Below are 114,489 nucleotides of genomic sequence, written 5' to 3'. Positions count from 1 at the left end.
TTTAAATTAATTATTTTTAAAAACTGAAATATCCCTCTAGATTTTGCAAAACCTTACTGAACTTGACCGAAAGAGAGATGGAATACCATATAGTCAGCATCATGATATGTCAATAATCAGTAGCAAATACCAGCAGCCATTGAGAGCGGGTCAGTGCATGCATGTGTGTCTGTGTGTGTGTTTGTATCTGCTGCTTAGTGGACCAGAAAACACTCATATGGAAGCCCCTCCCCCAGCAGTTCATCCTAAGAAGACTGTTCCCTATGGAGACCTCATAATCCTCAAAGTCAAAGCCTGCAGCCAAATACAGACAGAAAAGACCTCAGCAGACTCCTCAAAAACATTACATCGTTAGTGTATTTTTATTTTATTTTATTCTTTATTTTTTGCAAATCAAAAACTAAATCAAAAAGCATTATGTACTCATGTTTACCTGGTCAAATACTATTATACCTGTAGGGCACTATTGAGTAATTTACATTTAAAGTTAAATATTAAGTAATGCATTTAATCCTACAAAAAAAATGTCCAACCAATCACGCTTTTTTTCTCATTTATTGATTTTGTTACTCACATTACTGTGTTTGATATAATTTACTGATCACAAACAAATGACTCCCAGGGAAACAAGAGTGAGGAAAAGAGTTGAACTACCCTAATGTAGAACGTCACACTGGTGATGTGAATGGGCCACCCCCGATGCTTCCCCCAGTGCACCCCACCTCCAAATGTTCTGGGGCAGTGTGCTTCGGCAGCAAGGGGCCACTGTCACTCTACATTAGCCAGAGAGTCCTAATCCCTCGACGCAAAACTGCCATAATGATATCACTAACCACGAGTGGCACCGCCGGCCATGCAGTGTCTGCATATGTATGTGTATGTGTGTAAGACCTAATGTCCACAGCTTGACCTTTCACAAACACTTGTTTCACTAATCTGAACCTTTTTTTAAATGCCTTTCTACATCTTGAATGTCTGCTTGAATATAGTTTGAGCAAAATGAGATGTTTGGCCTCCTACTTGACCTCAAATAGAATATTGTTTTTGAATGGGTGTTTCATAATTAGATTAGAAACATTTAAACAACAACAACAAAACATTAAATTTGTCCTCTGTAATGATATTACCTTCTTATATTGTCTGTCCAATTAATCAGGGGATGTTGAAACCTCTGTAATGATAGACGTAATGATAGAAGTTCAAAAAACAGTATTAATTATAAATGTCTGCACCGTTCCACTTGATCCATTTTATTAGTCCTTGTTTTGTTTTAGTTTTAAAACTAAAACAAAAACATAAAAATAAACATTTAGACATTTAGATTTACTCACTCATTTGAAATGTGTATGGCTTTTGGGTTAGTAAATTATGAACACTGAACTATTGTTTTTATTTAAGCCCTGTATCACCTGTAACTGTTCTGTCTAACGTTAGTCTCCCCCTTTCTCTCATCCCTCTCATCTCTTTCTTTCTCTCTCTCCCCAGCATTGTTGTTCAGTGTTTACTCCCCATAAGCAAGCCCTCTTTTTGCAACACTAAACGGTGCATTACAAATATCAAACAAACAAACAAATGCTCCCTGACCCCAGCCCAGCGGGACAGCTGCAGTGTCTTATCACTTATCACAAACGCTAAGCAAGGGTAAACATCATCCTGAACATTGAGTGGCTCTCCTGCGTACTCACTCACCTCTGTTATGCTCTTGAATAATACATTTGGTCTGAGCTTGTTCAGTGTTCGTTCATGTGTGAACACAATAGAGAGACACACAGAGACCTGATGCCATCTAAACTTACTGAACCGCATGCTGATATGTGAGGTTGCACTTCTTTTATGTTTTTTTTCTTTCTTTCTGAGATTTGAGGTCAGGAAAAGGGTCAAGTATAGGACTAAATATGGGATTCCTGGATTCAGTATGTTCTCACTGCTGGAGGAGAGAGCTAGCCCCTTTTTTTAATATATGGAAATATAATTAAAATGTAACGTCTAAATAAATTCACAAATCTTTTAAGCAAGATTTATTGCTACACACTATATATATATATATATATATATATATATATATTACTCTTTTTGTACAGAATGTGTGATTAACAGAATCCAGAAATTATTTTAGTTAACATATTGTTCTGAATCTAAATTTTGTCCGATAACCAAAAGGTTTAAATAAATGCATATTGTGATGGAAAATAGTAAGATTATTCTCTATTCAGCTTTGGACATTTACATGGGTGTTAAAAATCATTTCCTCTAATTCCACACCAAGGCAACATACAGCCTTCATGGCCTTAATGCATTAGGTGAGAAGGCGACAGGAGACGGAATCATGTTTATGAAAGATAAATGAAGGTCTGGACACACGCACGAAAACTAAAGGAATAAAGAAAACACATAAAAACACTTAACGTATTTGAATTTATCTTATCAAGTCCATTAAGCATCGTAAAAAAAAGTATCTTTTCGTGTTCTCACATTGTTATTTCAGTGGAATTATTCATTAAATAACAAAAAATACATATTAAATTCGAATGATGTAGCCTAGACAACAAAATGCATTTTGGCACGATCTGAAGCGGAGAAGACATTTAACAGACTTCTCTATTAGAAATGCCTCATAAATGTTTATAGCATGCGTTTGAAAACGCTTCAGTGAACTGAAGATGATTATCTACTGCTGATCCATACACCAAAAATCCTTCTGATGGATTTATAATAATAATAATCATAATAATAAATATGGCGTTTGCACAGTTATTGGTGTTACACTTCTATTAATTAAAAGCTATAATGTTTAATATTATCAACATCATCATCGTCATCATCATCAATCATGCAGCATTAATCATCAGCACCACAATAAACTGAAAAGTCATTTTAGGGCATTTTTAACGTCTAATCTCGACCTGAACCTTTTTAATTCGGTAACACCTAAAACAAAAAATAAAGGAATTGTAATTTATTCTGCCACTGGAGGGCAACAGAGAAAAGCGCGTTCCCTTTCTGTCGCTGTGGAAACGACACGAGCGCAGAAAGTTTGTCGACGACAGTGCGGCTGAAAAGATGAGTTTGAATCTGGAGGCTTACTTCGGGTCAGTTTTCGAAGAACGACTCAAATTGTAAGTACAGGCTAAATCATTTATGACACTTCAGTTCGAACAGTGTTTCCCTATAACCATTAATGTGCCGCCGGAGATATGGTTTCAGAGATTCACTGAAGTCGCTGAAGTGCAAATAACTGTTGCATGCGGATTGTTTGGGCGCATAGAGATGGTTCTGAGTGAATTGCATCTATTCAGAAATAAATTCGCGCAGAAGGATTTGGCGGATTCGAGTACAAGCGTAATGAAACTCTTGGAGGCGCGCGACGAGTGCGCGAGTCTGACCAGGACTCTGGAGTCTCAGAAAGAGGTGGTGGAAATTACGTTTCAGCTATTTAAATTTTTATTCCATTTACTGACATATTAAAATATACCTTTTTAGCGATTCCAGTTAAGTCAGGTTTTCTCGCTTTGTCTTGTGTGTGTTGTTGTCAGGAGATGCAGATTAAGCGGGAGAATTTAAGAGAGAGAGACGAAAACAATACGAAAGAAGAGGAGAAACTGAAGAAATCCATACTGAAATATAACAAGTTTTTGCAAGTAATGCAGCATTCTGAAACAACTAAATAGATATAGATACACTGATAATGTGTAAAATGACTTGTAGGTAACACTTTTTAGTTTATTTATTTATTTTGAATCTCCTTTAAGGAAAATGATGCCAGACGGTTGCGTGCCTTAAAGAAAGCAGAAGCGGAGCGAGCTCAAATCAGACTGAAAGAATTGGAGATTCAGAAGCTACAGACAGAGAACGACAAGCTGCTGGCACGAAAAGAGAATCTGAAGGATCGTGTCAGAAAAGCCATATGCTACCAAGAGTTCCTGGAGAGGGCCACAAAAATGTCCGGAAAGGTAGTTGCACTATTAGTTGAGAAACTCGAGCTGTTTGGCTGGACTCGCATGCCTCATTTGCCTGGAGATTGAGACTACATATTTTAAGAGCTTGCAGAGTCATTTAATCTAGAGATTGGATATAAGGCAGAGATGGTTTGCTCAAACAGATATAAATGGGAGGATTTGGAAAGCTGTGCACAAAAATAACCAAGTGCCTTGTTGATAGAGACATCGCAACGCTCAATACATCAGCTATGGGAATGAAAGTCCCAGCTTACAGTTTGAATTTGTTTATTCAAAGTTTTTTTCTCTGATTTCAGCTGAAGTAGCACAATTTTTGAAAACATTGTGGCCCAACTGGTCAAAAACAGTTACGTAAATTGTAGTCTTTCCACATTTTTTGCTGTATGTGCATGAGTCGAGTTAGCCGCCTGAAGGGCATTAAACATGTGGGTTCTCAAAAGTGTACATTATACACGTTCTGGCTGTTTCAGTATCTAAAGTTTTGTATAGTAATATTATACTTTTCCTCTCTCTTTTCCCCTTTTTTAATGACATTTGAGTTTGAGACCATTGGTCAAGTCATTGACCGTCTTCACACACTCCAGTCCATCAACAAGGAACTCCTAGAAAGCCAAACTAGGTTAGAGAAGGAGAGAGAAAGCACAAAGCTGAAACTAATACAGTATATAAATAAACAGCGAACTGTTCTCCTGCACTGTAACAACCAACTGCACCAGCAACAGACGCAGCTAGACAGCATACGCCTAGAAGCATACAAATGGGTAAATACGCTCACACACAATTTACAGGCCTATGTCTTCTGTACAGTTCTGTCTCCCAACATTACAAACTATTTATGTGTTCTACAGGAGTTAAAACTAAAGCACTTCCATTCCACTGCAGCAAAAGAGACACTCCAGTTTGCTCAACTAAAGGCCACAATCCGTAACATTTGTCAGATGATCACACATTACAGGAAAGTCTCTGTGGACACTGAGGACACATTCAAGCAGCTGGAAATGGTAAATAATGCCAAAATACTTCTGGCAACCTTTAATTATTATTTGTTAATATAATTTTTAATATTAAAATGAGGTACAGTAATGTTCTAAAAAAAATCTTCACACAGCAATATGTAATAAATATAACATGCAACCTATGTATTTTTCAAAACTGCTTTGGCGAATAGCTAATTTTATTTGTAATTTTCCCTCCAGATTCAGAAATATTTTCAGCTTATGAGAGCTATAGATGATGAACTGAAGTTCAACATTATAACAAGGTCAAATCGAACTGAAGGGAATGACAGCGGTGGAGATTAAGACCCAAGCTCTGTGTATCCACAGTACATCCGCTGAATATGGACAGATGCACCTAAGCTAAATAAAAATCATCACCTGGCCACCCATCAGGATTGTGCACTGGGTTGAGAGGGACAGCAGGAATATTGCCCAGGAACACGGAGATTAAAAGGATGTTTAACCTAAACAAAAAGGGAATGTGTACACTTGAATGCTTTATGAGTCTCACAGTCACAGTGAGCTTTTTAATTTTTAATAACACAATTTCTAATCTAATAACACAAATGCTAATGGTGATAGTCTTGTGCTGTGCTTTCATGTCGTGCTTTCTTTCATTTCTTTCCTTTCTTGGGCTTTGCGTTGGCCTTCATGGCCTTGCGTACACAAAAGCCTCTCCAGTGGGCCTAAATGATAGTGGCAGCTTGGCTCTGCATCTCTCTTTCTCTTTCCTGTTGTTCCCTCTGCTCCTGAGACTTCTGTCGCTCCTCCATAATCTGGGAGTACTCCAGGTATACACACATATAAACATACAGAATCAAATGCACATATGCATAAAGACAACATATACATTTTTAAAATACACAGTGAAAGTGACACACACACACATATTTATATAAAATAATATTATATTTATGTAATTAAATCATGAAATCATGGCTGTGAAATACAGTGTAGTGATGATTTCATGTTTAAAAAAAAAAAAAAAGTAATTTATTCCTGTGATGCAGAGTTGAATTTTCAGCAGCCATTACTCTAATCTTCAATTTCACATGATCTTTAAGATATAATTCTAATATTTGTTGCTCAAGAAACATCTCATTATTACTATTATTATACGTTTTCTGCTGATTTTGTGTGTGTGCGTGTTTGTGTGTGGTGGGGGGGGGGGGGGGGTTATGATACTTTTTCAGAATTTGTTCCTAAATAAAGAACAGCATTTATTTGGAAATCACTTTCGATCAATTCTGCGCTGAATAGTTTTTTTTTTTTTTTTTAAGAAGAATAACCCAAATGTTTCAATGATATCTGCAAATACATCTGAAACTGCATCATCATCAGTAAATATCAGATTAATGTCTACCTGTTTCTCTCCCAGTATCATATTTCTGGATCCAGTTCTCAATCTCTGTTTCCTCCTTATATTTCTTCTGTAAATCAAAACCAGCAACATTTACAACAAACTATACTCATGTTCACTTTTTAACTGAATGACCCTTGAATGAGCATAAATACACCTTTCGTAGTGCAAGTTATCTCTCTCGGTCCGCTGCAATCACATTATTGAGCTGAGCTCTCAGTTGATTGCCTTCCTGCTGCAAACGAGCTCTCTTCCCCTCTGAAGTTTTCGTATCCGACTGGCTCGGTTTCCCAGCGTCCTGTTGAGTTCAGACGATGAAGTCCTCCCAACCCTTTTCCATCTGATGCAGTGAGCTCCTCAGCTGGTGCACTTTATTAGTCAATGTGGAAATCTTAATAGGAGCGAGAGCCAGACAAAGAAAGAATGAAAGCAATGGGGGGAAAATAGAGAGAGAATGAGACCAAGTAGTTTGGAGAACTTATTAATTTGTCATCCAACTAATCTCTCAACTTTATAACATATTTTATTCCTTGTCATGCTTCTGACCTCTGTATCCTTGTCTTTTATTGCCATGGCAACTTCTTTTTCCATTGAGTCTATCAGCTCCTGGTTGGCAGAGTGATGTAGACTGATTTCCAGCATCATCTCTGCGATCTCTCCCCTCTGCAGGTGTATTGAGAAGCCTCTCCAAAACAATCTCTCTCAACTCACACAGGCCATCTCTCAGTTTCTGAGACTCCATCTCTACCCCTGGGTTAGGTTCTATTCCTTTCAGCACTTGCCTTGTGGTTGGAGTTTTTCTAACCATCCGCATAATATTACGAAAGGAGTTCTGAACTGCTTCTGTTGATTTGGCTAATTGTTCCTTTAGTTTGCTTTGATCAAGACTCCCATCAAGTACCATACCTTGGTATTTTCCCCCAAGCTTTTTGTGCTCTTTTAGGGCATTGGCCACTGCCTCTCCAAGACTTGGGGACAGTTCTTTTGGAGAGTTCAGCAGAGTGGGTAGAAGAGAAACTACCTCCATCCGCTGAATGCACTCATCTAGAACCCCAAATATGAGCTTTGCTTCTAGAAATGATAGAGTCTTCCTGGATGGGTTAATGTTCTTTAAGTAGTCTCCTTTAGTTTTGTTTGGAAGGTCGGTTGCATCTGATAGTCTGTCTTCTGGAGGGCGAGCATCTGATTTTGAGCCCATCATTAGATGTTTCTTTGATTGTGAGAAAGAAAACTATCCAGACATCAAATAATTTTTAAAACAAATAAGGTGTTTTTTTTTTTTTTTTTTTACCAGATGAAGATGGCTTTGAATGAGATACAATCCACGTGTTGCAATTCATACAAAAATAAATATACGTTACCCAACTACACAAATGTTCTAATTTTTTATAATAATTGGAATCGGTTATTCCTTCTTATATTACTAATTAATGTTGACCAAGAAACACTTTGCCCTTAGCTCACCGTCTAAATAGCTCAACATTAGTAACAGACAATCATCACAGTTTTGCTCTCCCTGGACATTTTCTACATTTCCATCTTGTTTGTAGAAATTTGTATGCGCTTACAGTCAAACACAAACTCATATACATATACCGGTAAATTTAAAATTTAAATGTAAATATCTGTTGCTGTGACAACCGTTGGCATGACATTCTGATCCGAGTGACTTCACACTCTAGCAACAAACAAAATATGTAATCTCACTCGTGATTTACTTACAGATGTAACGTTACATAGATACATTTCCCCTGCATATACTTCACAGACCTCATATTATCAATTAACGTATTAGTATATTTGGCATGAGACACGTTATCTCACTATATGGCTTTTATTGTGACACTTCAGCTGTTTTATCTCAGCGACCAAAAACAACACTGTCGTAAAAAGACGTAACGCCAAACCCTCCGGCTTGACGGCGGAGGTTCTTTTATTTATAATATCAGAAATTCGATTAAATTGTACGTTACTGGCTTCGAAAGTTAAATTCTTTTTTTATTAGTTAGAAATCCGCAATATAGTTTTGCGTTTGCGTTGGTATTTTAATAACATGCGAAGATAATGACGTAAACAGACCGGCTCTGTTACGGTTTTAATTATGATTTGTTTAACTTGCACAGTTAAAGTTGTTTTAAAACATATTTTAGTATAAACTCGCTTGGTTTGGTGTTCGTGGACAACAAAGCGGTTTCTGTAAGTCGTGTCGTGTCGCGTGTCCAGTGTTAAAGTTCTTCTGCAGTTTATTTAACATACAGACTCTGTCCCGGAGAACCGCGGTCCTCTCTTCGTGTGTTTGGTTCGGCGGGATGGCGGACGGGGATGACGACGTGCCGCTGATCCTGACCTGGGACGATACAAGCAGCGGGCTGCTGGAGGAAGATGAGAGTTAGTATAAAGTGTTCTTATTCCACCATATACAGCTGACGCTTCTCTTTCAGTGATGTTATTTAGATCACTTACAGAAACCCGAGCTTTACTGCAGGCAGAGCAGGACTGCGTTTCTGCCAGTGCGCATCTCTAGGCATGTCAGGCATCCAGCTTTCTTCCACAGATCTGTTATCCATTCTGCGTGCAGCACCCTTCATGAGTTCTGTCAGTGCCCTCTCTCTCCCGGGTCTGAGCTGACAGGTACTGCAGGATTTCAAACTTTTTAATGTGAAGAATCCCAAATATTATGATGCCATTGCGAAGCATCGTCATATCTTTAAGTATAAAGATAAACATTTTAAGCGTGATGTTATACTGTAAAGACAGCATGTTGTTTCAAAGGTTAAATAATTAACTTACTGTGTTTACTTTTTTTATTTTTTACACAACATTACAGTTATTTTAAACTGAAGATAATTATTTTTGTTAAAATCAATATAATAAAATAAGTATTAATTTTAGGAATAAAATCAAAATGTATTAATAATAGTAATAATAATAATAAGTTAAAGTTATGGCATTAACTTTAACAGACATAAAACATATTTTATAAAATTCTCTGAATTGTCCCCAAAATTCGCTGGTGTTCCACTCTGGCCCTTCATTTTAAAACCCCAGCTGTTGTGCTTCAGTTAATTAAATAGTGATAATGTTACTGAAATGTGGATCGGTAGTCTTTGCTCAGAAACTACAGGCCCTGGTCTGCATGAAACCTGACCTTTAACCCTCATTGTCCTTGATTATGACCATAGACATCCAGTATGTGAAAGTAGGAAGGAAACATGGCTATTTAAATAGTGTGAGTTCCGAGCACTGACTCTAGAGGGCTCTGCAGTCAAGCCTTTTCGTCATGGTTGACTGCATTGTTGACATTGCTAATGCGCTGGGAAATGATTCCTAGGCCTTCTGCATAGGCATAATTTATGGTTTTTGTAAAGCAGGGCTGTTTTCCCCCACACTGCTTTGTAAAAGCTTTTCTAATGAAAAATGTGGAAATGTATCTAATACAAAAGAATTGTTAAGAGTGAGCTTAATTTCATTAGTGTGTGTTGTAATGAACAGTGATGTCAGTGCTGGAGTTTAAAGTTTATAATGCTCAGCTGTGTTCACTACGGCTGTCATCAGTGGCAGATCATGTTATTGAGGGTGCTAGATTTAATTATGATATCATCAAACAAAATAATCTTTGTTAATTTGATTTCTTTGGATTGAGAACGATAATTGCACCCACAACTTGTTTTAGAGGAAAACTTATTTTTATGTAGAAAAAGTCTATTGGATGTGTGGTTGAAATTATTGAAAGTTTTCTTTGTAATTTTTCAATCATAATTATTTTTCATACATGGTTGTTTTGACTTGAAACTGAACAAATGATCCAGGTATATCAGATTTACGGATATCAGTTAGGATTTAATCATCAAATAATACAAAAAAAACTTTACAGAGGAATCTGTAAATCAAGTTGTCATATAGGTCATACAATGCATGCCAGTCTTTGCCATTAACATAACTGTTATGTAATGCATTTTTCTTTCTGAAAAAACGATTCACTGTTGGATACAGTTTATAGTGCAGTTTGGCTCATGTTTTTAGAAAAAGGCCTCTTTATACAGCTTATACAGTTAGAAAAAGGCCTCTTTATACAGTTAAGGTTGCCTTTTGTTGCTCAGAATTCAGCATAAAGAAGCAAGGGCACATAAAAGTCAGACTAAATTATGTCAGACCCACCTCAGCCCCTGGTATCAAATTATGCAGCTGTCATTTTTGTGTAAATGCATTTATGCAACCTCTGAACAGCATACAATTTTGTAAAGACTCCTAAATGCCACTATAGAAGTGCTTCTGTACCACCTTTGCTGTGTAAATTTAATGACACAAATCATGCTGTGTCATTTATAGACTGAAGTTCAATTGAGAGGGTTTTTGGTGTATTGGTTTAAGTGGTTTAAAAATCTCTGAGGAGATGCTTCACCCTAGTGCTATTGTGTGGTATTGTATGTTGTTAAAAATATCAATAACCAACATATGAATCAACAGCCAATATTACATTTCTGCCAGATCAATTTTTGGGGGAGGATTATGTGTAGTACTGTCCCTTTAAGAGTGAAGTTTTCCAACCCCATTGGTCATGTGTTCAAGTGTCCAATACAGTAGCATACCACCCTTTGTACCACACACACACACACAGACAGAGTTAAAATGCTGTGTCAGCCTTATGACAGATACAACGCTGTTTGTGGCCCCCGTCCAATCCCACCCTGCATGCACACAGTCTATGGCCTTGTGTCAAAACTGTTTGGTTGTGATGAGAGCTGGACGTTTGAATATTTGGAGCACCTGAGTGTAAACTGTGGCACTCTTTTGGGGATTTGGTATGTTTGTTTAGTTAGTCAAGAAAATTCTTCATGGAAAAAAAAAGAAACATAGTAGGAACACGGTCTGTGTTTTTGGTTCCAAAACAGCTTTCTCTTAACTTAAGAAGAAAGAAGCTGACTTGAATATCAGATGCCTTTGCTTCCTTATTCTGCATCAAGCTGCTGTCTGCTGTTTTTTTTTTTTTGTCACGGTAAAGATTTTGTTTGGCTATTTTAATACCTGCATTTTTATGAACAACCAGGACCCATCTCTGATCATCAGTCCGGTTTTGTTTCTTTGTGTTTGAAGAAAATCTGGATCTGCCCTAAGTGGAACTGGATCTGAAAAGAAACCTGGTATCAGTGCTTTCTGTGTCTCTCTTGTTCACTCTTGCTCTGCCAGGAACCTATTGATTAGACAAGAGCAAAACCAACGCTGTTGTAGTCATGTGCTTGCTCACTGAGAGTTATTTACAGACAGCTGTGAGTCAATGAACGTAATGAAGTAACTCATTCAGTCAGCTTGTGTTGGGCAAACTAAAAGCTCTTAGCTGTTTGAGATTTAATTGGTGCACCATTAAATTACCAGACTCTGGCCTGACAGATCTTTTAAAAGTGAGTCATATTTATTGCCTAGAAAGTAGCAATGTTAAGTATAGTTCAGAAAATGAATTGAAACTTTTTAGTTCCCAAAGGAAGCTCTCAGCATGGTAGGTTTTTTTTAGCTGTGCTGTCGATCTCAAAGGCCAGCTGCGTTTTTGAGCTTGAAGAAAGAAAGGTATTAAAATGGATGCAATATAGAAGATATAGTACAGGAAACAGAATACAACAAGGAAAAAGGGTGGCTATGACCAAGAGACTGAAACCAAACTAATGTCTGGAAAAGGCACCAGTGTCAGAAGCAGCAGCTCAGAGGATCTACAGGAAGTTTTCATTGTGATTGGGACTGATGCTTGAGAAAATCCACTGTACAATCTATTCGACTTCTCAGTTACACTGTGATCTCTGAACCATCAGCTGTGTTTCCTGCTCACACATCCTCTGAAAGAGAGAGAGGAAAAGTCCAAGGTGGAATCCTTATGGAACTATTTGGAATTCAGCGATGAAATGTTTGGAATACTGAGTGCAGTGTTTTGGGAACCAGCTTTGAGTTAGTCAGGAGTGCCTTTAAATTGATTCACATTTATTATTATTATTATTATTATTATTATTCCGTATTTGACTCTCTGAATCAGTTCTTAATTTTTTTGAATGTTGTTGTCACTGAAAGCAGCCCAAATGTATTTTGTCACTTTAATCTGTAATGTTGTCTAAACAACCTTTTTTTCCCCTACTTTGTAGGATCTTTGTAGCATTTGAGAGTATTTCCCATGTTTTTGCCAACAAAATATATTTTGTAGTTTATTGTTATTTTTAGCTTAGAAACACATTATTACCAAATGTTTTTTTTTTGTGTTTGTGTTTCTTAAAAAATGTTACGATGAAATAGTGTGTGAAGGTGCAGAAAGAGATGTGGACTTTGCGTTTTGACCTGATTTGACTCAGTTTTGTGTTTTGAGGAATTGTGAGCATCACCACAGAATTCTGTTCTGCTTTCGGACCGCTGGCCACAGCAGCTGCAGCTGGCACAATGAAACTTGCATGTTTGAGTGCACTGTTGATGATTTACACTTGCAGTGCTAAAAACTGATTGAAAAATTGCAGTGACATGGGGCCGATCACAGGGGCTACCATGGAAGTCAGTAGTACATTTGACAACATGACTGGACTGACGCATGACAGGCCAGTGCAAACGTCCTCATTCTGCCAGCAGTTTGCATCTGTCGGTATGTTATTTAAATGAGGTATATAAAATGAGCCAGCTCAAAAAATGCTGTATCTAAAACGTAAAAGATTAATTTTATATTGTAAAATCATAAATTGTAGTTTTTTTCCTTCTCTACACAGATGGGGCAGGAAATTATGATGTTGTGAATAATGTTGTCATTCCAACCCCAGGAGCACCGGACCCCAGGGCCCAGAATTCTTTGCGGCAGAGTTGGGAAATGAACTACCAGGAAGCAGCAATATACCTCCAGGTCATCTTTTGAACCTCCATATGCTCAGTGAAGCAGCAAAATAGATGCAAATGATCTCAAACACACACTCTGGGTTAATAAAAATTCTCTCTTGCCAATTTGTCTGTGTTTGTTCTCAGGAGGGAGAGAATAACGACAAGTTTTTCACTCATCCGCGAAATGCCCATGCGCTCCATGCCTACCTGTTTGCTCACAATCACCTTTTCTATGTGATGGAGCTGCTGACGGCAGTGTTACTCATGCTTCTGTCCCTCTCAGAGGCCCCTGCCGTCCCCTTTCTCCGCTTAGATGTCTATGTATGTGACTTCTACTTCACTGTGTGCATACACTATCTTTCCAAAGTTTGGGGTCTTTAAGATTATTTGTTTTTGAAATAAATGCTCTTCTTTTCATCAAGGAATCCTTTAAAAAAAAAAAATCACAGTTTTCACAAAAATATTAATACTTGAGCACTTAATCAGCATATTAGAATGATTTCTGAAGGATCATGTGTCATTGAAGACCGGAGTAATGGCTGCTGAAAATTTAGCTTTGCCCTCACAGGAATACATGACATTTGAAATTATATTAAAATAGAAAACAGTTATTTTAAATTGTTATAAAATAACACCATATCTCTGTTTCACTGTATTTTTGATCAAGTAAATGCAGCCTTGAAGAGTATAAGAAACTTCTTTCAAAAACATAAAAAAACCCTTACTGATCCCAAACTTTTGAATGTGCTAATGTGTGTAAGCTTGAGTGTATATGTGTTTGTAATTGTGTTTTTATAGGTATGTTTGTGGCTTATGATTATATGAACATGAAGTATGTACTTGTACACAAACACTTACATGTGTGTGTGTGTGTATTTTTTTCTATTTCTGTCAGGTCCATGCAACACTGGAGTTATTGGCATTGGTAATGGTGGCCTTTGAGTTGTGCATGAAGCTCCGATGGCTTGGCTTTCACACCTTTATACGACATAAGAGGACCATGGTGAAGGTGTGTACTGTACATTTTTTTGTAATAAACGTCCTGTGTTTTCTTACAATGGTTGATTTAAAAAAAAAATGTTATCTCTGTATCAGGATGTGTCATTTTCAGAAAAGCTCAGCTCATGAATCCTGTTATCCTCTCTGATTTTTGTGTGTTTCAGACATGTGTCCTGTTTATTCAGTTCATCGAGGCAATTGTGGTCTTAGTCCGGCAGACGTCTCACCTGCGTGTAACGAGAGCCCTGCGGCCGATCTTTTTGGTGGACTGCCGTTACTGTGGAGCTGTTCGCAGGCATGCTAACTTAAAAAGAATTTACAAATAATTTACTAATTATACACAAAACTGAGTACCAAAAGTTCAATTCAGTTCAATTAAAGATTATTTGGATAGCGCTTTTTATGATTCAAATCATTATAAAGCAACTTTACAGAAAATTAAGTTTCTACAATATTTAGTAGTAGCTTATAAGTGGTGACTGTCAGTTTATGTGCATATGACAGGATTTTTCAGAAAAATTAATACAAGACATAGTCAACCAGACAATGAACATTATTAACAGCAATTATTATATGATGATGCAATCACACTTGTAGCAATATTTGTTAGTTCTGTTTGTTGAAAGTCCTTGTAACGATGGGAGAATTATTGTAAAGCACGTCCATGACTGGATAAAATCTCTGTTTCTCTCCTCCTTCAGAAACCTGAGGCAGATATTTCAGTCACTTCCTCCCTTCATTGATATTCTTCTGCTGCTGCTTTTCTTCATGGTCATCTTTGCCATCCTAGGATTCTGTTTGTTCTCAGCCAACTCAGCCGACCCTGTTAGTACATCGATCACACACACTCGCCTTTGTGTTCTCTATCTCTGTTACACACACCAACTCATCGATTCTTCTCTTTCTCTACAGTATTTTAGCACACTGGAGAACAGCATTGTGAGTTTGTTTGTCCTTCTGACCACTGCAAAGTAAGTATGTACCCTCACTCTGGGGCACACGTTCTACATGACTCTGAGCCTCAGTGGGGTTGTTTAATGTCTTCCTGTAAATGCAGTAGTGATCCAGATGTTTTCAGTTTAAACTTCTTTTAGTGGAACTGGAGAATTTCTCTGGTCCTCATCATTATCATTATGCCCTTGAGCAAAGAACTTAACCCCAGGTCAATATAGCCAGTCTGCCCCTGTTAAAAATGCAATAAAACTCGGTTTGAATAAGAAAGTGTCTGCTAAATAATTCATATTTAAGTAACCTCAGAGTCTTAAGTAGATTTACACGTCTTTTTTTCTTCACTAGTTTTCCCGATGTGATGATGCCAGCATATTCAAAGAATCGTTGGTCATGCATTTTCTTCATTGTGTATCTGTCCATCGAGCTCTACTTCATCATGAATCTGGTCAGTATTGAACAACACAAAATCTACACATTATAGTTTAATTTTGTTGGTGAACTATCCTTTACTTTGAGTTTGCTTCACAGCTCCTGGCGGTGGTTTTTGACACTTTTAATGGAGTTGAGAAGATGAAATTCAAATCTCTTCTTCTACACAAGCGATCCGCTATAGAGCACGCCTTCCAGCTGCTAGTTAGTCGGCAGGTGAGATTTATACAGACCGATCACACTTTTCCCCCCATCTCCCAATCTTTTTGGTCTGAAGCCTTGTGTATTTTATGGATGAATGTGATAAATCTGCATTTATTTAGAGGCCAGATGGAGTGTGTTTAAAACAGTTTGATGGACTGATGCGATTCTATCGTCCACGTATGACTGCCAGGGATCGTTTCCTCACTTTCAAAGCCCTCAACCATTCAGGCGCAACCATGCTGAGGTACACACGCGCATGAATGTGCTCAAATTCTTTCACTTATTTTAATAGATGATGAGTCCATAAGGTGTATTTGTGCTTGTGTTTTAGTCTCCAGGACTCCTATAAGTTTTATGAAGTGATCGGGCTCAAATGGAAGGTCAGCTTCACACACTGTCACATGATTATTCTCCCCGGGTGTATGTTAAACTCTCCTGAGCCGGAACATATGGTGTGTATGTGTATTGCAGGCTCGACGGAGTGGGGAGCACTGGTTTGATGATCTTCCTCGTACTGCATTCCTCATCTTCAAAGGTCTTTTAAGGCTTCCTTGTCAAATTTATTCAGTTTGGATAAGTTACAGTATTTTACAGTTTAATGATCTGCTCACAATGACCTGATACATTCAAGATTAATTGATTAAATGGCAAGATTAATTCAAATATTTTCTTCCATAATTCTTCCTTTGTATGAACATTATTCTTCTTTAACAGGAATCAATTTACTTGTGAAATCCAAAGCTTTCCAGTATGCAATGTGTAAGTTAAATTCTTAAGTAACTTGTTGTATTAACCCTTTAGATATTAACATTTGTATGAACAACTCTTATTATGTAATGTACTGTAAAATACAGTAAACAGTAATATTGTGTAAAAATTAACTGTTTTCTATTTGAATACTTTTTAAAATGTAATTTATTCCTTATTTTCAGCAGCCATTACCAGTGTAATATGCTGATTTGGTGCTCACAAAGCATTTCGTATTATCAGTTGTGCTGTTAAATACTATTTAGCTTTACCTGTCACTTTTGATCAAATTGTTGCTGAATAAAAGTATTAATTTATTTCAAAAATTTTACTGACCCAAAAGTTATAAACTATATTGTACTACACTCACAGTATATTAATTTCAGTACTTCTGATAATTCTAACTATTTTTCATGATTGACCTGTTATAGATCTGGTAGTTGCTATTAATGGCATCTGGATCCTAGTGGAGACTAACATGTTAAATGGTAAGATCTTCTTGAGTAATGGAACAGTAAGTCATGTGCTGCAGCTGTGTTGAAGTTTCAGATAATTGTTTAAATTCAAAGAATTGAAACACTTGTAAACAGAGGAAACAGTGAAATAGTTGACTTTGGCTCTAAGGGAGCTCTTCTCTTCTTACAGTTGGCGTCTCATGGACTCGTGTTGTCCCATGGAGTTACATTATTTTCCTTACAAGTAGGTGGAAATTGATTAAAATTAAACCACTAGTAAAACTGAATGTAAATGCATTAAAAAATATTGGTTTAATTTTATACTTCTTTTTCATCTCCTGCTGATGTGTCTGTGGAATGAAGTTTACGGAGTTGAGGTCTTGTTGAAGATCACAGGCCTTGGTCCTTTGACATATTTCAGCTCAGGGTGGAACCTGTAAGTGTACACACACACACACACACACAGAGAGAGAGAGAGAGAGAGAGACACTGCATCACCTCTGGGTGTGTGTTTCCATTTCCAGCTTTGATTTCTCAGTAACAGTCTTTGCCTTTCTGGGATTGATTGCTCTGGCCTTTGACATGGAGCCGTTCTACTTCATCGTGGTGTTGAGACCTCTCCAGCTCCTCCGGTATGTGTACTTATTTTAGTGTGTTTTGATTCATCTTAGTTTGCATTGTAGTCATTCATTTAAAACCTTTTTCTTTTTTTCAAAATGATTTTTGTTCTCCCATAAGTCTGAGGATACTATATTATACTGAACATTTATAGATAAAGATTTAATCGAAAACCTAATTCAGACCTGTAAATAAACAGAAATGTTCTAGATGTAACTATATATATATATATATATATATATATATATATATATATATTACACCTAGACCATTATCACTTGAATTGTTATGCTGGTAATGTAAAAAAAAACAAATAAATAATTATATATATCACTTGAATAGTTATGCTGGTAATGTAATTTGTACATTACATTAAATATCAATCAATTAAAAACAAAAAAACTCAAAATAGAAGCATTTTCACCTAAGATCTCAGACGGTTTTACCGTAGTATAGATCACGTCTGCACTGTAATAATTTTTTTAAGCTGCATGTCTAAGCTTTGTGTGAATAATTAAATATCTTTTTTTCAGGGGTCATAGCTGTAGATAGAAACACATGTTCCTTTTTAACAGTTTCATAATTTTATTCCCTATTCCTTGTCAAGGTTGTTTAAAATTAAACAGCGCTATCGGAACGTTTTGGACACAATGTTTGAACTGTTCCCGCGAATGGCCAGGTACAGAAATAATGACCCATTTCAGCTCATTACTCACAGATGAAGGCCCTTTCTCTCACAAACCTCTTTCTGTCTCTGTAGTCTAGGTCTGACTCTGATTATCTTCTATTATTCTTTTGCCATCGTTGGAATGGAGTTTTTTGCTGATGTTGTTTATCCAAACTGCTGCAAGTAAGTTCCTTTAATCACCATAAATTGATTTTTTTAACATCATTTAACACAGTCTACTGTCATTTTCTCACCCTCATGTTATTACAAATGCGTTCTACTGCACAAAACAAAATAAAATTTTTTTGGAAGAATGTACATGAAAGTACTTTGTGATCAGTCAATGTCAAGTTGCAAAAAAGGACAAAAAATAACCATAATTGGTTCTTGGTGAATAATGTCTTTTGTTGTGTATAATGGTGTGTTCTCTGTCTCTCAAAGCACTAGCACTGTCGCTGAATCGTATCGCCAGATAAATGTGACCATTGGCAACCGAACAATGCTAGAGGAGGGGTATTATTATCTCAATAACTTCAATAACATCCTAAGCAGCTTTGGTATGTGCACACACACTTACAGATCCACCCTCTTCTAATGTCAGTATATAGCACCTGTAACTCTTTTTCTCTGCCATGTTTCAGTCACTCTTTTTGAGCTAACAGTGGTGAACAACTGGTACATCACTATGGTGAGTGTAAACACAAAAACACATGCAGGTCAGCTCAGTCAACAGGTCATAAAGAATCAGATGTTCCCTCCATAAAACTCTTGTGTTTCTTTGGTTGGTGTGGTCTGTGGAGCCCCCTGCTGTTTACTGGAATTAAGTAAAGGGCGCCACCAGCTGAAGGGGTGCCAATGAGCACTCATATTGGCACTATATTGCTACATTTTAGCAGGGTTGTGATAAAGAGTGGCATCGGTCACCCTGAAATATGACTGCTGCCCCCAATGGATCCTCCAACATCATTGGGCTAGAGTACTGTCAAACTGACGATGCCTGTATGCCATGGGGTCAGAGCGCTCTCAATTGCTGCCTGATTGTTGCATGCAAAGTTTGCATTTGGAGCGCTCCTTAATGCCATTAGATCAGTGGACTCTGTCAGTGCTTTGGCAAGACAAGGTTTTTTTTCCTGTCATTTGTCAAGAGTTATTGAGCCTTTGATCCCTGTTTTCACAGGAAGGTGTGACATCACAAACTACTCACTGGAGTCGCCTTTATTTCATGACCTTTTACATTGTCACCATGGTAAGAGATTGTGTCTAAAGTCTAAATCATTTGGAACATTTTTGTTATTTAAAAAAAAAAAAAATGGATGAACTAAATAAAAATCTGAATTGTTGCCTTGGCAACTAACTGAAATAAGAATAACTAGAATGACTATCTGGAAATTATTTTTTAAAACTATAGCTGAAAATAAAAAAATAAAAATTATAAATTAAACCTAAATAGTAATCTTAAAAATCTAAATAAAACTGATAAAAACACACAAAGAAATAAGTAAAAAATAAATAAATAAATGAATAAAAGCTAATTCAAAATATTAATGGAAACTGTGATAGCATATTAAAAACACTGAAGGAAATGTGGATATGATTTGTTTTTGATGTGAAGATTACGGTATGTGTTCTATAGGTACAGTGCAGGGGTAGGCAAGTTTGGTCCTAGAGAGCCGCCGTCCTGCAGAGTTCAGCTCACATACAGCCTCTACATGTTTAATAATAATACAAATACTTTAAAAAAAATAATGTTGTTTAAAATTGTTTTAGACAAATTATTGAATGACACACTGCTGTTGTCAGCTACCCATTTATAAGCATGTTATAAATCTGATTTAGTGATCTTGATATTTTCTGACAGCCTGGTGTTGTTATTTTTTTTTTATGCAGGTTGTCATGACGATAATCGTGGCCTTCATTCTAGACGCATTTGTCTTCAGGATGAACTACAGTCGGAAGAACAGAGAGCCGCTGGATGACCTAGAAGGTTCTAAATGTTTAGAGTCCTGTTCATCTGATGACATGTTTAATAAGATGAGTATGACTGAGATATCTAATACTGAGAATGTGTGTGTGTTATAGATGAAAAGGGGATCGTCTTTGAGACAGAGGTGTCCCAGACTGAAGCTCTACAGACTCTAGACTTGTATAAACACACACTGGGTGTCACCAACCTAAGCTCACTGCAGGACATGTGTGTGGCTCTGGAGCGGAGCGGGGTGAGCACATACTTCCATGCGCACACACACAGTTTGTGTTCATAGCATCTAATTTGTGTTTCTTTGATAAATTGATTGAACTGTAATGGATCATTTTTGTCTTTGCTCACAGCATTCCTCATTAGTATTTGTGGGTCGAAGGTCACGTACCAAATGTGACCTCAGCATGAAGATGTACGAGGAAGAGATTCAGGTAGGATAGAAACAGGGTTATTATAGGGCTATTAACTAAAACTGGAAATAAAATAAAACTATTAAAAACATTTTCATTACTTAAAAAAAAAAGTGAACTGAAATAAATATATTAAAAAAATTCAGCTCAATTCATCTCAATTTAAACTATGTAATAAAATAACTGACATAAAAATGAACAAAAACTGTATAGAGATTAAAATACTAAAACGACACAAGCACACAACAAAATTACCAAAACTTTCAAATGAAAATGGAAAATATAAAATAAAAACTGATTCAAAATATTAATAAAAACTTAAATTAATAAAAAATGTAAAAAAAATAATAGTATCTCAATGGTACTAAATTAACGCTGGATAGGAAGATACTGAATACTTTGTGATGGGAAAAAACACTTTGAATTAGCAAAAATGTAACCTTGTTTTCATGAAAAGAGATGTTGACCAGATTGTTTTAAATTAATTTGAATCTTTTATTAGCAAAATATTTAAGTAAAGCATTCATTCACAAATGGCTCTCTTACTGGATCAGAAAATTAAATCATGAAAGTCTGGAATGGTAATATATCACACAGCTGTTTATTCAAGAGTGGAAACTTGGAAAGTTTAGCAAAAGAAAAATAAATGCTACCTAAAGCTATTTCAGTGTGTCATGTTATGTTTTGCAAAGTTATAGTGTGATATAGTTGGCTCTTCATTTGAATAAAAATGTCCAGATAGGCAATGCAATGTATGTGTAAAGAGATTGTTTCTTTTTGGCTGCAGGAATGGTACGAGGAACATTCCAGAACAGACCTGCAGCCCGATGAAACATTCCACAGAGAACTGGACAGCCCTGAAGCCAGTGCCACAAACAGCATTAACTAACTCGAATACAGCATCAGCATTAACTAACACACTTACTCATACCTCTGAGGGACCTTAGAACCATCTTCCTCCCATCGATGGAAAGCACAGATGTTCCCCGTGACCACTACATTCGCCCTCCATCCACGTGGAGACCCACAGAACACACTTAAAGCCTTATTCCCCCAAAAACCTTAAGGTTCCGTGGCCAGTCAGGGAAGCTTGCAGACCAGTCATGTGACATGCACTAGGTCCGGGAACCTTCTTATTTCCATGAACTGCACCTCATGACATTTGCCTTGTGGTGGGTGACCCTGAATGATTCAGACTCTCTTGGATTTGACAAATGGAGAACAGCGATTGAATGTTTCTGTGGGAGATGAATCAGAAGTGAATGTGAGGATTTTAGCACTAAGTGACTTGTGTCTCTTTCTCCACAGTCTGAGCTATTGCTTAACCAACAGATAAAAGATTATAGTAATAAACAAATGTTGTTTTTAATCTAAAGCTGCTTTTTGCTGGAACCTTTGGACCTATAGAGAGGCTTATTTTTTCGTTATATATAAATATATACATGCAGATTAAACATATGTCAGATGAAGTTGAGAGTCAAGTATTTCAAAATCTGTTTTGGTATATCCACCGATATACTTAGTATGGACTGGTTTCCCAGGCGCATGTTAATTTTGGTCTGATAAGTATTAGAAAACCAGCCCTGCATCTTTCAGTTCATTTAAACTTTTGTTTTGTTACATCTGAAAAGATCTTATTTCCTTTGTTTGGAATCAGTATTGTTTAATGAATTTTAAAGCTTTGAGTATTTTGACAGAGCAGTTTGGATAATATCTAGTCAGAATCACAAAGTTTATTCCATCTGATCCATTCAGCTTGGGGGCAGTTGTGGCCTAATGGGTTTGAGAGTTTGTCTTGTAACCCAAAAGTCGTGAGTTCGAGTCAAGTTACCAGCAGGGATTGTAGCTGAACCCCCAACTGCTCCCTGGGCATTGCAGCAAAAATGGCAGCCTACAGCTTCAGGTGTGTGTCTTCACTCGGATGAGTTAAATGCAGAGCACAAATTCCGAGTATGGGACACCATATTTGGCAAAAATATGTCACAGAACTAATGCAGATCTGTCTCCAAACCAAAAATCTCCTTTGTGTAATTTAGCTTTGCAAAATGGTAACGAAACTGTTACATTGAGGGAATTTTTGCTGCACTATTTTATAATATATTAGTCACTTTCTTGATGCTTTTTAACAGAGTGAATGCATGCAAATACTCATATATTGTTTACTCTTGTGTCTAGAGTATCTAACCTGGAGGAAATCATGGATGTGTTCAGGGTCAGTGATTTCATTCCAGTTGCTTGTTTAATTGCAGTGTAGGATGTGCAGCCTCCGTGATCCAAACACAAGTGACATGAAACCACACCAGCTCCTCCAATACTGAAGGGTTTTATACTGGGTCTCAGTTCTCTGTTCTTATTCCTTGTAAGTGTATAATAACTGGTCTAGTAAACGATACATTTTAATGAAACTTCTTTTGGATTTTGTTTATTACTACTGTCAAGTTTGATTTCTGTCAGCCTAGAACAATAATAATAATTTATGTTTTTTACCATATGTAAGTGCTTTACCCGAGTGAAATCGTGCGTACAGTTTACAGTTGTTTGGCGAATTATTCACTCACTAGGAATCATCTCGGTTACGTATGTAACCTTGGTTCCCTGAATAGGGAACGAGATGCTGCGGTGACGTCACCACGTATGGGAACACCTTTGGTGTGACGAATGTCTGAAGCCCTATACCATCCCGCCAATCTTATTGGCCAAATAGCGCGTGGCACCGCCCAGCATGCATAAGCATATATATACCTGGTGCCGCGCGCCATTTACCTCAGATTTCATGACGAAGAAGAAAGCTATCAAGGTACGGCACGGCCAGAACCGCAGCATCTCGTTCCCTATTCAGGGAACCAAGGTTACATACGTAACCGAGATGTTCCCTTTCATAGGTCACTTCGATGCTGCGGTGACGTCACCACATATGGGAACGCTATACCATCACGCCTGACGTACCTGATAGCTTGGATCCAAGGAAGCATCTGGTCAAGCGGAGAGAACCCGGGAGCCAGGAGCCATCCTCACATCCAGACTGTAAGACCTGATAAAAGTGCTCGGTGAGGACCAGCCTGCCGCAGCACAGATATCATCCATAGAAGATCCACTGAGAAAGGCTTGAGAAGAAGCCACTGCTCTCGTGGAATGACCTTTTACTCCTAAGGGCGAAGCGAGCCCGCGCGCCTCATAGGCCAAGGAAATAGCCTGCACCAGCCAATGGGACATGCGCTGTTTTGTAACTGCATGGCCTTATTCTTATGTCCAAAACAGACAAACAGCTGGTCAGACTCACGCCATGGGGCAGTACGATCCACATAAGTCTTTAACGCTCTCACAGGGCAAAGACTTAGATCCCCAGACTCCGCCGCAGCAGGAGAAAAAGCCTCCAGGACCACCTGGTGAAAGCGAAAGGGATAGATGCGACCTAGGGACATAATTAGGCCTTGGTCGCAACAACACTTCCACAGAGTCTGTGCTATAAAAGTCAGGATTTATCCGGAACAATTCCAAGGGCTCAAACAGATGCCCTGATAAACCATGCAACACAATGGAAAAACCCATGAAGGGACCCGCACGGGGCGGAAAGGCCTCAGCCGTCGCACACCCTGTATGAACGAGAAACAGTGGATGATGGCCCACTGAGGCACCATTTATATATTTGTGGTAAGCTGAATGGCTGCCACGTAAACCTTAGGGTAGCTGGTGTCACTCCATCCGAAAAACGTTCCTGAAGGAACTCCAGTACTGACGCCACTGGGCAGTAAACTGGATCCATATTATGAGTTTCACACCAGGCCGTAAACAGTCTCCACTTAAAAGCATATAAGCGTCTCGTAGAAGCTGCTCTAGAATTCAGTATAGTCTCGGTAGTTTCAGCAGAAAGACCGGGACATATGAACTCACTCTGCTCAGAGGCCACGCCCACAGATTCCATAGATCTGGCCTCGGGTGCCAAATCAGTCCCTGTGCTTGTGATAATAAATCCTGTCTGAGGGGAATCTCCCATGGAGAGTCCGCTAACAGATTGATCAGATCCACAAACCACGGCTGTGTGTGTGCCACCGCGGAGCCACCAGCAGCAGCTGTTCCACCCTGTCCACCCGTATTCTGCATAATACCACCGAAATCAGACAGATTGGGGGAAAACGCATACAAACTGGTCCTGGGCCAGTTGTGGGCTAATGCATCCAAGCCCAGGGGTGCTGGAGGGCATAGGGAGAACCAAAGCGGGTAATGCGCAGTCGTGTTTGACGCAAACAATTCCACTTCGCTTCCCCGTAAATCTGCCATAGGAGACTCACCGTTTGGGGGTGCAATCCCCACTCCGCTTGCTCCAGAGTCTGCCTGGATAGCAAATTCGCTCCAAAGTCCAACGTCCGGGGACATGAACAGCTCGGATCGATAGAATTTAGTTCTGAAAACAAAGAACATGTTTCGCCAGCCTGCACAGGGGGCGAGAGAATAATCCTCTCTGATGATTCAGGTATGACACAACCGCTGTGTTGTCTGATCTGAGCAGCACATGACGGCCGATCAGCAGATTCGAGAAATACTGGAGAGCCAGAAAAACAGCCAGTAATTTCAACCTGTTTATGTGCCAACTCCCTTGACAAACAGCTCCCCAGTCGGTCAAAGACGCATCCGTCGTGACAGTCTCTCGGGAAGCGCAAATCCCCAGCCGGACTCTGGTCAGGAGAATTCAGTCAGGAGAATTCGGTTGACATACATATTTTTAGCGACATCACACATCGCCGTGTCACCGGAATCGTCCGATGCGGAGACAACGGGGTGAAACATTCCATACGTAAGCCCAGGCTGTTAAATGATTCAGCACAAGATCCCCATGAGAGTGTGCTTGAGTCTGCGATTGCGCTAAACACCAGCTAATCGCCTAAAATAGTTCAAACACAAACGCCCTGGGGCCGCAACAGGGCCAGAGATCCATCCATGCACTTTGAGAAATACTGATACGCTTTGCTCTCTAAAGCGAATCTGAGGAACTTCCTGAGTGCAAGATTCAGATGGTGTAAATCCAGAATGGGTCGTAATCCGTCAGTGTTTTTTTTTTTTTTTTTTTACCACAAAATGACGGCTGTAAAAAACCCCGCCTCCATCTGAGAGGGGTGTACTTCCTCTATAGCCCCTTTGCTCAGCAGAGTTGACATCTCCTGTCGCAGCACCGCTATTTCCATCGGCTTCGCCACCGTGGAAAGAATTCTGCGGAAAGGAGGCGGGCCTTATTGAAACTGAATGGTGTATCCATGACAAATCGTGCGTAACACCCATAGAGAAATGTCGGGCAAGCGTTCACACACGGCCGAGACCATACTAGCAGTCTCAAAATTTCCGCTTCCTGCAACGCTGTCATACATGTTAAAATATCCGGGCACGAAAACCTCGTGGCGTTCGTGCACAGGGGAAGTGTATGTATAAGAGCCGTTGCGTCTCGTTGTGTATAATCCTGAAACGTGTCCACGGCAGGAATTAGGCCAACAGATTGAACATCGGGCTTTGCCGCTAGCGAAAAACGGCGGCTGTGCGAGCCGTCATAAATGGGTCGTCTGTGCAGGACCCTTGAATCGCCCCTTGAATTCTGAAAGCTGGATTGCGCAGAGTGTCTGAGGGAACGTTTGGCATTACAGCTCAATCCAATGCTGCTCGAAGCACCGTTTGCTGCGAGGCAAACAATGTAGAATGTGGGGACTGCAGTGAGAGGGTTAGATGTGCATAGCAATCCAACAGCACTCTCTGGTGGAGGGCACAGTCCCTGGCAAGCATTAAGGAAAACGCATGCGTCAAACTCGCTGCGTTTCGTTGTGTATAATCCTGAAGCGTATCCACGGCAGGATTTAATCCAACAAGATAACATCGGGCCACGCCGCTAGCGAGAACGCGGCGGCTGTGTGAACCGTCATACGCTGGCCATCTTTGCCAGCCTCCGCGCCGTCCCTCAAACTCTGAAGACTGGATTGTGCAGAGTGTCTGAGGGGGCGCGCGAATGATAGCTCAGTTCAATGACGCTCGAGGTGCCCTTGCTGCGAGACAGTCAAAGTTAGAGTATGGGGACTGCAGTGAGAGGGTAGATGTGCATTAGCAGTCTAACAGCACTCTCAGTGAAGGGCATAGTCCCTGGCATATTAACATGAAGAAAAGCGTGTGCGTCAAACTCGCTGCGTTTCGTTGTATATAATCCTGAAGCGTATCCACGGCAGGATTCAATCCAACAAGATAACATCGGGCCAAGCCGCTAGCGAAAACGCGGCGGCTGTGTGAGCCGTAATCCACCATTTGAAGAGCAAAACTGTTGATTAACACGCTCGAGTGGGGGAGAGCGAGCACATGGAACTCCAGTGCATCACTGTATTCATAGTCAAGCCGCACATATCGCCCCTAACCAACACCTCGTGCGGGGCCTCGGCGACCGCAGAAGCGAAACGGTGGGGGTTAGACGCGAGGCGACTTAAGAAATACACTCCAGAGCGCGGATACTTCCTAATGGCGTTAGTGCACAGGGGAAGTGTATGCATATTTTACTGTAGCCATAGGCTATCAAGGAGAGAACCTGTAGAGAGGCTGCAACGAACCTCTCATAAGTGCCTCCTCGTGATAACCCATCATACGGCTCCTACCTTTCGTTGACTCATCGCGTCCGCGGAGAGGAGTATACTGCTCGTAGATGATCGCTGAGAACGCGAGATAATAGGGCACAGAAGATACGCTTCGTACTGAAGGAATGAAATCTGAGGTAAATGGCGCGCGGCACCAGGTATATATATGCTTACGCATGCTGGGCGGTGCCACACGCTATTTGGCCAATAAGATTGGCGGGATGGTATAGGGCTTCAGACATTCGTCACACCGAAGGTGTTCCCATACGTGGTGACGTCACCGCAGCATCGAAGTGACCTATGAAAGGGAACCATACTCTTGGGAATTTCGACACGTTTCTCTCCACGCAGATTTATCAACGGGTTCGACTTGATCACACGAATTCTTCAACTGTTCGATTACGCATCGTGACATCGACAGGCAAATGAAGACTGTAGCTCGACTACACAAAAAGTAAACGTCCTTGAGTCAATCTTTCTACCGACTGCATCTTCGCTCAGAGTGCAATAGCAGGTTCAGCAGCTTTTTATGAGTAGGTTATAGATCTGTTTTATAAAGTCTCTGGTATGTATGTACATTCAGTTTAAGTTTATTGTGATTATCTCACTGTAGGCTAGATACTGAGACAAATGACAAAGTTATTTGCGTCATTTAATTTACAATTTGACATTGACAGAACTGACAGTTACAGTCTTTCACACCGTCAGACTTGCTTTTGTTTTTCTATTTGACAGAAAGATTTGTGGATGTTTTGTTTGTTACAGGACTGCAGGAGGCACAACAGAGTCAGATTCATCATCGTGGAGTACTTAAGAGCAGGGAACATAGCCTTTTTTAATGTCTGACTCTGTGTCATGCGTCTTATGTTTCATTTTTTTCTATGCTTGTAATCACCTTTGAACCAATTACTTTGTTGTTCAGTGATAGTGACGTTTCTGGCAGCTCTAATATGTTCAGCCTGTGATGTCAGACATTCAGTGGAGGGCATCAGGTATTGGAATCGACTTCCACTGTAGTTCTTGTTCTAAATAACCATAACATAATTCTTACCCCATAGAGCTGTAAAATATGAATGTATTAGATTAAATTCATCCAGAAAATAATTAATCTTACCTTGTTTTAATGTTGGTAGAGTATTTTGTTTAGTTTCGTTTCAGGGGGTCTTCTCTATTATTTATTCACTTATTATTATTTTTGTTAAGTATTAGAAAATGTACATCTATTTAATTCAATATTTTGATTTAAAATGAATAGCCAGAAGAAAGCTTGTTTTGGACTATAGCGTTTAAAACCACCATGAAACATTTTTTTAATATATTTTTTTTTATGGAACATTAGAGCAGACGAATCTAAGTAAGGGATTAAAAGTTATATATTAATTAATTGAAAGACCTGGTCAGCACTTGTTTAGCATTTAAAAAGTGGTTTAAACAAGTGTTACTTTTTAAAGAAAATCAAGTGTTTTATGCTAGGTGTTGTTGACAACACCTTATTTATAAAGTTAAAATAGCTTCTATTATAACGTGTTAAATGCTTCTTTGCATTTTTCAAATCAGTGATATGCCACAAAATATTTAAATTAAATGAAATTATTTTTAAAACAATAGCTATACAGAAATTCTTCCCGTCTGTAGCCTGACTGATGAACTTCCAACCTGAGGTAAAATGATAAATGAACTCTGAGAAAGGCAATCAGAAATAATTTTTCATCTTTGTATATGTTTATTTGATGTGATATTTGGATACTTATGACATTTTTGTCAAATTACTGTGCACGAGTTAATGATAAATGAAGACTGTGGCTGCTTGCTCCACAACAATCTGCTTAAGTTCTTTTTTTTTTTTTTTTTTTTTTTTTGCTCTCAGCACAAAACACATGGCTCCAAACCCATTCTCTCATGAAGTCTATTATTAGTGTGTATAAGGTGAGCTCTGAGCCTGGGATGGTGGTCTGTGACTCATTCTCTCTGTACATTGAGGCTGGTTCCTTATTTATCCCTTCAGACTCTTCCCCCAAACCAGCATCCTGTCTCCTGTGTGACCCTTCCTCTTCCTCCCTTCTCTCTTCCTTTCTTGTTGTTACTCTGTCAGTCACTGGGGAGATGCGCTGATGCTATTTGACAGGGGACAGAATGTTTTCAGGACTTTGTCTTTTTTTTTTAGTAGACACATTGGACAAGCTACTTTTATGATCTGATTATGCTGAATCATGACATTGTGCAGTGGTAGAATTTACAGGATGCTTTTACAGATCTCATAATGCTATATGACCTAACAAAACAGAGTGTGGTAGCTAAATGTTCTCACGCGCACAGACATTTCATTGTCCATCAGGGAGAAGAAACACAGCTTGGGATTTTAAGTGTTTTTTTCCTGATGTTAATATCCTGTTTATTCTCAGCCCCTCTTTTACACCATCTGTTTATTTCTTGCAGTCTCTGTTATCTGCATTTATTTTGGAGATTTAATGGAGATTTGAGATTTCACAACATTATTTTAATCATTTCTTTAGATATTATTTTTAGCACTGAGACTGCAGTCATTAGTTTTTTTATGTCAAAGTGTAAACACATTCAAAGTATGTTTGATGAATTTAGAAATTAATACTTTTAATTTCCATATGTGTTTTTTTTGTATTTTAAAATATGTATTGCATAGAATTAATTTACAGTTACTTTAATATATATACATATATATATATTCTGGTAGAATTATTTCTTTAAGTGGTGTTTCTGGCTCTCATTGTTATTATTTAAGAGTGACATCACAGAAAACATCATGGCAACTAATGATCCTTTTTTTTTTTTTTACTAAATTCTTTGGTGTGATCTTATATAATATGAGAAATAACAGGATGGTTATGGAATAATACATAATTAATGTAATTTAATGTAGTGTTTAATGTGAAATTGATGAGTTTTGTTTTTTTGATCATTTTTCAGATGGACAGGCCACCACGTTTGTAAAATGACCCAGAGACAAATGAACAGGTGCTCCATAACTATCCAGAGTGATCCCAATTTTTGGAGCTTCAAAAAAAAAAAAAACAATCTTCACAACAAGACAGTGTCTGGAGGTCTGTGTTCAGAGGCCCTGATTCCAGTATGTACAGTACAGTAAGTTTACTCTATAAGCCTTAACATGAAATCATAATGCTTTAAAGCTAGTTTTAGTTTTTAAAATAAACACAAACGTGAGTCCTGGGCAGGGGGACAAAACCCATAATGCAAGATCTGAACTCATTCTGTCCAGAATTTCCATGAACATCTGTTAACCTAATTAGAATAAACCTGAGACCCGAATAAGCACTTTAACAGCAATCAGACACAACCAAACCAAACACAAATTAAAAACTTAACAGTAAACCTAAACAAAGTAAATTCAACTTCTTAGAAGACAGGACATTGAAGTACTTGTCCACTGTGACCAGTAGAAAACTGAAAACCACCTTATGAATGAACAGACTCAGCGAGGACATTGACAATCTAGCAAAATAAATGAGCAAATGAAATATAGCTAGCTACAAGATAAAAGCTTGTACAAACCATACAAACAAAATGCATTTTCTGTTAGAATGAATACATTTCAATGAAATCCTTTTGAAACATTGAGTAAATTAAATAGGTTTCTGAAGAAACTGACAATTTGCCAAACAGAAAGAAATACAGCACAGTAATTGTATTGGCATTGCAAAATGTTGTGGGTTTGAATCCCAGGGAACACACATGCTGGTAAAATGTGTAATGCACTGTAAGTCTCTTTGGATAGAAGTGTCTGCTAAATGCATAAATGTAAATGTTCTCAGTTAGGACAAAGCAATTTACAGTTCTTGTTCTGAAGTAATCATTGCTAACAGCATGTGAGCTTAATCTAAACAAAATTTTTGTTTTTTAATTTTTTAATTAATCATTATTTCATGTCATTGTTTTTCTTGTTTTACATTTTCTTTCTTTATTTCTTTCTTGCTGGCTTTTCTCTATTCTGCCAGAACAAAGTTTTTTGAGAAAAGGAAAATGTTTCTGTGACAGAGGATGATTATGGATTTCAGGAAGTGCAGATCAGTTATCACACTCACTGTCACAATTGGACACATTAACACACCAGAAAAAAACCACAACACATTTTCAACATGCTTTAATATTCATTTTCTTGGTGATCAATATAAATATCAGGTCATGTATTAGTGAAGTCATTACATTCAATTAAAGCTACTTTGTGCACAGTAATGAATGCTATGAGGGGAGTTTAATTGCTCTTTGACCGTTTATACAGCTTCAATGTTGTATGTGATTAAAATTCCATTTTCTCTATAAAAACAGCAGCTGTTCTTCTGTGATGTCAGTTACATGAGTTGTACTTCTACTGTTAAAAGTTGTCATTTTAAGTAGTCGTACATTTTGTCCCCCTTCAGCCCCCAATGATGATTAGTTATAGCTTTAGCATGGCTCAGTATGTCCAGACCAAACGAATCAACTCAGCTGGAGTTCTACAGTTTACTGGCAACAGCAGCATTCCAGGGTCCTTTATGAATCAACTGGTGTCTAGTTCTAGTATTTCTTCAAAACAGGCTGAATTTGAGCCAGCAGTTTCTTCAGACACTCCGATTTCAACAACAGCTCTAAACATGCAACCCCACCTAACAGCCTGTTACAGCATTGTTTTCTGTATTGTTATTAAAGTTTTATTGAAGTTTTATTATAGTTTACAGACACTGGCAATGACAGCCACTAAGAAACTCAAAAGCAGTAGGAGAAACAGTATGTTCTGTCCCTTCAGTTGTTTGGATGAAAATCACACGCACTGATTTGTAAACAAACACACGCTTCTGTATAATGTCATCTGTCATTGGTCAAATTTTGGTTATCTTAGCCAAGCTCATTGGAGACATCATTATCTGTCTTGTTATGAAATTGTTAGAACACATCTGCCCGTGACCGCTGAGTGAATAGGGAGCCTCTGACGTTTCTCAATTTCCTGTGCTTTAAGAAGTTTATCTGGTTTCACACTCTGGGTAAAATGTTTGATAGAGGACACAATTCATAGAGGCAGAACCCAGAACTCTTGTGAGACTCTTGTGCATTTAGCAGGAATGCAGGAAATTTACATTAGAAAGAAGAGATAGATGCACAGACATTTGCATGTTCATTTACTGTGAAAGATTATGAAACATTATTGCAGCACATATAAACACTACACAACAAACAGTGTTGTAGCACATCTGTCTTTAATTTTTCAGGTTGTTAGGCATTAGTGTAATGCTGGAGTTCTTCCTCCTGGATGTGTTTTCCGTCTTCTCTCTCTTTCTCTCTCTTTCTCACTTTGGTGTTCACACAGAGTTGCTGGTCAGAATCATTTAAAATGAACGCAGGCATTTACTAAAAGGAAAAGAACACTTTCACCCCCCTCCCCCACCTCTTTCTCTGTCTCTCAATTTCCATCTCCACCCTCCTTTTCCCAGTGGACAAATGTGGATGTAAAAATATTTGAGCAAATCTTACATCTGGTTGGCTGTTTACTCCCTTATATACTTATGCAGAAAATTGTCTCCACTTCCAAAATGGAAAAGTCTGCTGGGAGCTAAGGAAGCTTTCTTTGGGTCGGTTGTCAGCGTGAAATGTGTGCCAGGGGTTTAGGGACACCTCGGAGAGACTGAAGACTTTGCTAAATTTGCACTGGAAACTGAAAGGTATGCTGAGCTGCAGAGTGTTTTGGTCATTTTATTCTGGAATTTTGAACATAATATATTTTTTTTAAGAGGTTTGCTTTTTTTTTTTTTTTTTTTTAAGTTAATGCAACTTCTTAAGACTCCATGTCTAAAATTAGAGGCATATCATTTCAGTAAAAAAGCCTTAAAACAATATGTCAGTGCAGCCTAAAGCATTGTTTTTGTTACATTGTCTTACTTTGATTTCTGCAACATATTAGAAATTTGGAAGCCAAATTGCATATCATTTAATCACATATGTACTTCCAGACAGTTAGCTGACGCTAGACAGAATTGTGAGTTTAAATGTCATTTTTACAAGAGAGCAGAATCACTCTGGGTAGTTTTGGACTTTGCTGAAAAGCTATAGGACATGTAATACGAGATGTGAACTAAACATGAGGGAAATAGTTTACATTCGGTAGTTATATGCATCTGAAAAATGCTTTACTTTTTCATTTATTATATTAGATAACTACAAGCTTTTCCAATGACTTAAACTGAAACGGTGTGTTAACTTGACAGACATAGCATTCTGATTAAGAACGTACAACATTTGAAATATGACTGGTATTATTTTCAACAGCTGTGAACATTATATAGGGATCAGAGTATGCAATGTTAAACTCCATGAATGAATTACCATAACGGTTAGATTTGAATGATGAGAGACTTGTTCCTGTAGTATAGCACTGCAGGCAGAATAAGCAGATTCCTAATATATTCAACATATTAAACTTGATCTCGCTTTAGTTTAGAGTTTAGGATTAGGGGGTTTAAAATATGGTCATGCAGAACAAGGCATTAATATGTGCTTTATAAGTACTAATACACAGCCAATTTGCTAGTAATGTAAGAATTGTTTCCTAAACTAAAGTGTTTGCCTAAACATAAGGTTTCCCAGATATTTCCAATATTGTATTTACATTTTAGATTTAATAAGCCTTAACATACCTTATCCTTTAAATAAAGGCTTAAAACTTACAAATATGTTGCCAGTTTCTTGAAGATTGTCTAATCGTGATATTTGCTTCAGGACCTGTGTGGTTTTGTTGTCCAATTAGGCATACTGAACTCACTGGAAAAATATCAAATGAATGCTGTGACCACTACTTTGTGTCATGTATACTATTGGGGAGCAGGACTGAATCCAGTTTTTATGCCCAAACCAATTTCCCAGCCAATCCAATATCTTCATGTGCCCCTCGCCTATGTTAACAGTAACCAGATGTATTGTGCACGGCCTACTGAGAGCTATAAAACACATCTGCGCTGGACCCAAACTCACAGAGCTATGGTTACACACACACACACACACACACACACACTTTCTCACATTTCTCTCCCACACTCACAGTCTCTCTTTCTCACACTGACAAGATGTAGAGGAGAGGATGCTGCAACATCAGTCCCAGTGGACTGTAGATGGTCAGTATGCAGTGGGATTTTGTTATATAGCTCGTAACAGACAGAAACTGTGGAATAAATTATTTAAGGATTCATTGTGTCCATGGAGGGTTTGAACATTTTTATGGATAATCTCACACACTTTTTAAGCTTACTAGAGAAGGTTTTTTTTCCTCACTTTTTAGTCATTTTTTATGTATTCTGGCAACCTGTGAAATTCAGCCTGTGATTTTTTTTTTCATTGCTTTTGGGCAAAACTTTCACAATCTTGTATTTTTGTATTTGAGGGGATCAAGGTAGAGGGATGATTCTGCATTTTATCCCAAGGCTACAATAGCATGTTTCATCATTTCTGCTTCACATAAGAACTTGCACTATCACTGCATAAAGCTCTTTCTTTTTTTTTTGTTTTTTCATTCCAGAACTTCAGAACTCCCGTTCCTGAAACATCCTGCATAATCAGCAATCACACCATGGAAAAAGAATCCACCTATAACCTGACTGCACCTAGTGTGTCTTTGTTACACCATAATATGACCTCATGTGACTACATATCTACCTCCACCTGGCAGTACCAGAAGAAAGTGATTCCCGCTATCTACAGCCTCATTTTCCTACTGGGTTTTCTTGGGAACATGCTGGTGGTGTGTGTGTTGTTTCACAGTTCAGGCCGAAGGACTGTAGCCAACACGTATCTGATGAATCTAGCCATGTCAGACTTACTGTTTCTGAGCTCTTTGCCATTCTGGGCTGTGTACTATTCGCTGGATTACAACTGGGTTTTCGGGAAGGTTATGTGTAAGCTGTGTGGAGGTCTGGTAACGATAAACGTCTACGCTAGTATATTTTTCATCACCTGTATGAGTGTTGATCGATATTATGCCATCGTCTACCCACTGCACTCTCAGAGCAGTAGGAGCATAAATCGGGCCAGATGTGTTAGCGGCATTATTTGGGTCGTGGCGGCTTTGACAACGTTGCCAACAGTTGTGTTCCGTGACATACACATTATTTCCAGTAACAATGTTACGGCTTGTGTAATTTATTTCCCCAGTTCCTGCTGGCAAACCGGTTTAACTCTTGCTAAGAACACCCTCGGATTCTTCCTGCCATTTGTCATCATTGCAACCTGCTACAGCCGAATCGCTGTGCACCTTCTGGCCACCCCAAACTACCTGGAGCAAGACTATACCCGACTGGTCCATGTTTTGCGAATGGTGGTCGCTGTGGTGTTGGTGTTTTTCTTTTGCTGGTTTCCATTCCATGTCCTGGCGTTCCTCGGAGCTCTGGGAGAGCTGGGTGTGGAGTGGGATTGTTGGGTGCTTCAAGCGATCCATAAACTCCTGCCATTCTTCATCTGCCTCGGCTTTTCCAACTCTGCCATAAACCCTTTCCTGTACTGTTTTGTGGGAAATCACTTCCAAGAGAAACTGTGGCAGTTTTATGGGGATGTGTTGTCACAGAAAAGAGATTCTATCAGCACAAGACTGTCTTCCTTCTCCAGGAAACTGAGTGACCTTAAAGAAACTGTGCCTATGGAGATTCTTGAGCAGCAGAACAACCTGTAGTGGAATCTAGTGAAGCTAAAAACTTTTCTTTTTACTATTATTATAACTGCAGAGTCATGTCAATGTCAGCCACGTGCATTTCCATAAAGAGATGATCAGGTCAGATGTTTTTGTTGGTTGCTATTATTGTGGTTGTTTCACTGTGCCTTATTTCAAATTATGCAGCGGCTGTGATTTAGCACCAACATTTGGTTACAAAACAACATGTAGAACTATAGCCCACATACTATTCTCTGATAAGATTTTATCCAAGATTTTTCTGCACAAATCACATATAATAAAAAAGAAAGAAAAGAAAAGAAAAGAAAAGAAAGGTTAAGTACAGCTGTATAGTCTTAATGTTTGAATTTCTGGTAATATCAGAGCTGTGAATAACACTCAAATATTAGACAATGTTAAACATGTCTTGCACATAGCTGATATCTGCCAGACTAAAACTCTTTAAGCTGTAATTTAAAGAGTCACGATAATATAACTTTGAGTATGAGTTGTTAAAATGATAAATCACGGTAAATTTAATTATAATTCTGTTATAATGGAACATCATCAATAAATGGTGTTTGCAAGTGAACAATTTTACTGTTTCTTTCTGTGATTATCTATCTATCTATCTGTCTGTCTGTCTGTCTGTCTGTCTGTAATCATGATGAGACTATCAGCTTAAACTTGGCATTGTCATGATTATTACCATTATCATGACAGCCTTTATTTGAATTTTCATTTAGCTTTGTTCAAGACCTGCCGTCTCGAAAGCCTTCATTACATGTCTTAAGAGTAGATCCTTGAGCTAGCATACCATAGAACAGATGTAGATCAGTGCCTTTAAAGTCATACTTTTTCAACAAGTTCTTCTTCAGTTCTTCCAGGGATCTGGAATAACCTGCTTAGCATCTAGTATGATTCCTTCTTTCTCTGAGAGTTTCAGTAATATAGTGTAGTGCATATTTTCTCATGTTTTACTTGATTAGTTGAGTTTCCAAAGATCCGCCATTACCTGTAGGCAGAGTTGCTGCACAAATTCTCTGTAATGTCTTTTTCTCACGTTCCTTTTTGCATTTCAGAAATCCTAGTTTTTGTTATTTAAATCAAGCTTTTCATTTGCTCCAGTGATTCAAGTTCTTCCCTAAACCCCCAGACCGAGAAATTCTCAGACATCAGTGTTCTCATCTGTTAATTATTATTTGAAATAAATTTTCTCTATAAAGACAAGATAAATATTTTGGAACTTTTCAGTTGATGAAGCATAGAGGGGAGGACATTTTTAGTCTGATGAAAAATGTTGATAGGTGAAAGAGAAGCTGGTTTGGTTGTTGAATAATAGTTAAGAATCTGGTCCGTTGATGCAAAGGTTTCAGGTTCAGACCATAAAAATATTTACTGAGATAACCATGATCTGAAGCGCCACTGAAGCACTCTGAATTGAGTGTGTGAGATAAGAGAGACAAAAAAGTGGATCTCCAGGACCGGAGTTGAGAACCACTGCACTAGAGCATAAAAAAACACACTTATTTTGTCCTTAAATATTCCAAATATTAACAAAATATATTGATAATGAAAGTAAATGTAAAAATGTATGAATACATTTATTCCGTTCCAGCCAGCACACAATGCACACTGTACGTTTGTGCAAATAGATGCATTTTGTTCAGTTTGTAAAATTTAAAGAGATCAGAGGGATCAGAGAACTACACCCCATTTTTCTCACTTAGTCATTGTTACAACAGCAGAACAGAACACAGTGTTCCAGAACACTCATATTGTAAGCAATGACCACACACACACACACACACACACACACACAAATATGAACATAGACATTATTTATTTTTTTTATATCAAGGAAACAAATTCAAAGTTGTGTGAAGGTGAGTTATGTTTAGTTGTTTTGTGTGTCTTTTTTTGTTGAGGTTGGGGTTGGGGGGGGGGGGGGGGTGTGGTAGGTATGCTTGAGAGGTGTGTGTTATGCTGTGTGTAGTGGTTGCAGTCTGGCAAGTTTTAAATCACTTTCACAGACTAAACTGCACAGATTTCCACACACAGGTAAGAACCTCTATTGCTTTAAAGTGCATACACACTATAGCAGAGAAATGCACTGGCCATTTTGTAAATGTCCTCCTCATAGTCATAGTGAAATTATATGAGCTATGTCTAAAACCAACCTGAAATGCTCCTTGTGAAAATAATTGCATACATGAGAGATCCTTGCTGATAAAACTTTTAAGGTTTGGGTGTTGAACTCATCTGTGTATTGAAGTTTTTGTCTGAGTGGGTTTGGAATATGTATGGGTTCTTTCTCTAACTGTGATCAATGACATTTTAACAAAACAAGTAATGAAGATCATTTCACTGTTCTGGGAAGTGAGGAGGACATCCTGCCATTATGTTATAGACTTAGTTGCTATGTGTGTGATGTTATGCTTTTTGATCCTGGAATGTTTTAAGAGGAGGACATGACTTTTATGAATGTACTAGCTAATTTTGTGAAAGATGATACTGCATGTATCATCATCAAATAAATTTGAATTTGAATATGACTTAATATTGTCAAACACTGACATTTTGAGTACAGCTCTATTTAAAAGGCTCATAAATCAGCCACATTTTGTCTTGCTTTAAATCGAATAATATCAGTAGATTTGTAGGATTGTTAGGTTTAGGGACAAAGTAAATATAATTATCTTACTTGTGTACCTAGATACACGCTGGTGTAATAGCACTTCAGTTTTCATCTGTCTGTCCAAATATACATGACAACTGATTGTTTATCGTGCATCACCATTCAAACAATGCAGAGTTCAAAGGCATTCATTTTGATATTGCAAAAATGAAAGCATATTATGCAAATGTAGCATTGCTAAAGCATTGTTTTAAAGCACATATTGTTTAGTCTGACTGAAATCAAACTTTTACAATGCATGTAAGTGCATTATTCATAGAAACAGCAAAATATCTGTAAACAGAACAAATCCTTTCAGACTCCTGGCTCTTAAATTCACACAGAATTTCCCAATTTCCCAAGCAAAATTCCCAATGAGGGAAATGTGGGAATATATAGCTCCATGTCACTATGATATCATAGAATTAATGCTATATTGTACATAATAAAGCATATGCAAGAGAACACCTAAGCATTCCACAGACACAGCACATATCAACAAACACACACACAAACACACAATCTTACGGTTTACTCATCACTCTTGTGTTTGTGTTGCTGTGTTTTTTGACCTGGTCTTCCTCTTTGCCATTGTCCTGTATGTCTTCCAGCTCATTTATTTTTAGCTATTTACGTCTGTACCACTTAAGTGCTTAAGGACTAATACAGCCCAACACAATGCAATTACTATGTGAAGTGCAATTCCAAACAGGGCATGAAGACAATGCTAAAAAAAAAAAAAAAAAAAAGTTTCTGTTCGGATGGCATGCTAGATAAAACACACACTGAGAAAAAAATGTGGCTGTGCTGCATTTGTGTGCAGTATGTGGATGCATTTTTATGGGAGTAAAGGAGCCTGTGCCAAACCTGTTCGGAGATTAGATCAAATCTTTAATAATGTTGACGAACTGGCTCCAAAAAATGAGTACATTAAGCAATATACTGAGGTATAGATAATAATAGAAGGAGAGATAGAAAAACTGAAGCTGATTTCAAAGTTTATGTATTTCTAATGTAGGCCAGACTGAAGAAGAGGATATTGCCATGTCGAGTGGTACAAACACACACACACACACACACACACACACACACACACAAAACACACATTTGTGAACAAAATACAATCTAACAGATGATTTTCTCTGATTGTAGATGTTAACAGGCAGGCTGTTTTACAAGCGCTAAAAGTTCAAACCCATTTGAAACAAGATGGAAGCTGAATCAAAAGATCTCAAGATGTTCAGGACACGCCTACAGAAGTAAAAGCACGGTAATGCAGGTTTTCGCTGTCATCTGCTGGCTGAGAGTGGTAGCCAAAAGGTCTTTCTCATGTTATCTTGAACAGTAAAACTGATCAGTGTGAACATCGCTGTCTCTCTCACTCTCACTTTTTTTTTCTGTTTACTCTCCACAGGAAACCAATAAAGCTAGTAAAGCCTAAGAATGTGTCACCACCTGAGGGCAGTTTGGTCTCTTCCTCCATTATGCCATGTGCACAGAGTGCCACCTCCTCCAGCCTGGACTCATCCACACCTCCTCAAAACTCTTATGTTTGAGTGAGAGCTATTCTTATGTTCCTTGTGTGTGATTCCTGTATTCAGTGTTTCTGAATTCATTTTGTTTCCATTAAAAAACTTCAGCCTTCTGTTCTTCCTTAGCCCCTTGAACTCAACAGAAAACACACCAGTCAGGAGTGAGTCCAATCTGGCCAAAAGGTTTGGTACATCTTTCTATACTGGATAGAGGCTTTTATTCCTTAATTTCCTTTAAACCAAGTTAAAACAGCTGAAGCAGAAATCCTTAAATGTTCACTCTCATTAATTTCTAACATTCCCGAACTGCTATATCAACATTTAATATTTCATTGAGGACAGTCAGATGCTTCATAATTATTCAGAATGTGTTCCAGTGTAAATCCTGTCCTTGAGGACTCCATGAGACCACATGTTGAGAATGAAGCGGAGACATCAATAATCAAACCCGCAGAGCAACCATTGAAGACACCTGTTCCTGTAAAGGACATAACAGAAAAATCTATCATCATACCTGTAGAGGAACCATTGAAGACACATGCGGACACTCCTAAAACAGATGTAGTGGAGAAACCTACAGAAAAACCTGTAGAGGATCCAATGAAGACACCTACAGATGTTCCTGTAGAGAACATAGAGTGAAACCTGTAGAAGAATCACTGAAGACATATGCAGAGACTCCTGTAGAAGAAACACGGAAGACACTGGTGGATGGAGCTTCAACAGATCAAACACAATCCAGTGGATCACTGCAGGAGAATACAATCAAAACTCCACATGAGAACCCAGCAAAGCCTTTAGAGAATAAAGAAGACAACACAGTTGAACAAGTCACAATAGCACAAGCCCCTGTAGTAGAGGCTCCACTCGAACCAAGTGATCATGGGGAACTTTCACTAGTATCTGCTCTGGAAACTCCAACTACAGAGCTGACCGAAGAACCCTCTGAGGTAGCCCCGGAAGAGCACAATAGACTGAACAGTGAAGCTGAATTGAAGTAAGTCATTTATAAGACACCTTCATTAAGATATGATGTCTGTTGACTTTGTTTGAGTAGGTGTTATAATATTTTGCTTTAATTAATTTCTAAAGCAATATAATCAAAAATAGGTGATTAAAGATTCCACAAAATATTAACAAAGTGAGTTTGTTAGCATAAATCAGTTCTTATGTAAACACACAGAAACATCAACACTGTAAAATTAAGTGTGACCTGCCTGTCTTACCAAATACCTGCATTATCTTACAACAAGTATTAGAATTGAACACTATTTCATTCTTCATAAGATGGGTGCGTATCTGTGTATGTCTCCCTTTGCAGTGTGAAAGATAAAACCATGTGTTCCTTCTGCAAGCTACCCTTGTGTGAAAATCTCTGTCAACATTCCTGCCATTTGCTGCCATTCGGATTGTTTCAAGGTTTACTTTTTTTTCTTTCTCTGTATTCATGTTTTCATGTCTGTATACTGTATTTCCATCTGGTTTTAAGGTTTTTGGTGATCCAATCCCAGGTGGCCAGTACAGGTGTAAACAAGGTCAATAATGTTTTGTGATGATGGGATCATTGAAACCTACAGAAGCCCTGAGGCATTTATTGCCATTTCCTTTTTTGTTTTTCTTGATCACAGCTTAAAGGGATATTTTTTAAAAGGATACTAGGAAAAATGTTGCCATTTGTCCACCATCAATCCATTTCAAACTTGTATGAATTCCTTTCTTCTGCTTCATGCCTATGCTTGTAAGCAAGTGCCGAGATGAAATTTTAAAGGGTAAATAACATACACAGTTTCACCTAATATCATGTTAATCTCCTAAAGACTAGTACTGCATCCTTCATATATCCAAAAAGTCTTTAGTTTTATCATATTTATAAAAGAAAAATACAGCTTTTCGATTATTTCCGGGAAAAAGCCGAGCTCCTGGAGGCGTGCTGTGAGCGGAGCTATAATACTGATATTTCGTGTTGTTTCCATTAACATATATTCTTATGTGCTGATTTCCAACAAAATACAGAAATCTGATGCATTTGTACTTACATGAATGGGGTCTTTTAATACAGGCACGGCTCCATGTTTTAATAGCAAACGATGGGCAAATCCAGCGTCGACTTGGGCCTCGTTTATAAAACATTCGTCACTCAAATGACCAGAACACACAAACACACTTGATACACTCCGTGGCTGGTCCGGAAAAAAACAAACTGCATCCACTGTTCATGTAACGCTGGGTTCTCGGGGAAGCTGAACACGGTAAACTTTCCCTCACATTCAAAAATGCACTTATTTGGAGGAATTCTCGAACAAATCATATGCAGCGCGGTCTCGCTCTCCTCTGGTCAATGTGTGTGCGCGGGCAGTGAATTTGTTTATGAAATGTTTTACAACCTTCAAACTTTTTTCATTGTTTATTTCATTTTTTTCATTCGGAATTAAGATGTGCTGCAGTGTTATCAGTAAAGCTCTCTCTCGCTCTCTCTCTCTCTCTCTCTCTCTCTCTCTCTCTCTCTCTCTCTCTCTCTCTCTGTTTTAGTGTAACGGTTGCTGGAGTCCTCTTGGTGATCTCTCTTCATCTTTGTACCACTTTGCTGGGAAAATCCTATGTGAGAAATGCTTTGATCAAATCTTCCAGCTCTGATGACTCATCCCACAGCAACCTACTTTACTGCAGCTTATCACCATGACAACTAAACACATCTCAGAGTCTACTACTTAGTTTGAAATAATTAAACGAAATTATTTATCTGTAAAAAAACTGCTTTCATCGGTTTATTGCACATATAGGGCATTCATCACCATTTTTCTGTAAAAAAAAAAAAACCTTTTCAGATCAATTTATATATATGATTTCTTTCTGATCAATATATTTCTTTTGTCTTCTGACAAATCATGTCCTATAAGCTTGAGTTATCCTGTTTAAATGTCTGTAGGCGTGAGAAGAATTGACAACACTGAAGGTCAGCTTTCATTAAAGGAAATTAAAGTTTAATGCATGAGTTTCAACAATGTTAACACACAATTTTATGTAAACTAACTTTAGTCTGAATTCTGCACAAGATTTATTAATCATTTACAGTTATCCATCTTACTGTAGAAATAATATTTAGTTTTCTGAAGTGAGCCAGGAAGTTAACAATAAAAACAAACAAACAAAAAGTTAGTTACTTTGATCGAGCACCATCATTGATCAGGTTCAGCATATTGCCAAAGTTAGTCAAAATATACAACAAATACACACATAAACATAAAATCACACACAGGAGGTGACACTAACACTAAAATTGGCACAAAGAAAGCTGCTCACTACAGCGCTGTTTCTCTGTGTCACACAGAATAAAAACCCACATCGGACTGAGGAACAACACACTCAAACTCTCTCAAAAAGATGCAACGTTTGAGAGAGAGACGAGAGAGGCTAAAATCCTGGCAAACTGCAAGGCATTAATAAGACCATAAAGCACAAAGAATACAATCATTAAAATAAATCAATGGCCATGAGAGAAAGGAGAAGCTAAATTGGTGAAAAAGCTAAATTCCACTCCTCCAGAGATCTACAGTACAGCAGTTTGTGGTTTTACATGTAGTGCCTTAAAGAATTATTTTATTTTTATTTTTTGTCAACCTTCCTTAGTGTAGTTTGTACTAGTTTGTCTCATGAAACCAGTAGCTTGTGTGTGTTTGTGTTCTGTATGATAGAACTCTGCAGGGGCTTCATGGAGCTCTTTTGTGTTTCCTCTCCGGCCACAGTAATGACCACTGAAACTGCTGCCACAGGCAACAGGGATGTGGGCCTAGCACCGAACCTAGCAACGGATTCCCTTTCTTCCAAGAAACCTTAGAACGGCGTAGTTGTAGGTGGTGGCAACCACATAAATGAACTAGGAAAAAAGAAGGAAGAAATAACACATCTGATGCGTTCCTCTGCAAAAGGTTTTTTAAACAGGAGAAATTTGAGCTCTTGTGACATTAATGTTTATATCCCTTTGAGACTCACTACAAACATCAGGCAAGGAATTCAATTCCAACAATAGCACATCATTATTTATTTACAGTCTTGTCCATAGCAGCGTACATTTTATAAAAACATCCCTCCTTTCTCAACTGAGGCTTAAGTTCTATAGTATAACTGAAAAATTCAGGACTCGATTCTTTAAAAAGTTTCTAGCACAAGCACATTTAAAAAAATTAAATAATAATAATAATAATCAAAGAAAGAAATGTGATTAATCATACTGTTACATATAGTATACTCTACTCAGAATTACAAAAAGTGAAGTTCAGTGTAAATCTATTTAAGTTATCATTTGTTTGTTTGCAGATGGCACATATCTAATGCAATAAAATTTAGATATTATTAAGTGTAGCTTGTGTCTAAATATTTTGGGGGCTGCGGTAAGTGCCATTTCCTACTTATTTACAGATTTACGTGTTTTTATCAGTGTTATTGTGCTCCTCATTAAGACAGAGAAGCTGTGGTTGTCTTTAGATAAAGCCTGAGAAATGACTGCTGCCAAATACATGGGAAAAGGGAGTAGAAACGCTGGGGATCTGTCAGTAGCGGAGAGGTCAGTCACTGACTGTAAACTAAACATTCCCCTGCTGTACTACTGTTATTAACTTCATGCTGTTTGACAGCTCTGCACTCTGACCTCAAAGAATTCAGTGCAAATAAAATCCCACTGAATTTCAAAGTTTGTCAATAGGTGTATAAATAAATATAAATTAATGTGTAAATATAATAAATCAATCAATGTGCATTTACATATGAATATGTAAATTAGCTGTTACCATTCTCAGTGGTTGTCAATATCACTGTCAGTTGTGATTTTTTAAATTCCATAAAGATTGCTGAGGTGGATTTAGTAATTAATAATTGATGCTTTCAAGAACACAAAGCATTGAGCCTCTTGAAGAAGGTTACTATAACCTTGCACAAAATCTTCCTCAATGAAAAATGACTATTAAATTCACATGTGTAAAATGTAGTATTACATTTTAAATGTAAATGTAAATGTACTGTAGTATTAGATTACTAACCAGGGCAAGAAGGGTGATTCCTGCTCCAGCAAATGCACAGATATAAAGGTCATAGGTCACGTAGAACTAGAAACAAAAAAGTTATATGAGTGATATGATTTCTTGAAAGCTAAGCGTGTGTGTGTCCAGGATTATAAACATCTAACCTCTGGTGTTTTGCAGATGTTTGCCAGTGTGTTTCCACAAACAATCCCTGGCACAGCATTCCAGGGAAGAAACCCTATATAGAACAACATACATCATGATTGCGAAAACACACACACATGCATATGCACAGATGAACACACACATGCATATGTACAGATGAACACACTCATGCATATGTACAGAAATGCAGATGCAGACGTACCATACATCCGTGCATCCATACAGACTCTTGATTGCTGGTTGAACAAGGTGGTTTCCGACAGAATGTTGACTTTGTGACAGGAGCTTTCCATATTAATGAAGAAGAGCACAGGAATGGCCGTGAAGCCAAAGACAACTAGCCAGATCACAGCGAGCATGTACGTCAAGATTATAAACTGGACAAGAGAAACAGCTAATCAGATGAGTGCAACATAACAGGCATGGACATGTAAGAAAGTAAGTAAAACTTGATTTATATGTCTCAACAGTGTTTTAACTGCTTTACAGAAGACATATTAATTTATGGTCATAAATGTTCACATACATATATAGATGTGGAAGGAGATACAAAAAATATAAGTATAAGTATAAGAGAAAAATAAAAGTATAAGAGTTCCCGCACTTTGCGAACTATGATTTTCCCTGACAAAATCATTTCATAGAGATCATATTTACAGAGAGTCATTTCACTGTGCATTAATACTTTAGAACTGAGCATAACTGAAAAAACATGTCTACTAATCTTCCCATAGCTTTTCCATGACTTTTTAATGTTTTAATATTTTTAAATAATTATTATCAATTAATTTGATGTATTTTTTTTATTGAATAATATTATTATAATTTTAATAAAACAATTTTAATAGTATTTTAATGTTTTTTTTAGGCCAAGAAATCACATTTTTGACCACAAAATTCTAAATCCCCTCTCTCTCTCTCTCTCTCTCTCTCTCTTACATACACACACACACACACACACACACACACACACACACACACACACACACACACACACACACACACACACACACACAGATAGACTCACAGTCAGGCTGAAGCAACGCCCAAACTTTGTGCTCCTGAATTCTCCAAAAGTCTGCTTTACTGCACTGGTGGTGTAAAAACCTTCAGCCAAGAGCAACAATCCATAGAGGAAAAAGAAGGAGGCCAGACCGTAGATCACATACTGGAAATATTTTATACTGAAACACAGAAAATATATAGTAAATAACACATGCAAACACAAACCATTGGTCTCATAAGACAAACTTTAACAAACTATGCCAAAAAAAACACTGATTAATGAAAAAAGCAATTCTGTGCTCACATACTGTGTAATGTCAATAACTCACAAGTCTGCCAGTACAGTGAAATCCTGGACTTCCCTTGCAAAGTAGAGCTCTACGAATGTGCGTGTGTGAGTGAGCGCCTCATGCCCTCCTCCACAGAAGAGCGCCACGCCAGTGTAGCAGAGCAGGGTGGCCAGCAGGCTGGTGTAGGGCACGGCGCCCAGGCAGCGGATGCAGCAGTCATAGCAACCTGTAGGTGAATAATATATCAACACACCAACTGCACATGCAGCACACACAAGACACACACACATTTATACATATACACACACAAACACACACACTACTACTACTACTACTACACAAATCTATTCATAATCAACTATAAAATCAAACAGATAACCTCTAAATGAGTATGCAAACTTAAAACAAACACTTCTAATGAGCATTTAAGAGTTAGTTGGCCTACAGTTAATCAAGGACACACTCAAAAACATACTATGTTCTCTATGAGTAAATGCTTTCTGAAACTCTCGCTCTCTCTCTCTCTCTCTCTCTCTCTCACACACACACACACACGCACGCACGCACGCACACACACACGCTCACTTGTAAATAGTCAGTAAGTGTGTAATGAAATCACAGATAAACAAGCCAAACGCAGACAAAGTGAAAGCAGGCAATCACAAAGCCCATTTTGAAATCTCGTACAACAGAATTGACCCAAATCACAAAAAAGTAACCTAAAAGTAAAAAAGTAAAAGATGAGGAAGCAGAACATTTGACTATGCACTATATGCACCAAAATATTTAACAGGAAAAACAAGTGCACCAATAAAAGGCTAAAAACTGTTTTTTTTTCTTTAAATGAAGCAACCAAAATAAGCCAAAGAAAACAACAAGCCCAAGAAGGCTCAGCTATGGAGCTCTGCAGTCTCCATCCTGTGAGAGAAGATGATGCATCTCAGGTCACCTAGCGCTTTACACAACCACGGCTGTTTCACTGGAAACATCGACACTGCCGAGTCGAACCCACACCAGGAGAGAACCGTGCAGATGCTTGCCCACTCACTCCAGAGAGATTTCTGTCTTCTGTTGCTGTGATGTCTAAATTGAGGAAGGTAATTTCTCTTTTTTTCTTCAAATACACTCCACTGTCCACCTCAAGGAAGAAAAAAACGCATTGCTTAAGCTGCTTCTCTCCCGCCCTTGCTTCTTTCTCTCCCTCACGCTCCCTCTCTCCTGAGTAGCCTGGTGTCAGGGTGAGACTTTGGTTGTGTGCGTGCGTTTTCACATGTGTTTGAGGTTTTGTGGTCAGAAAAAGAAGCACTTGTGACAGTCATAATGGCTTTTGTTTTAACAACAAAAACTATCTTTGTGAACAAACAAAATACACACACATTCACAAGTCCCAGCAGTGGAGTACGTCATTGTGTTTTCACCCATAGCGGCACAGACAGACACATACTGTCACCACTGGGGCTACGATTGGGATTTTGGCAGGTCATCCAATCTTTTGCACTCTTTTTAAACTGTTTTTTTTTCTCAAGAAGTGTCAAAACAGTCCAGCACCATCCATTTATCTATCCATTCATTCTCCAAACCGTTTATTCTCTGTAGGGTCACAGGTGCTTTGGTGTCTTAAACTTCAAATAAACCCTTCAATTACTTTGTCAAAGGGAGAGTTCACCCAAAAATGAACATTGTGTCATCATTTACTCACCCTCATGTTGTTACAAATCTGTATGACATTCTGCGGAGGTAAAACACAAAAGAAAAACAAATATACTGAGAAAAAATTATGTTTTTTTTTTGTCTGTACTATGAAATTCAGTGTGGTTCAGCATTGTTTGGACACGAGTGCTCCTTTGTGTTTTGCAGTAAAAAGAAATGTATACAGTTCTGAGACAATATGAGGGTGGAAAATTATAAAATTTTCATTTTGGGGTCAACTGTACCTAGTTTTGAGCAGAAAACAAAAAAAAAATCACACATTTGCTGTTCGAACAGTTGAAACAGAAGATGTGATTCTGCAGGAGGCTGATAATCTTGTATCCAAAAAAAGAGAGAAACCTACTAAACAAACACATACATATGAATCATTCAAGCAAATACATTAAAAATGTTCCCATATTAGACTGGCACTGGCCCATACAAGAGTCCCCCTCCGAGAAGAGTATATTTGACCTAAAGACCTGGTGTGACCTCTCTGTCTGGAGTCTCCTGAGGTTACTGGTCTTCTCATCCACACCTCTGAAACATCGTAGCAACTGTCTTAGCCAATCAAAATCAGAGCCAGCTGGTTATTTTAACAAAACAACCTTTTTAATTAGAAAGGATCCATTAAATGTATCTACATCATAAACGCAGGAGTGATGTTCTAAGCTTCTGACCAAGCAGATGGTATTTTAAACACATCTTACAAAAAAAAGAAGAAAAAAAAAAAAGTTTCATTAAAATTCTTGTATACATTTGTTTATACAACATACTGTATCTAACATGCAAATCACATATACACCAATTAATTAAAAATCTGTCCATAAATATAAGCAAAATTATGGAATAATGAACATCATATCAATAGTTAAAATGGTTTCAGGTGAGTTCAGGTAAACTTACCCATGTGAGTATGTGTGTGCGTATCGCGCTCTGTCTCTCTGATCTGCTGTGTAGATTAATCTCCCTCAATGCTTTTATGATTCTCACTCACGCTTTTGTCCCAGGAACAATAAACAAACCCTTCAGCTCTCTCTCACAAACACACACACACTGGGGCAGATCTTAAAGACGCAGTGCCCTCTTTCACTGCCATAATAAATAAAGAGTAAGTGTGTTTGTGTGTGTCTCAGTGCAATGAACCCTAAATGGTCACATGCACATGCATGATAAAAACAAGCACATTGGCCAAAAAGTTAGTGCACAAACACTAGTAGCGCTTACTTCTGGGCTGAGTTTTTCTACATAAACATTCTTATACACTACCATTTACTTAACTAAACGGGGACAATCCTTAGACTTCTAGTGTTTCTTAAAAAAGGAAATGAAAAAGTCTTCAACTGTTAGACTTGTAGTATTTATAAATAGTATGAATACTACAAGTCCAACAGAAAACATTCTGCATTTTTACAATGAAAAAGTTTGTTTAATACCATTTTTACAAATTAGGTTTTTGTCAGATTTACTGTAGTACACAAATTTGTCCCCAAACCATAGTTAAATTAGCACACGCACGCACACACTTGTACATCTATCTTTGTGACTACATTCATTGGCACAATACAATCTCTAACTCCTTACCCTAACCCTACCCATCAGAACTTAGTGCCTAATCCTAACCTTTTCCCAATTATAACCTTATCCCTAAAACTAAGGCTTTACCCTCAAACAGGCCCTTTAAAGTGGTCCTTGAAAGTGAGGACCGGCCAAAATGTCCTCACTTTATTCTATTTGTCCTCACTCACTTAAAACTCAAACCAGTCCTCACAAAGATAGCTGTACAAGTACACCACATTAATTCTTGTACAGTTATCTTTGTGAGGACATTCACTGACACAATGCAATCCCTAGCCCCTTAATTAAAAAACTTAATTATAACATTTACTCCAAAAGTCTTAACTCTCAAACATGCCTTTTTAGGAGTACCAAAACCCCCTCACATTACTCTCTGGGTCATTACTACTACATTACTGCTCCAATGGGCTAAAACTCAAACTGGTGCTCACAAAAACAGAAGTACACAAACAGATTTTTAAGTAAAGTGAATGAGCTGTGACCTTTCGAATCAGACTGGGACAAGAGCACATTCAATACAATACTACAGTTGTGTCAGAAATAAGAACACACAGACAATTCACTCTTTCTGTAACACATACAATACACACAAATTCTCTCACTCTCTTGTGCACACATACACAAATGTGTCATTGATGAACACAATAGGGCTAATGTTCGGTTTGAAATAAATCTAAACAATTTTTGTGTGCTTCATAAAAAAGCATTTGTCAATATGTATGTATGTATGTATATATATATATATATATATATATATATATATATATATACACACACACATATATATACATATATGTATATATATACATATACATACATATAAATATCTAAACAAAATCATCATATATATACTTGAGAAACAAAATGACTTAGGTATTAGCCTAAGTCTTCTTTTTTGAAAGAAACAAATTTTATTTATATATTCCACGGGCATATATTTGTTGTTTTACGTATTTGTTTCTTAAATATTGCTGGTTATCACTAAAAAACAAGACAAAAATACTAAGAAAATCTTTTTTTTTGTGTAATTTTTGTACATAAATAAACACTGATGAAATTTACACATTGCCTTCATTGTATTAGTGAGGAAATCTTACAGAGGTCTTTATAGAGAGATGTTTTTCAGCTCTAAAGTTAACTCTCAGATAAACCTGTTGATATCAGAAGATTTAAAGCAAAACATTTGGCTTATTTATGAACATCTCAAAGAGCGAGGAATACTGAAAGTTTTTTTTTTTACCTTACTCAGGCCATTTAAAAAAAAAATTAAAATTGACATTTTGACTTTTTCTTGTAATGTTAGCCCTAAGTTCAGCTCCCAGGAAACACACAACCTGACACCATATACCCTGAATGCACTTTAAATAGCTTAAATGCGACACTTCTCAAATTCAATGAGATCATGACATGACTGACCATGTCAAAAACTTCCAAATCAATTCTTGATAAACAAGAAGCAGGACTTTTAGGCAAACCCAATATTTACTGCAAATTTGAGGCAGAAATATACAGAGTATAAAAGAACAGACTTCTGTAAGCTGTTGTACAGCTGCACACAGGTCATCCTCATCCAGGAGAGACACACTGCTGCTGTCCAACTCCACGCATCCAGTTGCCATTGTCTTTTCTCTTCAAAGTCCACATAAACTCAAACGGTTGTAAATACTGCAAATATTTTTTTATAAAGCTGTTGAACTTTCACACAAACACGTTAACAGACAAACTTTCTGCTGGTTACCAAGAAAACTGTATCGTAAATTTGGCACAAAAATCATGGCAGGGGTGGTTAGCATTGGTAACATGGAGAATCTAACCATCTGGCAGGATCTGACACCATGACTACACTACTGTATCCCCTGTGCAAACTCTGTGCAGCTCCATAGTAAACATGATATTTTAGAATGACCCTCATTAGAGAAGCCCTGTGTTCAATACAAATCACCACAAGCAAGGTTTTTTTTTTTTTAAGAAAAGATTAACCGTAAGTTTTCAGCAAAGCCTGTATGTCCTATCACAGCGTGTGTGATGTAATATCACATCATGAGTGATGTCATATTACTGTATGAGTGATGTCATATTATTACTGATAAACACAGAAAAAAATCTTTCAAATTGAGTTCGAACATTTTCACTAAAAATATCGAACAAACTCAGATACAATACAGATTTAAAAGGACCGAAAAGCATTTACACAAAATGATAACATTTAGCAAGACACAAATTATCTAAAGATGCTTAACTTGAAAATTGTACACATTCGATCTCTCACGCTTATGAATAATCTTCAGACACTCTTAGTTCTTTAAAATACTCGATGAGATCTGTTTGCATAATCTACAACTAAATGAGTAGATTATACCAAAAGTAAAATGCACGATGTACCCGTACACAGAGAGAAAAGGGGGAAAAAAAGAGAGAGAGAGAGAGAGAGAGAGAGAGAGAGAGAGAGAGAGAGAGAGAGGTGTGGTATAAAATAGTAATTTCTTTTGTGATTATAAAGTAAGGGGAAAAAGTGTTGGATTCGAAATCAATCTGAGCTTCAAATGACCTTCTTTGCTATGGATATAATTTGATCTTAAAAACGATTAGAAATATTTTTTTCTGACACATTCAAAAAAGCTGTCTGTACATTGATGTTAATACATGTTATACTGTACAATAGCCATTAATATGTTTGTTATTACAGGTTATCATTATTACAAATCTCAGTAAGTGCTTGGTTGATTCATGATTGAACCACTGACGGGACTCCAGCGACCCCTACTGTTCTCGCGGATCAAACCACCTGCAGGGTTTTTACAGTCTTGCAGCACCACCTAGAGGTGGCAGCGGTACTACAGCTCACCTTCAGGTAATCTGCTCATTTTGTTGATCTTATTCCACAGAGGTGCTTCTTAACTGCTCATATAATGTGAAATTTGTCAATGGTCAAACGTGAAGCAGTACGTTCAAACTGTTGTTATGTGCTGCGGTGACACTTTCTTCAGGTTCATATGGTTTATTCTGGTTTATACTGATGGGGCGTACTGATTCATTGATTGTGCTCATGTATTGGTTTCACATGCTATTATCATTTTGAATACTGGTAAACAGTTTGCACTGGTTTGATCTGGTGTACAGTAATCCCTCATTGTGATGTGTGTGTTGTAAAGATTTGTGGGATGTGAGTGTTTTGTGTCGGCGTGTGGAGGTTCTGTTGCATGTTATACACGTGTTGTGGAGTGTGGGTGGGGCAGGCTGGTGGAGTTGTATCCATGTGTGAAAGTGTTGTAAGGGTGCATGCTGGGATACCCCATCAAAGAATTGGGTGACATTGTAATGGTGTTTGGCGTCATGGTAACACTATTGGGCGTCAAGGTTACTGTGTTTGGTGTCATAATGCCGCTATTTGGTGTCATGGTGTCAGAACTGGGCGTCATGAGTGGGAAGTCATCCGGTGAGCGGCGCAGCGTGAGAGCGTAATCCCGTGGAGATGATGCCGGGGTCAAACGGAGCGGGTCGCACAGTGACCCCTCCTCTTGGTTACCACCTGAGATGGAGGTGGGCGTATAGCTGAGGTCATTGGACGGGGTCTGGCGCTGAGATGCGGGCTGAGGGGGCGTGTCTTGTCGACTCCGTTTGTCCTTGCGATAGTAGAGCGCAGCAAAGGCCAAGACATTAAGAAAGAGAAGTGAAGCTCCAACAGCAATTGTGACGCTCAGCTCTGTGGAGTAATCACGTGGATTGGCAATGACCAGTGGCCCACTGCGTGCAGTGGACTGGGGAGGCTGTTTACCAGGGGTACGAGCCTTGTTGCCCCCTGGGCGCAGTGTGGCACTGTGAGAGCTGTGTGTGGTAAGAAGAGGTGGGACCCGTGTGGTGGTGGATGTGTAGTGAAACATGTCATGCAGGTTGTACAGGTGAGGTACCAGGTGCTTCCAGAAGGCCACTTTAGTAGCTCGATAATGATCCCGAACACGAGGCTTCAGCCCAATATGCAGATATAGCTGGTCATGAGGACTGTACTTGGCCCATGTCACTTCTTCAAAACGGTTTGCCTTTGTGTGGATGAACTTAGTGTCCTGAGGAACTGGCTTGTTCGGATCCCTTAAAAAGAACAAAACATTCAGATACATTCAGATAAAGTTCATTAATTACATCTGAAATATATAAACAGTTCTTATGCCATGTTAATTCATTATTATTATTTTTTTACATTTTGCTTTGACTGAAATGGCATATCAATTTAGTGATCAAAATTAACATTATAGCTGATTAAAGTGTATCAAAATGTAACAGCAAACCTGGAACAATTTCAAGCATTTTGGGACCATAAGATATTATTTAATAAATGTATTTACATTTTATTTAGCAAGGATGCATTAAATAAATCAAAAGTCACAGTAAAGACATTTATAATGTTACAAAATATTTATATTTAAGTAAATGCTATTCTTTTAAACTTTCTTTAATCAAAGTATTCTTGCACAAAAATTATTTTTAAAGTTTTAAGCACACAACTGTAATAATAAGAAATGTTTCTTGAGCACCAAATCAGCATATTAGAATGACTTCTGAAGAATCATGTGACACTGAAGACTGGAAAAATGTTTGCTGAAAAATAGATTTCACCATATTACTGTATTTTTTTATCAAATAAATGCAGCCTAAGAGCATAATAGACTTATTTTTGAACAATATTATCAAACATATAAACGATTTATGAAACTTATCCCTGTTATGAGCTAATAATGTATGTGTTTAAGTGGGTCATCTACAGATGCAGTTTCCACCAGAGGGCACTGTTTCATTGAGTTGAACGCTGATGCCCTGTTTTACATTGACATCTACTTTCAGCACTTCTCCTCCCACAGTTTCTGCTATGCTCCTCGTGACCGACTTCAAGGTCACAGTGACTACTTACTAGTTTACCAGTCACACCTGTTTTATCATTAACTAGAGGTTGTGTGATAAGATGTGAGCTACTTGTATTGTGACAAAATGCATTATCATGCATAATTAATTATGACATTGCAAAACTGACAATAGAATGTCATGAATAAATAATATTTTTGCAAATTTTTTCACTTATAATGTTTTGCTTGTGTTGTTTTGTAATTCTACAGTATTTTGCATAATGTTTTGCAAAAATGTTGCATATGTATTGATGTGCGAGTATTCTGATTTACCCGGTCTTTGCAAAGTTGGTCCAGTAGGTCATGACGACAGCACTCAGCATGATGTCATTACGGGAGAAGTTGCAGGGGAAGAGTTCCGTTGGACCAATAAGCGGAACACCAAACACATAGGGCAGCTCATCGCCGTGCGCGGCGTCCGCCCATGGAGGCTTCATGGGGCTCTGGCAGTGATGGTAGAATGCATAGAAGAAAGTTGGAGAACCGTAACGTGCGTGCAGGTCGGCTGTCACCACAGCTGGCTCCACCCACTGGTGATCCGTAAACATGGCCACGAGGGTTTTACGACGAGTTTCGGGATTGTCTCGATCAGCCCAGTCTGTGTACATGAACTTTATGGTCTCTCTGAGAGTGTCCTTCCCTTCTGGATAACCATAAAGACCGTCTACAAAATCTGATACCGTAAAGTCAAAATCGGAGCCAGAAACTCCGCCCTCTTCTGGTTCCACCACGCCTTCTACAAACCGGAATCCCTCTCCCTGGTTAACGCCCAACATGATGTCATAGTTGAGGAACTCCCCCTGCTCCATGAGCACTTCTGGGTCATCTGGGATGAGGTCACCGTCAATGACAGGGCCAAAGGCCACATGGAAGCGTGCTGGCTGAATTTCCTGCTCCACCAGCTCCCTGTAGCTACGCTTCTGCATGCAGAGGACCAGATCCTGCATAAAACACACACACACAACTATTATATCTGCCTCCGCACATTCACTGGTAAAAACTGCTAGTCATAAAAAGCTAGACACTAAATTGAAGTTAAAAATGAAATATTTTTTATTAATCAAAAACTGTGCTAACTCATCATAGGCCCTACCTTATCCTGAGCAGGTGTGAGGAATGAAACATTTATGCTCTGTTGTTCTACTAAATTTGTCGTCATACTTGACTTTGTATTCAATTTATATTCTTCCATTCATATCTATGCAAACATGGGAGAAGAGAAACACAGGCACATGCAGAGAACGTTTGCATTCTAATACAAACGTTTAAGTTTTGTGGCCTGCAAAGAAATTTGACCAATCAAAGGTTTAAATGTCATAAATTGATTGAAAACAACAGTTTATATATTGCAGGAATTAAAAAAAAAAATTATGCTTTTATTTAGCTATGATGTATTATATTAATGGAAAGTGACAGTCGAGACATTTATATCATTACAAAATATTTTTTCTTTCAAATAAATGTCTCTTTTTAACTTTTAATTCATCAAAGAATCCTTAAAAATGTATTAGAGTTTATCACAGGAATAAATAACATTTTAAAATAAATTAAAATAGAAAACACTTATTTTAAATTGTACTATTACACAATACCAATGTTTTTTATCTTTCATCAAATAAATGCAGCCTAAGTGAGCATAAAAAACTTATTTCAAAACTATCTTAGGGACCCCATATGTCTGGACAGTATTTTCTCATTTTAAGTGCTAATTATTGTAAATTGTGATCCTGTCTGTTACAATGTCCAATGAAATTTCACATACTCATAGTATGCATAATCTAATGTGACAGCAACGGTATGGTAGCTTTTATTTCTCATTCGACAGGTTTCTACACAAAATACCCACAACTGCATTGTCACTGTCTCTTTAATAACTCAAAACACTCAAAAATTACAAGAAGCATCATACTTGTGTGTCAAGGACATTACAGCCAACGCGCTCTGCGAGGAGACGTGTGTATTTCACAGGTTGATAGTTCACTGACCAACTGGACAGTGCTGAGCCGCTCTGAATGATTGCTCTGTGAAACAGACCTAAAGAGAGAACAGAGAATTTCAGAAGAAAATAAAACCGTAAATGCCATGCCAATATTCCAGATCAGCTATTATATTTGAAAAGGGCAGAGTTGCAGTGTTTTTGTCGGTCATGAAAGAAGGGGACATCCACATCCTGGGCTTTCTAAGAGACTCACTAACGCCATCTTTATGTGACCCTCACAACCTTCAGGCAAATCATTATATATTTCTCATCAACTCCCCTCTCAGTGTTTAAATTTCTTCTTAAATCTGCCGAACAATCTGTTAGGTTCAATGATAGAAATTATCTCCAGGGGCATCTTTGCTTTTATGGCATTTTTTCCTGACTATATAATAAATGCTCCAGCTGAATCCATTATGGGTATTGGCTACTGATTAAATCTGACTAAAAACACTTAATATTCAACTGCACTAATAGTTTTGTATTCAGTTCGATGATATAATATCAGTTGGCTTGAGCTTCAACCCATGATGTTCAACTCCCATCTGGTCGGTGGTGGATACTTTTTTTTATTTTTTATTTAATACTTCACATTCAGCTATCAACTCTGAGGCAGTCAATGTAGATATCTGACAGCTACCATGTCTACAGAGACACTAATCGCGAACTTGATAAGCCTAGAAAACAATATCATGACCACCAATATCATCATATTAGTCATCACCATTGTGGCCTTGAGCTAGACGCTTTTACACACAGATTGCTCCAGCAGGATTGTTGCTGTAATGAACTCATGTCATGACTCTGTGGTGGCATTGCATGAAAGCCGTGTAAACAAGTTCCAACAACCTTGATCATGAGACTAAAGCATTTCAGTTATTTTCAGTTCTACCATATCATTTCTGCCAAGACAAGCCTTCCATAACCAACGCACACATCTCTGACTCATGCAAATAACTCTACAAGGAAATAGTGGAGGAACAACTTCAACAACTACATCCTGCTGGGAGATGGGAGTTGAATTTTTTGTGAATTTCAGAGGGTGAAACTTGAGCCAGCTATTGTCAAACTAAATACAAGAGGTCTTAGATTAAGGGTTTTCAACCTTTTTGACAATTACCCAAATATGAAGTCTAAAGACCCATTTATACTGTGGGGGAAAAACATTAAGTGTGATATTAACATGTTGATTCTATTTGTTTTACCATTTTTGTTTTCTATTATTTCATATTATTATTATTTGTATTTATTATATATTATATTATACAGAATAATGTCAGGTGTATGGACCTTAAAAATAGCGTTTAAAAAAACATAATAAATGTGTTTTAACAAAATATGTAAAAAAATACCTTTACGTAATCTTTGCACATTGGAAACGGTGAATTTCCTCTATTGCTATCATGTAGAAAATATTATTTTATTCAATGCAATGTTCAGTCATACGGAATGAAACCAAATCCACATCAATATGCAGATTTGTCCTTGTCTGCAGAAGAGCTTTTCTAGTGAACAGTAAAATTGATTTTTAATTGTTTGAAGTCATACTGTATATTTCACTTAGTCTGGAGCAGTCAGAATAATTTAAAGAGAGCTTAAATCCTAATGACTCATTATCAGTATTTTTCAGAGTAGCAACAAAACTGCGGGAAGCAAAGCTAAAAGGATGAGGAGGAGAGAGAGCGCTAAGGCTCCAGGAAGAGGATGTAGCTTGAGTCCAATCATTTTGAACATCTATATAAATGATACAGCAACGGTGGAGGAGTAGTATGCCACCCTTGACTTTACACACTAAAATCAAATGTCTGCTCACTGGGGATGACCTGGTTCTGCAGTCCACACAAAAAATGGAATGTAGCAGAGATGCTCCCTGCTGGAGCAATAATTGCAAAAATTGGTAGTGACAGTCAATTTGGACAAAACCAGAGTGATGGTTTTCCATAAGAAAGCAGAATTTCTGGAAAACGGATAGTAGTTGTGGTGGCACTGCCCTACAGTATACAACCACCTAAATTTTTAACCCAGGTGTATTCTGGATGTAAATGCATTCAGTAAGAGAGAGCTATAAAATAATACAGCATGTACAAAATCACAGTTTTCTAAAATGCATGTACTAGCAAATGCATGCATAAAATTATATAATTAGATCATAAAATCATATGGATATGAAAAAGCTAACTTTAAAAACTGACATAAAGAGGCAGAAACACAAAACAGTGAGACAAAGAGAAAGAGATGAGACATGTAGGGGAGACAGAGAGTTATGAATACTGTACGTTGAAGCAAAACAATGATGTTGGATCAATATCCCTGCAGGTGTGTGTGATTGGCTCTGATCTCTTTAAAACACACTTTTGCACTCATGCCTTGCAGTGACAGACACACCTACACACACTCAAGGCCCACAACAGAGGGATAAGGCTGATGAGGCAGGAGATGAGTTACCATGGTTACAGCAGAGATTACCATGGTAACGGAAACTCAGATGTGACAGTGGTCATGGCTGCAGAGGCAGCTGTCTCAGCAGTAACGGCAGTGGTGTCAAAAGTATTGGCATTCATTACTCAAGTAGAAGTATAGATACTAGGGTTTAAAAATACTTTTGTAGAAGTTGAAGTATCAACTCAAGCTTTTTACTCAAGTAAAAGTGTAAAAGTACTGGTTTAAAAACTACTTAAAGTATAAAAGTAAAAGTAATGTAAGGAAAAAAAAAATGCCATTAAGAACAAAAGCTTAGGCCGCACCACAGGGGCCTATTCTGCACTACCCCACCTCCTCAAAAAAAAAACATTTCTAAAGGCCATAGGCCATAATGGCTATAATGTTATATTAAAATGTTCATGTTGAAAAATTTGGGATGCACTAGGCTACATGTTTCAGCCACATATATGCCCATTGAAAATGAACGCACTTTAGTACAATGCAAATACATTAAAGGACTAGAGATATGATGACTAGTTGCCTATAAGTATTGTAATGGTGCAAAAAGTCAAACTTCAGAGGCATGTCATCAATAACCTTTAATGGAGTGTAAATGTACATCCAAGCTTAGCTGCAGGAATCTGCGAGGGCAATAGACAAGAACATTGGTGCATGCTTAGTAACAATTACCCTTGTTAGTTGTCTATATACAATAAACATTGTAGTGCTGTCAAAATGAATGATTAATCCAAGTGATTAATCAAAAACTAAAAATGAAAAATAACTCATAATCCTGATAACTTCTTGATTGATAGCTTCCTGCATTCGCTACAACTTCGTTACTTGACACCTCTGAGTAACGGACTGCAAAAATACACTGTACGTGTCTTACAGAGACACACCTTTGACTGATTCTCATAAAGTGTTACATAGGATATAATTAAATGAATAAATTATGGAAAATTACTAATTTACAGAGCAGATTTTAAAAAGACATTTTGTTTTCCAACCAATTCATTCATTATGCAATTATAATTAATATTTTCAATACAGTTTTATGAAAGTGCACTCATGTCCTTCTGTTTCAACACATTTTAACGATCTGAATATAAATGTTCGGAACAGCACAGGAGAATTTCACTGCATCTGTATGTTTAGATGATGAGTTGAACATTAATATTATTCAAGGTGTGTGATCTCTAACCTTCAGAATGGTGTGAAAGAGTGAGCAAACTGACACAGGACGCTCCGATTCCTGAGCCAAACACGGTCACGCGGCCCGGATCACCACCGAAATATCCAATATTCTTGTTGATCCAGCGAAGAGCTTGAATCTGGTCCAAGAGACCATAATTCCCTTTAGCGGCCTGGTCACCTGTGCTTAAAAATCCTAAGAGAAAGACACGGGACAGAAACATTTGACAAAATTTCACTTATGAATTCTCATCAGTGATCTTGAGAGTGAAACTTTCGATAATATCTGTTTTTGACTGGAAGAATTTACTGCAGTTTAAAGAAGCAGAACTACTTATGAGATTGTGGGTATCCTTCTGTGTAAAGATGCATAAAGAATCCTTGAACCTAAAAGTAAATATGGCCTCACAACTTTATGAAAATGGCTGGAAATCTTATGAAAATACTGTAGCTGTAAGTGGGGTTATAAATTATAACAAAAGAAAGCCATTCATTACAAATTCTTTACAAATTCTTTTTTCATTGCCAGTTATTCTGTTTGTATACTGTATACTTTGCTTGACAGAAAATCACTAGTTGGTGTAGATATGGCATCTACCAGAAGGGGCTAACTGGGCCTTGCTAACCAGCCAAAACTAGACCAACAAAATCCAGACCACTGTAAAATTTGCCACTTTACTAAAGAGCTTTGATGAATTTATCTAACTGTAAAATCAGGAGTACTTCAAACAAACAGCATTTATTTCCTTTAGTGGTTATATTGCAACTGTCAGGCCATCAGTGATGGTAAACATGAGGAGATGATGTTAGTTCACTTTTATAGCTGATTGTTTTTTTTAGGGTTCAGCTTTACTGTTATATCAGTGCATTTTCAGAGCTTCTTCTTCAATATAAAATATTTTAACCAATATATAGTCGCTGTTAATAAACTGAACCAGAGGTCTTCTGAAAAGAAGCACACTAACAGCATTCTCTCTGAATGCGGCTGTAATGGACAGATCTGCTCCCCAAAGCATTCATAAAACATTATTGAGGTCTTCTAAAGAACTGGATGCTTTTGTAATGGCTGACATGATGCATTTGGAGTGACAGTATCTTTCCTTGCATGTCCAAAACAGAAAAATGCTGTAGGCCTACTTAATAAACAGCTTATTTCAGCTTAATAAACTGAAATTTCAAAAAACATTTCCTTACCTAATATTCCCACCCTGTAGTTGAGGGTTATGACAATGACATTGCCGTAGCTGGCCAGCACACTACCGTCCATAATGTTCCCCGTGCCCTCCATGTACGATCCACCATGAATAAACAGCATCACAGGACGCGGGTCATCTCGAGAATCCCTAAGCCCTGCATACACAAACATCAACAGAAGTGCACAAAAAACATGAGGCTCTCTGCGTTTTGAAGTGTTTTTCACAGCTGCTTACAATCTCCCCAGAGATCTTCTGCACCACTGACAGACTTCAGCTTTAAATAATTGTAACCAGCCAAGAACTGCCTCTAAGACTTCCTTTAAATTACTCAGTTTCATTTGTTTCATTTATTATAATGATTATAGTAATTTCATAGTGAAGTGTAGTCTTCAAATTCAAATGTTCACAAATAACAGGGTAGGCAAGTGAATAATGTCTGTTCATCATTGAATTACTGCTTAAACTTTAAAAAGAGAAAGTGTCTAAATCTAGTAATGGGATTGCATTTGAAATACTATCTATCTATGTTTGTGTGTGTGTGTGTCTGTGTATATATATAAATATATATATATATATATATAAATATACAGTACAGACCAAAAGTTTGGAAACATTACTATTTTTTATGTTTTGAAAGAAGTTTCTTCTGCTCATCAAGCCTGCATTTATTTGATCAAAAATACAGAAAAACAGTAATATTGTGAAATATTATTACAACTTAAAATAATAGTTTTCTATTTGAATATACTTAAAAAAAATGATTTATTCCTGTGATGCAAAGCTGAATTTTCAGCATCATTACTCCAGCCTTCAGTGTCACATGTAACATCCGGTCTATCACATGATCATTTAGAAATCATTCTAATATTCTGATTTATTATGAGTGTTGAAAACAATTCTGCTGTCTAATATATTTGATGAATAAAAGGTTAAAAAGAACTGCATTTATTCAAAAAAAAAAAAAAAATTCTAATAATATATATTGTAATAATATTTTCTTTACTATCACTTTTTATCAATTTAACACATCCTTGCTGAATGAAAGTATTGATTTTATTTTAAAAAAAGAAAGATAAAAAATTACTGACCCTAAATTACTGACCAGTAGTGTATATTGTTATTAAAAAATATTTATATTTTAAAAACATAGCTTCTTTTTTTTTTTTTTTTTTTTTACTTTTTATTCATAAAAGTATATCCTAAAAAAGTATCACATGTTCTGAAAAAATATTAAGCAGCAGAACTGTTTCCAACTTTGATAATGAATCATCATATTAGAATGATTTCTAAAGGATCATGTGATAATGATCCTAAAAATTCAGCTTTGCATCATAGAAATAAATGATAATTTAAAGTATAATACATTTAAAAACAATTATTTTAAATTGTAATAATATATCACAATATTACATTTTTTTCTGTATTTTTGATCAAATAAATGTAGGCTTGATGAGCAGAAGAAACTTCTTTCAAAAACATTAACAATAGTAATGTTTCCAAACTTTTGGTCTGTACTGTATACGTTTACAGTAGTGGTGGTTGATAATATGGCCATTTCAATAAACTGATGCTGATATCTAGAAAATCACCTAAAACCACCCTAAGAAGCAGGGCAAATACCACCTTCTAAAATTATCCTGAAAATGATGCAACGTTGTGTAAATATCCTCCAGATTATTCACTCTCGCATTAAACACGATGGGATAAAAAATGAATAGGAAAACGTTAAAAATGAATTAATCTGAAAGAATGATGAAAACAGGATATACCATCATCCTCTGAACGCTCTGGGTCAGCTGACATGTCGCCCGTTCTCTTTGTGCCTAGAGAGAGAGGAGAGAGCGGGATGATAAATTAGATGAGCAGATAGAAACTAGACCACAGAGAAACATATGGGTGTGTTTGTGTGTGTTGGGGGTTGTGCTAAGTGAGTGATGTATAAAAGCTCAGTGGACTTCTCTCTAAATTACTGTGTGATACCAACAAGGGTTCACTTTCCCACTCCGAACCCTGTAGTAATAAAGCTTTCAGCTTTCAGCAAGAGCCATTCACTATTTCCTTTAAATGAGGACAAAACAGTGCTCTCAATGTTCACTCCAGTGGACACAGATGCTGCTTCAGTTCAACTTAAAGAATGCAAGGAAAGCACACAGTTTAATCTGGCCATGGGCACTCAACTTAACATCAGAGAAGCTTCTGAAGTAGCTTAGAAATGCTGAGAAAAACAGGAACTGAGAGGATGTGAGGAAACTTTGTAGAGTTTGTAAGCTAACATTACAGGGCTCCAGTGGAATATTTTTTCGTTTTATTCTTTACATCCAACATTACAACCAAAATTCTGTTTTGGTGCATTATGTGTGTTGCATTGTTGGGGATGCTTTGAAACTGAAGCTTAGGCTTGATCTACAGAAGGTAAACTGAAGTCAGGCAACACTATCAGACTTTTACCTTGTTACAAAAGAGTTATATTTAAATTAAATGCTGTTCTTGAACCTTTAATCAAAAATCTTAAAACAAGTATCCAGGTTTTCACAAAAATAGTAAGCAGCACAACTGTTTTTAACATTGTTAGAGGAACCAAGAACCAAACCCAGTGGTGTTCTGTATATGAATGAATGAATGTGTGTGCACATTTTGCATGTATACTCACCACTTTGTGTGGGTACGTATATATTCAGGTACAGACAGTCCTCACTCTGCTCCTGCATGTATGTAGCAACTGTGTCAAGGTTGTATGTGGCCCAGACAGGCATCATGATGTCGGGCACTGAGTTGTGGATGGTCTGTGGGCAGACAGGAGAGAAGCGGGTGGCGTTCCGTACGCCGGACCAGGCCGATGGAGCATCGGGTGGCATGAAGCGCTTCTCTTCTACAGGTGGGGCAGCGTAAGGCACACCCAGGTACTGATCCACAGGGCCCAGACCCTCTGTTGCCACAGCAACCCGCATCCCCCTTAGCCTGCCAAGTGCTGTGTTTACTGTGGGCTGGTAGGTCAGTGCTGTTGCCATGGAGACTGACCACACAAGCAGCCAACACAGAGCAAAGTTCAGAGGTCGGCAGAGCAGGTGGGTAAGCGGCAGGTAAGTTGCTGACTGTGTGTACCACATGGTCCCTTCTTAACAGCACACACACGTTCACACTGAGAAATCTGTCAGTAGCTCAATGACACTCTCTGCTTTGACACAATCACACTCTAGCGTTCAAAATCAAACATGTGCCACACACTCAGGAAGATCCAGTGGGCATGACCGCAGCCAGGTGTGCACTATCAAGTGCTCCATATTGGTTGATGATTTCAGCAGGTGATGCTGTTCATTTTTCCAGCACACAGATCCTTTCAGCACAAACCTGAAATACACACAAACAGGGTGTAAGAGCCAGAACCTCTCAACACCAGACATATACACATTTTGGTCATAATATGAACCATATTAAAATTTCCTTTAGAAAACACACATACAGTGGCCCCAAAAAGAGACACCTAATGTCAAAGTTAAAATGCATGAATGTCATAGCATTAGATAACCAATATTCAACCATGTCGCATTTATTTGAAAGAAAGACAATACAAAAATAAAAAGGAGTTTAAATTAACTTTACAATGCAAAACCAAAACAAAAATAAACATTATAAAACAATAGGCATCATGTTCAAAATTTATTTAGGCTTTCTGGGTGTCAAACATTAGTGGAACCAACACATTCTCATGGCAGTTAGTGACTATTTTTTGTTTTGTCAAATTGGTGGCTAATTTGTACATTTTGTACATTTGTACATCACATTTTCGATTGATCAGACTATGCCCATTTTATCTCTTGTGTTTACTTAAAAAAAAAAAAATTTGAACATTATCATAGTTATGATAAATGACACCTGAGCAAATGTGAGGGAAACTGACTTCATAACAGTATCTTAAAAAGTTACCTTGTGTTGGCTCCAAAAATTAAACAAAAAAGTTCAAGAATGGCAGGTAATTAATACTTCCATTCAGTGAAAAATGAATTGGTCAAAAGTGACAGAAAGACCTTTTTAATGTTACAAACAATTTCTATTTCAAATTAATGCTGTTCCTTTAAACTTTTGATTCTTCTTCCTGAAAATCCTTAAAAAAAGATCCCATTTCCACCAAAATATTAAGCAGCAAGACTGTTTTTAACATTTATAACAATATGAAATGTTTCTTGAAAGCCAAATCAACATTAGATAGATTTTAGATTACTGAAGGATTATGTGACACTGACTGGAGTAATAGCTTCTGAAAATGTAGAAAACACACACACATTTTAAATATATTAAGAAATAAAACAGTTATTTTAATTTTCAATAATATTCAGATTAAAAAATAAGATGATAAAATATTACATATTTACTGTTTGTTGATTAAACAAAATACAAAAATGTTACCAAACCCAAACTTTTGAACAGTAGTGTGTACATGAACTCTCTAAGGTTCAGTCTCATAAGGGATCAGTCATGGACAGCAGGTGGATCTTATGAGGGATCTCTTATGAGGGGGAGGGACTTAAGTCTCATAGTGCAGTGCTTGCGTTCAGAATGCATGTTGTGCTAATGAATCAATATTCAATGCTTAGACCACAAACACGTAGAGCAGTTACTTTATCCGAAATCAATGTGAGTGCATGACGCTCTGGGATAGCAGCATATAGAGCTGACGGGCTGAAACCCACAGCATTCATTAACCTGCATTGCAGCGATGAGGACCAACCACAAAACAAGAGTTCATATCTACTTCCTTTTTTAAAAACCTGGCCGAAGTTCAGACCTAGAGGTCTGCACCAAATAACCACTGTTTTGAAAGATGGCTTAAATTCAGAATCTCATAAAGTTTCATATAAATGATTTGAAATCAATATGAAACAATTTATCTGACTGTTAAGGTAAATGGAACTGTGCATTGCGTTGCACTTCTTCTTTATCTGGGGCAGTTACCATGTCTCAGATTTAAACTTTAAGACATGTTGCATTGGCCAGTCTGCTATGATGAAGTCATGTAGGAATATACATGGAGCATTTTAAGTGCATGATTTCATGGGCCACTAATTCACAACTATTATTAATCAACAGCAATTTATTAATGAACAACTTTTAATATGTGAAAAGCCCCAAAGTTTTATCAATAAATGAATAATTCTGTTTTGTTGATACTAAGGCTGTAACATTTTTAAAGAAAAACTTGGTGATGTTGGGCTCAATATACCCCCTTTCCTAACTTAAAGCACTGTTTACAGAACAAAAATGCCAAATAGGTAAGTCTTACCAAGGCTCTGCCAGAAACATACACTTTCTAAGTGTAACAAAGCACTGATTTACAACTATTTACATATGTAAACAAATTAAATGATCAAATCAAGATTCAAAGAATTCTGTATCAGATCTTTTATCTCTGAGATATTACATAAAATTATCAAAATGTCCAATATTTATATAAAAACCCTACAAATTCTATTCCAGGAATATTAAATACAAAACAAATGGATTTAATGCTTCAAAGCACTATGCAATGCAAAATCACTAACAACTTCAAGTACAGAACCTAAAATCTTTGATATCTTCTGCCTGGCATTCGTAGAGGTGTGAAGCGACTTGTTTACAGTGCTGTAAAACGCTGGTGTGTTGAGCAGGTGTTAGCTTATTTGACCTATTTTATGTAATTGCCTTTCCTGTAAATTCAACTTTAGAACTGCAAGCAATACAAAAACACAAAATAGATAATCCCATGCAAAATAAACCAGGTCTTACACAGAAGCTAACTGAACTGGTGTCATTATGCTCAAAAAAGCAACCAACAGGGTAAAATAATTACAATCATTCTTTGCGCAACTAACTCGGTCATCCCAATTATGCAATACCTTTTGAACTCTGTAAAGTATTTTGAATAAAGGACACCTGACAGAAATAAACGCTGGTCAAGCTCAGGTTTTAAAACCATAGTATTCAATTTGACAAATTATACAAAAACAAGAACATTTCCATGATGAATGCTGAAGCTGAGTGCATTGAAATAAGCCTAAATGTTTTAATCTTTTAACATGTTGAACAAATTAGGTCATCTGATATATTAAAACATATGACGTTCCATGTAGTATGACATGTATAGCATGGACCAGCCCTTTAAGTCTTTTAACGATCTTTTACTGTTTGTTCATTCTTGTCGCTGTCCATGGTTCTGAAGTGAACCGCTACCTGTAGAATATCAGCAGATGCAAACAAACGCTCTCGTGTACCCTGCATTTCTGTAAATAATTTTAGCAATGTGTTCCTCCATTTTAGTAATCTGGGTCAGTTAATCTGAATATGGAGGTCCATCGAGAGAATACTGGGAGTCCGTTTATTCCAGTGCCCATTTTCCAGTACCGAGCGGACAGGGGAGGACGGCGCGCGCCTGAATCAGGTCAGCTGTACAGGCCAGTGATGTGTTTCAAGATTGTGGTCCTTGATATTTACCCCACTTAACTGGTCGATAAATGAAATGAGAAAGTCAGCTTTCAAAGAACTGGAGAATTCAGCTCTATTTAAATGAACCTAATGCTATATCTTGTTCAGGTTTAATATAGGGTGTAGGGTTCCACTTCTTTTCTGCATTCACTAGGAATGGTGTGAGTGTGTGTATACGTGTGTCTCACGGACTCACGGAAGGGACGGTGAAAGAGACTACCATACGAGAGATGAATACCAATAGACTTGTCCCTCCTCCTCCTCCTCCTCCTCCGTAGACTGAACGGTGCAGTGGCGGGATGGCGCTCGGATAATAAACTATGCGGGGGCATTTCATTATAAAACACTCGCTAGATTTAGTATTCACCACCTTACATCCGATAACAAAGACCCCATGAAAATGTACCTGCGATGTTACGACCCTTCCCACGAACCGTCTAATACTAATGTTTTGTATCATAAACGTACAGCATACTGCCTTTGGACGCGCACACGTAGGGGAAAGCTTTAAGCAAACCGAGCCAACAGATGGTAAAATCACCATGACAACTTGAACTTTGTACGGGTCTCGCTTCCCAGGTTCATCCACACGGACGATCTCGACACTGGTTTCTGATTGGCACTCCCGCGTGCGCTGGCGTTACCTTTCCAACAGGTGACGAACTGCAGCTTTAATTCACACGCGCCCAGCGTCACGCGCCGCCCGTGATTAATATATCAGCGGGTATTGAGCATGCACGCGGAGAGCGACTCGACCCCCGAGTGTCCCTCTCGCAGACAGGCCTGGAAAAACTAAATAACGGTGCTGGCAGAGGTGTTTTCAAACAGATGCGAATAAGTTGATGCAGTCTGACAGAGTAGAATTACAAAGCCGACTGTTTACAGCCATCTAATGACTATGATTAACGAGATCACAGCCCAGCTGCAGCAAATCATGGCTTTGAGGTTATTCGAATGATAATTCTTCCTCTCTCTACCAATTCCTCTCCCTCTCTTTCTCTCTCTCTCTCTCGCTCACTCTCTGCTCATCCTTTTACGATTACGAGCTTTTGCAGCCGAGAGAAAGAAAATGCCGTTAAAATGAAATCAAATCAAAGAAAGAAAATATAAATATTTCCTTATCAAAAAAACATATCCTTTATCGTAGCCATTTCCCAAATACAAGCAATGCGGCGGATTCATTAGACCAGCGTTCATTGTTCAGTCGAAACGCGTTCCACATACAATCAAACACAATCCAATTTGCGCTTTTTTCATAAATACCCACATTTCTTTTTGTTCACCAGCATCGGAAAATTGCTCTTATTACACGGGATTGTTCGTTCTCACCACTGCCTGAAATTGAGAACCGACGGCGCGCATCAGATCAGCCATAAATAAGAAAATGTTGGGCTCACCTGCCGAATCGCTCAGCCGGTATCGCATCCGAGCGTGCACTGTAATAATCTCATATCTCATCGTTCCCACCATCCAACATATCCCATTTTCCCCTCGTCGAGCCGTGTGAACGGCGCTCGGCTCCTCTTGCGTTTTTCTTATTTTCAATTAACGTCAATCTACCCGGGTCTATTTTAAGCGCGCGCGCTGTGCGCGGTCGCGGACGCAAGGTCAGGAGCGCCCACTGCCACGCGCGTTGCCAGGCAACCGAGAGGACACAAGCGATCTTACAAACCGGCAGCCAAATAAAATAAATAAATAAGTAAATAAGGCGAATATAGACAGCAAAGGCTCGTCTCATCCAAACCAGACAGTCAGCACACATAAATGTAAAACACCACGAATCATTGGGGAAATGAGAGCGTTATGGCATATGGGGTGTGGCGGGTGCATCCCCATTTATTATCGGAATAAAAATCATATGGCCAATTTGCAGAATTGCTGCAATGAGCCGGAGTGTATTTTCAAGGTTTGCGTTTGTGCATGTGTTCTTTTTAAACTGTCAAAACAAACACCACAAAATCTACACTTGCTCAAAACAATTTAGCACTCTTTTATTCACTCATTATCCACACGTGCTACAGACACAGTCCCACTGAAGGTCTTAAGGGACCAATGATGATCCCATGGATCAAAACGGCAACCCTCTGGCGACCAGACCAGGGCTTCTGCCGCTACGCCACACCAGCCTTCATACTGGTTAGCCTTCAGAGGAATCAAACAGAACTGCACTGGTTATTAAGCTCTAAAACAGTTGCAGAGAAGCACTTTACCATTAATCTCTTTCTACGCAAATCTGTTTTAACTGTCAGTTGCTGCTGTCCAGCGTACACTACATTTACATGCACAGCTGGCGCTTGTTCAGCAGGTTGCATGTATTGCATTTGTGATGATGATTATTTGTAAGTGAGTTATTATAAATATGATCACCTCTTCATTTAGCCCTGGAAACACTAATCTAGAATTCAGAGTTTTTGACAAGATCTCATGGTTCTTTGGTAGTTTAGTGGAACATGCCAGTCAGCTGTGCAGAGCTCCAGCTGTGTAGCTGTCAGACATGATAAAATATAACAAAATTAAGATGGCATAAGGTGTTTTTCAACATTAAAATACCTTCTTCTTCCAACCTAATTTGTACAGACAACTATAAGGCAATCATACACTGAAATTGCCTGACAAATGTAAGCGTCAATGAAAAATGGAAATGGTTGAGATTAAATAAACTTGTGTACAAATTCACAGGTAATAAAGCTGAAATGACACATTAGTCAGTTGAAATTTGTCTGAAATCTGTCTTTATTTACAAAATATACCTAAATTTTCAAGAGTTGGATGCAGTCATGCAATAGGACAGATTATTGTTTTCCTCAGGATGTACCTTGGCCATTTCATAATTTTCAATTCATTTTTTTAATAATTAATATTAACAGGGAATGGACAAGGAGAGGGAGAACAGATGACTGAGACGAGCAACATGTCAAGGGTGGCTTTCTTGAGGTGAAAGCTGTTTTCATCCTTACTGTACATGCAAATTCACTTACAAATCAAACATAAGTCAGTTTTACAAAATCTTAAAAATAAATATGCATATTACCATCTAAGCAAATGTTAAGAATTTAAACAGAGACTTTATCTGCATTTATAAAATCAATTCAAAAATCAATTTATAATTTATTAAAGCATTTTAAAACAAAGTAAATACAATATGTCAAGGTAAAAACTTAAAAAAGACTTAAAAAAGAATTGATCAAGCATAAAAACCGTTGACTATGATAGTGAAATATATGAATATTTTTTGTTGTTGTTGTTGCAAATGCTATATGAATATGCTGTCATTATCTCCTATGTTTCAGAATAAAGTAATTTGGCAAATAAATTTAGAATCTTACACTCTTGTTGGGTTTACAGTACAGAAAAGAGAGATGTGTCCTGTCTCTCTCTCTCTCTCTCTCTCTCACACACACACACACACACACAGTCAGACAGACACACTCTCTCACTACACATACAGCAAGAATTCACTATAAATATGCTAAGAACAAAAAAAAAAATCTAAATAAACTACAAATTGTGATAGGTAACAATATTGACATTAGTTCTCTGGTGCCATAATGTATCTGAAAGTATTATTTACATTATTCATAACAATTATGTTGATGAGGAATCACAACACAAACTTTAAATAATAAGCAAAATCCTTCAAAAATATTTCCTAAAAATTGCATAAAATGTTTGTCTGCAGACACTCCTTCTAGTGCGAGATGTCATGAAGACAAGCTGTCTGTCAAACATTAAACACTGTCATCACTGATCATGAGATCAACCAAATCAAACCTATCATCACTCTATGTGTCTATCTCTCCTTCCCTCCTTTTCTGTTATTCCCTCTCATAATAAGAATAAATTAAAACATGGTTTTAGACCCAGCACCCAGCGGCACATCTCAAGGACTTGGTGAGATTGGTCTGCATGTTTGGATGTTTTTCCACTAGTTCAGTAAGGCACTGAGAAAGGGCGAGCGGGTGTTGGTCCATCCGTCAATTATAAGTTCAGGTTGTGGTCAGAGCCGAGAAGACAAGTGTTCTGGTTAGATGAGTTTTGGTTGGGTGCGTGTCCACTTTCTAAAGGGAATCGCAGTCGTTTCAAAGAGACGGAGTCTATCCCATGCCACATACCACATGATCAGCAAGGGTCAGGCTTCCAATCTGAGAATAAGAAAAGAGAGCAGCCCGGCCCATTTGAGACTTGCAGATAGATACACTCTTTTGACAATACATTTAATTCAGACAAAAGGCAGTAAATAAAAAAAAGCACTGATCTAAAAGCAGAAAGTTTGAAGAGATGGAGCTCCTGTTCATGGCAAACAATTTAAATCTGCTGTAAATTCCACCGGACTAAGTGGGGTCAAATTTGCAAATTCAGCAACAAAAGAACCACTGTTTGTTATCGATAGTGTAGTCACACAGCTCATTGAGAAGCTAACTTTCAAACCAAGCAATTGCACTTGACCAAAATATTTGTGGGGAATTATTTCATCCTTTTCCTACTGATAATTTGTAGAACAAACAGTAAATGTGACTACACCTTTAAAGCACTACTGTTTGTATCCCTGATAGTTTTGAAGTGAAGTGACGTGTGGCCAAGTATGGTGACCCATACCTTGAATTTGTGATCTGCATTTAACCCATCCAAGTGCAAACACACAGTAGTGAGTAGTGAACACACACACACACACACACTGTGAACACAAAAACGGCAACAAAAAACAGCAGCTTTAACACAGTGGGAAACTTTACTTACCTCAGACCTGAACACCAACTCTGATATCATCACTCATCAGAAGTAGATCACCAATTATTAATACCTTTTTCTTAAGAAATGGTATTACCAACAAACAAGAAAAACACACAGAAAACAGTCTTAGACGAACCATTATATTTTGACGCTCTCTGTTCCGTAGACATTATAGCCCTCTCTGTATGTGGTGAAACTCTGTGTGGTGGACGGAGGAGCTGGTTTGAAGTTCTGTGCATTATTGGCAAGTTTTAGGCGTTTGGTCTCCTGGTGTGACTTATAGCAGAACTCCACCAGAGCCACAGTCATGGCCAGACCCAGACCCCCCACCAGGATATAGAACACGCCGGCCACGTTACTGAGACTCAGCGCGCTGGTCTTATCCTGCAGGGGGGAGACAACGTTAGTACAGAAGTAGTGTACGAAGTTGCACACTAAACTACTATATAATAACTAACAAATTAAACATACTTTCACTACCCAGCATGCACTAATTCACACTCTCACATACACAGCAGCGCATCTTCAATTTCACCCTCTTGCACACTAGGAGTTGCACAACTAGTCAATTCACTGGGTCTGTGTCAACTAGTTATGGTTCAAATGATTCCAGTTGTGCTAGCTTAACATATATTGAAAAGCAGGAGGAAAATTTCTCTGTCGATAAACTGTGTATCCATTGAGGTACATGCTGTTAGCTTGGTATAATAAGCTATAATGGCCAAAAATAATTGAAATAACTACATAATTCTCTTAAAAATGGTTAATCTATGGTTGCATTAAGAACCCATGGAAACTTTCCAATGCACAAAAGTGTTCTTTATGGAGTAAAAAAATTAATGAAATAAATCAGATTATCAAACCGTTGTTTACACTAACAAAAATGGTACTTTTAAAAATTGTGCCGTTGCCTTTACATAACGAGCCATAATCAGCAAATATACTGGAAATTACACTCTTAAAACTAAAGGCTCTTTATCAGGATCTAAGGTTCCACGATCATTATATAACATCCACTGAACCCTTCCAATGCACAAAAAATTCTTTATAGGGGAAATATAATTATCAGATTATTGGAACGTTCTTTTAAATAATAAACACTAATAAACAAAAAGTTCTCTGAAGAATAGTTCACTGAAAGTTCCTTTGGGGAGCCCAAAATGATTCTTCTCACATTGTTATGAAACCCTCCATTTGTGCCCATAAAGTGGTTTACTTTCACAAAGCACATTATAAGCAGATACTATATAAATGCTGCAGAATTCTGAGATTCAAGCAAAATTTATCCAAAGTTATTGAACCATTCTGAAACTAACTTAACGGGGTCATATGATGTGGCTAAAAAGAACATTATTTGGTGTAATGAAATGTGTTTATGTGGTTTAAGGTAAAAAAAAAAAAAAATTTTCTACATAGTGTACATTATTGTTTCTCTTCTGTATCCCGCCTTCTGAAACTCTTTTTACAAAGCTCATCGGTCTGAGAAGCAAGGTGTGCTCTGATTGGCCAGCTTTCCAGTGCGCTGTGATTGGCCAAATGTTTCAAGCATCTGACGGAAATGTTACGCCCCTTTTACATATACTGTTTTGGCGTGTCCCGGTCTGAACACCGGCATGCCAGGACAAAAATAATAAAAACTCATTACAAACGAGGCAGTTGTTGCATCCAATGGGGACATAATTACTGATTACAATTAATTATACTGTCTTTTTATGCATTACATATCGCGCTGTGTAAACATAAAACCATGTCTGCATTTGTGATAAGAGAAACGACAAACAACAAGTGCTACTCTACAGCCGGGTGCTTGAGTGAGGAACAGCTGGGGGCTTGAGTGAGTGGCAGCCAGCAGCTATAATGAGGAATGACCGGCGGATTCGACGAAGGAGGCCAGACTGGACTCTGCTTCATCCACAGTGAAAGCCGATCCGGCAATCCACAGTGTTGATGTATTTTTTCAGCAACCAGCACGGATCAGCTCTTGGCACGAATTGGCACCGGAGGCAACAGCGAGAATAAAAGGTACACCTTCTTTCTTTGCGTGAAAATTTGGGCGGCATTTTGCAAATCTTCCCACACAATGACGTAGACATGTGGGGGCGTGTTTAAATGAGCCGTTTTGGGGGGTGTGGACAAGTCTTAACTTTTATAAAGAATATCTCTTTAGATTTGAGACTTTAGTCTTTGCAACTTTATAGATCTTTTTATGCACCACGAACTTGTAACACTCCAAAGAGAAAGGAAAAATGTAAATCACATCATATGATCCCTTTAATTTAAGTGGAGCTTAAAGGCTGACATAAAAGTGATTGAGACATGACTTTTTTTTTCTTTTTTTTGCAAAATGAATGTGGAAATTGCAATTTCTCACTTGATTCAGCAGATTGGACTTGCACTCTCCCTTTATGCCAGAAATAGCAAAGACTACTGTTGAGTCAAAAAAAGAAAAAAAAGGTAACCAGTGATCCACTGACTAGTCGACCACTTTCCACCTAGTAAAAATGACAAGCCATGCAAGCCCTGTTACACACATACAGCACGCAATTTGCTTGAAGGGAAAGAAGACGAAAATAAAAAGGTGTACTAGAGGGATTATTCAAAGGGCATCAAATCAATATGAGATGTGCCCAGAGGTCAAAGGTTAATGTATTAAAAGCTCAGGCAGCTCAAGAGAGGAAGAAATTATTCCCTCTCTCCTCTCATACATTCACTCTTCTGGCCAGTGAAATATTACCTTCATATAGAACACACACACACACACACACACACACACACACACACACACACACACACACACACACGCACACGCCCCCACACACACACACACACACACACACACAGGTGAAGAGCCAGCTCTGGACCTGTTGCCCCCTCTAGAGGTGAAGTTGAGTCAGTACAGAAACATTACAAATAATCTGCCATCAGAGAGCTACATTCAGATCCTCTGGCTTCTTCAGGCTGCCATCTTAATAGAGGAAGTGAGGAAGAGGAGAAGGAGGGGTAAGAATATTGATGTTACTATGGCAATTCCCCTCTCTGAACTACTTCTGCAAGCTTCACAGCCTTCAAAACTCATTAACAGACACCTGCATGCGACCAACGGCACACCTCAAAACACAGACAAGCCTAAACAGGACTCGGTTCTGCTGCTGTGGCCACCAACCTGACAGTCTACCAACACTCACAAACATGGTCTGTCTTCACTAGAAGACTGTGAAAGGGCACCGTAGCAACAGAGGACTGGGAGTGTAGCATTACTGTCTTGAATGCAAAGCTAGAGACCTGTTTTTTTAATACATTTACCAGGTTACAGGCCCATTTAGTCAGTGGTAAAGCCTCTGCTGTGCATATGCATATGGGACATGTTTTCAGAGTTATCAGACTGGATTACATAAAGAATTGTAATAAAACAATTGCATTTTATGCTCACTAACTAGAGTCTCTAGGCAAACATGCTTTCCTGAAAGTGGGCTCTGTTAAACCGATGCCACTAGCTAATAAGGGGGGGGGGAAGTCCTTCTATAGGGAGTGCTGTGCAGTTTCAACTCAGTCAGAACTAAAAAATTAACTTACCAGGGATATGTCCCAGGTGTATACATCCACTTAAGCAGATTTGATCCATTTTCAAATAATATAAAGCATTCAGATTCCTACTTACTCCCTTCATTAGCATTACGTGATAATGCATCATTGCATCAGGCCAATTAGAAATAATAGTTTCTTTTAAATTTTCATTCTGATGATTAATATCTATGAATGTTGCCTAGAGATGATTTAAACACAACATCAATATTGAGAATGAGTCAATGTCACAGCAGCAGAAGAGAAACAAATCTGATGAAACAGTTAACTTGTAAACTTTCTAAATCACTGTTATGTATACTTACTGCAAAATACTTTTACTTAACACTTAAATAATGAATGACGTACACTTATAAGTGCTTTGCAAATCTGTCATATCTCTTTCTCTCTGTGTGTGTTTGTGTTAATCCTAAAGGTGCTACATGATATTTAAAAAAAACGCATACGTAAAGATTATTTCACAGGAAGGGGCCAAAATGAAGTGATTCCAGCTGGGGCCAAATCCACTAAATCCATTAAAAACAGTAAATGATGCTGGGGCATGTTATGATATTTGTAGAATATGAATGTGTTTGTTTGTTAGCAGTAAATGATTGAGCAGACTAACCTTACTCCCAGAGTCTTTGGTCCCACATTCACCCTTATCGTACCACCACTTGTTTTTCAGCTTGTCTAAGATGCCTTGTTCACTGAGTTTCAACACTGCAAGGTTTACAGGAGTTCTTCACGAGGGGAAATAACATAAATAACATGGCACCATTATGTTATTTTATGTTATTAACACTTAAACCTACCGAATATCTGTTAACCAAAGTGATACTGTAGGACACCTGGCCTTGTGCTGTTGATATCGTAGACAGCGAGAGAATAAGAGAGGGAGAGGTGGAGAGAGAGAGGGAATGCAGGCAGGGCTAGCCTCAGTGTTACCTTCGACTTTTGACCTGGCAGTGCTACCTACTGTTATCGCTTTGAGTAATCGGCACTCACTGTTCCAACAGAGGCAGAGAGAGTAATCATGGTATCAGCCAAACAGAGCATAATTACAAAGAGCACTGGGCAGGTGAGTTTCGTTATTTTAATTGTGGTGCAAATACAGCTTTTCTAACCCAGTATTCAGCAAGCTGGATCCATCAGGAGAAAAAACCCTTGCTTGACTAACAGACAAAACAGGACCCAGCAGTCAGAAGGGGAACTGGTCTGTGGTGGGTGAGGGCTGAAGCCAAACATCTTACAAACGAAAACACAGAGCCTTCATTAAAGTCATGTAAATAATAAACAAAATATGGGGGATTTGGAAGATATTTGCATAATGCATCCTATTGAAAATTTTATTTGCAATGATTTCCAGGACAGCAGACAAAATAATAGAAACAGTACTGCAGCTGCTTAAAGATGTTACTATTCCTTCTGGGCATTTCGTTTTGTAAAATGTTAGTATGTCATCAGCAGGACTGCTGGGAAACTCAGTTTATTTTCCTTCTGCTAAATGATGAGGGTTGTAATCCAGCAAAGCACATATTCCATACTTACCGCTGTAACACAAGTCCGCTTCAGACATCGAATGGGTTGACACCTGACAAATAATACCTTGAAAGAATGTGATCCAATTAGGGAGAGATGGACCTACTGCTTGAGTACATTAAATTAGTATTTATGTGTGTAAAAAGCCACAATATATTGCTTCATTTTCAATTCTACTCATGCAACAGAACTTTACAAACATAGTCCCTTAAAATTTAATTCAAATTTTAAATTAAAATCAAAATTTTAAATAACTAATACATTAATACATTGCTACTACTTCAACAGTGTGTTATAGTTAGAATGATAGAAATAGAATGAATAATGCATAGAGTCTAATACTATTTATGTTAAATTGAATCCTGTATATGAGCATACAAACCTCCAGCAACAGCTGGATCTATTAGTAATCCATGCACAAAAAGAGGCCCTAATTCTTATATCTATGACCACTTCCTACTGTTTTGACGTAGATTTTCACTACTGTTGCTGTACTGTATGTTTGCTATTTGAAGTTTTAAGCCAGCGGTTTTCAATTCCAGTCCTCGTGCCCCCCAGCTCTGCATATTTTGTATGTCTCTCTGTGTTAACACACCTGATTCAGATAATCAGCTTTTTAGAAGTGAGCTCCGTGCATGAACTGTTTTCCCATTGACATGGTCCCTACACAGTGTTCATTGCTCCCTACTCCCTGAGCAGGGGAAATCTGTTTAATTCAGTTTACTTTACTTAAGTTTACTTCACTTCGGAACATTCATTCACAGATTTGCGCTGCGCAACGTCTTCACACACAGACAAGTGTGACATCATATACCTCAGTAAATAAATACAATTTAAATTCATGTCTTGCTCACTTTAATGCACTTGGAACTGGAACTGGAATCATGGTGGAATATCCGTTGATGTCCACTTCGCAAGGCACTTACGTTCGAATAGAACAAACATCTGAAGCCATAAGAAATACAACAAATTTGCAGAGCAGGGGGACAGGAGGATTGGAATGGAGAACCGCTGCTTTACGCTATATGAGTTGGGATTTTCTGTATATTTACAGCGTACTACAGTGTATTGTTTTTCATTTTGCTGTGCGCTAATAGTATGGCATACCTGCTGGGTTTGCTGAATTACTCCATTCATGCATTTTGGATCAGGTAGAGGTCAATAAATGAGGAACATGCAGTTGTGATGTCATAACAGACTAGACACCCTCTACCCAGCATGCTCAACTTATCAATGCATGGACTAGGCAGCCATTTTGGTCTCTGAGTTTAGAGCGAGAGCCAATTACTGCAGTGAACTCGCTTCTGAAGACCAAACAGGACTGAGTGTGGCTGCCTTGCCCTCATGATAGGCTGAACAGAGGGTAACCATTCTGCAGGCACAGGTGCTAAAGAAAAGTGTCAGTAAATTCATTGAGAATTGTGTGTGACTATAATGAATTTGTGCTTTCTTGTTGTTGTGTGTGCACCCATATGCAGATGAATGTATGCACTTTGTGAGTCAACAATCCGTCACCAGATCTTCCTCCACCTTTGATTTCTAGGAGTGTTTAATTAGAATTCTCACGTTTTCCTGTGATGTTTTGTCCCTTCAGGACTGTCTGGCTCGGCAGGCATATATTTTTCTTTAATCCCACCAACAAGGGAGCTACGGGCTTTTCCATGGGTTACACGTCAATTCAAGGAATAATCTGAGAAAGCTGGTGGCTCCAAAGGGATTTGCATACTTGAGGTAGGAAGTTGGCCAAAGACAAAAATTTTGTTTTTTTTTTCTTCCAAAAATAAAAAATAGAATAAAAAGATGTCATCTGGCTGTTTGTGACGATACCAAAGTCTTCACACTTTTCGACTATCACTAACAAACGATCAGTCAACATGTCCAAATGTTTGGAAATGCTTAGTGATTTGGATAATATCTGCATAAATCCTTGTCATTTGTGAAGACTTTGCAAGGGATAAGACAAACTAAGAAAAGTTTATATTAACTAAAATGTATGATTTCAGAATGCATTGAAATATGACAGTTTTTTTTAAATATCTAAACTGTTCTAATTGTTATGTTTATGTACTAACCTAATTAGCAATCAATAAGCTATGAAGGCGTGCTTACTTCGAAAAAGAAAGCCAAGGTAAATTGAATCCAGTAATTAGGCATCACAGCTGAATATGGTGTTGATGTATTGCTATTAACTTGTAATCGAAAATAATTTAAGTGTTGCTGGTCTTCAGTGATAAATGCAAGTTACTTGAATGCATTTAAACCAAAAAATAAAATGTATCATTATGCTGATATTGTCCAAAACCCAAAACACTTTGCTCAGGGCATTTCATAACTTTTGGAGTGTATTTTAAACTACAATGTAAACACATGAGCAACATCTTCGCTAAACTACAGCTCCAAAACTATTAAAGTATATTCACCAAAAAATATAAACTCTGAAATCACTTTCCTACCCTTGTGTCATTCAAAACCCGTTTGACGTTATTTCTTCTGTGGAACACAAAAGAAAATATTTAGAAAACTGTTGGTAACCAAACCGTTTTGGTGACCACTGTATGGACAAAATATGTTGATGTTTCACAGAAGAAAGTAAAAAAAAAAGTTCTTTCTTTTGTCCAAAGCGACTTACAGTGCATTCGGGCTAACATTTTTACCTAACGTGTTCCCTGGGAATCGAACCCACAACCTTTTGCACTGCAACACAATGGTCTACCACTGAATGACATGAGTACAGTAAAGTAAAGAATAACTGATGATGGGTCGTTGAATTATTAGAAAAATAATGCACACCCAAGGTTCGCGTCATGGCCATTACACCTCGGGTGTAACATTAAACAGGTTCAGCCAATCCTCTATGCTTTAGAAAGCTACAGGCACCTATTTTCCAGAGCAGTTTTGGTCTTGTTTGAACTGTCTATTAGATCCTCATACATCTTTCTGCTGATAGCCCATTAAATCCTGATGCCTGGTATACACAAACAGTACATTTTCTGATGATCTATCATTACATTTACCTAGAACAAGCTGCTGGTTTTACCACACAAACAAACAAACCTTCGAGGTGGTTCCTAGTAAGCTGCACTCTTGGAGACCCTGACCTTCCTCCACACATCCACCCACCCTAGACTTTATTCTTCTCCTCCTCTGCTTCCTTTCCTCCATTAGCCAAGTAAAGGGTCACATCTGAACACAGTTTACCTTATTACATAAGCTCCAAAAACTGTTACATTAGCAGCACTGACAGTAACTGTGGCCATCGCAAGTGGTGCTAATGTCCTTGGGTCTTTAGGCACAGTTTGCTTGTGTCCACCCCTGAGGGTCACCGTACTGTTGGCGGGGGTCATATGTCACAGCCTTGCCGATTACTCGTAGCTATGAAATGGTTGTTTGGGTGAGATTGAGGCTGACCTTCGAGTCCCCTCCCCCGCTGCCGCACTCTCCCTTGTCGTACCACCATTTATTTTTCAGCTTGTCCAGCAGGCCCTGCTCATTCAGCTTTAACACCGCCAGGTTTACAGCGCTTCTTCAAATGATAAACACATAGCTCGTAAGAAAAGGGACAGGTTCGTGAGAAATCTAATGAGACTGCCGCAACTGGCAGTTTTTTTTTTTGTTAGGGGTCAATACAAGAGGAGAGACCGGTTAACTGGTGAAGTGGTTGGACCGCGCGAATGGTTAACTGGTAGTTTTTGGACCGTTTGTTTGGTTAATGGTTGGTTACTGGGTACAGACAGAAGCGTGTGTGCAAGTAAGGTGCGTGTGGTGCCGAGTGGACAGAGATAAACAGAAAGAAGTGAGATTATAAGAAAAAGAGTGCTGGTGAATGATGGGAATGATGTAGGAAGATAAGAAACAGCGTATGGCATGACATGCATAGCAACAGGCAGTACAGTGCGGTTGCAGAGAGAAAAAAACAATCCAGCGATACAAACATTAAAGAACTACAATCACAGCACAAAGCAAAGGACAGAGAAGACAAAAAAGAGGAAGAAGGACAACAAGAAAAAGGGGGTAGGAAATCAACAGCAACAGGCATTACGCTGCAAAAATGGACTGTAAATTAAAAGTTAAGTGGCATTTCTGTAGAGAGAAACATGATAGAAACATCACCACTACATACAGTACATAAATAAACAACAACAAAAAACTGAACACACAGACGTGGTTACCTTATCGTGTAACACAAGAGAAAGAGAGAAATAGGCAGAGTGAAAACAAAACAGAAGGAAAAGGTTTGAGGTAGAAAGAATGAGAAAAGTTAAGAGGTTGAGAGAATGAAAAACATAACATGAATGAGACAGAGAGAAGAGAGAGATGGTGGAATCAGGGTAGGTGGAATATTATAACAACAGAGTGAATTGTTATATTATTCCACCCACCTTAATGCCGACCCTTTGGGCGTGGCCACACCGTAGCCCTTGGAGTCCAGGTTCCCTCCCACCTTCATAGTGTCACACGGCTTTCTCTGCTCGATGTATTCGTTCATCGTGGACTCGAGCAGGAACGCAAACTTTCCCTTCGACTTGCGCACGCGAGCCACTCCGTCAGGGGTGGTCTTTACGAATACGGAGGGCTCGGCGGACTTCATGTAAGACCACATCTTCTCGTAGACGGCGATCTTTGAACGCTGAAAGAGAGAAAGGACAAAGAGGAAATAAATGGAAAGGTTAAGAGAGAGAAAAATGAGAGTTTCATGACCTTGTACAAATAAAAAGTGTCTGGCTAAAATTTCCTGTCAGCAGGGATGGACAGTGACTCATTTTGACCTATACCAACCCATCATAAACCACCATGAATAATTTTCCACTATATTATTAGATACATATATGACATGTGCCAGGAGCATTTCTAGCCTTTCATCAGTACTGAGGCAGAGGGCCCCTATCAAAAAAGTGTCCCTATATTTCAATATTTTTTTTATACTATTTTGGTTATATAAGGATATAAATAGTCTTTTCCTTGCTCACAAGCTGCACACACAATAAGCTGCTTGCTCACTGACACAATAGCAGACAAGTTTTGCAAGTTTCGTTTCATATCATGGAATTTAGGTAAATATCACCTCACTTAGGGATCTTTTTGTTTTCGTTCTTATAAAATATCCTATTACACTGTGAAGAACTGCTGCAAACATGTCAGTGCATGAGTGAGTAAACTCTCTAAATCAAACTTTTTAGATGACTAGATCCTATTAGATGAATGGTTATGCATTCACAAATCTGCCATACAGTACATGACTGCTGAAATATTGTCAGAAAAAAAAAAGATTCTAGGTCAGAATATATGTAGGCTACCTGTATATGGAAATCTGTTGACAACCACCATTTAAACCAAGAACCATTGTTTCAGATGTTTCACATCACATTCATCCCACCCCAGACACACTGTCAGCTAAAGGTCTCAAATTTGCCTCTCAATCAATCTTAGTAGGAAACTATAAGCTCTTTAAATAATCACTGAAAAGGTCCTTTACATTCTTAAGAGGAATGTGAATATAAAATAAACAAAAAAAAAAGAAAAAAAAAAGTAGACAAATTATGGCTCTACTAATTATTGTAATTCTGCTGAAATTGAGATGAATCAAAGCTTAGGTTTCATAAACCAAAATATTCTGTGTCCATCTCAAGCAAGATTAGCTATAAATGGCCATGTAGCAGACAGGAAATCTCTGGAGAGAATACACACACATACACCTACATTTATTAGGACAAACACACACACACACACACACACACACACACTCCTTCCTTTATAGGACACAGTTTTGCACAAATACTCTCATACATATCTTCATACATTTTAGGTTAACTTGACCTCCAAACAGCTAGTGTAGGAGTGTATTTGTGCATGTGTTTTCCTTGGGTTTTCAGACACAAACTGTAGAATTTAAAGGACGAAATGTGCAATTTCTGTACCACAAGTGGCACCAGAAGAAATGCAAAAATAATGTGTCTTTTCAGGTCTCTAACATGATAAACATCCATATACCAACTTAAACCATTGGATGATCTGGGTCTGGTTGGTTGGACGCTCAAGTACATAACAGAGCTATTAATCATGATGGGCACAATTTTTAAATATTCACCTGCCAATATATTCCTATCCCCAAACCCCTAAACACAATTTTCCCAGAAAGCTTTTTGTATTTTTTAATTTTCATTAACCCGTCATTCTCTTCATTACAAAAATAGTTCACCCAAAATAAAAGTTCTGTCATCATTTACTCAGACTTGTGTTCTTTCAGACCTGTATTTGCGAGTGACTTACTCAGAATGCAAAAGGAGAAATTCTGAAGACCTTTTTCATGTAAGTCCTACAAACTATACATAAAAGTCTCTTTTAAGTTGTTATGACCCAGCAATATTGATTTCCAAAAATTCTGATTTAAATCATTTGTTGAGAGTTCACTAGAATAAAAAAGAACAGTAAAAACAGTAATATTGTGAAATATTATTATAACCTTTTGTAACTTTATTCCTGTAATGGCAAAGCAGACACTACTTTAGTCTTCAGTGTTGCATTATCATTTGATTATTTATTTAAACCTTTTTTTTTTTTTGGTGACCATTCCACCATAAACCCACATTGTATTTCTACCTAAAAACCTAAACTCAAACCAGCATTTCCATCTTATTGCTGAGCTATACACTAACACTTGTTAGGAGAGTTTGTTGCAATGAACACAAGGTGGAGACCGTCTCCACATCAAATTCAGTCTGACTCTGTGTGTCAGCTGCTCTCCTCTCATCACTGCTCTGATCCAGTCTGTTAACAGATTTTGTTAACAACTCATGAAAGAGAGAGGAGCTAAAGGGCACCTCAATTCATGTGTTCTCCATCTCTGTCTCCAACCACTCTTCAGTGGGTCTGTGATGTGACAGTGACTGTGTGAGAGACTGATTATGTGTGTGTGTGTGTGTAAGTATGTGTACATGTATATCTGCTTCCACACACACACACACACACACACACACACACACACACACACACACACACACACACACACACACACACACACACACACACACACACACACACACACACACACACACACACACACACAGTAATCGTGAGTAATCGTGACATTAAGGTGAAATGACAGGATGAGCTCATCAGCAGGGGTGTATCTGGGTCATCTTAAAACTGCCCTGTTCCCTGTCATCTCAAAACACACATGCACACACACAAAAACACAAACACACACTCAGCCTCTGGCTGCCTTACATGGAAAATACTGATATTCAGTAAAACATTAGTTTAGATTAGTCAAAGATGGTCGCATGCCACTTTTTTGTGAAACTGACAATTGACTGTAATCTCAGTTTAGTTTTAATATGTGTGTTCTTTTAGATCCCTTAGTCATTTAATATTTAAGTTCTTTGAGAAAACAATCATAATCATGCTTAAGAAAAGAAATCAAAGACATTCCCTCAATCCCATATATCAGAATTTCTCAATCCAAAATCAAAAAACCCTTCCAAGACTGCACATTCTGAATGCCTCCTTTAATTGACAAATTCACTTAAGCTTCTAGTGGCTAATGAGTTGAATAATGCACATTAGGCTTTGTTCAGATAGGCAGAAAAATAAGATTTCTGGCACATTTAACTTGTTTCCTTTTAGTGGGGGCACAAACCATATTCACATGTGATTTACAAGCTGATTAAAATCTTATTTTTTACTGGAAACCACAGGAACATTAACATTACACATTGTGTAAAGTGCATTTTCTTAGTTTCAGTGTTGATGTAGTTAATGCAGTTTGCCTGTAGAAACAAATATACACTACAGTTCAAAAGTTTGGGGTCAATAAGATTGTTTTGTATGAAATTGATACTTATTCAGCAAGGATCCATTTAATTGATCAAAAGTGACAGTAAAGACTTTTTTGGAGAAAAAAAAAGAGATTTCTATAAAAACTAAAATTTCAAATAAATACTGTTCTTTTGACCTTTCTAAGCATTAAATCAGCACATTAGACAAGATTACCAAGGAATCATGTAACACTGAAGACTGGATTGAAGGCTGCTAAAAAATGAAGCTTTCCCTTCACAGAAATACATACCAATTTTAAATATATTAAAATAGAAACCAGTTATCTTTAACTATACAATATTATTATTTCACTGTATTTTTGAAAAAACCAAATGCAGCCTTGCTGAGCATAAGAGACTTCTTTCAAAGACATAAAAACAAAACTGTAACAAACACAAACTTCTGAACAGTAGTGTAGATGTAAATAAGGGCGAGAACCAAAATATGGTTGGGGATCTTCAAGATCAGGACTAACATGTTGTCTACACCAGATGCGACAGTTGTTGCACCGCTCCGTAACAGCTAAATTCTGTCTGCATTGGATGTGACAAAGCAACCGTTGCAAATAATCTTTCCTTTGTGTCAGTATGTCATAAAAAGAGCAAGGCAGCACCACAATGCTTGTGTCCGGTGTAGACACGGCATAAGAAACACTGGCACAGAATACAAGTTTTATTATTATCAAAAACCACACAGGCTTATTTCATCATTTTGGCTAAAAATGGCAGTAATATTACATTTGCCAGTACATTTTAATTGCTGTCTTACCCTGAAGAACTCTTTGGTGGAACCGGAGTCGAGTGTTCCGTAGGCGATCTCCGTCTGCTTGGCCAGGTCTTCTGCACTCTCTATAGGCGACACCATCCTTTCCACAGTCAGGAAAGCAGCCAGATTGGCAGTGTAGGATGAAATGATGATCAGAGTGAAGAACCACCACACACCTCCAACAATACGGCCAGACAGAGACCTAAGAGAGAGGGAAAGAGGAAGCAAGAAAGACAATGGGAGAGCAAACAAATTCCCTGTGAAAGGTTAACAATTAGCACAGAGGTATTAAGACTATTACTGCCGATAAAAAATGCAAATGTCTTTAAGAAACTATCAAAAAAAAGCACTCAAAGTACAAGTGAAGCTTCTATTTGGACAGGTGTATCTCATGAGAGATAGCAGAAAGATGTGTATGAGAAGAACAGGGTCACAAAGCTGACCTCAAAGATGAAAGACAAGAATTCAAGAGAAATAAGGTGAATGGGCAGGAATACCTAATGAAGGAATAGATGAATGATGGAATGAGTGAAGAGGGCTAACACTTCTCCACTGAAACAGTTTATAAACACCAACTGCTGACAGTAAAATTAGAGACATGCAGCAAGAACACGGTAGCCCTCCAAGAAAGAGAAAAATAGAGTGAAAGAGAGAAAATCTGAACATTTTACAGTCAACACATAGTGAATATAAATTATTTTAGTTGGTGCCCAGCAGTGGTTCTCAAACTGCAAAGCGGTATGATTTATTTGTTTGTTCAGCTAGTTAGTTAGTTTTGGATATCATAAAAAAATATTTTTTTAATAATTTGTGTATATTTTAATTAAAAAACATGGTTGTATTTTTAATAATTAACATTAACAAGAAAAGTTTCAACAAAAAACTTTTAATGTAACATCAAAAATACCTTAACTGCTGGTGTATTTCAAATTACTTATTATTTCCCTCATTTTCAAGTTAATTCAAACAAAATAATCTGTTAAATGATTGTCATTACAAAATTGCCTACGAATACTGTCAGACATTATTATGGTTAACCACATCAACTCTGGGGACCCACCGGTGGGTCCAATATTGCATATGCCTAATTTTCAAAAAATCAAAATAACAGCTGAAGTGGTTAAAGTAGTGCAAAGGTTTCTTTAGATTCAAAGATCACTCTGCCTTAAAAATTATTTAAAACAAGCTGTACTTCAAAAGAGAAAAAGAGGAGATAAAGACAGGAAAACTTGTAGTGACCATATTGTGACTGATTGATGGAATGATTGAAAGAATGAATTAATTAATGAATGAACAGGTGTATAAATGAATGAATGAATGAATGAATGAATGAAGTGATGACAGAATTTGTTAAGATTAGAAGATAAGCTTATTAAATGTGAAACACCCCAAGTAGAATAACATATATGCACCATGAAAGACAAGAGGACCATAAAATGCTAAGATGAGGGGAGCGAGAAAGATGAGGATGGAGAGACAAGGATGGGCTAAATAATAGTACACCAACCTTGGTGAGATATCGCATCCTTGCTGCATGAAAGCTCCAAGAGAGAACCAGAGACTGTTAAAGATGCCGAAGTCGTTGGGAGGGTCAGGTGGCGTCTGTGGATCCTTCGCCTCTTCATTCTCATCCATGTGCCATTCATATGGACTGAAACGACTCACCAGGAAGAGAACGACGCTCACACCAATATATGCGAACACGATACACATCCAGATTTCATAGGCCAGCGGATCCAGGAAGGAGAAGACTCCTGGTTTTGACTTCTGTGGTTTCTTTATCATGATGGAAATGCCCAAACTCATGAAGGGCTTGGAGAAATCTATCACCTCCTCCCGGACAAGGGTTATAGTGAGAGGAGCCACAGCTATATCTGCCCTCTAGAAACATGGAGCACAATAAAGCTCAGTTCATAATACGAAGAAAACAAGAACAACAATTTAATGGTATGATCATGGAAATGTGATCAGATGGTCTACTTTTTTCAAAATGTAGAGACAATAAAAAAGCAAAACGGAGGAATGATCCAGTTGTTTGAATACCAACTACAAATAAAAGTACCTTTAGTTCATTATTTACACTTAACTGTATATTATAACTGCATGTAGCAGATTTTACAATGTACTTCTTTCCCAAAATGACTACCTGTCTCCAATAAATCTAAATAGGACTTCTTAATATTTTGTGTATGTATTTACTAAATTCTGGCTAACATAAGACATTAATTATCATGACATGGACAATAAATAGCTTATGATCATCAAAATGATATAATAAAATTATAATTATAAAATTGGTTGTTATGGTGAAAATACACTGTGCATCCAAGTATTGTGTATATAAGATCTATTTAGTAAAAAAAAATTCACCTGAGATGATTAAATGATATGCATGTTGTATATTCATGATATGTTGAATTGGCTCACAAAAACAAAACAAAAGCAGAGACACACATGCACTCAGTTTCTTACAGTGAATAAAGAATAAGTTATTAAACTTTAACAGGCACCAAATGGGTGGAGCTGATTTTTGTTTTCCCAAAAATAAATGCATTTTTAAGGCCTTTACCCTGGGTTCCTCATGCAGAGAGGCACTTATTTGGAGCTTTTTCCTGTAAAATCACTGACCATGACCAAAGACTTGGGTGATGTCAGCAACACCAAGATACTGGAAATAATTGTAAAATCACATTACACTGTCAAAATAAATCATGTGCCACAGGAATGTTGAGAACTACTCTGACAAGCACCAAACTGTAAAATGTTAAAAGATAGCTAGAAAATCTTGCATAATATATTTTGAAAACCTACAAAAAAAAGTGAATTTGTGACTTTTATTTTGACAGAGTGGTCTGTGATTTTATATGAGGTCTCTTAAGTGTTGCCGGCTTCACACAGCCACTATCCCACCACCGACAATTCGCCTTTGCAGGATCATTTTTCTAGCACTCACCCCATATACCAACTCCCCCACCATGCCGTTCCAGGTCTTGGTCTCAGGGTCGCGTGCTCCATATTTCCCATCAGCTACAATGGACAGTTTGTACCTTATGCCCACGTGCTTTGCGATTTCTGATGCCAAGTCTACACAGTAGCCCTCATAGCGATCATTCCCTTCCAACTGCATATAATTCCTCTTGTACATTACGTATGGAGCTTCCTGTTAACCAAATCAGATGAGGTTCAACTGGCTTTCAGACTGATAGCCCAGAACACACACACACACACACACATAAAATCACTGATTAGTCTGCAATCATGCTGATGTCTCACAAATACAGTACACACTTTCACACTTCTTTCATTCTTACGCATTCACACAAACACATACTGGAAAATAAACATGCATTGTGAGTCTCGTAACAGCAATGTGACCAGCAGTCAAGCTACCAGACAAACAGCAGTTGTGAAGAAAGCTACATGTATTTTTAATTGTTTTGGATTGAGGACAGTGTTATTTAATGGTGGTTTCTGATTACTCAAATTGGAGAGGAAAAAAGAGAGCTGACAGAGATGTGAAGTTGCAGATCCTCTCATTTGTAAACTGAAATCATTTGTCAGTCTAAAGCAAGTATGGAATGGAAGTATAGGAAGCCCTTTTTAATACACACACGTATGTGTACAGTGCATGCAGATGGATTAAAGAGGGAAGCAGATGTTTTCTCACACCTGTATGCTTTTAACTATTTTAATCAGGCCAAACATTAACATCTGATGAAACTTCAGCATTTAATGCAGATCAGAATTCTGCTTTAAAAGCATAAGATCAAACTCTAGTTTTCTTTAATCTTATATTTACTGAACCCAATCATCTATATTTTAAGTTGGTTTCCAGTAATTTAAACTTGTCAATTTATATATGAGGTTTCTTTACACAAGCACTTCTGTCCAACCTGTGCAGAATGAAACATTATTTTAAGATGTTTTAAAAGTCTGTTTAGATTTTTTATTTATTTTTTATTAAACTAATCATCTAATTAACCTTCTTTCAATTTCTGTATCTACTTATGAGGTCATCATAGGCAGAGCCAGAAAGAGATTGCCGTCACCTTTAAATGTAACTTAAGGCGAACCATATGGTACATTTAAATATGACTTTGCTTCTCTAACTAAATTTAGTAACATATATTAATGTAATTATAACTGGTCTTATAAACATTCATTTTGCTAATGTAATGTAACTTATCTATAATAAAACAGCTGTATTTCTTAACGGCACAGTTCTGAAGTACATTTGATTTTTTTCTACTAAGATTTGGTTTCTGTGACCTTCAAGTTATGTATTATTCAAAAGATTAATTACCATATTCAACCTTTAATTAATACTCTTTCAGTTTCATCTCAGTCCTCTCCTCTATCCATCCCAGTCCTCATGTTCTCTGAGTTCTTCATTAAGGACATAATTATAAAACTTTAAGCCCAGCTGTAATCACTGTACAGCCCCAACCAATTCACTTCAAGCATTTGGTTCAATTATTGTGTGTTAGCTTGAACACAGTGAGTCATTCAACACAACATTTCCAGTAGGCAAAACAACTCTACGTGCATAAACTGGCACATGTCCTGTCTGAAATTCTCTAGATTTAGAAGTTCTGCATTTCTTGTTATTTGTTAAATGCGATAGACAGCTACATCCCTGCTCACATTCATCCTTTTAGCATGGACAACTATGTCAATTTTATGGAACTAAAAAAAGAACAAACTGTCTGCACCCATTGGGACATCTGTTTGAACAGCTGGATATTAAAAACAGCACCTCAAACACAAAACACATTTGAACTCTGAGGGGATGTAAAACGAGAGACATCACTTTGCATCTTTTTCTAATGCTTAATATTACACACAGTGTGTGAGAAAACCATCAGCCATGTTTTGAGTGTATATTTCTTTATATTTCCTGCAATATGCATCCAGCTTGGCATCTCAGTCATTCAGTACTTACGTTTGATGAAGTGTAAGAAGCAGAGAGATGGACATTCTAACCTATTTCTTACCAAAGCCAGTATTGTGATGTCACTGCTACAACAGGCCACCGGAATGGAACTGAAAATGCTTTGGCACTCACACGGATAAAGTTGAAACACTCTTCTGTGATCGACTGTTTCAACATGTAGTGAGTGAGTGCAAAGCAAAGTAAAACAGAAAAACATTCTGCCCCCCCAGGATGCAATGCAACTGTGACACTAAACCTGAAAGGGCAGAAGGATCATGGTTCGGTATATTTAAAAGCAGCTTTGGATAGTGTACCATAATAGTAGTGACCACAATGGTTCTGTTTTCCACAGAGGAGGATTCGTTGGTAACCTGCTGCTCCACTATATAAACAAATTTCTCATATTCATTCCAGTAGCCAATCTGCAAGGGACAGAAAGAGTAACAACATAAATAGCATCAATCGATCACAGTCAACCAATAACAGAAATACAGTAATTCAGTAAGAGAATGACTCAGTAGAAATGTGATCTCATGACCGATGGAGGAGGAAAGCAGGTATGAGGGCAGCTGGAGCATTTTAGTAAATGTTAAAGGGGTCATATCATGAGAAATATAATTTTCCTTGAGCTTTCAAGAGAAAATATTTACTTGCACTATATGAAAACATATTGTAACAAAAATAAGCCAAAAAAAGGGCAGAGAACAAACAACAAAGTAACTTGAGGCTTTACTGTGACAGTAATATTGTGTTAATTTATAGAAACTGCCCTCCCAGAGCCACTAACCTTTCTGGCTCCACCTGGTTTCATTTCATAAACATCAATGGTGTAATTTGATCGCCGTCCAAATGAGTCGAACTGAATATTTCCCGTCATACCCTGAACCTGAACCTGCGGGAGGAAAGCACACAGGAACAGTAACATCAACAAAATAACAAGCAAAACAAAAAAGTAAAGCATGATACAACATTATTAAATGTAAAGTATAAGTATCATATAACCATATAGACCTTATGTAGCCCGCCCCTTTTCAGCACTGCATTTATTGTGTTCTGTCTTCTGGTTTGTATTTCCACAGCATGAAGGTATATAAGATCTTATGGATTTATGTATTAACTGCTCCTTTAAAATATTCCCGTTCTACTGACATTTTATATGGCACCCACTTCAAACATTACAATGGTCATCATAATTTTTGTTAACTCTATATTAAGTAAATCAACTTCACTGGCTTCACCTCTCTTTAACAGTGATGCCATAGAAGTACAGTATACAGAGCTACCGCAAAAATAGAAGTCAACACAAAATTCGAAAGATGGTTATGCGCTTGTTTCTCTGGCATATAAGGTCTAAAGGTAAAAATAAACACAAACCATTTAAAATTCATCAAATGTAAATATATATCTAAACATTATTGCACATTCATTGATCATTAAAAACCGTGAATGTAGCTTTTTTCCTATCTCTGAGGCCCTTTATGGCCCTCTCCTACCATTTTGAGAGCTCTCTCAATGTCGATTCCCTGGCTCCATGGTACAGCTGGGTTGGCGAGGCAATCGCCTGCACCCCCTCGACGAGAAATATCAATACGCTGACGTCTCAAATACCGAAATGCTTCGGCTATCACCAGGATGGCATCATGTGTCAGTGCAGAGGTGTACTAAACATGAGAACAAACAGATAAATGGTTTACATGTATGGGCACATCAGTATTAAAAAAGAACCACGCAGACATTCACATGCACAACATGAACAGCTGAATGAGGTGCTTCATGGGAAAATTTAAGCAACACCGACAACAAAAGAAAACATTAATGAAACTACTGCATGACTGCTACATAAAAACTCATTAAAATATGCTATCATAAATTACACATAAATAAACTCTGTAAACATAATCACATAAGTGGCACACTCACAAATAAACTCATCACAAATGCACATAAATAAGCATAGAAATACAGAGAGAGACAGACCTTCAGGGGAGTGTTTCTAGACTCGGGGAACTCTCTCTCATCGAGCCGCTGCCAGCGCTGAAGGAACTGCTGCACGATCGGTGTATCAGGATTTATGATTTGGAATCCGGTAATATTTGCTCCACTAGAAAACACCTTATCCAAACTCATGTTAGAGAATCCCTGCAGAGAGCAAGGGTCAATGGTAAAAAGTGAAAGGTCACTCACAGAAGGTTAAGAAAGAAGAGATCTGGGCATGTGTGTGTGTTTTTTCTCACAAGATTAGCCAGGATGTAATGATATCCTCGATTGTTCTTTCCTGAGATCACGACCTGGAAATAAAAGAATGGAAGAGTGTCACCCAGCATTACGTCTGATTCTTTATGCAGACCATGAGTTCAAAGAGAATGAGTCACAGATTATATTGGCAAACAACAAATTAAATGCAAAAACTGCTGCAGAGTGATTCTGTAACTATGGGCACTTTGTGGTCCCAGCGGTGGGAAAAAAAAGGAGGAAAGTTTTTCTTTTTATTAATAATAAATAGCTGGAAAAAAATGTACTGGGGAAAATTATTGTGTTTTTCTTATTATTAATAGTATAATACTGGGTGAGGGGATGGGAGAGTATTTTAATTTAAAAAATAATAAAATGTCAAAAAGTGACAAAAAAAATACTAAACATTTAAATGAAACCAGAAATTATAAAACTAGTTAATTTTAAAATTATATTTTTTTTATTTCAAGTTCAAATTCTTTATTTGTCCCCAATGGGGCAATTCGTTTTGCAAAAGATAGTGTAGTACAAATCACACACAATCACACACACACAATACCAATACAAAGATTGCCTACCATGCAGGCATGATTAAAATAATAAAAACAATAAACAATCAATAAATTGTAAATCACTAAGTTATCTGTGGTTCTTTATAGAATTGAGAAGCAGAATGGCTGCAGGCACAAAAGAGTGTTTATATCTGTTGGTTATGAATTTTGGGAGTTTAAAGAATTATCTAACAGGATAGATTCAACCCTTCTTAACATCTGCTTCTGATAAAGTTCCTCCAGACCTTTCTGCATTGAACCTGTGATGTAGCTGCTCACCTTAATTAACCTCTAAAGGGAGTTTTTTTGTTTTACAGTGATGGACCCATACCAGCAGATTAAGGAGAAGGTAACAACTGACACAACAAAAGACACATTAAACTTTGCCAGCTTCCTCAGGCAATACAGGCACTGCTGGCCTTTCTTGCAATGCAAGCTGGTATTTGAGTCAAATCCCAACTTATCATCAATAATGGATCCTACTTATACTCTGTAACATCCTCTATTTCCTGACCATTTATACTAGTTTTTTCAGTGTTAGTGACACTGCACCTAAAATTAATACACATGTCCTTTGTCTTAGAGAAAGAAATCCAAGAACACACCCCTATGGTGATCCGGTTGATGCAAGGGCCAAGTCAGAGAGATGGCCATTTACTCTCACTTCGCTGGGATCTATTTGTGAGGAAATCTAATATGCAGCCCACAAGGTTGGCCTCCAGTTTGAACTGATGTAAGAGCTTCTCAACCAGCAGGTGGGGCTGAATGAAGTTAAAGGCTGATAAGAAATCCACAAAAAGTAGTCTGTTATGATTTCTATTGCCCTCAAGGTGATTAAGAATGAGGTTGATTACTGTTACAGTTGCATCCTGGACCCCTCTGTTTAGTCTATATGCAAACTGTAGTGGGTCAAGGAGGCAATTCGTCATAGATGACAGTTCTCTTTTGATCAGCTTTTCAAAACACTTCATCACAAGTGACGTAAGGGCTATGGGTCTGTAATCATTTAAAGTCTTAGGGTGGCTATTCTTTGCAACAGGAACTATAATTAACTGTTTCCATATGTCAGGGACCTTCTGTTGGCCCATAGATTGATCAAAAATATAAGAAAAAAGTTATTTGTTAAAATAACTTTAAAATGAACTTAATTTGTTAAATGAACTTAATAAACACTACCATAGTATCCCAATTATACTAAAATAACACTGTTCAGCACTCAAACAATACTTCCCCAAAAAATCTCATTACAGGATTTTGTATTGTGTTGGTGCTATCAATGCCCAATGGGAGTTATAAATACCTAAAGAACACAACAACACATTCCATCTGTGGAAATATACATTTAAATGATTTTTTGCTTAAACAAACCAGTGCAGTAGTGCTTATATTCACATAATAATAAATGAAAGAGGTGTCTTCATTGTTCTGTTTGAACCTGTTGTGCATGGTCGAGCTGTTATAATTTTGTTTCTTCCCACACTTCACAGGACTGTGTTATCATTTATTGTCCCACAAAGGTGTAGCACTTGAATACACTGGCAAAATTGACATATTTAATGCCGTACCAGTAGAGGTTCGCTGACTCTTAAGTACAACATAAAGGTACGACCCAACCACACCACACACACACACACACACACACACACACACACACACACACACACACACACACACACACACACACACACACACACACACACAGAGAGAGCTATTGATTTACAAACAGCAGCAGACAGCCAGTCTGCTGGAAGTGCAGAGCTCTGATTAGCTTTCTCTGAGTGCTGATTGATCAACTCGTGGATTTCATTACCTCTGTGACCTCCTAGTGTCACACAGACACACACATTCTCTTCTCTCCCTGTATATGTGTGTGTGGGAAAAAGCTAGGAAAGTAGAGACAGAGGGTAAATAACAGAAAGACAAAGAGCAAATGAAAGAGACAAACAGAATCAGAGAATGTAACAGTACCTTTGTAACAGAACCATATTTTTGGATGAGAGGAGAGGGATTATTTTTAGTTTTCTCACTGTTCCCTGTTAAAGGACGCTATGTCCTACACAAACACACGCACACTCTCACACACACTATTTTTACCACCTTATTTACTAACAGCAGTTGACTTCAGGAAAGGTATTAACCAATACCACAAAACTGAGACAGAACCACCATGACAGACAGTTACACAGTCCAACAGATGAAATTAAATTAAATGATGTGTGTATATGTGTTTTATGTACCTGCTCTAGAATACTGTTAATACGTTCCACCTCACAGTCGATAAGGAAACGTTTCTCCTGCCGACGATCCATTTCTTCAATAATACGCCGGTATTCCAGTGGATCCACTATGTTCCCCACTGAACGTGCTGTCACCTGCCAATTATTCATCACTGCAGACTCCATGATGGCCTGTAGGATGGTAAACCCTGAGAGAGAAAGAGAGAATAATACATGGCTACGCATGACTTGTGTAGATGTAGTAACAGGGCAGAATTGAGCCAGAATGATGGAGCAAGTACTGCTTCATTTCTCTCTCTGGTTTGAGAACATAGAGGAACTGCTGATGCAGTGCAAGTCTGAAGGGATATGAAAGGAGGGAAGACAAAGAAAGAAGCATGGTTACTCTATGATGCTAATGCAATGGTAAAACACATATTTTTATATATAAAACATATATATGTTTGTGCATATGTGTGCAGGTGCATATCAGGCTTTCATTTATATATTTCAGAGAGGCTTCACTAGAGATCAGATCCATTGCAGTTTACAATATATCTTTACGCATCTAATCAGGTCTGCTGCAATACATCAGATCCACTGCAGCACATATCAGACCCCTGTACCCCAGCCCAGCGAGGAAGAGTTTGCTTGCTCTGATATAAGCAGTTTCCTTTGCATAAGAAAAATCTGACTATTTCAAAACAATTTGCAAATAAATCAGTTTTCATTCGATGTGTTCAAGAGAACAATTTCTATGACAAGCAGTGCAAAACAGAAAACAAATATTGTATTTCGTCTTCCTAAACTTTTATAAGATATAATAATAAAAACATAAATAAATTAATAGATTAATAGATTAATAAATTAATAGATTACAACATTCAACTGCATTTCTGTACATTCTACATTTCTGTACATTCAAGTTTCCTTTGTGCTTCCAAACTGAGGGACAACTCTGAAATAGGGATGTAACCATTAACCACGAGCTGGTTGAAAATCAATTCAAATATGTGACGGTTCAAATCGGTTGAGATGCTAAACAAATTGCGATTCATTTAGGGGTAGGAGTTTATATGAATCCATGTCTAAGGGGAACTTATATCACAAACTTATTCACTGCGCTCCTGTCAAGTCCCTCTCTCTCTCTCTCAACCTCTTAAAGGTGCTCTAAGTGATGTCACCCATTTTTTAGGCCAAAACATTTTTTGTAACATCCAGCAAACATCTCCTCACTATCCGCTAGCTGCTTGTCCCCTGAACACACTGTAAAAAATGGGGTCTCTCTAGACACCACAGGCTCCAAAAACAACAAGAAAAACAAACTGGGCTCACCCGCACCACAAAACATAACAAACTGTTCCAGCCAATAACCGACAAGAAAGATTTGGGGGTGGGGTTTGGGGGGTTAGTGCACGGATGAGGAGGAGGGAGGGTCTAGCTAGCCTCCATTTTGTTTGACAACAATTTGAACGTCAACAATTTGAACGTCAACAAGAACTTACGACTCCCGGCATCGCTTAGAGCACCTTTAATTCTGTGCGCGCTCAACTCTTGACACACGCTCGCTCAACTTACAACAGCATTACAAGTGTGCCACAAAGTCAACCAATCGGAAAATTAAAGGTCAATTGTGATTAGCTGTTGGTCTCCAATCAAATCGCTCGTAGAACCAAAGCCCTATCATTTCCTATTTAGAATTCAATAACGAGAAATGGAAAAAAAAGAAATTTAGTTTAACAAATGGAAAATTAGTTTTTGGCTCTATATCTCATTTTGTCTTTTGTGGTTTACAAATCGGTTTATGGCTTAAATATTTCATGCGCACTTGTGGGGTGGCGCTGAAACGCTGCTTTCATCTTATCGAATCGCTCCGCCTTCAGCTCGGTCTTTTCATTCTTTCGGCAGAATATGAGTCAGTACGAATGTATACGTGACACTGTAATGTCTGAAACCACCGCTAACTGTTAATTAGAATAATATTTGAAACAGATGTGGCTGGGCACATAATTCGTGCTGCTGTGACTTGCAAGTGACCCCTTCAAATTATTTCTAGGTTATAGTATTGCATGAATATTGTCAAATAGTTCTGTCTCTTTGGATAAAAGTGAAGTGGATATCAAAATCAATAATAGACTGAACAGTTCCATGATAATATGTCTGTAACATTTATTACTTTCGTCTTTTAAGTCTAAAGGCACTAGGTATGTGTGTGTGACATTAATAAATAATTGAGAAAATTAATATAGTTAAATTTATTAAATAAATTAGTAATATTAGTTTTATTACTTACTAAATTGAATGATGTTTCTCTTCTTAGTATTCTTTGTTGGGCTTGAGAAAGCCAACATATATTTAAACATTATTATTTATTATAAGAGTAATTGACACTGACTAGAACTTTAATGTTTCACCAAATTCAGCTCAGATCTTCAGACTCGTCTGACTCGTTGCTGTATAACGGTCAGACGTAACTTCCCAAAAAAATCCTAGTGACTTTTGTTACCCGAGCAATGAAGGCCTTAAAACTTAATGTCCACTAGAGGGGGCGACGGGATTTCTGTTTACAATAGTTTAAGTGACAAATAAATACATGAATTTCATGTGTACTCCCATGAATATGCCATATCTGTGTACAAGAATAAACTTCACACTTCAAGCTGTACAACTACTTAAAACTTCCCAATCTGGCTTTTTCAAACTACCTCCAAATTTATTTTAAGATATAGTTTATTAACACTGGTTTATGCATTTAATGTTTGTCCATCTGGAACTTTTATTTTTCATGAGCTGTATTTAAGATGTACTAGGTGTTGATAAATCACATGCAAAGAATGTAAAGAGCTTTGACATTTTTATTTTTTTGAAAAAAAAATTGTTATTGAATTCTAAATAGGAAATTAAATGATCAAAGCGTACACGGACCAGACAGGCTTTGGTTCTACTAGCGATTTGATTGGAGACCAACAGCCAATCACAATTGACCTTTAATTTTCCGATTGGTTGATTTTGCGGCACACTTGTAACGCTGTTGTAAGTTGAGCGAGCGTGTGTCAAGAGTTGAGTGCGCACAGAATTAAGAGGTTGAGAGAGAGAGAGAGAGAGAGAGAGGGGGACTTGACAGCAGGGGGGCAGGGTTTCATATTTTTTTGAAGCACCCCTGGGCGCCGCCATTGGCTAGCGGACCCCCACCTGCTGTTAGCATTCAATTGACTCCCATTCATTTTGGCGTCACTTTGACAGCGAATAACATTACATCTGAGGCGTTTAAAGACTCCATTTGTCCATTAATTATTTCTAAAGAAACACGAAAATGTATAAAAGGCTCCATTACCTTGTATCTTACGTTATGTTCCCGTAGAAGCAGTTTTTGTAAAAAATAGGCCAACGATTGCGTCATAACCAGCGACTCTCTGTCGCACAGTAGAGAAATTACCGTATGGACAGGAGGAGAAGCTCGCAGGCAATCTTTTACTGTCTATGAGGCTATCGGGGGACATGGAGGCATGAAGTCAAGGGAGATAATTAATCAGAATACTTAACAAAATGTGCTCCTGTTCACGCTCGCCTTCTCTGGAAGATTTGGTGGGTGATTCAGATTTCTCTTGGCACAGCGATTAGAAGACTTACAGGTTGCTCACGTGACATTTACGTCATCAAGCTCAGTTTAAGTCTGCGCAGTACGCCCGACCCCCAGGAAGTGTGTGCGTCTAATTGACTTAATTTTTCTCTGTTGAATCCAATGGGGCCGCTGTGTCCATTTCTTTTACTGTCTATGCTTGACAGGAGCGCAGAGAATACGTTTGTGAGAGAGCACCTGAGTAAACTGCGTGAGAGGAGTTATTACTGCACGTTAATATGGAGCAAACAAGCGAATACATTTATTGAGCACAGAATCGTTTTTTCTTTGCTCAAGCAAATTTTTTTTTTTGCGATTGTTAATTTCTGTTCAAAATATAATGTAATGTGCTTGCAAAATATAGTTCTCTGTGCTCAAAACGTACAATTACTCGCTCAGGATTGAGGCACAAAAATAACGCCATAAACTTACTGTCTTTAGAAAAGTTTAGATGGTGTTTTTTTTATTTTCATCTTGCCTCTGTGTAATGCATATTAAAGTTCATAAGTGCAGCTCTGCTTTGTTTACAGCGGAAATCAAGGAAACGCTTTAAACGCCACCTGCTGGCAGAGCGTGAATCTGAGTCTCGTTCAGCTCATCCACTGTTTCATGCAGATATTTTTATATATAGTTTCACAAAACTGAAGTAAAACCATTCTATTTTTGCTTCAAATTTTGAAATTATAATGTCTAATTTAGAATAAAAACTGTTCATGTTGCATGTATGCAGCATCTTTGTATGGATAATGATTAAAAAGCAGTGGTTTCCTCTAATTTTAAATGGAAAGAGAACAGACAAAGCCTTATTTTGTTTAAATCAAGAGATTTATTTTATTTGTGTAAGTTATTTATTTGATTTGAGGCTTGTTTTAAAATTTCAATTTAGTTTTGTTATTTACATTTACATTCTATTTAAATTTTGTCATTTAGCAGACGCTTTTATCCAAAGCAACTTAGAAATGAGGACAACAGAAGCAATCAAAACCAACAAAAGAGCAATAATATGCAAGTACTAAAAACTGTTAAATCAAAATCGTGAATCGAATCGAATCGTGAGTTGAGCACATCCCTCCTCTGAAACATTTTTATGCATTTATTAAGAGACAACAGAGACACTCTCAGAAATATGGTACAAAAGATGTCATTATTTATTATGACATAAATAATGAAAGGTTGCATATTATTACAACCTTAAAATTACGAATTAGTCCTTAATTTGTACATTTTAGTACCTTCTGAAAGGATACTGCCCCCGTGACAGCTTGGTACCTTTTTACCTTAGAGTGCACCACAGATGTACTTAAATTTCCATCAAAGGAATCAAAGCAAACACAACGTTAGTGAACAGAAATGTTCAGTAACACCCTTTATAACCTCCAGCTCAAGGCTATAAAGGACACAAATCAGCCCTGTTCCATTCTGTCTTGTTTGTAGCCCTGTGATCACATTCATTATAGGACAACACATGCACACACATTCAATCAATCACTGTTTTAATTAGCATACATCCTGGAGTGCCATACCACAAGGCTGTTTAGCCGTGACTAATTAATCAAGACTGACAGCTTGAAGAGAGGTGAGATTTCAAATGACATTCATACACACAAGCACTTCACCTCTTGAAGTGAATGTTAATATAAGTAGAAGGCCATATATCAGACCCGCAAAGGTTTATTGAAGATGATTAAATATGAGTTTCTCATTAGAGATTAAGAGGGTCTTGCTAAACATTGTATGGACAAAATATTTTACAGCACCTTCATTAAATATCTCTTAACCTCTTTCATAGATTTTTTATGCATTTTTTGAGAGTCTCTGCCAAATATTGTAGCACTCATCTCACCAGTACAAATCAATGTCTTGGAGTGTTTATGATAACCAGCAAGCCAAAGCTCATGCAGATTTTTTTTTTAATCATCCCTGTTTAATGTTTTTAACAGATGCGCAAGCCCTGTGGTGATGTAAAACCATTTAAAGTTTGGCACCACCCGCCCAACTCCCTGCTGACAGTTGCGGGTGGTTTTAAGGGTGGTAACAGATTGAGACTGTCTGCACCTTATCATCATTTGAGACTGATCCAAAAAGCATCTTGTGCTTCAATGGAAGAAAATCTGATCTTTTGTACATAAGAGTTCACATGATCAATTTCGAACCCTAGTTGGGGGGAAGTTGTGGCCTAATGGATAGAGAGTTTGACTCCTAACCCTAAGGTTGTGGGTTCGAGTCTTGGTCCGGCAATAACATGACTGAGGTGCCCTTGAGCAAACAAATAGAAAAAGTGTTCTCCATTATACAAGTGTTTGACTGTGTTATGTCACTATGTATAATATAAACAGCAATTTTTATTTAAAAAAAAAATTGTTGTTGAAAAAAGCAAACATTACACCTATACAACTCATAAAACAGACAAGGTTTACTATAGGCCCTGTATCCACCTGGTATTAAGATGTGTTTTCAGTGACCTGATCACAAGTGGTCAGCTGAGACGCATTACCATTTTACACCAGGTATTAAAATGTGTTTCAAATGCATCTCTTGTGACAACTTGTGTCCGGATTTCCTTGAGACATTCCCCTTATTTCATCACACTCTAAATCATATTTAAGGGAGCCGCGAGTGCAGCACACAAATACTGTTGTTTGAAAGAACTCATGTTATACGGATTATGGGTGATCTAGAAAATAAGCGATTACTGTGATTTCAACCATAATCTGTTTGTTTTGGTCCACTTTCTCACAACAAGTTCTACAATGATTACATATTAAGTCAGTAGTTAAAGAGATAAGAATAATAAGAATCAGGTGAAATGTGTTTTTGACTACCTCTGGAAGAGGTTGAAAGTTGACAAGTTCTAAATGATTTAGACCCCCTTTACACTTGTATTTACTGTCATCCACTCATGATCAGATCAACAAAGATGCATATTAATAGCAGGTGTAAACAGGGCCAGGGCCATGTGGTCCACTAAAATCCCAAATCAAGCAAGCATCTACTTTTGAGTGCAATGCCCACACCTCAAAATCCTATCAACAATCGATGCATAGAGCCAAGTCCCCACCCTGCATTTTTTTTTTTTTCAATAAACTATTAAATCCAGATATACATCAAAATACAGAAGAAAAGGTCTGCTGCTACAAAGTGATAGTTCTGCCATCATATATTCACCCTCATGTTGTTCCAAACATGTTACTTTTTCTTCTGCAGAACACAAAATAACATATTTTGAAGAATGTTGGTAACCAAACACTGGTAACATTTCTCAAAATAACTTATTTTTAGTCACAATTTTAATTTTTGGGCAAAAACTGACAGCCACTGACATTATATGTTTGTGTGTGTGTGTTTACTCACCTCTGTCAGTATCATACAGGTAGACAAATTTCTCCCATTTATAATGGGCTAGCAAACTGAGCAGCGCCCCCCGGAGGCCTGGCCTCATCTGCAGGACAAACTGCACATCTGTGTCCATGGGAAAAGATGGAGTGATGAAGGAGGTGTGCAGAGCACCACAGAAAGACGTTAATGTGTTCATTGACTTCCTGTCGTAGAATCCAAATATCGCATATACACCCCTGGAGAACTGAGAACAGACTGCAAGACCAAGAGAAAGACGGAAGCAGAGTCAGTGTTCATTTCAGGATAAACAAACATTAGGCACACAAACACTCATAAGCATTTTGTATTATGATTATATCTACTGAGTGTGTGCAATCTGAAGAGACAATAGCCTGTTTGCAGAAACGGAAAGGTTATGACATCTGGTCTAATATCACAGATGGCATGTATTTTAATATGATGTGAATTAATCAAAAATCCAAATCAAATTACTTATTTTTTATTTTAAATACTCTAAATGCAGTTGTCACCTAAATTATTTAAGGAATGTTTTTAAATCTGGCAAACATGTACAGTAGCTAAGCTGACAGTAGATGGATTGAGCTCACTGACATCTCTACAGTAGTATATGAAAGAATGCCCAGAAATGTCAGTTAATTCAGTTTTAGTGCCTTTATTATTAACTGAATGTTTACAACCTTACATTACCAAGAGGGAGGACATTTTTACTTTTATTTCCTGAAGCAAATTATTTTTGCCTTGCACAAACACCTGCTTCTTGAAAAGTAAGACAGCGAGGGAGAGAATAGGAGAGACTAACAGACTATGGCAGGAATAGAGGTTAGCCGATTCTAGGAAAGGAAACATATGGGACAAATGTTCCTAAATGTGTCCAAAAGATATACAAATAAATAATCAAGAAATAAAGAATAGGTGGTATGTGGACATGAGGGGGAAAAAGAAGGAAAATACGAGCAAATGTCACATTACTAAGAGAGCCCAGTGTTTAAAAATCATCAGACACAGAACACACATTCACAGCCTACATTTAAAAGCATACATGCTTAAACACTCATACAGCAAAGCAAATACATTCATACACAATTGCTTAATGCTGCCCACCACCATTTTATTTTTTAAATAGATTTTTTTGAGGGACAAAAACAAATCTATGATTTTTAATTGTCTTTAAAAAGGCAGTTTATAACAAGTGGCTAAATATGACTACAGAACCAGAGTGATGCTAACTGCCAGGTTAACCTTCAAAAATGTGTCATCACTTTGGTGCTCTATTTGGTTGTTTTTTTTACCAAAACCAATCAAAGTGTTTGGACATTGATCAGCGAGATACATACATTCAAAGTGAGTAAAGATGTACTACCAATGTCCTGAATTCACCAAATGGATTTTTATGAAATGTGTCTAAAGAAGAAAGAAAATCATATGGATCATATCTACACACAACTGGAGAATTGCATTTGTCTGGATCTCTGTTATAGAGGGAGTGTGTGTTTTAGGTGGTCCCGTCCTGTTCTCTTTCTATATTGATCGCGCCTCAGTGGAAAGCAGCTTTCACCATGAGAACAAATGATCACTGCAGTTCAGAGAGACACATTCAGCTCTTACGCACTCTCACAATCAGTCCTTTAAGCTGAAGTGTGTTTGAGATATATATATATAAATATATAATAATATTTTTTTACTATACTTTCTACAATCTCATCTTAATAGAGAGTCATCTATAAGTAATCTATAAGATTTTTCTGAAAAGTGTAAATACTGTGGCGCAATCAAAATAATGCTCAGTTTTTTTTTGAGCAGCCCAACATAGCAACACTGACTCGACCCATGATAAGATTTTATGGTGGGAATATCTGTTTGTCTGACCAATTACAGACATGAGAAGTGTTTAAACCTGTTTGACAACAACTACAGGTGCACAATATATCAGTGGCTATTTTGCATTGTGTAATCCAAAAGCATATTGAATGTGAGACTAATATGAATCAATTTAAATACTGAACTCAACAGTTTTTTTTTTGTTTGTTTGTTTGTTTTTGCAGAATATTAAAAAATTTAATACAAGTGAGTGTTTTTTAACCAAATGGCCAACAAGTAAAATTACTGGTTATAGTTATCAGAAATTTCTTACAGTTATCATTCAAGGTCACAATGTAGAATCTTTTTTGTACTGTTCATATTTATTGTGGGATTATCAAAGAGGGAAAAAAAAGTCAAGCGGGGACTTTGTTTGGTCTACTGGTTGATGATTCAACAGAGACGGCTATGAATGCTAGCTTCAGTTGATTGTAAGAAATGGGCAGAGTTTATAAGGATTAAATTATTACATAAATATGGCCTATATCACCTGAGAGAAGTCTGATGTTTCACTGGAAGATTATGACATTTTCATAAAAAATTACAAGGTCAATTTTTTTTTTTATTAAATGGAAGAACCGTGTAATAAAACAAATTACATGCATTTAGAAATTTCTATTTCAAGCTGACTTTAAAAGTTATTTTTGCTATTTCAATTGGTGACCCTAGTGGCGTGGAAATTACACAGAAATTAGGTAATGATTATATGTCTCTCTCTTGCTCTGCTTTTCTCTCCTTCATCTGTTCTTCTAACTGAGCCAGCAGGTTACAGCTGCTTACTGCCTTTCTGTCTCTCAAAAGAAAAAATGGAGAGAGCAAAAGAGTGAGTGAAAAATAACCTGTTTACAAACCCTCTCACTACAACAGTCTTCTCTCCTGTACACAGATTGCCTCAATTAAAACAGCAGGGACACTGCATACGTAAGCTATCAAAACCTTTTTTTCAGGAACCGTTTGACGCACAACTCACTCTCACAGCGCTGGGAGCGACTCAGGCAACACCTGACCAGTACAAACACTGCATGCAAATGTGCGTGCTTGGATTTAAAAATAAGTGTCTATATCTATTTATGAAACATTCTTGCATCACTGTTAAAGCACGTTGTCCTTCATGTCATGTTATTCATGAATGTGTACTTTAAGCTTTGAGAGCATCTCCTTAGAGTTTATTCATTAAACTTTAAAATCACCTTCAGAATCTGAGAGATTATGTGTATATCTCTCCACTCGCAAACTCTTTATTTATATTTTAAATGGCCAGCTGTTTTTGTCTGATGGACTAACCAGATGCCTGAAGCAATGTGTGTGTATGTGTGTGTTAAGGCAGTGAAGAAAGATCAATGACTGCAGCCATAACATCATGATAAGCTAGGAAACCAAAAGCTCACAAACATGGTCTCTCTCTCACACAGACACGCTCAGATGAGCAGCCAGGCCAGTCGAAGACACAAAATGGTAATGACAGCAGCTGTAAACAGGCATTTTATAATGATGGTAAAGCTCTCTCACTCTCGTGTGCACACACACACACACACACACACACGCAGTGGAGGGCACTAACCATTGCACTGGTTTGGAAATGTGTGTAAATGTCAGCCTGCACTCATCATCATCTCTCTCCCTCAGTCTTTCTGCTTTTCTCTCAATCTCTCCATTATCAAGACCTGAGGCTTGTGCCACAGAAGAGTTTTTCATGTTTTCTTCTCTCCATTTCTCTTTTTTTTGCCAACTTCTCACACTAGGAGTCTTTATCTGCTCTCTTTTCTTCTTCTTTTTTTACTTGCTTGCTGTCTGTTTTTCTTGACATTGCAACTAAATCATTGGTTCTTCCATATTAAAACATTGGCTTTCACTTCATTTTGACTGTCAACTACAGCCAAATTCTACATGCTTACTACAAACAAATTGTACTGTACTTGGTTGCATTTTATTTTATTAATTCACCTGAGAAAATCTTCGGATGAGACAAACAGAGCATGTGTCTGTTACAAATGTGTACGGGGACAGCACTTTATGTCTAATGTTTATGTTTATGCATTTTGTTCCCTCCGATTGAAATAACACTTAATGCAATGTAATTTCAAGTTTTTAACAAGGTAAACAAGATGATTCAGAGTGACATACCAGAAACAGGACAAGTCAGCAGTCTTATTTAAGATGTTATGGGCAGAGAAATGACATGAAAATGAGAAAATGAAATTCATGATGTGAGGGAATATTGCACATGCTTGTAATAAGAGATTTACTTCCACGCAATTGAATTTTCTTAACACCTACATTGTGAACATGATCAAGGTCCTGTGACTCATTGCTTGAATAGCGTTTGGTTTGTTTTAAAAATTAGAATCTGAGGGTTGTCTCCTGCCTCCTCACAATATGTCCCTGCAAAGTTGAAAACTAAATCACCAGTTTTGGTGAGAAAAAAAGAGCACTCATTCTATTCTTATATAATAGATAAGCTAGATAGCTAGATAGATAGCTAGATAGATAGCTTGATAGCTAGATAGATAGATAGATAGATAGATAGATAGATAGATAGATAGATAGATAGATAGATAGATAGATAGATAGATAGATAGATAGATAGATAGATATGTTAATTCTGACATTTTCCCCAGTCATCTCAATGGCAAAAAAAAAATTCACAATATACCTGAATTCAACCCCTATATTGTTATTAAAGGAGCCGGCTAGATACAGCTGCGGGCCGTCCCGCAGAAATGTATGTATAAAAAAAGAGCAGAGACTCACACGCGTGCGTGACTGAAAAGCTATTGGATGACTCCAGATTGTCCACGTTATAATTCAGATGAAAGGGTTTCTCGGTGATGTTCTGATTGGTGTTGTACAGCTGAACGGCGAAGCGGAAAGCGCTGTGTTCCTGGACCGTGGAGCGCATAAAGAGACCACCTGCATGTGAGATCAGATGAGTTAAGAGCATTTACTAGACTTAAGACTTGTTCGAGTGAGAGATAGCAGTAGTAACATGTTCATATTTTACACTCCGTTTGGTGCTAGAGGTAGAGCAAACTTCTCGTATGGAGTGTCTCTGTGGGTGATGCAGCAGGTAGATGAACATATCGGCGCGTTTCCAATGAAGGAGATGTCTAATATTTTGATCAATAAATAATCAACTCACTCACCTATATTGATCTGGTTTGGAAAGCCTGCCTGGGTTTGCAGCACCAGCCAAGGCAGGAGCAGGATGCTCGCGTGCGCTCGTCGCCTCATTTTGTCTCCGACCTCTAGAATTCTTCAGCTCACGAGCAACATCCAGTCCGGGCGAGAGAGCGACAACAAAAACCGCCAGATGTGCACCGACTCCCTCACGCGATGCCGGAGAAGTGCATTCAGGCTACAGGACGAACACCGAGTACGAGCAAACAAGTGCGAGAGCCCCTCAATTCAGGACAGCGCAGCAGATCATCCAATCGGACCGCTGATCAAACTTGATGTGACGTGAAATTACAAGAGCACCCTTCTTACGCGCAAACGCACGCGCGCAACCCGCTACTGCGGACCCGCGTGCGCAGTCTGCATACAGCTCAGAAAAACCGGCACGCGACCCTGGGAACAGTCCACTTCATTCCCTTATATTCTGCACAAATCCGGTGTCCAGTTGCAAATCAACACGAAAAATTAAAGTTCACAACAACCCCACAGGTCCAGAGCATTAGACTACTATCCTAAACCCGCGCGCTATCATGTTAAAGCATATGTCGAAAGTCGAGGGATCTTTATATACGAGTCAATGAGGTAAACTGTATCGGTTTGAACTTCTAACAGAATATTAATATTTTATGTCGAATACGATCTCTGCAGGCTGTAAACTGTCTTTACCAAACAGACTGCACTGCGTGTGTAAACAATTCACATTTGTGTTTTTCCTCATGATCAGGGGATTCTTACTGTTTGAAGAGTTTAGTGATTAAATATAATCCATCTATTATTTTCATGTTATTTATATATTTTGCCCCGTGTATATCACTAGGCTATGTAAGTGATTTTTTCCCATTTTTTAATTCTTTGATCTGTTGATCACTGTTGTTGGCTGTGTGTGTGAAGTCTGTCTCTGGAGTACTGGAGATAACACAAGCTGTCCTTTCATGTGTCTAAGAACTGACTGACTCATATAATGAAAACATGTTCATCTATAATAATGTTTTCATGCATTTAGGCTGTTTACTCCATTATAGGATTTTTATTCTTCTTGAAACACACTTTACTCAGAGAAAAGCTTTCTGCAGGTGCCTGTAATTGCGATATGCTTCCACATTTTCAGCCTTGGCATCACCCAAAACTGAAAACTCACAGCTCTGAGCTGGATACGGCTGACTAACAGTGACCCAGATTTCCTCAGCTCCTTATTTCCTATGTGTGTGTGTGTACTTGTCTCTATACTGACCATACAAGCCATGCCTGTATACTCTGTGCCAGATCTATCAGACTGGCTCTCTTGTTGAATGCAGACACACATACACACTCTCACAAACATCTCTCTTACTCACATTCAAAACACACACATATAAGTGAACCATATGCCTGGTAATATAAATTGACCACATTGTCTTTTGGCTAAATTTTGACTTGCAGCTTGATGTGCAGATGGCTAGATAAACCATGTGTACATATAACAAATTCTGTTATGTGTGAATTCAACTCTCTCTATAAAAAAAAATGCTCCTCTTAATAATCTTTTTATTATTAATATATCACAATGAGTCATATTGCACCTGTTGCTTACAAGTGTCACTAATAAAATGTATTTAACATTGAGCTGGATGCAGATTAGCATGCATCAGCTGGCTTTTCCATTCTGAAACAGCAGCACAGATGGAACACAGCTGATCTGATGTCTTTGGAGTCCTTTGTACTCCCAAGACAGTGAAAAGCACAAAAGTTATATTAGGGGAAAAACATGAAATAAACAATGGGGTGCCCTCACAAGCTGTGCGAAATACTGCACATACAATGCAACCATTTTCTGAAGCCTTAAAACAAAAAAACATGTTACCTAATTCAAAGTAATAAAATGTTATCTTGACTGAATTGTTGTTGGTTGGTAATAATTAGCACTGCTGTATCACCACTGCACTTAAATTGTAGTACAACAGGTACATTGTCCCTGTTCCAGGATAAATAAATAAATAAATAAGTTGTCATACAGTATATGTTCATTTTGAACCCTAACTCTGAATTGTAGTTTTAGTATTTAAAGGGTTAGTTCACCCAGATAGCAAAATTATGTAATTAATAACTTACCCTCATGTTGTTTCAAACCCGTAATGCTGTGTTCATACCAAACGCGAATAGAGCATCAAATTCGCGTCTACCGCGTCTAGTTTGCCGCTTGAACATTTTGAGATCATTCGCTTCATTCGCGTGTGAAATTCGCTTCATTCGCGCGTGAAATTAATTTCACAACAGACGCGAATTCGCGTCATGGGGGGGCTTCTGCCAGCTAAGTTCACTCAGCATTTTCAACCGCCATTTTATTCGGATAATTTTCAAAATATTACTGTTATCGTGTCATGAAATGTAGTTTTAAAAGTATTTCAGGCGAGAATGTAATTGTTTTAAACTCAAATATGCGGTTTATTTATAAAGACAGCGTCTATTTAAAAAAATTTGTTTCGCCGATTTCGGAGATGAGCTCCATGCAATCAGCGGGAGCTCATGTATCCGCCGAGAGCAGCCTCACCTCGGCTAGACCTTCTAACATTTGCCGCTGGCTCTGATGTCTCTTTAGTGGTTCAAGATAAAATATAATTAGTTTGGGGTAAAACGAAACGTTTCTTATCTTTGGCCTTTATTCAATTAATCTATTAATATGTTTTATATATATAGGTCCTTTTTATTCCCGTCTCTATAGAAAGATGAACTTTTGTCATATAGCTCCGGTGGACTGCTCACTGACAACATCAGTCATTCCTCCATGTTGAATGAGTGACTCCTAGCAGGCTCCTGATTGGTTAACGCGGCGCGAATTGACACCAAAGTTCAAATTTTTCAACTCGGGCGGCAGAAGCGAATTCGCGTCAAACGCTTAAATGCACAAAAGCACCATTCGCGCTTAACGCGCGTATCGCGTGAAACGCTCAATTCGCACGTCGACGCGCGAATGAGGCGAATTCGCGTCTTCCGCGCCGCGAGTCTGGAGGTCTTGCGTAAACGCGCCTTTGCATTGACTTAACATTGAAATCATTCGCGCCTGACGCTCTATTCGCGTTTGGTGTGAACACAGCATAAGACCTCCATTTATCTTTGGAACACAGTTTAAGATATTTTAGATTTAGTCCGAGAGCTCTCAGTCCCTCCATTGAAGCTGTGTACGGTATACTGTCCATGTCCAGAAAGGTAAGAAATACATCATCATTGTCCATGTGACATCAGATGGTCAGTTAGAATTTTTTGAAGCATCGAAAATAAATTTTGGTCAAAAAATAGCAAAAACAACGACTTTATTCAGCATTGTCTTCTCTTCCGTGTCTGTTGTGTGAGAGAGTTCAAAACAAAGCAGTCTGGATATCAGTTCACCAAATCGAACTGAATAATTTTAAATGGTTCGCATCTCTAATACGCATTAATCCACAAATGACTTAAGCTGTTAACTTTTTTAATGTGGCTGACACTCCCTCTGAGTTCAAACAAACCAATATCCCGGAGTAATGCATGCACTCAAACAATACACTGACTGAACTGCTGTGAAGAGAGAACTGAAGATGAACACGATTTTTAGAAATCTTGGCCAACTGAAAAGTATGAACATGAAAAGTATGAGCATGTACAGCTCTCAATACTTAGTTGGGGCTCCTTTTGCCTGAATTACTGAATTAATGGAGTCAATCGGTCTGTGGCACTGCTCAGGTGTTATGAGAGCCCAGGTTGCTCTGATAGTGGCCTTCAGCTCTTCTGCATTGTTGGGTCTGGCATATTGCATCTTCCTCTTCACAATACCCCATAGATCTTCTATGGGGTTAAGGTCAGGCAAGTTTGCTGGCCAATTAAGAACAGGGATACCATGGTCCTTAAACCAGGTACTGGTAGCTTCTGCACTGTGTGCAGGGGCCAAGTCCTGTTGGAAAATGAAATCTGCATCTCCATAAAGTTGGTCAGCAGCAGGAAGCATGAAGTTCTCTTAAACTTCCTGGTATATGGCTGTGTTGACCTTGGACCTCAGATAACACAGTCGACCACTTTTTTTCTACAACATCTTTTCCTTCCCTTCACCTCTCTATTAATGTGCTTGGACACAGAGCTCTGTGAACAGCCAGCCTCTTTTGCAATTACTTAATTATTTGTGTAAGGTGTCAGTTGTCGTCTTTTGGACAACTGTCAAGTCAGCAGTCTTCCCCATGATTGTGTAGCCTACAGAACTAGACTAAGAGACCATTTAAAGGCCTTTGCAGGTGTTTTGAGTTAATTAGCTGATTAGAGTGTGGCACCAGGTGTCTTCAATATTGAACCTTTTCACAATATTCTAATTTTCTGAGATACTGAATTTGGGATTTTCCTTAGTTGTCAGTTATAATCATCAAAATTAAAAGAAATAAACATTTGAAATATATCAGTCTGTGTGTAATGAATGAATATAATATACAAGTTTCACTTTTTGAATGGAATTAGTGAAATAAATTTAACTTTTTGATGATATTCTAATTATATGACCAGCACCTGTATATACACATACACTGAACTGACTACACTTTAGTTTTTGCCCCCATTTTTCATGAGCTCAAAGATCTAAGACTTTTTTATATTTACACAAAAGGCCTATTTCTTTAAAAAAAATTCACAAATCTGTCTAAATCTGTGTTAGTGCCAACAGGCCTCACAACCACAGACCATGTGTAACCACACCAGCCCAGGACCTACACATCCAGCATTTTCCCTTCCAAGATCGTCTGAGATCAGCCAAATTTTACAACTTTTCCCGAGAAATGAAAAAAAAAAAGATTTTTTGACTCAATATTAAAAATACAAATGTATTATTATCTAATAACCTAATAGAGTTCGTGGCATAATACAGCTTGTCTGCCTAAGCCTACATGAGGTTCTTTTAATTGGTCAGTTTTGTAAACGCCGTTCGTTGGACTGGACCATTTTCTCCTACGCAAGATATTTTAAAATTAAACAGTCAAATTAAAAAAATAATAAAACTAAAAATAAAAAGTGATTACAGGTTGCGTGCTTTTTTCCTCATTGTGATTGACAACACTACGGACCAATGAAAATGCGGAGGATGGTTGTTTTGGGATGTCAATCATTTTTTCAGCGAAGACATTCAGACTGCGTCAGCGACGGCCCAAGTAATTTATCTGTGTACTTTCTGTATTTTAAAAACCTTAAAATGTATTTTAGTTGTCTTACATCATTTTATGTCTATGTAAATATCGTTTTTGTATTCTGAATACATTAATCTACTAGCTACGTTTTGTAAAGTGAATAAAAAAGTTCCAGCATTAACTTACCTCAGTTGAAACTCATACGAGCAAATAATAACTTAGCTATTTAGCAAATTTAGAAACCACGATCGAAGACTTACTAAATGTATTGTCTCCATTTAAACCTATTTAGAAATATATGTTGCTTTTGTATTAAGAGTTTGTAATGACGGAGATCGAGCTGAACCGATCGTTACAGGCCACCGCTTCTCCTCAGCGCGCTCTGTGTGTTAGAGCTTAGATCGGGCCCAACAAATCAATCCCGACCCTACTCGAGCCCGAGCACGTTGTGTCCGAGCCGGGCAGGCCCGACACGTTCACTGGGTCGGGTCAGGGCTCGGGCAGAGAATCTAAGCTCTACTGTGTGTACAGCACAGTTCTGACAACACGTCCGTCTGTAGAAATCAGTATTCTTGGTCATATTAAAGCAACCATTTTATCAAGCACATGTTAGAATCTGAAACGTCGATGCCTAATTTGACGAATGAGTCACCATTTTGAGGCGATTCTTTCCATTGCTTAAGTTAAATCGGTATTAATTTATCTGAACTGTACGTTTTCATTCTGATTTCTATCTTTTGTGGGAATATATCATTCAGACAGCGTTTTTTTTAAATCATAGAAACATTATCCCTAAAACTATCCAAGTAACGTTACATGTAGCGCTGCAACTAACGATTATTTTTATAATCGATTAATCTGTCGATTATTTTTACGATTAATCTTTATGTACTTATATTTTAGTTTTGCCCATTTTTTCAAATTAAATTATTAACAAAGGGTCTTTATCATTCAAGATAGACTTTTAGAGATTTTGACCATTTTGCATTGTCATATCCTCATCAAAAACATACCTGGAGTTTTGTTTTATTATGTGTTAGTAATCCTTTGTCAAACTCTCCTGCAATCAA

The 114,489-nt window shown here is 37.8% G+C and overlaps 6 protein-coding genes, 1 long non-coding RNA gene and 1 pseudogene across 16 annotated transcripts; 4 read left to right on the top strand and 4 right to left on the bottom strand.

Annotated features, from left to right (window-relative positions):
* The first annotated feature begins 2,991 nt into the window (after positions 1–2,991).
* On the top strand, positions 2,992–5,741 carry LOC132139842 (coiled-coil domain-containing protein 42 homolog). The gene is made up of 7 exons (XM_059548490.1): positions 2,992–3,116; positions 3,297–3,408; positions 3,534–3,638; positions 3,750–3,950; positions 4,496–4,717; positions 4,805–4,957; positions 5,153–5,741. The coding sequence occupies exons 1-7, from the start codon at positions 3,061–3,063 to the stop codon at positions 5,255–5,257; spliced, it is 954 nt and encodes a 317-aa protein (XP_059404473.1). The 5' UTR covers positions 2,992–3,060; the 3' UTR covers positions 5,258–5,741.
* A 745-nt stretch (positions 5,742–6,486) lies between these two features.
* On the bottom strand, positions 6,487–7,872 carry LOC132135691 (dynein regulatory complex protein 10-like; annotated as a pseudogene).
* A 306-nt stretch (positions 7,873–8,178) lies between these two features.
* LOC132139828 (two pore channel protein 1-like) lies at positions 8,179–22,076 on the top strand. 5 transcript variants are annotated; one of them, XM_059548451.1, is made up of 27 exons: positions 8,179–8,702; positions 12,776–12,924; positions 13,046–13,176; positions 13,296–13,472; positions 14,047–14,160; positions 14,315–14,445; positions 14,852–14,975; positions 15,063–15,121; positions 15,447–15,546; positions 15,630–15,746; positions 15,854–15,978; positions 16,066–16,114; positions 16,206–16,269; positions 16,449–16,493; positions 16,913–16,969; positions 17,127–17,180; positions 17,300–17,372; positions 17,461–17,568; positions 18,162–18,233; positions 18,315–18,404; positions 18,663–18,778; positions 18,863–18,909; positions 19,399–19,467; positions 20,109–20,205; positions 20,301–20,437; positions 20,550–20,630; positions 21,397–22,076. In XM_059548451.1, the coding sequence occupies exons 2-27, from the start codon at positions 12,807–12,809 to the stop codon at positions 21,496–21,498; spliced, it is 2,457 nt and encodes an 818-aa protein (XP_059404434.1). In that variant the 5' UTR covers positions 8,179–8,702; positions 12,776–12,806; the 3' UTR covers positions 21,499–22,076. The 5 variants fall into 5 exon arrangements, with proteins under 5 accessions (XP_059404434.1, XP_059404438.1, XP_059404436.1 ...); XM_059548452.1 differs by lacking the exon at positions 8,179–8,702 and adding an exon at positions 12,592–12,662; XM_059548455.1 differs by lacking the exon at positions 12,776–12,924 and having other exon boundaries at positions 13,097–13,176.
* Positions 22,077–32,575: 10,499 nt separating this feature from the next.
* On the top strand, positions 32,576–36,109 carry LOC132139836 (type-2 angiotensin II receptor-like). Its single transcript, XM_059548477.1, has 2 exons — positions 32,576–32,892; positions 34,740–36,109. Exon 2 carries the CDS (start codon positions 34,791–34,793, stop codon positions 35,883–35,885), a length of 1,095 nt encoding a protein of 364 aa, XP_059404460.1. The 5' UTR covers positions 32,576–32,892; positions 34,740–34,790; the 3' UTR covers positions 35,886–36,109.
* A 1,703-nt stretch (positions 36,110–37,812) lies between these two features.
* Positions 37,813–40,748, top strand: LOC132139851 (uncharacterized). 2 transcript variants are annotated; one of them, XR_009433676.1, is made up of 4 exons: positions 37,813–37,925; positions 39,560–39,595; positions 39,694–40,256; positions 40,451–40,748. It is a non-coding gene; the product is annotated as an uncharacterized LOC132139851 (long non-coding RNA). The 2 variants fall into 2 exon arrangements; XR_009433677.1 differs by lacking the exon at positions 39,560–39,595.
* A 3,089-nt stretch (positions 40,749–43,837) lies between these two features.
* LOC132139846 (myelin proteolipid protein-like) lies at positions 43,838–49,299 on the bottom strand. 2 transcript variants are annotated; one of them, XM_059548496.1, is made up of 7 exons: positions 49,144–49,299; positions 46,588–46,774; positions 46,281–46,437; positions 45,456–45,630; positions 45,253–45,326; positions 45,107–45,172; positions 43,838–43,947 (listed from the first exon to the last, which is right to left on the bottom strand). In XM_059548496.1, the coding sequence occupies exons 1-7, from the start codon at positions 49,145–49,147 to the stop codon at positions 43,873–43,875; spliced, it is 738 nt and encodes a 245-aa protein (XP_059404479.1). In that variant the 5' UTR covers positions 49,148–49,299; the 3' UTR covers positions 43,838–43,872. The 2 variants fall into 2 exon arrangements, with proteins under 2 accessions (XP_059404479.1, XP_059404478.1); XM_059548495.1 differs by lacking the exon at positions 49,144–49,299 and adding an exon at positions 47,498–48,014.
* Positions 49,300–51,278: 1,979 nt separating this feature from the next.
* LOC132139827 (neuroligin-3-like) lies at positions 51,279–69,689 on the bottom strand. The gene is made up of 8 exons (XM_059548450.1): positions 69,353–69,689; positions 64,150–64,847; positions 63,269–63,322; positions 61,498–61,653; positions 60,314–60,499; positions 56,620–56,744; positions 54,984–55,651; positions 51,279–53,901 (listed from the first exon to the last, which is right to left on the bottom strand). Exons 2-8 carry the CDS (start codon positions 64,604–64,606, stop codon positions 53,019–53,021), a joined length of 2,529 nt encoding a protein of 842 aa, XP_059404433.1. The 5' UTR covers positions 64,607–64,847; positions 69,353–69,689; the 3' UTR covers positions 51,279–53,018.
* A 1,295-nt stretch (positions 69,690–70,984) lies between these two features.
* On the bottom strand, positions 70,985–108,751 carry LOC132139826 (glutamate receptor 3-like). Of its 4 annotated transcripts, none has more exons than XM_059548447.1 (16): positions 108,278–108,745; positions 107,886–108,044; positions 103,272–103,511; positions 96,323–96,510; positions 93,537–93,590; positions 93,280–93,441; positions 92,796–92,963; positions 92,090–92,194; positions 91,617–91,724; positions 89,323–89,529; positions 87,877–88,250; positions 86,373–86,571; positions 82,169–82,416; positions 81,198–81,312; positions 72,823–73,070; positions 70,985–72,097 (listed from the first exon to the last, which is right to left on the bottom strand). In XM_059548447.1, exons 1-15 carry the CDS (start codon positions 108,363–108,365, stop codon positions 72,825–72,827), a joined length of 2,661 nt encoding a protein of 886 aa, XP_059404430.1. In that variant the 5' UTR covers positions 108,366–108,745; the 3' UTR covers positions 70,985–72,097; positions 72,823–72,824. The 4 variants fall into 4 exon arrangements, with proteins under 4 accessions (XP_059404430.1, XP_059404429.1, XP_059404431.1 ...); XM_059548446.1 differs by lacking the exon at positions 81,198–81,312 and adding an exon at positions 76,876–76,990 and having other exon boundaries at positions 70,986–72,097; positions 108,278–108,744; XM_059548448.1 differs by lacking the exons at positions 70,985–72,097; positions 81,198–81,312 and having other exon boundaries at positions 72,909–73,070; positions 108,278–108,746.
* Positions 108,752–114,489: the final 5,738 nt, after the last annotated feature.

This window comes from Carassius carassius, chromosome 4, assembly GCF_963082965.1.
Source record: "Carassius carassius chromosome 4, fCarCar2.1, whole genome shotgun sequence".
NCBI lineage: Eukaryota > Metazoa > Chordata > Actinopteri > Cypriniformes > Cyprinidae > Carassius > Carassius carassius.
The sequence above is the reverse complement of the archived record's forward strand: the minus strand, read 5'-3'. Positions and strand labels throughout refer to the sequence as shown.

What these genes read in the sequence shown, in the direction of transcription:
- LOC132139828 (XM_059548451.1), top strand. Translation starts at nt 12,807, where the DNA reads ATGGGGCCGATCACAGGGGCTACCATGGAAGTCAGTAGTACATTTGAC. An exon ending in AGCTTTCCAGTATGCAATGT is followed by an intron (nt 16,494 to 16,912) that starts GTAAGTTAAATT and finishes GACCTGTTATAG; the next exon opens with ATCTGGTAGTTGCTATTAAT. An exon ending in GTTTATCCAAACTGCTGCAA is followed by an intron (nt 18,405 to 18,662) that starts GTAAGTTCCTTT and finishes TGTCTCTCAAAG; the next exon opens with CACTAGCACTGTCGCTGAAT.
- LOC132139846 (XM_059548495.1), bottom strand. Translation starts at nt 47,537, where the DNA reads ATGTTTCCAGTGAAACAGCCGTGGTTGTGTAAAGCGCTAG. An exon ending in GGCGTTGCTTCAGCCTGACT is followed by an intron (nt 45,631 to 46,280) that starts GTGAGTCTATCT and finishes TCTCTTGTCCAG; the next exon opens with TTTATAATCTTGACGTACAT. An exon ending in TATGGATGCACGGATGTATG is followed by an intron (nt 45,327 to 45,455) that starts GTACGTCTGCAT and finishes TGTTCTATATAG; the next exon opens with GGTTTCTTCCCTGGAATGCT.
- LOC132139826 (XM_059548447.1), bottom strand. Translation starts at nt 108,365, where the DNA reads ATGAGGCGACGAGCGCACGCGAGCATCCTGCTCCTGCCTTGGCTGGTG. An exon ending in TTAACAGTATTCTAGAGCAG is followed by an intron (nt 93,591 to 96,322) that starts GTACATAAAACA and finishes TTTTATTTCCAG; the next exon opens with GTCGTGATCTCAGGAAAGAA. An exon ending in CTAGAAACACTCCCCTGAAG is followed by an intron (nt 92,964 to 93,279) that starts GTCTGTCTCTCT and finishes TCTCATGTTTAG; the next exon opens with TACACCTCTGCACTGACACA.
- LOC132139842 (XM_059548490.1), top strand. Translation starts at nt 3,061, where the DNA reads ATGAGTTTGAATCTGGAGGCTTACTTCGGGTCAGTTTTCGAAGAACGA. An exon ending in GCCTAGAAGCATACAAATGG is followed by an intron (nt 4,718 to 4,804) that starts GTAAATACGCTC and finishes TGTGTTCTACAG; the next exon opens with GAGTTAAAACTAAAGCACTT. An exon ending in CATTCAAGCAGCTGGAAATG is followed by an intron (nt 4,958 to 5,152) that starts GTAAATAATGCC and finishes TTTTCCCTCCAG; the next exon opens with ATTCAGAAATATTTTCAGCT.
- LOC132139827 (XM_059548450.1), bottom strand. Translation starts at nt 64,606, where the DNA reads ATGTGGTACACACAGTCAGCAACTTACCTGCCGCTTACCCACCTGCTC. An exon ending in TCTTTCACACCATTCTGAAG is followed by an intron (nt 56,745 to 60,313) that starts GTTAGAGATCAC and finishes TTCTCTCTTTAG; the next exon opens with GTCTGTTTCACAGAGCAATC. An exon ending in ACCAACTTTGCAAAGACCGG is followed by an intron (nt 53,902 to 54,983) that starts GTAAATCAGAAT and finishes GTTCTTTTTAAG; the next exon opens with GGATCCGAACAAGCCAGTTC.
- LOC132139836 (XM_059548477.1), top strand. Translation starts at nt 34,791, where the DNA reads ATGGAAAAAGAATCCACCTATAACCTGACTGCACCTAGTGTGTCTTTG.